Below are 143,549 nucleotides of genomic sequence, written 5' to 3' on the forward strand. Positions count from 1 at the left end.
ATCCACCTGGCTCTGCCTCCTGAGTGCTGGGATTAAAGGCGTGTGCCACCACCGCCCAGCCTCTGTCTATATTTCTATCTAATGCTTCTTCATTCCTCTCTCCTCCCCCCCCAAGAATCCTTCAACAGATCAGAGCTGGTCTCCCACATATGGGGAACATTTTCCCTTTAAACCACGAAATTATTCAAGTCCCTTTAAATAATGCTATCAAGCAAGCCCAGGGTCTCACACATGTAGGCGGTACTTAACTCCCTCTCAGGCCCAGGGTGAGCTCTTGGAGAGGATTCTTGTTCATTTTGGAAGCACATCAGCAGGTCATGAATCTTCTTGATGAATTTCACTTCCCTGTGTAGTGGCACTACAGGAAGTCATAGGAGTAGGTCACTGAGGGCCACCCCCAGGCCGTGAAGAACCAAGAAGGCCTCTTGCTGGCTCTTCTGTGGGGCCACAGTGGCTTCTCTGGTGAGGAATGTTCTGGAAGAGCTGCGGCACCTCTAAGACCTTCGGCGCCCTCTGGCCAACAGGAGGAAGAGATGGCCAACGTCCTCCAGGGCCACATCTTTGGGACTAAAAGTCCAGAGAGGGGAGTACAGGAGCCCACAGATGCAAACTGGATAGCCAACTGCAGCTTCCGGCTGGATAGACTAATTCTCACGAATCGGCCGGCCACAGTGGGCGGACGGTAAGGAGCTCATCACCCAGAAAACCTTTTGGCTGGCTCTGCACACAAGCGATGGAGAAGATGCCCTTGGAACTTGATGCTGGAGAGGAGAATGGAAGATCATTGGGTGTTGAAAGAGAGGGAATCCTGGGTTGTATTTCAGCACAGCTGAAGCAGGAGACAGATCCCAGCCCCCAGTGCCACGACAGCCTGCAAATTCCTCTCCGTGTCTTGGAACCGCTGTCTCCTGGGTTCAACTTCACCCCGATAACAGTTTTGCCAAATCATTTGAGCTGTGATATTTGTCTTTCTGTTTGGAAAGGTTTGACGTGACAGGGCACCTGGGCCTCCTAAATGTCATTTGCCTGGGTTGAAATCACATTCTTGCCAGGCGGAGGTGGTGCACACCTTTAATCCCAGCACTCAAGACGCAGAGCCAGGCGGATCTCTGTGAGTTCGAGGCCAGCCTGGTCTACAGAGAGAGATCCAGGACAGGCACCAGAACTACACAGAGAAACCCTGTCTCAAAAATACAAAAAAAAAAAAAAAAAAAAAGGAAAGAAAGAAAGAAATCACATTCTTTTCCTATTCTGTTGTTGTTATTGCAAATCACCACTGACTTAGTGGCTCTCCACAATACTTCTGGATGCCAAAAGTCCAAAATGAGCCTTAGTGGTCGAAATCAAAGTGTGGGCAAGACTGCATTTTTATTCAGATGCCCTAGGAGAAACTTTTCCTCCCTTCTGTAGCTTCCAATGGTGCTAGTTTCTAACGGTGCTGTCATTTCTTGGTGCGTGGACCTTTTCCAGCTATGAAGTCAGAAGCAACCAATGTGGTCTTTAAATTACCAAAGAGAGACCAGAGCCTCGGGTCCCAGAGATGTGATGGGCTGAAGACTTCGAACTCTGGTGATTACATACTCACTGCTTGTTATGGCACACTAAACTAGCGGTCTGATTCATCTCCAATCTCTGTCTACTTAGTCATAGAAGGGATTAGGACTCCAACATATCTGGGGGACTGTTACTTTGCCCACAACTGTTACACTTCTTTAGAATAAGCATCTTTTTTTTTTTTTTTTTTTTTTTTTTGGTTTTTCGAGACAGGGTTTCTCTGTGTAGCTTTGCGCCTTTCCTGGAACTCACTTGGTAGCCCAGGCTGGCCTCGAACTCACAGAGATCCGCCTGGCTCTGCCTCCCGAGTGCTGGGATTAAAGGCGTGCGCCACCACCGCCCGGCGCATCTTTTGTTTTTAAAACACAACCAGAGGTGTAGTGCATATCTGTAATCACAGCACTCAGGAAACTGAGGCAGGGGAATCAAGAGTTCAGGGGGCCTGAGCTACACATCAAGGCCCTGCCCCACCCCCAATTTCTAACAGGCCTATCAATTAGGAGGTTGAAGCAGGAGAACTGTGAGTCCTAGGTCAGCCTGCGCTGCATAAAAAGTATAGTGATGCAGAGTGGAGAGAAATCGTTCTGGAACTCCCCTCAGACCAAGGACAGACTTGCTCTTTCAGATGTCTGTGAAACTGTTTGTGTTCCCGTGAAGTCTGTCCACCTGCCATCTTTCAGAACAAACTTTAAAGGAACAAGATGTTGGTTCGCCATTTGGACATTCTCTAACTTGCTATTTTTATCTAATTTGGTACTCGAATGTTAGGAAACCAGATGACTTCTCTTGGAATTAACCCAAAACTTAGGATAACAAATATTTACACAGTGCTCACTAAGTGCCAGGAACTGTTCCCAGCCTATTCTGTATCACTTCCAGTCTTCCAAGAACCCTCTTCGTCGGAGGGTGGCGTGGCGTCACTGAGAGTGACGTAAAGAAGCATTTGTTACCAGACACTCAGGGCTGTAACCCCTTGCCTTTGTAGTTTCTCTCAGAAGGAAATGAAGAAATAAAAATTAATATTTTAGAAAAGAAGGTAGACTTACTTACAGTTGGGCCAAAATGTGGGAAGAAAACCCTAATTCTTCCATCCCGGTGACTATGGTGGTCTTACGATTTATAGAAAGCTGTGAGATGAAGCAGAAAATCTACAGCCAGCTGTGAGGCAGTTAGAGAAGTCCCTTCCTGAGCAAGGGCCTCCGACTCCTTCGCTGCCTCTGTTTTCAGTGTCCCTTTAGACTGTCTCTGTCCTCTGCTCACCATGGGGTCTCCGAGGGAAGAGAAGCCAGATAGGAAGGTGGGGGCAAACGGTTCCGTGGACCAGTGAGTTTCCTGGGTTTACTTCCAAGTGCAGGAGCGCTGGGTGGCTGGGCCACTGGGCCACTTAAAAGTCCTCACCTCCTAGTCAGCCTTTCACTACATCCTGTGCTGGGGAGGGAAAAAGCAGTGACTGGCACCTCAGGTGAGGACCTTTAACTCTGCCAACCCCTTCCTTCTATGAGAGAATGTTAACAAAGACCTGGTGGACTGGCTAGATTTCATCAGCAGCTTGACTAGATTTGGAACCAACATGGAAATGCTCCTCTCAGCCGAACTCTGAAGTTGTTTCAAAAAGGCTTAACTGAGAGGGAACACCCACTCAGAATGACTGGCACCATCCCAAGGGTTGAGTCCCGGACTGAATAAACGGAGAACGTGAACTGAGGACCAGTATTCATCCCTCGATGCTTCCTGACAGTGAATGCAATGTAACCAGCGACCTCTCATCCTGCCACCATGCCTTCCCTATCCATGATGGGCTGCACTCTCAAACTGTAAACTAAAACAAACACTCTCCTAAAATTACTGCTTGATTGGAGCCTCTGGCTCACCCCTGCATGATCCTCCTCTCCCTCACCCTCCTCTCCCCCGCATCTCCCTCTCTCTGCCATCACTCCTTCTCCAAACCCTGTCCTCTCAGAGAGTCTCCCAACAAAGGAAAGGCACCAAAAAGCCCAGTTCCACTGCATTCTTGGTGACTATTGCAATTATTGCAACTTCTTCCCCTAATGCCACCAACCACCCAAGTCTCCACCTAAGCGCTCAGCTTTTGACTATACTTGGGTACAAACCCATCTTGTGGCAGACACATCATCACCCCTTGCCTACAACCTATAAAACCTCCCTGCCTTAGCTGAGGTGCTTGACTTCACTGGCCTCATTCTCTGAGACCAGGGAACCTGTCTAGGAGTTGCTTTGCTCAATATACCTGCTGTTATACTTTTCCAGTTTGGGTTGATCTGGCTTACTGCATCATCAGAGAAACTTATTGGGGGGGGGGTGGAAAACCTATTATTTACCTTTGTCTGATCTTTTGTCATAGAAACGATGCAAGTAACTAATACCAAAAATTGGTACGAGGAGTGGGGCTATTGCTATGATAAACCTGACCATGTGGCTGTTAGGCAATTGAGAGGAATATGGATGAGTTTGGAAATTTGGCTTAAAGAAACCCTAGAGTGCTGTAAGCAATGTTTAAGGTGCCATTGTAGTGGGAGTTTGGAAGACCAGAATGCTTAGAGAAATGTGAACAGTGGAGCTAAAGCTGCAGACCCCTGGAGCAGAAAAAGCAGCTGGACTTGATAAAGAGATCAGCACCTTTGTCCTGGCTAGTTTTACGTCAACTTGACACAAGCTAAAGCCATTTGGGAAGAGGGACTCTCAACTAAGAAAATGTCTCCACAAGACCCACCTGTCGGCATTTTCTAATTAGGGATTGATGTGGGAGGGCCCAGCCCACAGCAGGTGGTGCCATCCTCGGGCAGGTGGTCCTGGGGTGTGTAAGAAGGCTGGCTGAGCAAACCACTGAGAGTAAACCAATAAACAGCACTCCTCCGCTGCCTCCGCATCAGCTCCTGCCCTGGAATGACAGAGAAGGTGCCTGAGGGTAAGATGCCACCCACTAAACTCTCCATCTTTGAAAATCCAAACTGATTTGAAAAGGAAGAGGCTTAACAGGACAAGTGAACTAGCTTTAGAGGTGCGGTTGCTAGTTAATGCTTTGTTAAGAATCAATAACAACCAGCCAGGTAGTTATACTTAAGCCCAAGTCACAGTTTCCTGTGTGGAAGACCCATTCCCTTGGTATAGTCTGATAAAGTGCCGGGTGCTGTCCTGTGCTCAGTGGCCACCATTAGCTGCCCAGTCCACAGCCCTGCCCCACCCTCACTGGCATTTTCATCCTGCTACAGGGTTTGTTACCTTTCCTTCCAGTGGCCATGTGTAGATGTTTATGCCAAGTTTCAAACCCAGGACAAAGAGCTGAGGTGCCTATTTAACACACCCAAGAGGACCTGGCCTCCAGGTTCTCCCAGCACCCCTCAGTCTCTACCTGTTACAGGGTATGGCCAGCATGCCCTGCCCTCTAACCGGAACTCTCCAGCCCCGGGGCTGGGCTGCCCTGCCCCCAGAGGCTCTTCCCTATGTAATCCAGATGTTGTGGTTACCCCACCCTTTTGTACCTTTGCCCTCCTGGCTGCTGCACCTGGTTCCCCTCTCTCCCCTCCCCTTCTCTCCACATGGCCCAGCTCAGTCCAGTCATGTCCACTCTGGGCTCTCCCAGATGGCTCTGCCTCTGGCTCTGCTCCCCCACATAATTACCATAAACTTTCCCCTCCACCATAGCTAGGAGCAATCACATCCTTTCTTTTTTTCCTTCAGTTGAAGGAAGTCAGAGGCTCTGGGTGACTTGAGCCTATATCCTGCTGACTCATTCCTGGCTCCTGAGTTCATTTTTTTTTTTTTTTTTTTTTTTTTTGTGACAAGAGCTCAGTCTGTAGCTGGGCTGGCCTGGGGTTCGTTACGTAGCCCAGGCTGGCCTCAGACGAACAGCAATCTTCTTTCTGAGCCTCCCAGTGCTGAGAGTGCAGGAGTGAGCTGCCAGCCTCAGGTTCTGCAGAGGTATGTCTGAAGGCTTTGTCACTGAATGACATTGATTTAATTATTCCCCAGAAAAATGTTTCATTTTTCTACTGGAAGCTTCAAAGTCGGGTAAAACCTAAATGCCTGCAAATTCATTTGAACGTTAAAAGTCTGGAAACACTGTTTGGAACGACTGGAGTCCCTTTCGTGGGATAACAGCAAATTCTGGATGGGATGGGGAAGGTCTCCGATGTGGGGGGACAGATCTGACAGAAACAAGCCAACATGTGAGACTGTGTCTCCAAAGGCTTTAAATTGTTAAATATTTAATGTTATTGTGTGTGGACACACACGAGGCAGCACACACGCCGCTGACCATGTGTGCAGGGCAGGGGACAACTTCTGGGAGGTAGCTCTCTTCTTCCAGCAGGTGGGTTCCAGGGACTGAACTCAGGCCATCACGCTTGACAGAAAGTCACTAAGCGATCATGGCGCCCCCTCCAAGTGTCTTTCATTTGTGGATCTGTTTACTCAACATTATAAAGTCTTACAAGGGAAGAGAAAAAAAGATTTGAGAAGTGAAAGCTTATAAAACTCTTCTTCTAAAACCAACAGGGGACAACATAACTGTCGGAAAGAACAGACCTGATGAATTAAAGAAATATTGGAGAGGACCAGTGAGATGGTGGGCAAAGCCTGCATAATACTGGCGACCTGAGCGCAATCCCTGAATCACACATAAAGATGGAAGGAGAAAAACTCACAAAGTTGTCTCTGACTTGCATGTGTGCACCATGGCACTGTACCCACACTCACACACACCATGCACTCTTGCATGCACACATAATAATAATTAAAAATTTTAAATGTATACTAGTGAGATGACGCATCCAAAGGAAGTGTTACTGCAAATTAGCAAAATACAAGCACTTATATATTAATATGGAAAGATATGCAGGATGTGTTACAGGGAAGAAATTGCAAAAGTGCCTGTTGATGTAGGGTTTCTAGAGATAAAAGAGTTATATAACTGATCTGACAGGAGAAAAGATATTTTAAACAAGGCACTTGCGCTAGCAGACTTTTGAAACAATGGTTCCCAAAGAATTAAAATTTCCCCAGGAATCTCATTTTGGGGGAGGGAAAGGCTGAAGCCTGTGGCAGCCAGAGAAGGAACAAGAGATCCCACACAGTTCTGACAATTTATTAGACCACCTTGCTGAAGAGGCCAGAGCTGAGACCCCTGAGCGACGACAGTGATGGGCAGGAGCCCCTCCTGACCCGAATACTTAGTTATGCACACCTCTCACACTCTGCTTAACAGGACACAGCTTATGTTCATAGTTAAACTATCTTGCTACCCTTTCTCTCCTCTGTCCCTCTCTCTGTCCCTCTGTCCCTTCATTCATTCATTATTGTGTGTCCTGTGTATACGTGTTCATTGAGGGGTGGGGAGGATGCCTGTCTGCCTGCCGGCCATGCAAGTGTGTAAAGGTCAGAGCACAACTTTGAGGAATCTGTACTCTCCTTCCACAGGGGGTTCTGGGGATTGAACTCAGGTCCTCAGGCTTGAGCCATCTTGTTGGCTCCTGACCTCTGTTTAAACTTAAATCTCATGTCAGTACCCCAAATATAGACTTGTGGGGTATAAGGAGTGAGTGAAGTCCCAGGTGAATGTGTATTGCTTTATATGGGTTGGCCGTGTCGAGGACCCCAATACCGCAGACCCATGCAAGTGGCAAAGCTTTCCCTGGGTGAGGCGGAGACAAAGCCTCCCTCTGGTCTGAGTGTAAGTGTTGACAGCATGGTCAGTAAATGTCCTCTTAGGGCCTCCCCTACCCGTATTTACAGCCTGAAGACTGCTCCCCGACAGAGACACCCCTAGAGCAGTGGTTCTCAACTCTTCTGTTACTGCCACAGTTCCTCAGGTCGTGGTGACCCTCAGCCATAAAATTATAAAATTATTCTTGTTGCTACTGTAATTTTGCTACTGTTACAAATTGTAATGTAAATGTCTGTTTTCTGATGGTCTTAGGCAACCCCCACAAAGGGTTTACAACCCACTTGTAAGAATCACTGCCCTAGAAAGATTAGCCTCCGTGTTTATCTGCATTAATAACCCCCTCCTTGTTCAGCTATATACGATAACTCCATATCCTTGTCCAACTGTATAGTATAAACATGCCGAGCTTCTGGGGGTGCTGTGGCTTAGACCACCTGACCCCAGCTTTTCTGTGTATGTATCACTCTCATTTCTTCTTTTGCTTACGACCCTGGTTAGGTCAATCCCTGGAGCCTTCCCGTAGAGCATGGCGGGGGGTCACTGGGCCTTTTCATTTTTTCCCCTTCCCAATGAGGCTACATTGATAAGCCTCCGTTCTCTGTTTCTTACTGTATTTGCCTCTTTAGCTGGCCGATTGGTGTAGGTTTGCAAGCCTAGCTTGTTAGAGCGGTGAGGACCCAGGCTATAACCTAGTCTATTAACCACCCAGGAATGCTCAGTTTTAAGAACTGGAAAGTTCCATTCAACAAAGCAATCAACCTAGGCAATGAGATTAGACTTCTACACACACACACACACACACACACACACACACACACACACACACACGTCGTTGTTGTCAGCTGCAGAACTAAGAAGATCATGGCTTATCGACATGCACAAACCATCTTCAACCACGTCCTTACAAAAAGTCTGTATCCAACAAGTCCGCTAGGTTTCCCATATAAACAGGATGCGGTTCAGATGAAGCAGCATCCAGTTGAGGACCAGTGACTGCTTCTCCTTTGTGGGATGAAGGTGATTTCCCAGAAGTTACTGGTGGACTTATTTTTAAGTCTCTTATTGACCAGAATTGCCTCATCTGCCTTTTCTTAAGCCAACCTGTGATACACACAGAGTAGTTTCCTAACAGTATGTGTTTTCAGATGTCATGGGTGGAGCTGGATTTTAAGAGACAGGGAGGGGATGTTATGTCAACAGTTGATAATCTTTATGTGTGCTTTTTTAAAATTAATTATACATATATACACGAATTGATAAAATACGAGAACATAAGTAAGGTCATTCTTTCCGTGTGAGTGGACCTGTGCAAGCTAAGATAAAAATGTTAGCAATGCTTTTTATATTTTTACAACAAGCATGTAGTATTTTTGTAAGTGACAGGCCCTATCTTTACATTTGAAAATAAATAATTTAATAGCTGAGATGGCTGAGGGGTTAAGAGTCCTGGCTGCTCTTACAGAAGACTTGGTTTCAATTCCCAGCACCCACATGGGGCTCACAACCATCTGTAATTCCAGTTCCAGGGGATCTGATGCCCTCTTCTGGCCTCTTCAGGCATTGCATTCATGTGGTGCACATACATACAGGTAAAACATACACACATAAAAAGAAATTAGCTAGTTAAGAAAGGAAATCATTTAGAAGTGAACGCAGGCAAAGAGAACTAACCTCCCTCAGGATGTGGACCAACACTGATATAAAGAGTAAAGGCTGTGATTGTGGAAGAAGTCTGGGTCTGTACTGAGGGAAAAATCTTCTCCAGGCTGGGGAAGGTTCGGTGGTAAAGTAATTTGTTACACACACACACACACACACACACACACACACACACACGCACACGCACGCGCACGCGCACGCACACACACGCACACACACACACACAGAGACACAGACACAGACACACACACACACACACACACACGCACACACACACGCACACACACACACAGAGACACAGACACACACACACACACACACACACACACACACTAAAACCTTTCCAAGAAGCCCTTCTAGGTCAGATCATGTGTTGTTTAAAACAAAACGAAATGAAACTAAACTAAATGTTGTGAAACCAGGTGTGATGGCCTAGCTAGCTTAGGGTACCACATTCAGAGGCTTAGGCAAGAGGATCATGAGTTTGAAGCCAGCCTGAGTCATATTGTGGGAAGAGTTATCCAGTAAGTGTGTAGTGTGTTTCTATTTATTCCCTGGGAAATTTGAAGTGAAAATTGGCAGTCTAAGCAGGAAGCAATAGATTCAAAACTGATATACACAGTGTTTACTCTAAAATTTAAAATATTTACTCTAAAAAACAACAACAATAACAACAACCTCGAACTTACTTTTCGGGTTAGTTTTAGTTTGCTTTGTTTAAAGACAGGGTCTCACATGACCCAGGGTGGCCTTGAACTTCAGATCCTCTTGCCTCCGCATTGCAAGTGCCGGGATTACAGGGGTCCATTACTACATCCAGATCTTGTATGTTGTTTTTAATTCATAAAAGTCAGTTTATGAAAGTAGGTCATGTGCGTTGAAAGAAAGCCAGATACAGTAGAAGCATGTCCAATCCTCCCTGCAGGACAGAGCCTACCCATCTTTTCCACCCCTGTCTCTCCGCTCTGCCCTGTTGGGTGTTTTTAATCCTTTGGGTCTTTAGCTCTTTTGGGGGGCCCGCCATCCAGCTCCCAAATAAATCACACACACAGGCTTATTCTTAATTATAAATGCCTGGCCTTAGCTTGGCTTGTTTCTTGTCAGCTTTTCTTAAATTATCCCATCTACCTTTTGCCTCTGGGTTTATACCTTTTCTTCTGTATATCTTACTTTCACTCTTACTCCATGGCTGGCTGGGTAGCTGGGTGACTGGCCCCTGGAGTCCTCCTCCTTCCTCTCTCATACCTTGACCTTTCTTCTACCCCCAGATTTCTCCTTCTATTTATTCTCTCTGCCTGCCAGCCCTGCCTATCCTTTCTCCTGCCTTGCTATATTGGCCATTCAGCTCTTTATTAGACCAATCAGGTGTGTTAGACAGGCAAAGCAACACAGCTTCACAGAGTTAAACAAATGCAACATAAACAAAAGTAACACACCTTAAAATAATATTCTACAACACTGTCCCACACCCATTAGGGGCTCAATAGGCCAGCTCTCAACCCTCACCTCCTTCCTCTTCCCAGTGACAACTACAGTCAACAGACCAAGGTGCTTCACTGTCAATTTCTCCTGGATAGAGTTTTAAAAACAAGAATTTCAATTTTAAGATGCTCTTGGATTCATTTAAAATTTGCCAAAACTACAAAGAATTCCCATACTCCCACACTCACTTTCCCTGTCATCAGCATCTCATGTGGGTTTGATCTCCTTTTTAGTTAACGAGCCAGCAGTAACTATACATACTCTATTTGCATATCCTTCAATTACACTCAGTGCTCCTTCTGGCTCCAGGGTCCATTTTGGGATCCCACTCTATATTTGTTCACTCTATCTCCTTAGGCCTCCCTTGGCTGTGACGATTTCTCAGATTTCCCATGCTTTCGATGTCTTTGAGCACTGATTTTGCAGTTTGTACCCCCTCCGTTGGGATATGCCTGCTGTTTGACTCATGCTGAGACAGGAGTCATAGGTTTAAAGAGGAAACTGTGGGATAAAGGTCGTTCTTAGCTTATTAGGCTGAGGATACACATTATCATCATGACTCCACACTACTGATGCAGACTTGGCCTCCTCTGCAGATGCATTGCTCTTTACACACTGCCAAATGACTTCCCTGTGCTTTTTCATGTTCAGGTAAGGATCTGGGGGCTGGGTGTGGCCCTGGGTTTGAGGCCCAACCAATGCACCATCCATCATTATCTTGTAGACATGGATACATACATGCATGAATAAAGACAAAGATTTGGTTTTAGCTCACAACAGTATCTTAGTCAGCATGACTTGGGAAGTCTAAACATGCAAGTGATTTAAAAGAGAGACCTGTGACCTTCATGCCGGCTGTGGGCGTGGGAGGAGGATGTGGGGTAGAGTGGAATCAAGAGAACCTGCCTACATTCACCACATGCCAAACTCACAGGAGATGCTTGCCAAGGACCAAGGTCAGCTGCCAACAGGGCTAAACGCCCAGACCTCTTCCTGATGAACAGCAATGACCTTCCACGGTGAAACTTGGAGTTTTGAGCTCCTTTCTCTTGCAAGTGCCTGCCTGTGCCTGGTGACTCATCCCCCGTGTTCACCAAGGCGGTGAGAGTTCAGAAAGACTCAGCTAAAGCACAAGGAATTAGAAAAGAAAACAAGAATTAGATCTAAAAAGTTCCTCATTACATGGTAAGGCTTGTGTGGATTCTTCCTTGCATTATTCAAATGAATTATGAACCAGAATTCAAATTATTTTTCCTTGAATAGAAGAATCAGGATAAGGGTCTCCCCACCCCCTTTGTTCTGGCATACTAGCCAATTTGAAGTAACTCAAATAGATGACAGAAAATAATAATAAGAGCATAGAATTATTTAATACTTATTAAGCATTTTACCGTGTTAAAGGAGCATTGTCTGAGGCTATCTTGGACTATGTAACTGCCCAGCCAGACCTTAATTCATAAGAAAAAAAGCATGGTAATTAGTTTGTGTGCCTGCCTCATTTGATCCTCAACAATACAATGGAGTTGTTAGCCATATTTTGTAGATAAACAAGGCACCCAATGATTAAATTAACTGAAGATCACAGACCACAGGTGTGGCGCAAAGGGCACAAACACATCTCCCTCCTCACTCCAGACTGCTGCCCCATTCAACAAATCATCACTCCACACTGCTGCCCCTTCAACAAATCGTCACCCCACAGCTCCACTGGTCAATAAACTACCACACCCTCTAGGTACACAAGCAACTATGGTCCCCACACTATCCACACAGAGGGTGGGACAAGAAGCCACTGTACAATTCTACTACACTGCCCAGTCACTCCATGTCATAAAGTAGTGTCAACAATGCTCCCAACAGCTTTGCCAAGTGCTAAGGACGGGAGGCTGGATGGTCCCAGCAAAAGGACTCACTGTTGACTCACCTATGACCCAGAAGTATGGGAAACTCAGAAGTTCTTGAACATGAACAGACCCAAGGCTGTTAGAAGAGCACTGTCAAAAGGAGGCCTCGCTGACAAGGATAATAATCACTCCAAATGAATGGTGATTTGAAGCTAGAGAACCCAGTATAGAACATGACCATGATCCCAAATAACAAATAATATCCAAAATGCTTAATTAGGTCAGTCTCAGTCCATCAGAAAAAGACCTCCACCCATCAGGACCCATCAGAACCCATCAGAACAGTGACTGACAACAAAGAGATGTCGAACAGCAACTCAGCCAGTCCCAGAGGCAGAGTAGCCCGTGGGGCTCTGCTCCCTGCTGTGGGATTTTCTGTATGGCAAATGTGTTGCTAATTAGTCAATAAATAAAACACTGATTGGCCATTGGCTAGGCAGGAAGTGTAGGCAGGACAAGGAGGAGAATAAAGCTGGGAAGTGGAAGGCTGAGTCAGAGAGACACTGCCAGCCGCCACAATGACAAACAGCATGTGAAGATGCCGGTAAGCCACGAGCCATGTGGCAAGGTATAGATTAATGGAAATGGATTAATTTAAGCTGTAAGAACAGTTAGCAAGAAGCCTGCCATGGCCATACAGTTTGTAACCAATATAAGTCTCTGTGTTTACTTGGTCGGGTCTGAAGCTGTGGGACTGGCAGGTGATAGAGATTTGTCCTAACTGTGGGCCAGGCAGGAAAACTCTAGCTACAGCTCCCCATAGATTGGCTCTTCTGAGGCCGTCATGGTGGGGAGAGTGGTACTGGGTGAACTTCCAGGATCCATGGAGTACTCTCCATGGCAAAGAACACTTGATACTATTAGTCTTTGTAAAAGCCTTTATTTATTTATAGACCTAGTAATGTCTTGTGCTAAAATAAAGCATATTTCCACTTTATTTTTAGTTTATATTCAATAAGCTTGGATATTTGATAGATTTTGCCCCTAAAATAGTCAACACATTTACAAACTTGATTAAATTCCTTTAGAGATTTTAAACCACAGGCACAAATGTAACATAACTAAATTATCTGAAAGAACTTCAAATATCAAAAGCAGACTTATAAATCTAGTGAGTAAAATCTCATGAATCTAGGAAAACTGATTTACAAATTTTAAGAGTACACCAGGTTATCTTAATAATTTAAAGCCTCATTAAAAACACAGCAGTAGCTGGGGGCTGGAGAAACGGCTCAGGGGGTAAGAGCACTTGCTCCAACTATTCGGACCTGAGTTCGGATCTCAGCACCCACATAACGAAGGGGTAATAGTCTTTCACAAACCTGTATCCCCACTTATGGGGAGCAAAGACAGAAGGGCCCATAGGCTTGCCAACTTACTTAGCCAAAAAACATGAGCTCTGGGTTCAAAGAGATCCTGCCTCAAGCAATAAAGTAGAAAGTAATAGCTTCTGCACATACACACAGAAGCACGTACCTATGCATACACATGTATGTATATACCGAGAGAGAGAGGGAGGGAGGGAGGGAGGGAGATATTCATATGAGTAACACAAAGATTAAAATGTTACATAGCTTATCAATGTTTTGGGCTTATTACTTCATCCTAGAGTTAAGATTATTTGTGTAACCAAAGGGAACAGAACGATTACTTTAAGCTTGTCATGTCAACTGAATTGATGGACTCTAGATAGTGAAGTTCCCTAGGGTTCTGTCCTCGAACTTTCTATTGTCTCTGTACTTCCTGTTCATTCCTATCAGTCCCACGGCTTTACATGTAGTTGTTGTTTTTTACTCTTATTATTTTGGCTCTTTGTTCTTTTCAGCTCCCAAATAAATCACACACAGAGGCTTATTCTTAATTATAAATGCCCGGCTTTTAGCTTGGCTTGTTTCTAGCCAGCTTTTCTTAACTTTAAATGATACCATCTACCTTTTTCCTCTGGGCTTTTCTTACTTTTGCATATCTTACTCTGTGGCTGGCTGGGTGGCTGGGTGGTTGGCCCCTAGCATCATCCTCTCCTGTTCTCTTGGTTTTTTTTCCTCCCAGATTTCTCCTTCTATTTATTCTCTCTGCCTGCCAGCCCTGCCTATCCTTTCTCCTGCCTTGCTATTAGCCATTTATTAGACCATCAGGTGTTTTAAACAGGCAAAGTAACACAGCTTCCCAGAGTTAAACAAATGTAACATAAAAGGATGCAACACATCTTTATATCATTCAACAAATGTTCCAGAGCATAAATAAATATAACACATCTTAAAATAATATTCTGGAGCTGGGCGGGTGACAGTGGCACATGCTTTTAATCCCAGCACTCGGGAGGCAGAGACAGGCTGATCTCTGTGAGTTTGAGGCCAGCCTGGTCTACAGAGTGAGCTCCAGGACAGGCACCAAAACTACACAGAGAAACCCTGTCTCAAAAAAACAACAAAATAATTAATCAACTTAAAAACAATAATATTCTACAACATTAATTCCTGTGTGGTGGTGATTCCCCATCACATATCTCCATATCCAGTAGGTGCTCGTGTTATTTACCCACATTTCTGGTCCTCCTTTCCCAAACACCTAACAGAATAGCCCTTCCTCGTCCTCTTGAAATTCATTGTGACCACGTGTCTGACTTTGGCTAAGACCTGTATTTCATTGCCAGGGTGACTCCACCTCTTCCTCTTGCCGTAGTTCAGGTAATAAAGCCCCTCTTAGTCTGCATCACAGAGGGGAACCAACACAGAGCAAACCCTACTATGAGAAATAGTTAAGTGAGACCCCAGGGAAGACCTCTTCCTCTACAAAGACTTCAAATGCTAGCTCATCATCCCCAGCGAGATGACTAGATAGGCATTTCAGAACTAATAAATTCATAGCTCAATTTCTATTCTCCCCTCCCACCTTCCAAAAATCCCTGCCACATTCAACCTCCCTGTATCCGCAGACTATCAGTTCCGTCTCTCTAAGGGCCCACACTCCAATCAGTCATCCTTATCTCTAGACTTCCTCTCACACCCTATAACCAATCTTTTCCAAGTCCTGGTGGCTCTATCTTACAACTACATTCAGAGGTGAGTGGTGCATCACCATCTCCTATCTCCCTGACCCCAGGCTCTACTCCCTTTGATAATCACAATACTTCCTGGCAGATCTCCCTGTTTCTACTCTTGTGTCCCATACAGCCTAGTTCTTTAAGATCAGTCAGGAAGACTCCAAACTCTCAGATAGCTCTCTATGTCAGTCACAGTGAAATCCAAAATTCTTAGAAGATCTCTAACGTCCTCTCCACATGTCTCTAACCACAGACGTTTCCAAAATGCCCCTAGGAGGCAGAACTGCCCATATGAGAATGGTTGGTGTACAGTGAGTAGACACGTGCCCATATGTTGAACAACAGTGACCCCTGAGACCCCTCCTTGTTGGAGGGAAGTTTAAGACACAGAATGCTAAAGGGGAAGTGAAGCATTCCATCCTTCAGGGAAGCTCATTAAGTTCAAGAAGTAAATAATTGAATGACTTCAGGAAGTCCCTGAAACTGACCATATTCACTAGGCTCCTCCCTCCCCAACCATGTATAAGCAGTAAGGACTGCGGAGAGACAAAGAGGCTCGGAATGACTGAGCCACCCAGAAAGGACACTCTCCAACCTGTTGAGCTATCTACAGGCTGTGCAAGAAGCTTCAGGCTTCCAGCTTTTGTGAGGTTTCATCCATGCTGGGGTGGGGGTCGATTTGGGTGATGCAGCTGTTTTGAGTCATTTCTGTCCCTATAAGTAACCCCAATAAAACACACTGGTTGCCTAAGTTAGATGTTGATTGTATTCACACTTTGGTCTGTTGTCAGCTCACTATCTGGGGCGAGTAGACATTTGTTTATGTCCTCAGGACATGATACCATGTCAGTGAAACCTTACCACAGAAATTCTGTCCAACTATGGCACCCATGGGGAAGCCAGTTAAACTGACCAACTAGTGTCGCTGAGATCCATGGCCATGTGTGTGCCAAGGCCATGCTTCCCACAAGTTTCTCTCAACCGATAGCTGGGTAGGAAGGTGCCAAGATTCGCCTGTTCCTACGGCTTCTATGACGCTGCCTTTTGACACTGGCTCAGACTTCCCAACAGCTGTCCCTCCCTTACGGCATGACGGTCTGGGATGTGTTTCTTCAGTTTTTCTTCCTGATTCCCTTCACTTGGGGCCAGACTTGTTCTGCCTTTTGACAGCTCTGCTTCTTTATAGCACCCTTTTCATTTTCTGTCACAGAGTTATTTCTCTCAGTAAATTTTTGTACGTGCTCTGTGGCTGTAACCAAAATACCTGATGGAAACAGATTAAGGAAGAAGAGTTACTCGTTTTTTAAAAGATTTTTTAAAAAGTGTGTGTGTGTGTGTGTGTGTGTGTGTGTGTGTACACCTCAGTGTGTATGACACATGTGTGCAGGTGCCCCCAGAGGCCAGAAGAGGGCGCCAGATCCCATAGAGCTGGAGTTGCAGGCAGATGTGAGCTGCCCAATATGGGTCCCGGGAACCAAACTCTGGTCCTCTGAAAGAGCAGCAAGCGCTCTTAACTGTGGAGCCACCTCTCTAGCCCTGGGGAAGATTAATCTTGACTAACCGTTTCAGAAGTTTTCACACCATCACTTTGGGGAGGCATGGTGAAGTAGCTCAGATCAGTTCCTGGAGGCAGGAGAGTGTGGCAGAGGCTGTTCATATCACAGCAGACAGGGGAGTGGAAATCAAGGGCAGAACCAGAGCAGAAGGAACCTTCAAAAGCCTGATCATAGTACCCTGCTCCTGCCAGATAGGCATCACCACAAATGTTCCACAGCCACAGCAGGTGGGGGTGGGGAGAAGGGCTAGACAGCCGTGCTTGCCCCACATCTGGAGGTCGACTGATGGACATCTGGCCTAGGAGGACTAATGACTAAATGACTAAATGACTGGGGGACTCGCGTGTGCTCTGTGTGAGTAGGTGAGCCCAAGCCTGGTCTGATGCAATGGCAAAGGCAAATGATAGGCCATGGATAACCATTTGGAGACCTCCACCTCCCTCAAGTGAGCTCTACTCAGTGGTAGAAAAATGGCTGGGATCAGATTCAGAACTGGACTTAGATAACTATTAACAACTTCCCATATCAGACCATCATTGAATCATTTTTTTTTTCACAGAGTCTGAAATTACCAAAAGACTCTGAATCAAAACTATTTGAACCAGGAAGGATTTCCATCATAGTCACTCATGCGTTAAAGATGTTTTTTAACTCTGTACAGTGACCCAGGACCCTGATCAATTAGATATGTTACAGACAATAAAGAATCTGTATTTCATTGGGACATCAAAATTAGTTCTTGAATCTTCAAACCCATTGCACACAAAATTTAGGACACTCTTATTTTAAAAATAAATTCAGTGGATTCAGTTACCCCCATGATAATGCCACTTATTTTTAGGCCAATGTTCTTTATTAAGTGGAGGGAACATCTGCTATGTTCCAGGTTGGTAGCCAAGAATTAGCCTGTCGGCACCCACCTGTGGCCGTGAGGACTGTGTACAGCCTCCGTTTCCATGCCTAGCCTACCAGAAGGTAGGTGGAGAAGCACAGTCAGAGGCCACAGTGACCTCTCTAGGACGGTCATCTGTGTCTCTCTGCTAAGGCCACCCATTGCTGTACCACCACAGGATCAAGCCTGAACCTATGCCGCATCATTTGTTTATTCTTACAAACAACCATTTTACAAGTCTAAAAATGTTTAACCTACAGATGAGTTTCCCGAATAAAGCAGTGGCTGCCAACTCACTTGTCAGCTTGTTTCAGGAATTTTCACATCTCGCCTCTCCAAGCTACCACTCTACACCTGCCACCTCCCACTAAACATCGGGACTGGTGTGCAGATGCCGTGAACGTCACCCCCAAAGACTCCTCTACCCTCTCATGAGCAAGACCTCTGTTCCGCTACCCAGATCACTGATGCCACAAAAAACCTCACCTTGAATTTCACATCTAGTTCACAAAAAGTTTCCCAATTGTGTCCTGATTATGCTTCAGTTCTCTTTCGATCTGGATTTCTCTGCATTTGGTTACTGTATCTCTTTCCTTTATTAACTGAGAGAATATAAGCATATAAATGCAAGTAATTGCAGTGCTGTGTATTCATAACTGGTAACACAAGATCAAGCTAGCCCAAATCCCAGCATAAACGGGATAGACGGTCTCTGGGACCCACCCTTACTGAGCAGTTATTGGCGTTGATAGGTTCTGGGGAAAGAGAATCATTCTTTGTACGAGTGAGGCCAATGACAGGATTCCCATGCTCCATCGGATGCCCTCACAGCCATGCATTTATAGGCAGCGTTATCTGGATTTAATGAGTATTAAAATAAAAGACATGAAGTTCATTGTGGGATGTGTTGGGAAGGAGTACATATAATCATGTTTCATTGTAGACATGTATGAAATTCTCAAAAATAAAAAAATTTAAATTTACTTGTTGATAACATGTTTATGAATGCTCTGTGTATATAAATATCTGTGCAGCACATTGACAATGTGTACAAGTACAGTTGTTTATGAACAACTGACCAGTGTGAAAAAATGAGTAACTGTAGCTTCCTCCTCCCTGACATTTACAGCCTGAAGACTGCTGCCTACCAAGACCTCCTGCTGAGACCTCCTGCCGAGACTAGCTAACTCTTCCCTCTGTGCTGCATACAGTAAACACACTGGAGTCCTAGGTTCCCATAGTCAGCGCAGCTCCATCCCAGTGTGCACAGCCACCTGGTCCCAGATCTACCCCAGTGTGCACAGCCACCTGGTCCCAGATCTACCCCAGTGTGCACAGCCACCTGGTCCCAGATCTACCCCAGTGTGTACAGCCCACCTGATCCCAGCTCTACCCCAGTGTGCACAGCCACCTGATCCCAGCTGTTCCAGTGTGCACAGCCACCTGATTCCAGCTCCACCCCAATATGCACAGCCACCTGATCCCAGCTCCATCCCAGTGTGCACAGCCACCTGATCCCAGATCTACCCCAGTGTGCACAGCCACCTGATCCCAGCTCCACCCCAGTGTGCACAGCCACCTGATCCCAGCTCCGTCCCAGTGTGCACAGCCACCTGATCCCAGCTCCACCCCAGTGTGCACAGCCACCTGATCCCAGATCTACCCCAGTGTGCACAACCACCTGATCCCAGCTCCATCCCAGTGTGCACAGCCACCTGATCCCAGCTGTCCCAGTGTGTACAGCCACCTGATCCCAGCTCCACCCCAGTGTGCATAGCCACCTGAACCCAGCTCCGTCCCAGTGTGCACAGCCACCTGATCCCAGCTGTCCGAGTGTGCACAGTCACCTGATCCCAGCTCCATCCCAGTGTGCACAGCCATCTGATTCCAGCTCTGTCCCAGTGTGTACAGCCCACCTGATCCCAACTCCGTCCCAGTGTGCACAGCCACCTGATTCCAGCTCCACCCCAGTGTGCACAGCCACCTGACCCCAGCTCCACCCCAGTGTGTACAGCCACCTGATCCCAGCTTTTCTTGTTTGTTCTTTCATCCCTTCCATGTCCCTAGTCAGGTCAAGTCTCAGCCAAGCAGGACAAGGTAATCAGCCAATGCTCTTAACTGATGAGTCATCTCTCCAGCCTGAAGGAAAGAAAAAGAAGAAAAATTATCTATAGATGGTCGGGTCCTACCCCAGGATTTTACAAATATTAATAACATTTGTGTTTTGTTTTGTTTTTTAAAACAGGATCTCATATATCCTAGGTTGGCCTCAGGCTTGCAGTGTAGTTAGGGCTAGCCTTGAACTCCTAATTCTTCTGCCTCCGCCTCCCAAGCGCTGGGAATATAGACAGGTGTGTAGAGAGCGCCATGCCTGGCTTTCCTCATGGGTAGCGTTTGCAATCTGTCCTTTTCAAATCCTTTCTGCTGCAGTCAAGTTGGGGACCACTGGGTTCTCCTTGTAGCTGGTTAAAGGTATTCGTGTGTGCCTCTCCCAACAGGCCTCAATCTACTTCCGTGAATTATTGTGCCAAATTCTAATAAAATCTATGATTCACTCTAATAGAAATTCACTTCTTTCTGCTCTATCTTCCCAAGCCTCTCACTTTGTAGCCTTGCACTTAGAAAGAAGGACCTGATTAACAGGCTTGGAGCAGCTAGCCCTAAATCTTATTTGGGGCTTTGCATTAATTCTAATCTGTTAACTCAGCGCCCTTATAAAATACTCCTTACTTAAATAATGGAGTGAGGAGGGGGCAAGGCTCATCTGTTGAGATTTAGGGTCCTGAGCTCTGTTCTAGCCTCAGAATACGCATGCTAACCAACCATTCAAGCACACCACCACCACCACCACTGCACCCCACCCCACCCCCAAAGGGGGGAGATTGAGGCCAGGTCTTCTTCCGTAGGCCAGGCAAGCCTGGAATTCTCTATATTCAGCCTGCCCTCAGACCCTCCGTTCTTTGTCATAGCTCCCAAGACCTGGGCTCACAGATCTGAGCCACTATGCCCGGCTCCAGACAAGTCATTCTTAGCTCCTTTCATAGATGGAGGGAGTGAGTTCTATCGGGGTTGGTTTTGGCTTGGTTCATGGTTGTTTTGAGACAAGGTCTCATTCTGCAGATCAGGACTTACTGTGTAAGTCCAGCTGGCCTTGAATTTAGTATCTAGTCCAGGCTGATGTTGAATATTCAATGATCCTTCTGCCTCCCACTCCTGAATGCTGGGATTTCAGGTATGAGGCACCATCTCAGCTTTTACTCCCCTCCCCCAACCCCGACTCTATGGACCTTGTAGAATCATTGGCTCTCAGTAACTCCATAAACATCAAGTTGTATCATTGAATGAAATCTCCACATTCAAACGTTTGCCCCACAGATCCTAGACACCAGACTAATTACATTCCCCTTGGTTAGCTCATTTTCTCCAATGCTTCTGCTTTACTAGCCTTCTCCAAGGAGAAGGTGTAAGGATTTGGTCCTTATTTACGTCCTTAATTACATCATCAGCCTACGCCGGCTTCCCAGCCTAAAAAGCGGGTGGACCCTCTGTGGGCTCTCTGTCCCCTCTCCTTTCTGCTCCTCCCCTCCCCCCATCGGTCCCCCTCTCTCCCTCTCCCTCCCCCATGTCTCTCTCTCTCTCTCTCTCTCTCTCTCTGTGTGTCTTTCTCTGTCTCTCCCCCCCCCCAATAAAGCTCTAAAAAGGTAACCATGGCTGTGAATCTTTTAATCAGCATGCTCCTCCACCGGCATGGCTGCCATGGGCAGCGACCAGCCACGAGGGGCAGCGCCGCAGCGTAACCACCATTGGTGCCGTTCAGCCTCGGATACACCACTGAGCACCAAGGACCTGCTGACTGCTGCTGCTTGCCGCCTCTTCCCCCATCCAGCGAGACTGTGAGACCTCGAGTGTGCGCGCATCCCTCGCCGCCTCCTCTGGACCCCCACACCTCTACCACCATGATTCTTCACCACAGTAAGTCCGCGGTTCTCGCGGCTGTAGTCTGAGCTATATTCTTTGCGACGGACACCCCGGGGGTTGTCCTCGAGCTGTACCAGCAATGGCACATTTTCGTTTCTGACAAGAAAGTAAATGATGTCTTGGTCTACCGTGTGGACCAACTGCGGTGCAGCTGCAGCCCTTCGCATCCCTTGACGAAGAGGATGGCGAACTTGAGCTGATTCATGGATCTCTCTCCACTCTTTGGGGACGCCCAAGATTGTGGTCTGATCCCGGTTTGTTATTTTAATTTTTTTATTTTTTCTCTTGGCTACAGTCATGGGACAAAAGGGCGGATACACTGGCGGATAGGGGCGGGCACAGCGTAAACCTGGCCACATAACAGAGTCGCGGGAACTTCTGCCAGAGAACGGGCAAATAAGAGTTACTTTATCGCCAAGCTTTCTGCTAAAGTTCAAAACCCTTCTCCTTCCCCACTTCTGCATCTCCACGTGCAACCTTTTTTGTCTGACTTCCGCTGGCGGTGGGCGGGCTCAAGTGGGCGGGCTTAGGCGGCTTCTACAACTCACCCTAACTCACCTTAACTCCACCCACTCATTCTCAAACTGCCTTGAGAAGCACAGACAGGTCTGGAAGCGGCTAAGATCCATACAAATAAGTTTACAGTAGTCAGGATGGCTCAGCCAAAAATATTCAGCTTATAGCCTCAGACAAGTCTTCCGGAAATTATCGGTTTATAGTCTGCCTCCTGGCAGATCTTCCAAAAGCTGTCCTTAAGCCATCGATCAGCAGGAAAAAAAAAAATTCAGGACATAGAGTAAAATCCGTCTCTTGTTCCCCAGACCTCCCTGACTAAAACTTAAACATCTGGAGAGCAAGGCTCCTGATCCCACAGGCAAAAGAGTTATCTGTGGCATTTAAGGTGTGCCAGGGAAAAGATAAAAGTCCAAAAACAAAATTGCCAAGTGCTGGCACTCGCTGACTCCCAAAAGCTGTTGGGTCCCTGTTTTAAGTGAGGAAAAGGCCACGGGCTAGCGAATGCCCTGCCAGGCCATCAACAGCCTTGTTAAAAGTGCCGCCTAGAAAGACAAAGAGTCAGCTGACTGCCCCCAGGTGCCAAGATGCATGGGTACATCAAGCTAACACCTCCAGCAGACCTAGGCTACAGACATGGCAGGGAACCCAGAACGCAGCAGGGAAGTGATCCGATTCTTTCCTTCTGGACACCAGAGCCACTGACTCAGTCCTGGGAGTTTTGGGATGCCACCTCTCCTTTATTGTCGGGTACAGAGGACAGCCTTACCACCTCACCAGATTTAATTGCACTTTCAGAGTTACTTAATGAAAAAAGATTTCCACCTAAAATAAGAGCTTATTGCTTCACTCCAGATCCACTGCCTGTGTTTCTCACGTGCATACAGACAGGGCCCTGATCTTTGCCTTGTCCCTAATTCCAAAAAAAATAAATAAATAAATAAAAAATTCTCATGCACCACAAGCTTTTCTCTTCCCAGTTCCCTGTTCTAACTCACTGTTCAGCTAATGGTACAGGACACCACAGAACCGGAGTCCAGAGATCATCAAGTAAGAAACTGTAACAGCTAAAAGGTATTTACACCCCCAGACCCAAAAGCGTCTGGGCGCTACAAAAAGACTTTAATGTAAACATCTATTACTGTGAAATGCTTTTAACAATTGATCACCTGTCTCCTAGATGCTGAACCAGTAAAGGAAACAGGTGCTTTAAAATAATCTGTCTCTGATAAAGCTTAACATGTTTCAAAATCCATAGGGACAGGCCGGATCTACCTCAGATAAATGCCAACATAAAATAATAATGATTCTTTTATCTCTCTAAGTTTTTTCTGTGTCACCAGCATCTTGTCAAACAAACAGTTCCCAGCCACAGCTAAGAGGGATACATGTCTCCAGAGCAAACGGATGACAGACAACATCCCACAACGCCTGTCTACCTCGGAAAATTCCCCGTCTCCATTCCCCCCAGAGCCAACCAACGTCCAAAAGTCAGCTGGAAGCAGTTTTTGAGAGAAGTGACGCCCCTAGTCCCATCTACCTGCTTTTTTTATAATAAAGGAAAGTCTGGGATGTAAGGATTTGGTCCTTAATTACGTCCTTAATTACGTCATCAGCCTTCACCAGCTTCCCAGCCTAAAAAGCGGGTGGGCCCTCTGTGGGCTCTCTGTCCCTCTCCTTTCTGCTCCCCCCCCATCAGTCCCCCTCTCTCCCTCTTCCTCCCCCCATGTCTCTCTCTCTCTCTCTCTCTCTCTCTCTCTCTCTCTCTCTGTCTTTCTCTGTCTCCCCCCCCCAAATAAAGCTCTAAAAAGGTAACCATGGCTGTGATTCTTTTAATCAGCATGCTCCTCCGCCAGCATGGCCACCTCGGGCAGTGACCAGCCACGAGGGGCAGCACCTTGGTGTAACCAACAGAAGGCATCAGCTAGCATACTTTAGCTGTTTCCTAAAACTAGGGGCAAGTTTTCTGTTTTTGCTTCAGGCTGCCTTTTGCTCCATTCTGGCCAAATTCTCAGCCTCTGAATCATACTTAAAAAAAAAAAAAAACAACAAAAACGAAATTCCATATACAAGTGAAATCACACAATATTTGTCTGTTTTTCTTATTTCACTTTGCATAATGTCCTTCAGGTTCACATAGATTTAGGTTCCATTAGATCCAGCATTTGAAATGATCCCCTTCTCTATCCATTTGCTTCTGTCTCTTGGGTGTTGTGAGCAGAAGCACAGATGTCGGGCTGGTGAGATTGCTCACTGAGTAAAGGCACCTGCCACTGACAATCTGAGCTCCATCCCTGAATACTCATGGGAAGGAGAAAGCAACCATGCATTGTTGTTTGATATCCACAGGAAGTGCCTTAGCACTCCAGTGCCCATACCCAGAAAAAAAATGTAAAATATTAAATACCAATTAATATTAATAAGCGATCTCAACATGCTGAGTTCACCTCTTTTGACTGTAACTGGGATTCCTGGATCAAATGGCTTTTAATTTTTTAAGGACCTGCTCTCTTCTGGCAGTTTTACAATTTCAGATCTTATGTTTAAACCCTTTGTCCATTTTGATAGATTTCTGTTGTGTGTAGGGTCTAATTTTATTCTCTGCATATGGATATCCTGTGGCAAGCCACAAGAATATGGTATAGGGAGTCTAGCTGTATATAATAAGCTATACCTTGACCAACCAAGGGTCCTTCAAGTGAGAAGCCATTTATCATGGAATATTTGGTGTTATTCAGGTTTAATATTCAGCTGCTCCTCGTTATGAATTTCTTGTGCTCATAATTCCCATAGAACATGTATGTGTGAGCATCCTGCTCAGGCCAGTACTTGGATAAGGTCATGTAGGCAGGGCCTTCTGCCTCTGAGCACCCTACTTCCTTTTTAGCATTTGAATTGGGTATCTGCCTTTTGCAAATTTCCCCTTTAGCTAGGGCCAGCCCCAAACAAAGCATTGAAGGACTAGTGGGAACAAAATAGCTGAGACCATCCCTTGCCTTCAGGCCTAGTGGCATTCCAGAGCTGACTAGGAACAACAGGAGGTTTTTGTATATCCAGGTGGAGTGAAAGGTGGAACAGGATTCCTGAGAGACAGAGAAGAGAGAAAGGCAGAGATTCTGTAGATGATAAAGCAGATCTCTTGTAGAGTTTATCAGGGCCAGGAGTAAGGAGCTAGGAAGCACAGGTGGAGGATGAAGGAACAGAGGACGAAGATGAGATCAAAAGCATAGGAGCTTACTAAAACTATGAGGACAGGAAAAGTGGGCACAGAGGGGAGCTGAATGTGAGGACAGGGCTGAATTTTGTCATAGGGGAATAAAGTCAGTGGACAAAGAATGTGGTGTACGTAGATTCTTTTCCCTCAGATAACCCCACGCTGGACATAGTGTCTTCCCCAGGACTCTGGGAGAGATTTTCACAGGGCAGGTACTTGAGAAAATTCTGTTAATATCCAGTTTCCTAAGCACTGCCATTGAAGACTGTCCAAAAAAACTTTCTTTTTTTTTTTTTTTTTTTTTTTTTTTTTGGTTTTTCGAGACAGGGTTTCTCTGTGTAGCTTTGCACCTTTTCCTGGAACTCACTTGGTAGCCCAGGCTGGCCTCGAACTCACAGAGATCCGCCTGGCTCTGCCTCCCGAGTGCTGGGATTAAAGGCGTGCGCCACCATCGCCCGGCCCAAAGAAACTTTCTAATAGAGTTATTCAAAGAGGTACAAGGGCTTCCAAACTTCTTAAAGTGGTGATTCATATGCCCTAGAGCCCATTGTTGTGCCCAGATCGTGACCCCCAGAGAGACCACCAAAGATGAGCATGCCAGAATGCAAAAGCAAGGTTTAATTCTGGATATCCAATACAAGTCTAGGCAGGGACTTCATCCAATACATCCAACGCAGTGGAGGCTGGAGGAAGTGCCTGCCTGTCTGCAAGCTCAGTTTTTAAAGGGAAAAATCACAAGGTTGCATCATTTAGGGGTGCTAGTATGGGTACAATTCTGATTGGCTCGCTTCTAGGGGCTTTCTAGAAATCATGGCTTAATCTTACTTCTAAGGGAGTGGTTGCCCACCACCATTTCTCATTGGCTGCCCTCAGGTGGGGGCATTTCTGTGGTCAGTTACCCTGGAAACCAGGGAGAGGACATTCGATAGTCTGGCAGACATTACCTCATGACTAACTTGTGACTCTGTACTTTTACACTTCCTGGTATCTGGAATCTGGACTGACTTGTTTCAGTAACTATTGGCCTATTCCTAGAAGGAGAAATCTTAGGCCTTAGTTTTTGGGTGAAAGCATTTTGGTCTTATTTCTGAGATGGCTCATTTTGGTCTCACACCCATAACACATGTACAGAGGCACAAGGCAAGAGAGTAAAATGTTACCAGCCAGGAATGCCAGGATAAGAAATACGTTAATTCTGTGGGAGTCAATGAAAGCTTTTCAACATGGAGCATCTATCTTCTATCATTCTCTGGTGTTTTTTGTTTGATTGATCAATTGATTGACAGGGTCTCACAGGGTCTCACACGGTCTTGACAAGGCTGGCCTCAAACTGCCTATGTAGCTGAGGATGACCTTAACACTCTTGCCTCCACACTCCCATTCCCCCTCTCTCAACTTCTGGGATTACAGTCAATCATCACCATGTCTGGGGACTGAACCCAGGGCCCTGTGCATGCTAAGCCAGAACTCCACCAAATGAGCTACTGTAGCTGGAAGGTTTCCCTGTGTCCTGCCTGGTCTGCAGCTGCTCAGACCCAAACAAACACACAGAGGCTTATGTTAATTATGAACTATATGGCCATTAGCTCAGGCTCATTACTGACTGGTTCTTACACTTAAATTAACCCATAATTCTTATCTATGTTTAGCCACGTGACTTGGTACCTTTTCTCAGTTCTGCCTTGACATCTTGCTTCCTTTTTGTCTGGCTGGTCTTCCTCTTCCCAGAATTCTCCTTGTCTGCTTATCTCACCTATACTTCCTGCCTGGTTACTGGCCAATCAGCACTTTATTTATCAACCAATCAGAGCGACACATATTCACAGCATGCAGAACGACATCCCACAGCAAGCTACAGCCCAATGCCTTTTCCACGCCTCCTTAGTGACAGCAGGTCCCATCTTTCACTGTGCAAAATAAAGATGCTATCTCTTGCAGCTGGGTGTGGTCATTTGGCTACGTTCTCATTAATGAACATAAATGAAATAATGTGGGTTTTGTTGCTGTTTTTGTTTGTTTTTTTAAAAGTCAAACTCTTACTTCGTAGCCCTGGTTGGCCTGTGATGTCCTAAATAGACCAGGCTGGCCTCCAATTTATAGCACTCATCCTGCCTCTGCCTCCTAAATATTGGGATTACAAGGATGTGCCACCATGCCTGGTTTTTCATTTTCTCTTTTAAGATAAAGTAAGAATTCATGCCTTCATGGCTGCCATGTCTCCAGAAACATTACCCTGGAGCGAAGGTAAAACACAAGTGAGCTGCATAAACAGAATCACTGTAGGTGCAGCCAGCTTAGAACAAGTCAGATGACCAAACAAGGGAGGAAATAATTGAGTATATTTGCTCACGCCTATAATCCCAGCACACAGGAGTCTTCAGGATCAAGAATTTGAGTCTAGTCCAGGCTCCAGGGTTGGTCTAGGCTACATAGAAAGACTCTCTCTTAAAAAGGGATGAGGGGTCTGGAGAGATGGGTCGGCAGTAAAGCACTTACCACACAATCAGGAGGAATAGAGTTCAGATCCAAGCCCTACATCCAACAAATCAGAGTCCTGTGCTCTCCTAGAATTTCAGCTCTAAGGGTGATGGAGGCAGGAGGATAATTGGGAGCTTGCTGACTTCTAGCCTAGTCAAGCAATTGTTGGCCCCAGGCTTAGGAAGAGACCCTGACTCAAAGGAACAGTAGAAGCATACATAAAGTCCTGGGTTCAGCCAAGTCAGGTGACACACACCTATAATTCCAGCCTTTATGTGGTGGGACCAGGAGGATTAGTAATTCAAGGTCATCTTTAGCTGCGTAGAGAGTTCAAGACCAACCCCAAACAAACAAACAAGAAAAAAACCACAAAATTTCAAAAGCCTTGATAAGGGGGTTGGAGAGATGGCTCTGTGGGTAAGAGTTCAGATCCCAGCACCTGCTCAAAGAGTTGGGTGTGGCCATACACTGATGTAACCCCAGGGCTGTAGTGCAGACACAGGAGGATGGCTGTGACTTACTGGTCACCAGCCTAGCTCTAGGTTCAGTGAGAGGCCCTGTTTCAAAGGAATAAGGCAGAGAGTGATAGAACGGGAAACCCGGCACCCTCCTCTGGCCCCCACAGAGGTGCACATACACATCAGAAAACAGATACACAAAAATAGTAACTGTTTAATGCCTAGATTTAGAAGAATGGAAATAAACAAGGTGCGGTGACACATACCTGTAATCAGAAAGTAGAGGCAGGGAGACTGTGAGCTCAAGGCCTGCTTGGGCTACACAGGAATAATCTGTTTAAAAAATAATACTAAGGAATCAAGAACATAGCTGTTGGTAGCATCAGGAGTAGAAGTGAGAAAGAGCCTGATAAACGTTACAAAAGGAGCATCTTTGGTCTTGACTCCGATCAGATGAGAGAAGACTTAAACTTGAAGGTTCTCGGAGGCAAATCATAATGATGGTGGCAACAGAAACAGGGGAGTCAAAGGGCTGAGCAGGCTGGAGGGAGGCAATCATAAATTCGGTTCTGAAAATGCTGAGCTGAGATGCAGCAGATGTCTGGGTGGCGGTGTAAGTCGGACAGTTGGAAACCCATTTATGGAGCATGACTTCGGTCTTTTGCATAAAAGTTACAGCCTAAGCAAAGGGAGGAAGGAAAACATGGAAAGGAAGAGCACAGGTCTGTAGAAATCACTCATCCTTGCACACTGACAGACAAAGCATGTTCTGGGAAACAAGATTAACAATAGGTACAGGTCCTCGTCTAATGTTCACACCACCCTCCCACCAATGAGCCGCTACTTCAGCAAGCCCTAACGACAGCTAATGGCTTCAAGGAAGGAACTTTTCCCTTTCTCAAAAACTGGACAACCTCTGAAAGTTCCTCACGAGGACATCTTGATTTGCGCACACACAGCTATCTGTTATGGCATGCTTTAAGATTACTTTTCTGCACATTGTCTTCGCCTTTAATTTAATTTAGCTACACCTAAGACTTTCTCGGGCGGGAGTGTGGTAGCTCCTTTCAAAAGCAGAATGAGGAAAATGTAAGAATAAATAAGACACACTAAATGACTGCAAAAGTTTTCCTTCTATCTGCTGTGGCCAAAGACGATACTAAATGAATGATAGTAAATAAATGTATTTTTTTTTTTAAATCCATTGACTGTAACCACATGGAATTATCTTTCAGACTGGTCAAACACCTGGCTGTGCTATTGTTGTGCCAAGTCTGGAGCCCTGAGAAGAGGTGGTTAAAATCCTGTGCTTTGTGTTTCTGCTGAGGTTACGTGGCAGACACGCATGCCACCGAAAGTGGTGGCGTCAGAGCTCCGCTTCCCTGGGAGAGTTTTGCATCTTCAGCACACACCAGGCTATTGCCCAGAGACCCGGGGACCCGCCCAGAGTGCGCTGGTGCGTGCAGTGGTGCAGCCTTGACGCTGGAGCCTACCCGGAGTCCCCGGTCACCTAAGCGTAAATAAATCTCTGCTAGAGTCCTGTGCGTGCACGCGATGAGACTTCCCTCATCCACACATCCACCCACTCCTTTGTCTCTGCACCGAAGCAAGTTCCACCTCACGGAAGCCCACAGGACCCTTGAAAGAAAGGAATTCCCGCAGAAGGGAGGGTGGACCGTCCCTGGCACAAAGCGGGAGGGCGGGCCCTTCTCGTCCACCCACCGGCAGAGGTGAAGAACACATGGGCGTTCCACACACACCCCGAGGCCTGGAGGGTGCACAACACAGAGAGGCCCCGGAGGGTGCCTCTCGAGCCGCACCTCCGCCAGCACTGGGAGCCGCTCCCGTTAGCCAGGACGGGAAGCGACCGAGCTACAGGATTGGCCGACAGCCGCACGCCCCGCGGTATCGGGAGAGCTCCGCCTGCGGGTCTCACTCCCTTTGCTGTGCCCCAGGGAGGGTGGGAGAAGGGCGGGGCCTTGGAAAGGCGGGGCACGGATCTTCAGGGCTCTGATTGGTGGTAATCCCGGGGGCGGGGCGACATGGGCGGAGCGGGCTCCGGCCCCTCCCTCCTTCCTGGGCTGCAGCCTCCTGCGAGCCTCCTGCGTTGTTGCATCATCTCCAGGCAGCAGCCGCTCTGAAAGAAGGCTGGGCGCGGCACGGTCTGCTCAGCCTCGGCTCCAGCCCACAACCCACGTCTCTCTTCATCTTTCTGGAAATTGTTCCTGTAGGGACTCGCAGAGCTCCGGAGCCGCAGCTGGCGCAGGCCACTGTCTCAGCCTGATCCATTCATTGGAAGCCGCTTTTTTTCTCTGAGTCCCAAGTTCCTTGCGTGCTGCAGCTTGGAGCGGCGGGCAGCGACATGGAGAAGAGCAGCGAGACCAACGGCTACCTCGACGGCACCCAGGCAGAGCCTGCGGCCGGGCCCCGCACGCCCGAGATGCCGGCTGGCAAAGCGCGGCGCTGCGCTGGCTTTTTTCGGCGCCACGCGCTGGTGCTGCTCACTGTGTCGGGGGTGTTGGTGGGCGCCGGCATGGGCGCGGCGCTGCGCGGGCTGCAGCTCACCCGCACTCAGGTCACCTACCTGGCCTTCCCCGGCGAGATGCTACTCCGCATGCTGCGCATGATCATCCTGCCGCTGGTGGTTTGCAGTCTGGTGTCGGGCGCCGCCTCCCTGGACGCCAGCTCCCTCGGGCGTCTGGGCGGCATTGCGGTCGCTTACTTTGGCCTCACCACGCTGAGCGCCTCTGCGCTCGCGGTCGCTTTGGCGTTCATCATCAAGCCAGGGGCGGGCGCGCAGACCCTCCAGTCCAGCAGCCTGGGGCTGGAGGACTCGGCGTCTCCTCCGGTCTCCAAAGAGACGGTGGATTCTTTCCTCGACTTACTCAGGTAATGAATGCTGTCCACCCTGCCAAAGGAACGGTGAGAGACGCCACGTGTACTCATATCACCTAGAGTTAATTCAGCTACTGTTGGCCTTTAACGTTAAAATATCAAAATTAAGCCCAGGCTGCATGCTGGCCACACCTTTAAAGACTGGAGGCCACAGCTTTCGGCTGGAACCAGTTTTCCGTTAGATGGGACTATTAGTCTGCCGTCCCACTGTGCTCTACTCCTTAGACGTGGGCTGCTCTCATTATTATTTTTTTTTAAATTCCCCCCATCATGATTCTGAAATCTTCATTTTCTCCTACAGTATCCCAAAGCTTCTAGCACATTGAATGACTTTTGTCCGTGCAGCCATCCAGCTTTGAGTCCGAGGCTTCTCAGCCTCTGGGCTGTGAAGGAAGTTGGCAGTTTTCCGCAGAATTGTGGATGTGTCCAATAATAATAAGCCTGGAGTTAGTTATGTGGGGCACGTTGCCCAGATACATAACTGTCCCTCAGGCTTGGGACAGGTTGCTGACTTCATCAGGACCACTGCCCCGCGTTGTTTCTCTGTAGGAAGGTGTGCGTTCTCGAGGGTTCAGAGACAAGGCTTCACTTAGGTTTGCTTGTTTTTTCACTCGGAGGTTGTATTTCATCCTCTGAGATGATACAGTGTGGTTTCCAGAGCTCACCTCTCCGTTTCTACACTAATCCAAAGTTCACAAATGGTGAAACAGCAGCCCGCAGGCGTTTACTAATCTAACCCTGTTCACCAGAGTGAGGAGTCCAGCTGGCTCCCCTTCCAGCTTTCTGAGCCTTAGTGGTATGTTTTGTCTTGAGTCACCAGGCAAAGCTCCTCATTGATGAGAGGGTGAAAACCAAAAAACTCTGGGCCAGTGACTTGCCTTTCTCCTGTTTCCATGTCTTCATCTGGAAAATGTGACAACTGTCTGCCACTTAAGAAAGAGATTGTTGATCTAAAGCAAAATAAAAAACCTGAGACATGGTATTTAAAAAAAAAAAAAAAATCTGATGAGAAGACCAAAAATTCTTACAAACAGAGCAAGTGGAGGTCGCTATGGGGACCTAATGGGAGTGTAGCCTTTGGTCCCTGCCAGGCGGCTTGATGGTCTGAGAGTTTTAAGGTTTGAGAAATCACTGTAGATGGGTTCAGAGATGAGACTTATTGAAATCCAGAGAACCTTCGGCTTGTTATATCAGGTCAGCTCCCTCAGGGAGGAAGGGCGATTAGGGTTCCAGGATTCTCTTTTTGGAGCGGTCTGTGGCCCGGGATATTCATCTGGGCATCTCTTGGTAACTCACACTGAGCCTTACTAGTGTTCTTCCGTCTCTGCAAAGGGAACTGACCGGAGTTTGGGGGCTTGAGGCGTGAAGTACACTTCCGTGCTATCAGAGAACTCAACTACTGCTTTGTGGCTGTGGCTTTAGACCCGAGCCCTTCAGCTCCTGCTTTCCAAGTGCATGGTGACCCAGTGTCATGGCTTACGGCTCAATGTACACTCGTAACTTCTCAGTGACCAGGACCACACCCATCACATCTGCATGGAAGCGCTTTCTCTGGCCTGCTGGGTGGAATAGTATTTTCTGAGCCTTCTCCCAGCTCGCTTCACTTGATCTCGCAGCTCACAGGTAAAGGCAGAGCAGGCAGTACAATCTCGCTTCCAACTGAGACAAAGGTTGGGCATGAGAGGGTTTAGGACACTCAGGAGGCAGAGGCTAGAGCATCTCCAGTTTGAGACCAGCCTGGGCTACTAGTGAAATCTTAACCTAGGGTGGGGTTTAGTTCAGTGGTAGAGTGCTTGTCCGGCATGCTTAAGACACTGAGTTTGACCCTCATCACCAGGGACAGGGTGGGCTTAGGAGAACAGTGGGTCTTCTGCCCGGTGGTTCATGGCTGTTTGTCTGCTCATTCCCCAAGGCAACATGTGTAATAATGGTATTCCGTGGCTGGTCTGATGCCACTGTCTCAGAAATGTTTGCTGTGAGCAAAAGAGGAACTAAGAAGAGGAACTGCCATTCAGCCAGGTCGCTGCCCACTCCCCCGACCAGGCGGTTGGATGAAGCGCTTCAGTGAAGAAGCATAGGCCCACATCTGCTCAGATTTAGTTTGATTCCAGCAGCTTGACAAGAAACAGCCCAAGCCACCCAAAATGCTTCTGGGGCCTAGGGAGTCTCTAGGTCAATTTTTTTTCTTTTCAGTTTTGTTTTTTAAAAAAGACAAGATTTCACACTCTGGCCCTGGTTGTCTTGGAACTCACTCCATAGCTCAGGCTGGCCTGGAGCTTGAAAACATGCATGCATGCATACTATTATCAACAGCACCAGATCAGCAAGCCTCGCATCCCAGCCCTTCCTCAGCTTCCATCCTTATAGGGGTGCCAAGATCTGAAAGGGGAAATCTTTGTTAACTAGCTCTGAGACAATAAACACTAGAGCTGATAAATAGTTAGCAGCCATACATACCATGCCTTATCCTGTTCTGGAGTCTTTGAAGTTCCTACAGACGTAGTAAAGAAGTTTTGAACTTAAATAAAAGGAAATCTTCTGAAGCAGCAACAACAAAAAGGAGCAAAGTTCACTATTTTATATCCTCCTATAGACCGGGAAATGCATGCCACCCTTGACAATAGATCAGAAGGACAAGCAGCACCAATGTATACAGAAGAAACGTTTTTGAAGTGTTTCACACGGAGCTGTGGGTCTGAAGCACCCCAGCTGAGCTCTCCATTTGCCAGTCCAGATACGCCTCACACCTGTTTTCCTGTTTAAGTGACATATCCAAAGATTCATACTGTACTGTGAAGGCTTGTCCGTCCACTCTGCCCAAGTTTGGTCAGAGTGACTGATCTGGATTGAATAGTACACTCAGCATTTTTGTGTTTTCACTTTGGCCCATGGTAAAACATACTTTTTATTTTATGGCATCTACATATACACATTCCCTGGACTCACATACACAGATCACAGCAAGTTACAACAAACAGTTTTCAGTGTGGTACGTAATCACTTCTAAAATGCCGATAAAGCCAATAAATTGACTTTTGTGTACAACTCATGTGTGAGACACTTTGGTCTAATGCACAAACAGTGTTCAGTAATGCAAGTAAACTGGAATCTAGCAACAGAAAGAAGAGATAGATGGAAAACTAGATAAAGTGAAGAGTCCCAGGGTTAGAAACAGCTGGGCGTGATGGTGCACGCCTGTAACTCCAGCCCTTGGAAAGTAGAGACAGGAGGATTGACTACATGAAACCATATCTCAAAAAACCAAACACCCTCTGCTCAGGGAGATCTAGTATGTCTAGAGATGAGTCCAGAAAGACTATTTGGTATTTCAGGTTCTGAGTCTCAGGACTGCATGTATGTGCTGCCCAGTAGGGATATACATTAATTGTGTGTAGTTATTTAAATGAAATTAGGGCCGGGGATATAGCTCAGCTGGTAGAGGGCTTGCCTGGAACACACAAGGCCCTGGGTTTGATCCCTGCACTTGGGAGGAGCAAAAGTTCTAGGCCATCCTCAACTACATACTCGAAGTTAGCCTAGGATACATGAAATCCTGTCTCAAAATGGAGTAATAAATTTACTCTAAAAGTAAGTCAAAATTTCATTTCCTCAGTTGCATGGTTAACTGGTTATCAATGTGTAGTCTAGGTGCTTCCAAGTTATTGGCCTCTTATTTGAGGAATTAAAATAAAGGGTTATACTGATCTACAAAGTAGCAAGGAAACTTTATTCAAAAGCCAAGTGATACTACCTATCAGAAAGAAAACAGGAGGCCACATGAGTGAGGTCCTCAAGGGCCCACTTACTATTTGAGACTTCCTTTGGTGGCATGAAAGAGAAAGAAGAGGGGCCAGAAAGAAATCTCAGCAGGTCAGAGCACACTGAACTCTTGAAGAGTACCCAGTTTGGTTCCCAGGATCCACATAGTGGCCTCCAGCCGTCCGTTACTCCTGGTTTAGGGGATCCAGTACCCTCTTCTGGCCTTTTCAGGTAGCAGGCACACATATGGTATACAACATACAGACAAAACACCCATGCATGTAAAATATATTAATAAATAAAATAGAGGAGCTTGGTTGCTAAGGTGTGTAGCATGGGTGGTTCTGTTTTGACTGACAGTCTTTTGATTGACACTAATGGATGGCACTTGGGCCTGTTATGAATAATGCTATGTAAACCTTTGTTCACTGTGCATATTCTTTTTCTATAATGTATCTAATTTTAATCATATGCATTCCCAATTAAGCATAGATATAAGATGGTAAGTAGTTTTTTCCCCTAAAAATTCATGCCGAGGACACAGCTTGTCTTATGCTCATGCACATAAGCTAGTTCCGGAGAGACTGGCCCTCTTACGCTCTTACAAGATGTGTTGAAAATACATTTGAATAGAACCTGTTTGTGTTTGATGTTCATGGAGGGGAGGAGAAACTTAGTCCATTGTTTGCGGTGGAATGTGGTGTAGCTTGATGCAGGTGGAAAAGGGCTCGGGTTGCTAACGGCTGCCAGGTGCATTGTTCAGAGGAGTGTGTGTACATGGGCTATGCAGGTAAAGGGCCTCGGCTGCCCAGTGCATTCTTAGCAGATGGAAGTGTGCAGAGCCCACTCAGGTGGAGTTCCAGGTTGCAAAGCTATACTTGCCTGCTTCTGAAAGGGTCCAGTAGCCACAGTCACCATTGGGCTATACACATACTAATACTTCCACCGGACAGGGCTGGTCCAGGTAAAGGGAAGTGGGTCAACTTTATGACGCTGGGCCCTGGGAAGGTGAAACATCACCTTCAGAATCCTTTCCCGCTCGGTGTCTCTATGTGGAAAGCCCACGAAGCTGAGAAAGGGCCACAGGCAAAGCTCTGAAGGAAGCAAGCAGCTGCCGTTGGAGTTCAGGAGTGCTCAGGCTAAGATAAGTATCTGTTGGAAAAATCAAAGGAGAGTCAGAGAATTGTGCTTTTCCCCGGCAGCCCCAGCTCCATCCCTGGGAGGTCCCTGGTAGCCGGCCGGAGGGAGGCCCTCCAACCCCTGGGGGGTAGCAACCAGGGCACTGAATGAAAGAAGTAGATTTTAGGTGAGTCCTGTGATGGTTTGTCTTGATTGTCAACTTAAGCGGGTTGAGAAAAACCTAGGAAGTGAGCGAGGCATGCTCCTAAATGTGGCTGTAAGGACGTTTCTGGAGGTGGTTAGATCATGAGGCTTCTGACAGAAGGAATGAATGGTTTAATTCACCGATGGACTCGAAATCTGAATGGACTATTAGGGGGCGGTGCACCTGGAAGAACCTGGCTGGGGGAAGCAGATCACAGCAGTCAGTGTTCTTAGGGGCTGTATCTTGCCCCTGCCTGGAGCTCTTCCACTGTTTCCTGTCTGCTCTGATGTGGTTCCTCCCCCATGCCCTCCCTGCCGTGAAACACCGAGCCTTAGGGAACCTTGGCATCAGTAAATAATTCCTCCCTTCAAGTTCTTCTCTCGTATAGTGTAGACAGAGCTCCGAGGACACACCTCCCGAGGGCTTGAGGTCTGTGCTGTCACTGACCTCTGGCCGGCCGTCCTGTTGAGTGTGTGCGTTCTTCCACTGTAGAATCTCTTTGCAGTTGTCGCTGAGCCTTTTTGACTTTGTTTGACTACATTTGGCGTCAAATGTAACCCAGGATGACCTTGACTTTCTGATCCTCCACCACTACCTCCTGAGCACTAGAATTACAGGCCTTTATTTCTTTTGTTTTTTTTTTGACTGTTTATGAACAGTTTTAAGGTATGGTTTATATGCAGTGAAAGGTACCCATGGCAAGCATACAGTTTTGTGAACTTCGAGACGTGAATAGCCACCACCAAAATCCACACACTGAATGAAGTTGTCCTCACTGGCTCATATGTGTTCAGTGTTTTCCATCCTGGGCCTTGGACAGCTGACTTTTTTTAAAAAATGATTAGTTTTACTTTCTAGAGTGTCCTATCAGCGCGCCTGTTCAGTATGTATTTACTTTGGCTTCGTTTGCTCAGGACAGTGCTGTTGAGACGCTCTGTGCTGCTGTGTTTATCAGTCGGGTTTTCGCTGCCAACTGCCGCTGCTCTGTATTGATTTACCACAGTCTGCTCATTCATCTGTGATGGACACGGTGCTTGGGCCTTTATGAATGGTGCTGTCATGCGTACAGATCCTCTTGCAGATACATATTTCCATTTCGCTCGGGCACATATCTAGGCATAGAAGTGCTGAATCATGGGGAATGTATTTTAACTTTTATCACGGACTGCCAAAATACACCTCATTCTTTTGAACGCTACCCTTTTTCTTTGGGGGGGAGTGGCGTCAGGAGTTGTTCTTTTGCCTTAGGTATTGTCTGCACCCCTTTGTTTTTGTTGAAGCTCGCTGATGGTCTTAAAGTGCACTCCATGTTAGGATCCATTCTAGAGGAAATGATACAGGGTTAGGGATCATGGTTAAGAGATTAGACAGGGAAGAGAAGGATTTAAACCACAAGTTGTACTCCTTGTAAGAGAGTCTATTTCTAAGCTGTGAGTGAAAGGCTGCTCACACCCTGGGGAAGCATCTAGCCCTGAGGATATGAAGCATTTACAGGGCAAATTATTCCCTGTGGGGAAGATTTTCCTAGTTAGGGTTTCTATTGCTGTGATGAAACACCAGGACCAAAGCAACTTGGGGAGGAAAGGGTTTATGTGGCTTCCACTTCCACATCACTGTTCATCACTGAAGGAAGTCAGGACAGGAACTCAAACAGGGCAGGATCATAAACAGTGCAGGAACCTGGGGGCAGGAACTAATGCAGAGGTCATTGGAGGAGTTTCCTGGACCACCAGCCCATACAACGGGCTGGGTCCTTCCCTATCAACCGCTAGTGAAGAAAATGCCCTATGGCAGGATCTTAGGGAAGCGATTTCTAACTGAGGTGCCTCCTTTCAGATGATGCTACCTCAATGGTTCTCAGCCTTCCTGAGACCCTTTAATACAGTTCCTCATGCTGTAATAACTCCAACCATAAAAATGTTTTTACTGCTACTTTATAACTGCAATCTTGCAATGTTAAGAATCGTGATGTCAGTACCTATGGTTTCCAGCGGTCTCAGGCGACCCCTGTGGAAGGTTGGGACCACTGGTCCAGCTTGTGTCAAGTTGACATAAAGCTAGTGTGGACTGAAGCTGGAGGGTTTCCAGCCTGGCAGTTTCCACTTCTCTGTCCTCACAGAAAGAGAACTCTCTAGCCAACTGGGTCTGGGAACTGAGAATTGGCAAGTGGTAGGTAAAGACGGGGAAGGCTGGCATGGGCGCTCTTACTGCTCCTGAGGAAACAAGCAAACAGAAGCAGATGCCGGACCTACTCTCAAGAGGGAGCTGGGATAGGAAGTTGTTTTGTAGTGGAAAGAAAGCAAATGTATTGCTAGTCACAGATACACCAAAGACTACCCAAGTTAGGTTGCTAGCTTATCTTTCAAAAATTAAAAAAAAAGTGGGGTTTTATGTAACCCAGGCCAGTCTTAAACTCATGATATAGTCAATGATGACTTTGAACTTCTGATCCTCCTGCCTTCACCTCCCAAGGGCTTGGATTATAGGTATGTGCTTGGTTTAAGTGGTGCTGGAGACCAAATCCAGTTCATACATGCTATCAACTGAACCACACCTCCAATCCACATCTGCTTGCTTAAAGAAAATATGTCCATGGTGAGAATTTATCACAATTCTCAACAGTTAATTCGGCCAAGAATCACCATTTTTCTGCTCTCGTGTAGGTATATACTTGCTGGTTGTTCTTAAGGATGCAGAAAGCAATTCAGGTTTCGTAGACCTGTAGGTGTGGGGAGGCTGTAAACGCTGGCTGCCATCTGGAAGCACAGTGAGAGGGCTGACGGAGTTTGGGGTTACTTTTCACTTGTACCGTTGGGCTGTGTATTAGCTATCTAGTACCACATAACAAATGACTTGGATATAGCGGCTTCAACCCCCAGACCGGTATAATCGCGGGATCTCAGGCAAGAATCTTGGGGTGCGGCTCCCATCTGTTAGAGGACTGCAGTCAGGCCTCAGCCAGGGCTGGGCTCTCATCTGAAGGCTCATCTACGGAAGACTTACTTTGGAGGCTGCTGGCAGAAGTTAGCTCTCTGAGGTTTGGACTTGGAGCCATGGTTCCTACTTGGCTGTTGGCTCAGTTCCTCATCAAGTGGGGCTTCCCAGAATAGCTGCTTCCTTTGTTCAAGTGTGTGAGCCCAGACGATTGTCAGGAGAGCATGCTAACAGGACGGGAAGCTCTGGAGTTAGCTAACCAAACGTGGAAGGAATGACCCCTCGCTTTTGGAGCATTGTAGCAATTATGAGCAAGTCATCAACCCAATCACACCAGAAAAGGGGATTGTGCAAAACCGAATACCAGGGGGCTGTGTTAGATTGGGTCATAACCACACCTGCCTATCTCAGAACCCCAATGCTGTATATTTTGTGCGTGTGCGTGTGCGTGTGTGTGTGTGTGTGTGTGTTGTTTGCTAGCTGAACAGCCTATCTTAGTTTCTTTTCCTGTTGCTGTGATGAAATACTCTAACAAAAGCAACTTACAGGAGACAGAGTTTGTTTTGGCTCATAGTTCAAGGTAGAGTCCACCAAGGTGAGAGGAGCTTGCAGCAGCCGGCAGCCGGGCGCATTACATCCACATCAGAAAACAGAATGGTGCACTGTGTGTGTGTGTGTGTGTGTGTGTGTGTGTGTGTGTTGAGCTCGCTTTCTCTTACTACTCAATCCAGGTCCTCAAGCCCAGGGAATGGTTCTGTCCACTTTTAGGCTGTGCCTTCCCTCCTCAGTTAACCAAATTAAGATAATCCCTGAAAGCAGTGGCCAGAGGTTTCTCTCTCAGGTGCTCCTAGATTCCGCCAAGTTGATAATTAACTCACCATCTCAACTTCAGGGGTGTCTTAGTTAGGGTTACTCTTGCTGTGAAGAGACATCGTGACCACGGCAACTCTTATAAAGAAAAACATTTCATTGGAACTGGTTTACAGCTCAGAGGTTTAGTCCATGATCATCACGGCAGGAAGCATGGTGGCATGTAGACAAACGTGGAGCTCGAGAAGGAGCTGAGAATTCTGCATCTTGAGCCGCAGGCAGCAAAAGGAGACTGTATCACACAGGGCACAGCTTGAGCATATGAGACCTCAAAGCCCTGGCTGGCTTTTGGGACCCCACTCCTCAGACTGGGTCACCTTGCCCAGCCTCAGTATAAGGGAGGTGCTTAGTCTTACTGCAGCATGATACACCACGCTTTGTTGATACTCATGGGAGGCCTGCCCCTTTCCGAATAGAAGTGGAGAAGGGGTGGAGGAGTGGATGGGGGGCAGGGTTTGCAGAATGGAGATAGGGGAGGGAATGGGGTGGGAAACTGGTCAGGATGTAAAATAAATTAATTTAATTTAATTTTTTAAATAAAACCTCATAGCCCGCCTCCACAGCCACACACTTCTTCCGACAAGGACACACCTCCTAATAGTGCCACTCCCTTTGGGTTAAGCATTCAAACCCGTGAGTCCATGGGGACCATTCCTACTCACACCACCACAGGAGCAAGAACTGGTGGGAAAGGCCAGCACCAGGATCTGTGTAATGACGACCCTGACTTTCATCCTTGCAGACTTCTTATTCCTGCTGGAAGTACATAGTATATTTATATTTACAAGCTGCTGGAGTATAGTAGCTTGTAAATCAACACCAGCATCCTACACAGAGCCTGGCTCCAAAGAGGAGATTCCCAGCACTTGGGAGGCAGAGCCAGGTTCACCTCTGTGAGTTTAAGGCCAGCTTAGTCTATATGAGATGTCTTTAAAAAAAAAAAAAAAAAAAAAGTCATCAATAAAAATTGTTTGCCTGAATAGATTTTGGACTTAGTTCTTTTGAAAACTCATTCATTTATTTAATCTATTTGTGTCGTGTGTGTGTGTGTGTGTGTGTGTGTGTGTGTGTGTGTGTGTGTGTGTGTATGTGTGTGTGTGTGTGTGTGTGTGTGTGTGTGAATGTACATGAACACTAGAAATCAAAACCAGGTGTCTTCCTCCTCAATCATGCTCCACTTTTTTGTTTGTTTGTGTGTGTGTGTGTGTGTGTGTGTGTGTTTTGAGACAGGGTCCCTCTGTATAGTCCTGGCTGTCCTGAAACTTGCTCTGCAGACCAGGCTGGCCTCGAACTCACAGTGATCCACCTGCCTCTACCTCCCAGGTGCTGGGATCAAAGGCGTGTGCTACCAGGCCTGGCTACTCGGGTCTCAGGCCCCAGCTGCTCCCGGCTTTTATGTCGGTCCCTGGGATCTAATTCAGGTTCTCGTGCTTCAGCCACGAGCATGTTACTAACTGAGCTGTTTTCCTCAACCTCAACCGCCATGTGGGTACTGAGAAAGTCTGGATCCTCTGGAAGAGCAATTAGTGCTCTTAACCACTAAGCCATCTCTCCAGCCACCTAAAAATGTGTTTTACTCTATAAATGCAGGGCCGGAGAGGTGGTCTGTGGTTAAAGTGATTGTTGTATATCGTGAGGACCAGAGTTTGGTTCTCAGCACTCATGGAACAAACCAGGCACCCCCCCATATGCCTTTAACCCCAGCTTGGAGGAGGAGAAGGAGGAGGAGGAGGAGGAGGAGGAGGAGGAGGAGGAGAGATAGAATTGCTGGAATTCGCTTGCTCCAGATTTAGTGAGAAGGCTTATCTTACAAAAATAAGGTGGTAAGTGGTTGAGGAGGCCTGACTTCAGCCTCTGGTGTCAACATGCACGACCACAGTGCACATTCATACAAGCATGCCGAGTGAGCATGCACACAAACACAGTGCACATTCATACAAGCATGCCGAGTGAGCATGCACACTAACACAGTGCACACTCATACAAGCATGCCGAGTGAGCATGCACACAAACACAGTACACATTCATACAAGCATGTGGAATGAGCATGCACACAAACACAGTGCACACTCATACAAGCATGTGGAATGAGCATGCACACAAACACAGTGCACACTCATACAAGCATGCCGAGTGAGCATGCACACAAACACAGTGCACATTCATACAAGCATGCCGAGTGAGCATGCACACAAACACGACCACAGTGCACATTCATACACGAATGCCGAGTGAGCATGCACACTAACACAGTGCACACTCATACAAGTAGGCCGAGTGAGCATGCACACAAACACAGTGCACATTCATACAAGTAGGCCGAGTGAGCATGCACACACAAACATGACCACAGTGCACATTCATACAAGCATGCCGAGTGAGCATGCACACAAACACAGTGTACACTCATACAAGCATGCCGAGTGAACATGCACACGAACATGACCACAGTGCACATTCATACACGAATGCAGAGTGAGCATGCACACAAACACAGTGCACATTCATACATGCATGCTGAGTGAGCATGCACACACAAACATGACCACAGTGCACATTCATACAAGCATGCCAAGTGAGCATGCACACAAACACAGTGCACACTCATACAAGCATGTGGAATGAGCATGCATACAAACACAGTGCACACTCATACAAGCATGTGGAATGAGCATGCACACAAACAGTGCACACTCATACAAGCATGCTGAGTGAGCATGCACACTAACACAGTGCACACTCATACAAGCATGCCAAGTGAGCATGCACACAAACACAGTGCACACTCATACAAGCATGCCAAGTGAGCATGCACACACAAACATGACCACAGTGCACATTCATACAAGCATGCCGAGTGAGCATGCACACAAACACAGTGTACACTCATACAAGCATGCCGAGTGAACATGCACACGAACATGACCACAGTGCACATTCATACACGAATGCAGAGTGAGCATGCACACAAACACAGTGCACATTCATACATGCATGCTGAGTGAGCATGCACACACAAACATGACCACAGTGCACATTCATACAAGCATGCCAAGTGAGCATGCACACAAACACAGTGCACACTCATACAAGCATGTGGAATGAGCATGCATACAAACACAGTGCACACTCATACAAGCATGTGGAATGAGCATGCACACAAACAGTGCACACTCATACAAGCATGCTGAGTGAGCATGCACACTAACACAGTGCACACTCATACAAGCATGCCAAGTGAGCATGCACACAAACACAGTGCACACTCATACAAGCATGCCAAGTGAGCATGCACACTAACACAGATAACTAAATGAGTCTTTAAAGAACATATAAATTCAAAACAGTAATATGTCAATTCTCTAAAACACAGAGGTTGGATCCTCCTTTCTGGCTTAGAGTCACTGCTGACCAGACGTGCTTGCACTTCAGGGGAGGTCTCCAATCTTAGATTTGCCATTGGTGCTGCAGTTTTTTAGCCAGATGAGTAAGTCTTGGAAACTTTCGAAACAAAACAAACCATTAGCCCATAATTTACACAGTAGTTGTATTCCTGGAAATTTGAATGTGTGTTCAAATTGTTAAAAGAAAAAACAATCTCTTGGTTGGAGTTAGTCCAGGCTCAGGTAGTTATAAATAAGACTATTGTCATGCTAAACACTGGGGACTAAGCGTTCTGAGAAAGTTAGTTATAGAGAATTTTGTTGTACTTGCCAGGACAAATTTCTGGACCCTGGTAGCCTCCCTTCCAAAATCTCTCAGTTCCATAAACGGATCTCAGTTACTGTCACAACAACAAACGTGGGTTGAGCAGGTGTGGTGATGCACGCCTATGATTCCAGCACTTGGGAAGCCCGGAAGGAAGATGGAGGGTGTAAAGTCAGCCTGGACTACACAGTACACTTCGTTTCAAAATTAGTAAAAATCCCTGGCGCTGGAGAGATGGCTCAGCAGTTAGGAGTGTTGGCGATTGCCGAGGACTAGCGTTCAGTTCCCAGGACCGCTCAGATGTCCCACTGTGACGACAGCCTCCAGGATCCAGCGCCCTTTTTGACCTCCAAGAGTGCCTGCACACATGCATGCATGCCTGAGAGTGCACACAAACACACACGAATAATAAAAGTAAATGTTGGTTTTGTTCTTTGAGACAGGGTTTCTCTGTGTAGCCCAGGCTGCCCTCGGACTCTCAGAGACCCGCCTGCCTCTGCCTCCCAAGTGCTGGGATTAAAGGTGTGCGCCACCACCGCCGTAGCATAAAAGGAAATCTTAAAACAACAACCAAACCCAAGCTTGTGATGCGTAGAAGTTCAACATCATATCTGCTCCATAGAGATACTATGGATTTTTAGAGAATGAGCTGGGGTATATCGCAGTGATAGCACACTTGGCTGCTATATGCAGAGCCCCGGGTTATCAAACCTCAGTATTAAACAAAACAAAACAACAACCAAAAAAAGAAAAAGAAAAAAAAAACAAAAACTTACAACCCAATTCTGACAAAATGCTTTCTTTTTCAACAGGAACCTGTTTCCTTCCAATCTTGTGGTTGCAGCGTTCTCTACGGTAAGGTTTGCTACTTTCCAAACACATGAGACTTGAATTGGAGAACTGTGTGAATCAGTGGTGTAGTCCATCACCAAACCCCTTCAGGAATGAGGCTTGTTAGGAGAAATGGTCCTGAAATCAGGATCAGGCCTCGAAGTCAGGAGGGCATAGTAAAAAAAAAAAAAAAAAAAAAAGATACAATATGTGTTAGAGCCAAAGGGTGTGGCCATGAAGGGAGGAGAGGCATCCCTGGGAAACCTGGAGACAAGCTCGTTAATAGTGAGAATAAGAGAGATGGGGGGCGCCATGAGGGTGAGCGGGGAGGCCAGAGGAGCCTCTTCATAGACGTTCCAGGGCAACCCAGAGGGATCTTTTTATAAACAAACATCAGAGTCGGGTTTTATAGATGGATACTTGGAACAAAATAAAAAAATGGCAAAACTCTAAAATGTAGAAAGGGGGCTCCCAAATCTTCCTACAGCATTTAGAAAGCACCCTCAAACCATTGTTTGGAGAATGTCTAAAACATTGTAGAATTATTACTAGAAATAATACTTTTGTTTGGATGTACATGTTCAAAAAAAAAAAAGTGGGGGAAAATCTTCCCACAGTTATTCCATAGAATTACCTCTCATTAACATTTTGGTGTACTTCCTTCAGATGTGTTCTTTTTTCTGTAAGTGTACAGACAGTATTTATTTATTTATTTTATTCTATGTGGACTAGTGTTCTTCTGCATGTGTATCTGTGCACCACATGCATGCCTGGTGCCCTTGGCAGGCCAGAAGAGGGCATTGGATCCCTTGGAGTTACAGATGGTTGTGAGCTGCCATGTGGATGCTGGGAACTGAATCTGGAGCCTCTGGAAGAACAGCCAGTGCTCTGGCCATCTCTCTAGCCCCTGGGAATGCACAGCTTTTAAACATGATTATGCAAATGTATTGCTACCATATATACATATACAGATATGCTTTATGCAATATGTTGGCATATTACCAACATTTTCCCATGTGGGTAAATTTCCTTTCACCTAGAAGTTGGTGGCTGTAAGAATGTAGCACACTTTTCTTCTGACTGTGTCCTGTTGATGGGTATTCAGGTTGGTTAGAGATTTCCCCCCTTTTTAAGCAATGTGGAGAAGAAGCCCCTCCAGCCACTCCACACAGAACATGAGTAGACAGGTCTAGGTGTGTGATTGCTTTTTATGAGAAAACAAAACAAAACAAAACAAAAAAACAAAAAACAACTTTCGGGGCTGGAGAGTTGGCTCAGAGGTTAAGAGCACTGACCGTTCTTCCAGAGGTCCTGAGTTCAATTCCCAGTAACCACATGGCAGCTCACAACCATCTGTAATGAAATCTGGTGCCCTCTTCCAGTCTGCAGGGATGCAGGCAGAACACTGAATGCACAATAAATAAATAAATAAATAAATAAATGTTTTTTTTTAAAAAACTTTCTTACAACAGTTTTTGTTTTGCATAATTTTTACACAGAAAAAAACTACCTATTTTACATTTTTAACCCGCATGTAGGCACAGGAGTGCCTTGTATATATAATGTGAGGTAGAGAAAAAAAAATAGTTACATAGAGCTTTTTGTGCTTGTCACAAAAGGGATGAGGTAGGGTTGGTTTCCTGCCACCCTGATCATGGCACAGCTGAATAGATCTGCCTCTCTGGAACTGTGATAAGGTTGAGAGGCGTCAAAGCTCATCAAACAGGGGCATAAGTCAGCGCTCAGGTCTGTACTGTGTGGACCTCTGACAGTTCTGGGGCCACATGACCTCGGTGGCTCCAGCAGAGCCCACTCGGCAGCAGGGACAGAGATGCGGCGCACACCATGCAAAGGTGTGTCTAGTCAACCAGCAGTAGGACCAAGGCCCCGGAGACTTGGCCAGCAGACACTGCCTTGCCTTGAGTCCCCTCCTCTAGAGATGACAGCTCAAGCCAGATTAGAAGCATGCCAAAGAGTAGCCACACAGTCATTCTGGAACACAGTGGAGCATAAATAGATGAATGGGAAAAAAAAATGTGATGGATTTTGACTTTCTGGAATTGGTGCCAAACTTCTTCAAATAATCTGAAGTATGAGCTGTTGGAGTACCAAACTATCAGCAGGAAACTGTGTGCATCTTCTCTAACCTTTTGCCCAAGGAACAGGTGGAAATTCTTGGGTCCCTAAATAACCCGGAGGTTTCTGGAAGGGCTTGCTGCCTTGGTGTTAACGTAATTTTTATGCAGGTTTCAGAGGTTGCCAGCCAAGTGCAGCCTGCCCAGCACACTCACTGAAGAGCAGCCTCAGCAGACTGAGGCCTCCCCTGCCCAGCACACTCACTGAACAGCAGCAGTAGACTGAGGCCTCCCCTGCCCCCGTGCCTCTAGGTGGGTCCTTAGACCTGCTCACTGATGATGGGTTGTCTTCCTTTTTATTAGTCTGCAACCAGTTACACGGTGGTGAGCCATAACACCAGCTCCGGGAACGTGACCTTCGAGAAGGTAAGGTTCTCCAGAAGATCACAGAAGGGTGTGGAAAGCAATCCAGCTGCCTTGATAAAGCACGTCCACAACGTGTCTTTCACTTACTGCGGTTGGAGATTGGGGCTTCTGAATGGAATGTTTAAAGCCTCCAGGTGAGGTTGGCTCCTTCTCACGATGGCCAAAAGCCAGAGTCTGGAGCATGGGTATCTTCAGAGGTCTATAAGCTATTCTGTAACTCCTTCTCTCCTAATGCAATGGGAAGGTAACTCAGAATACACATAGAACTTGGAAAAAAAAAAAACTAACACGATAAAAGGGAGAAATAAAAATAACATATAATAACCCAATGCATATTTTACCACGTTAATGGACAATTATAGAAGCTATAACCAAGTTTTCTATATTTCCATCGACTTGGAATTAATAAATCTGGATTTAAAAAACAATGAGGTCTAGTACTGATAGGGCACTGTTGTAATTAATCCCAGCACTTTTGAGATTGAAGCAAGAGAATCACTGGAGCTCTAGGATAGCCTAGGCTATACAGGAAGACTCTATCTCAAAAGTAAGATTAAGTAGTAATCATTTTTAAAAAATAAGCATGGTGAGCCGGGCGGTAGTGGCACACGCCTTTAATCCCAGCACTCGGGAGACAGGCAGGTGGATCTCTGTGAATTCGAGGCCCGCCTGGGCTACAGAGTGAGTTCCAAGAAAAGCACAAAGCTACACAGTGAAACTCAGTCTCGAAAAACCAATACATACATACATACATACATACATACATACATACATAAACATGGTGGCATGTGCCTTTAGTTCCAACTACTTGAGGAGCCGAGGCAAGAGGATCACTTGAACCAAGGGCGCAGGGCAGGCAGCACAGTATAGTGAAGCCCCGTTGCAGAGTTGAAATGCCCGTCTCGGAATAACAAAAGTGATCAACAAAAGCAGTAAGGCAGAATCCAACCTAATATTGTTAGTCCTTTTTTGCATATTTTGAAAAAAAAAGTGCTAGGTAAATACTTTCACATCTGTCATATGTATAGTAACCCAGAATGCTGTGGCTGCATCTGCAGGTTGACATGTTGTACCCGTGATTTGGATTTCAGCACTTTGTCTTTTCAACACACTTTCTAAAATGGTAAATGACACTTGGTAAAGTTAAAACAAAATAGTGTTTCTCTTGACTTTACATCAACTTGGTATCTTTAAAAAGTTCAGGTTCTTTGTGCATATAAAACAGAGTCAAGTCAGGTGTGGTGGTGCACACCTTTAATTTAGCACTTGGGAGACAGAGGCAGGTGGATCTCTGAGTTTGAGGTCAACCTGGTCTACAGATGAAGTTCCAGGACAGCCAGAGCTACATAGTGAGATCTTGTCTCAAAACAAAACACCAGAGTCAACATTCTCCTTGGATGTGTCATTTGAACCTCAGGACAGCCTGGTCCCCATTGCAAACGGCTTGAAAGGGTTTGCTAAGGCTCATCCCGACTGTCTGAGCCTCGAGCAATGCAGGTAACATAGAGCATCACCTGGATACCTTCAAGTTCTGTCAAATATGGCATCCCTGGCTGCTGTGACTTCCCTGATGGAAGTGCAAGCACCCCATGGGTATCCCCCAGCTGATGTCCCCCTGTTCTCATGGTAAATTCAAGAATGTCAGCTCTTTAGCAGAGGAGCTGTGTGGCCTTGTCAGTTCTGGGCTTCTTTTTTAAAGACACAAGTAGAGTTAGTCTTGTCCCCAAGGGTGGGACGCTGCTGGCAGAATTAACCAGGAACCTAAGGACACCCAAGAGGCTCCAGCCCTCACCTGCGACTCTCCGCCACGCCTGCTTTGATCTCCTGTGATAACTTGTCATGGGTGCAAACCTAGCCTTTTATTGATTGAGTCATTAATTCAGTAAACTGACATTTGGCAGCTGCTGGGTGCCAGACTTAGGTGGTGCTCACCCTCAACAAAGCCCTGCCCTGGCAGAGCTCATTCTGATGAAAGGGACCATAGAACAAATGCATCCGCTTAGGAGAAAATAGAAACAGAGCGTGTAAACAGGCAGAGAAAGTACACGTGTGTGCTAGATGGTGATGGCGGCTTAGCCTCGGTGGGCAGGGAGTCCTTTCCATAAGCCGAAGGGGGAGATATAAGACAATCTGGAGAGAGAATGATGCAGGTAATGGGAACAAACTATGGAAAGACATAACATTACTTGGGGTGCAGCCCTGGCTGTGGCTGATTGTGTCTAGGCTTTCCTGACCCTGTCAATCCCAGCACGCTTCACACCACCTGCCGCCAGCTTCCGCCCCAGAAAAGACTCATCTCATTGGTTGCTCTGGCAAGCCAGAAAGTCCGTTCCTTAGATGGAATTACCTGATCTCAAATACCACATCTTGGACTGACAGGCCTTCTGAAGCCAGCAACTGACCATAGATGAATTCCCTGGTCGTATTGATTCTCCCATCAGTCCCGGCTAGGGCTCTGGACATGGACCAGAGAATGAGTTGGTACTCTCGGGTCAGTAACGGGTGCTTGCCAGGCAACTCATAGGTCCTGCTAGTGTTGGCTTCTCCACAGACTACCAAAGCCAGCAGCAGAGATGGCACTGCCATTCAAAATCTTTTTCTATAGCTCTTTAACAGGCCAAGTCCAGGATAGAACGGCAGTACTCAGAAATCTATGGTATTACAATGACACTGTAAGAACATACTCCAGGATGATCTCTAAGGCAATATCCATTAAAATAATAAGAGCGGTAGCCTCATCACTTGAGAGGTGGAGGCGGTAAAATTGTGAGTTCCAGGCCTGCTCTGGCTACACAGTGAGATCCTGTATCACGAAATTTAAAAATGCCTTCCTTTACTATATGCTCCCTGTCATGGCGAACCTAAAATATCTGAAACTGTAAACTAAAATAAATCTTTCCTCCAAAAACCAAACCAACCAAACAAACAACTTCCGGGGATATAGCGACACTGGTAGAATTGCCTCACATGCCCAAGCCCTGGGTTCTGTCCCCAGACCCACCTAGAGCCAGGCGTGGTGGTGCGTGCCTGTGATTCTGATGCCCAGGATGTGGAAGCGGCTGGATCAGTTAAGGCCATTTTTAGCTACATAAGTGCAAGACCAGCCTTGGCTGCAAGAGACCCTATCCCCCACAGAACCAAACAATTACTAGTTTTTATTTTCCAGAAATAGCCTGAGTACTTCACACATATACTTCCCAACAGCTGCACATCAGCTGTTGTTTTTTATTATTTTGTAGGTAGAGAACTGATACACAGAGAGATTAAGTAATTCACCTAAACTCACTCAGCTAAGGCTCCACAGCGGCCTTCCTCACCTAGTACCACTACTAGAAATGTCCCCGGTAAATGTGTGTATATGAGTGTATATAGTATAAACAGTGTATGATGAGTGTCTTCCTGTCCTTCAGCATTACTAGTAGATTTGAGATGTTCCTTAATGAAAAATTAGAAGGAGATGACACAGACACCTCCTGTCCATCCTTACGACATGCTTGCATTCTTGGTCATTGACAAGCTTCATGGGAGTCGTGCCTTTCACCCGGATGTGTCCAGTTAACCTGGGAATTAGTGAAATCTATTGAAAGTATATTTATGGAAAATTTAGGTGTCTATGTACCAGATGCTGGGCCACGGCCTCGCTTTTGTGACAGAGCTAGCAGGGATAAGGGACCTGGGAACTGTGTAGCCCAGTAATTCCCTTACTGCCCTGGGCTGTCCAGGAAAGAGGAGTGACCCAGCCCTCCACCCAGCTCACACACCTTTTCACACATGGGCTGAAGGGCTCACGACTCTACCAGCCTTTCTTTACAGGAAAAATTCTATTAAAAAATAGTTAAGAGACTGGTGAGATGACCCCACGGGTTAAGTCAGTTGCTGCCAGGTTCTGATGACCCAAGTTTGATCTGTGGGACCCACTGTGCCTAGACACACAGGTACTGTGCCATGTGTGTGCACACACCATCATGCATATAATAAATAAATACATTTGAATTGCTTTTGTTTTTGTTTTTGTTTTCCAAGACAGGGTTTCTCTGTGTAACAGTCCTGGCTGTCCTAGAACTCACTCTGTAGCCCAGGCTGGCCTTGAACTTACAGAGATCCATCTGCCTCTGCCTCCTGAATGCTGGGATTAAAGGTTTGTGCCAACACTGCCTGGCAAATAAATGTAATTTTTTAAAAAACAGTAGTTGAGAACTACTTAGTCTGATTCTTGTCTTGTACATGAAGAACCTGAGGTTCAGAGAGGCAGTTGTTTGCAGAACCGGAACTGATATCTGAGCTTATTACGACGTTATATCACCACTTTGTAGTGGTTTTTCTTCTTGTTGTTTTTTAAAGAATTATTTTAGTTTTAGTTATTATGCACATGTAGATGTGTCTGTGTGAAGGTTTTAATGCCTGAGGACAGCCATCTGTGGAGGCCAGAGAGGGTATTGGGTCCTCCGGAGTTACATGTCCTTGTGAGCTGTAGATACTGGGAACTGGACTCCAATCATCTGCACAAACAGCACATGATCTAACTGCCAGGCCATCTTTCCAGTCCATTTGTGTTTGTTTGTTTGTTTGTTTTTGAGTTGGGGTCTCAGTGAGTGGCCTTGAACTTAGAATCCTGCTGCCCCGGCCTCCTAAGTGCCAGGTTCCAGGACCATCCTGCCGGGGTGTGGTGTTATGGTGGGATGAAATGCTTGTCTACTCCCTGCCGCAGCAGTGGGTCTCAGCATTGTTGGGGATACAAAGGCTCTGTTATGTCTACACGTCTTCAATCTAGTCAGTGTTTAGCGAAGACCCTCTGGGGAAAGCCTGTGTGAGTCCTGAAAATCTCCTGAGACTTGGCAGCTGGAGGTCAGTATAACCAAACAGCAGATGTGCTGACATTTAGGAGTTGACGGTTACAGTCCTTGGGTCTCTGAAGGAACTTCCTAACAGCCAGATTTTCTTTTTTTCTTTTGTTTTATTTTGGTTTGGGGGTTTTATTTTAGTTTTTGTTTTTGTTTTTGAGAACAAGATTTTACTTTATAGCCCAGGCTAGCCTCAAAACTCCATTGATCCTCCTTCCAAGTCTCCCGAGTACTATGATTCCAGGTGTGAGCTTTCGCTCCTGGCTAATAGGTAAACATTTTTTGGTTGACTTCGTGTGTTCCCCAACTCTATCTCCCACTCTTGAGTCTCTGTCTTCTGATCTGCAGGTCCCCATCGTCACCGACATTGAAGGGATGAATATCTTAGGACTGGTCCTTTTTGCCCTGGTCTTGGGGGTGGCTCTAAAGAAGCTAGGCCCTGAGGGAGAAGAGCTCATCCGATTCTTCAATTCCTTCAATGAGGCAACGATGGTGCTGGTGTCCTGGATTATGTGGTGAGTGTCACCATGCCATCTCCTTCCTCTGTCCCCTCACATCTAGGAAAGATTTCAATACTCTAGGTTACCCTGTGGGACACCTGGTCTCATGCCTGGTGTGCAGCTGATGAAATATAGGCCAGTCATGGTACAAGAGGTGAGGGTTAGACCGGTGAGATGGCCTGAAAACCCCAGTTTGATCTCAGGAACCCACAGTGGGAGGAGCAAACAGATACCTAAAAGTTGTCTTCCAACTTTCATATGTACCCAGACATTACACAACACACACACACACACCCCGTGATGATGGTGATGATGTTTTCAGTATTTCAAAAAGTGATGCTGGTGCAATTATCTCTCCTCTGGTCTGGATCTCATAGAGAACATAGTTCTGTGTGGTGCACATAGTTCCTGTGTGGTGTCCACATGACTCCTTGACTCCTAGAGAGCTGGTGTGCACATAGTTCCTGTGTGGTGTCCACACGACTCCTTGACTCCTAGAGAGCTGCTGTGCACATAGTTCCTGTGTGGTGTCCACACTGACTCCTTGACTCCTAGAGAGCTGGTGTGCACATAGTTCCTGTGTGGTGCACATAGTTCCTGAATGGTGTCCACACGACTCCTTGACTCCTAGAGAGCTGGTGTGCACATAGTTCCTGTGTGGTGTCCACACGACTCCTTGACTCCTATCACCACCATCCATGCATGGGTTCCCATGTGGGCACATATGTTTGCCATGTCCTGTTTGCAGTCTGCTGCATAAAAGAAGGTTTTCTTATCTTCAAATGATAAACTTTAAGATTCAAGGAGGCTTGTCAGTGTGACCTTTTACAATAAAGAGGAGAAACTCATCTCACCCTGTTTAGGTAAAACTTAAAATGGTCATTCATGAAAGCTTTTAATTTGTAAGTGCTTCTTTGTGTGATGTTAATGGAAGGATGATTGCTCAATAAAAATCACTAGCTTGATTCTTGGCTTCCTTCAAAGCAACTTCCCTGAAATCAGGCCAGTCCCAGACCTCATGTCTTCAAAGCTTTTCCTGGCATTTCATCTGCCTTAAACACCATGACCATAAACATCCTGGGGAGGAAAGGGTTTATTTTAGCTTACAGCTTCACATCCCCGCCGTCATGGAAGGAAGTCAGGCAGGAACTCCAGCAGGGCAGGAACCTGGGGCAGGAACTAATGCAGAGGCCATGGAGGACTGTTGCTTACCAGCTTGTCCTCATGGCTTGCTCAGCCTGCTTTCTTACAGCACCCAGGACCACCTGCCTAAGATCATCTGGGCCCTCCTCCATCAATCATCAGTCAAGATAATACACTATACCACAGGCCAATGGAGTGGGGGAGGCATTGTCTCAGTTAATGTTCCCTTCTCCTAAGTGACTTAGCTAGCCTGTGACAAGCTGACATTAAAAACAAGCTAACACATCCCCCAAGCAGACCTCTGGATCTTAGACCCCATCCATTAGTTGTTAAAAACTTGTTTATGCTTTCAATTTCAATACGAAATAATTACAAAGTATTTCTTGTTGTCGACCACTAATAATGCAGTACTTTTCCCTCTCTGATGATGTAGGTCCCAACTGGACTGGTTTTAGGAGAAATTTGAAACTGACAAAAATTTGAAACTAAAACAAATACAGACCCCACAAATCCCCAGTGGTATTTCTCTTGCTCAGTATAAAAATCATGTAGCCCAACTCTCTGCAAACATGCCACTTCACTTGACTGTCGTTCTGGGGAGAGAACTGTGGTTTGTTTGTTTGTTTGTTTGTTTGTTTGTTTTTGAGGTAGGGTCTCAGAGCCCAGGCTGGCCTTGAACTTGCTATGCAGCCAAGGATGATCTAGAACTCCCAATCCCCATGTTTGAATCTCCCAAGTACTGGCAGACCTGTTTTTCCACATCCCACTGAAGTGTCCTTACTACTGAAAACCGCGTGTTGAAAGCGTTAGACAAAGGACGGGTGTGGAAGCGGGCATTCACAGAGAGGAGAGCCAGCGTGAGCAGTAAATGTTCTAAGAAGTGCCTGCCCGGCTTGAAAACCAAGGAACAGCAAGCTGGCTTTGTCCGGAGTTGGTGAGAATGAGAACAGGGTCCTTGACCCTGGTACTTTCGACCTCTAGGTCTGGCCTTCAAAGCTGTGACGATGAAACTGTCTTCCTGACATCCCCAGAAGTCCCCTAAGAGAGAAATCCCCCCTGGGTGGCCACTAGTGCAGGAGCAGGGTGGACAGCTTCCCTCTGGACTGTCACTGGGGACGGGAATTGGCCCAGACGTGTCAGAAAACAACCATTTACTGATGTTTAAAATGTGCACACCTCCAAATCAGCAGAGGCCCCGCTTTGGTGTCTTGACCTAGAGAACACGGCAGATGGGCACAGAGAGTGTTTCCAAAGACGAGAACCTAGGAAGAAATCAGGGCATTTCCATTCTGAGGAAATACTAAAGACAAGGCCATAAGCTAGACACACTTGTTCTCCCAGCCCATGACAGGTGGAGGTAAGAGGATCCGGAGTTTAAGGACAGCCTTGGCTAAATGTGACCCTGTCTCAAACCCAGCCTCCTTTGGAAAAAAAAACAAGTGTGGTGAAGGTTAGAAACAACCCAAATGTCCATCAGTAGTAGGCGGCGGATAAACAAAATGTGGTATATATAAAATGGAGCGTTATAAAAATGATATTCTGACATACACTACAACATGGAGGACCCTTAAAGGCATTGGGCTAACGAAACAGGTCACAGAAGGACAAAATGTGTGTTCTGCTTTTGTGTGCCAGAGGCTGGTTGGGGTGGAGGGCGTGGGAGCCACACTTCGGTGAGAACAGAGCTTCGCTCTGGAATGATGGGAACACTCTTGGTCTGGGTGGTGTGACAGCTGCCCAACAATTTGAATGGACTATTGATAATCAACTCTAAGGATGCTCTAAATGCTAAATTTTATGTGTATTTTATCACAAAAAAGGTAGCTTTCTAAATACTGATATGAAAATATCTTGGTAGTGTAATGTGGAGTGTAAAATAAGTAAATTCAGATTTCAGTGCATCCCCGCACCTCTAGGGACACAGGAAGTGGAGTGCTTCTCTGAGGAGTGATCTGGCTTAAGTGTGGTGCTGAAGAGCAGTGTTCTAGTCTAGAGGGGATGTATTCTTTTTTTTTTTAAAGATTTATTTATTTATTATGTATACAGAAGAGGGTGCCAGATCTCATTACAGATGGTTGTGACCCACCATGTGGTTGCTGGGACTTGAACTCAGGACCTCTGGAGGAGCAGTCGGTGCTCTTAACTTCTGAGCCATCTCTCCAACCTGGGGATGTATTCTTATTGAAGATGAGACTTAAATTTCCTAACACTGCGTAGAATGTCTCTAGAAACTCAGGAGGCCAGCCACACTGGCCATCTCCACTGGACGCTCAAGGGCTGATGTGGGAGACTTTCCACCACTTACCCTTTTATGCCTCTTGAAATCTTAACTAGCAGGCATTATTAAGCATAAATTAAAATTTATAAATTAAAACAACTGTAGAATTGTTACTGAATTGGTATTAAATTTACAGAACTGACTTTTGTTCTTTGTAGTTTCTACAGTTTATTCCTTTTCTCACAAAACAAAAAAAAAAACCCTCTCCCTGTTTTGGCAATGTTCCCAGAACATCATTGTTAATGATTTCTTCCCACGGGATTGTGTCTTCCAAACCAAAAAGAATGTAAAACTTCACAGAAGCCCTGGGCTATGTTCCATTTTGTATCACAGCATTTCTGTGGAATTTTTGTCTTTCTGAGTTCTCAGGACAGGTCTGAGCAAAGCCAGAAGTCAAGTTTATAGTCTCAAGGCCTTTACTTGCCATGAAGTTGGTAGCAATCCGTCGCTTAGGGACGTACGTAGAGCCTGGTCTAATGGCACATGCCTGTAAACCCAGCACGCAGGAAGTTGAAGCAGGAGGATTTCAAGCTCCGGGCTAACCTGGACTATGTGGTGAGACTTTGTCTGAAGGGAAGGAAAGGGGACGGGGAGGAGAAAAGAGTGAAAGAACGTAAGTGTTTATCGAAGGGAAGCAGTCTATGTGTGCAGATGCACTCACCATGGAGTGACCGTCTTTGCTTCACGGTCACACAACCTGTTTATTAAAAGAAAAAAGAAAAAAAAAAGGCAGCCCACCTTTTTCTGTTTTAGAGTAACTCTATGCAGACAAGAACAGCCCAGTTGAAAGTTCCTGTTTTGGGAGGCCCAGCATCGCCCGGCCCCCCTCAGCGCCTCTCTGATGAGTATGTGTGCTTATAACCTAGGTACGTACCTATAGGCATCACGTTCCTGATTGGAAGCAAGATTGTGGAAATGAAGGACATCATCATGCTGGTGACCAGCCTCGGGAAATACATCTTCGCGTCTATCCTGGGCCACGTTATTCACGGAGGAATTGTCCTGCCTCTTGTCTATTTTGCTTTTACACGAAAAAACCCTTACAGGTTCCTCCTGGGCCTCCTCACACCGTTTGCGACGGCTTTTGCCACCTGTTCCAGGTGAGTGAGCTGGGAACTACCTTGGGAACTACCACACGGGTGCGGAGCCAGGTGAACAGACTGGTCCTCACGGGAACACTGTGTACTGGGGCACGATGTGGCTCTGGGCTGAATCTGCATGAATAACGGATTAAGTGGGTCCTGGAAATCCTGTCTGAATCCTGTGGGGCTTGATAAAGCCATGTGTTGCTCTAGAAACTTTGAAAGAAGTCTGCTGTATTTCAAGGGAAGAGGGTATTTCACGGAAACGTGCTCGGGTGCGGCTCGCGATCTGTTCCGGGGTCTGAGAAAGTGGGGTCCGCCTGGCTGGGAAGGACTGTTTGCATGTCTGGTTGTTTGGTTCATCCCTAGCTCGGCCACCCTTCCATCCATGATAAAGTGCATCGAAGAAAACAACGGCGTGGACAAGAGGATCAGCAGGTTCATCCTGCCCATCGGGGCCACCGTGAACATGGACGGAGCCGCCATCTTCCAGTGTGTCGCGGCCGTGTTCATCGCTCAGCTCAACAACGTGGACCTGAATGCGGGCCAGATCTTCACCATCCTGTGAGCCTCTTATTCTTCCCTACATCTCTAGGCCTGGCTTAAAGCTTTGGATTTTTGTTTTTAGTTAGTTTGTTGTTTTCTGATTTCCTTTGAAAAACCGGTTTCACCGTCGTTCAGTGTCTCCTTTGGAAGACAGTGAGAATTCGTCATGGTCATCCCTCAGTGTCTTGGGGCTGTATTAGTTTTCTTACTGCTGGGGCAGATTACCTGACAGGAAGCGGTGTGAGGGCGGAAAGCTGTATTTTGTCTTACGGTTTGAGAGGACACAGTCCATGGTGGGAAAGGTATGGAAGCGTGAGTGTAAGACTGTTTGCTCACATCTGGGTGGATCAGGGTGCAGGGAGAGATGTGTGCTGGCTTTCAGCTGCTATTCTCCTTTTCCTTTTTTATGCAGTTAGGGACTCCAGCCTATGGGTGGTGCTCCCCAACTTTAGGATGAGTCTTCCCCAACCCAGTTAACCCTTTCTGGAAATGTCCCCACAAACATACCCAGAAGTGTATCTCACTAAGGCCCTAGGCGTTTCCCAATTCAAGCAAACTGACAATCCAGATCATCTGTGACAGGAGCACTGGTCAGAGGACCTCCTTTTTCCCGCAGATGGTGGGTAGTTGCAGTAGTTTTTGCATTGCCATGACCAAATATTTGTCAGAAATAACTTAGAAGATGAAAGGTTTATTGGGATCATGGTTTAGAGGGATTTTAGTCCATCGTGGTAGAGAAAGATAATGTCTTGTTTCCATGGTGACAGACAGGAAGGATGTAGGTCAGGACAGGGGGCAGGTATAACCTTCAAGGGCCTTCCCTAGTAAACTACTTTGGACAGCCAAGCCCCATCTCCCAAAGACTCTACAGCCTTCAAAGTACAGCCACCAGCTGGGAAAGAGATGTTAAAGCATGCACCTGTAGGGAACATTTCAGAGTCAAACCATATCACTAGTGTCTTGTATATAATTTGCACATATTTTCCTTGTTACTTTAAATCATTTCTAGATTACTTATATACTTAATATGACCTAAGTGCTATGTGATTGTTATACTGTATCATTAAGAAAACAATCTACAGATGTTAAGTAGGGACAGTTTGTTTTTACTGTTTTTGATCTGTGGTTGGTTTAATTTGTGAACACAGAACCTGAAGATGTGAAGTCTGAGGGTACTTGGAGAATGCATCGTCTCTTAGACTCCCAGAGCAGTGGTTCTCAACCTGTGGGTCACAAATGACCCTTTCTGTAGCTAAAAGTTTTCCTGTGTCCTGCCCGGTCTGCAGTCGCTCAGACCCAAGTAAACACACAGAGGCTTATATTAATTAAAACTGCTTGGCCATTAGTTCAGGCCTACCACTGACTAGCTCTTATACTTAAACTCAGCCCATTTCTGTTAATCTATATGTCGCCACATGTTCTGTGGGTTTACCTGTGTGCTATTACATGCTGCTCCCTGGATGACAGGCTGGCGTCTCCTCACTCAGTCTTCCTCTTCCTAGAATTTTCCCTGTCTGCTTATCCTGCCTATACTTTCTGCCTGGCTACTGGCCAATCAGCATTTTATTAAACCAGTGTACAAAAGCATTGTCCCACAGCACCTTTCACAGGAGTCACTGATCCAATATTCTGCATATCAGATATCATACATTATGATTCATGGCAGTAGCAAAATTACAGTTATGAAGTAGTAACGAAAATAATTTTATGGTTGGGGGTCACTACAACATGAGGAACTGTACTAAAGGGTCACAGTGTTAGGAAAGTTGAGAACCACTGTCCTGAGGTGTTTTTTATAAGTCCTGGCTGCAATGCTGTGTGATTCTCTGGTCCTCTCTCTGCTCTGTGTTCATGGCTGACTTTGCTGTACCCTAGAGTGACTGCCACGGCGTCCAGTGTTGGAGCAGCAGGTGTGCCCGCTGGAGGGGTCCTCACCATTGCCATTATCCTAGAGGCCATTGGATTGTCCACAGATTACCTCTCTCTGATCCTGGCTGTGGACTGGATTGTGTAAGTAGCTGATACCAAGGACCCTGGAATAAAGAAAGTCTATTGAGGCCCCTGGGAACTTAGTGTTCCACTAGGCCTGGAGCATGCAAAGAAACTTAAAACCATCCTTGCTTTGGAAGGAGTCTATAGCTAAGCTGGCAAGACCAAATTTAGGACTATAAGAAGTCAACAGTTGCTGGGAGGTGGTGGTGCACGCCTTTAATCCCAGCACTCGGGAGGCAGAAGCAGACAGATCTCTATGAGTTTGAGGCCAGCCTGGTCTACAGAGCAAGTTCCAGGACAGGCTCCAAAGCTACACAGAGAAACCCTGTCTCAGAAGGAGAAGAAGAAGAAGAAGAAGAAGAAGAAGAAGAAGAAGAAGAAGAAGAAGAAGAAGAAGAAGAAGAAGAAGAAGGAAGAAGAAGAAGAAGAAGTCAACAGTATAACAGTCAAAAGCCTGTGAACATCCATGAATGGCCAGAGACACAACCATCCAGAACTTGCTTGTAATACTCAGTTGGTTCGAGGGGCTGTGCAGGTGATGGCGGGGTGGAGTAATAAGTGATTGGAGCAGTTGTTGGCCCTGGCCTGCAAATACCCAAGGAATGCTTCCTATGCAAGGAGAGCATGCAAACACCTTGTGCTTGGACTCAGGAGACCTTCGGTAAGCGTATGACCAGGCTGCTGTCCCTGGGGTTCCTTACAACACAAGAGTGTCTGGATATTGATTGCTCGAACCTTGGGATACCTTTTGCAGGTATAAGTCCACTGTTCTGTAGGAAAGTTGACGGAGGTAGTGATGCTGAAAGAGAGCCCACAGGTAAGCCAGGGGGGCTTGAGCCCGGCCCTTCCATGTATCTGCTCTTGTAATCACAGTAGAAGCCACGCCAGTCATGGTGAGGACTACATGAGTCCGCATATGTGCAGTGCCCAGGACGTGGGGCAGGTGGGACAGCTTTCAGTAAACATTAGGGAGGAGGACAGTCCTGCTGGCCGCTCACAGCCGGGCTGAGAGGAGCTAACTCCAGGTGCCTGGCACTGTGGTGGGACTTGGAAACGGTAGTCTTTCCAACTTAAAATAGCTGTGTGGAGTTCTGAGGGCTCTTCGTGGAAATGGGGTGAAGCGTCCAATAGAGACGGCTGTGTTCCAGACACCCCATCAGAGGAAGCTCCCTCCCTGGGCTGGCCAGGACCAGAGCAATGGCAGGGATCATCGGTCTTGTCCTTCCGGCTGCCTCCTGGGCCTGGAGAATGTATCTCCGAGGTGCTCAGCTGAGAAGGGAAATCGCACCCTGCTGGATGCCCAGCAGAGGACTTTGGGCACACAAGCCACTCAAGGGCGGGACTTCAGGAAGACCACCGTTTTTCTGTCTTCAAAATGGCTACAGGACCTTCTCTGAGCGCCAGTGACTGGGGTAGATGTTGAGCTAACCTGTGCTAAGCAGGCTGTGGGAAAGCTGGTGCTATTTTTTTTTTTTTCCGTGATATGCTTGTCCACGACTGTGGAATGCCCCTGCTGTGGGCTTCAAGGATTGAAGCGGGATTGAAGTTCTAGTGTACCGGAGCACTGAGGGGAAGAAAAATTGAACACAAACCCGTATCTACTCTCTTCTCCCAAATGCTTGCAGTGTTCTCAGAACTGTGTGGGACGGTAGCTGGAAGGACTGGATTGCACTGCTCAGATCCACTCCCAGAGCTGTGCAGTATGCACAAGGGACTTGTCCACTACCTTCAACTTCTCTCATATTTTCTGCAATGAGAGTCTTACTGCTTTTCAGGAGTAAATACTGCTCAAAGAAAAGCAATTCGGAGCAGGTCTGTTAGTGATGTGCCCACCCTGCAAGAGCACACCCACATCCAGCAGGGACAAGCATACAGGCCCATGGAGGCTGGGGCTGGCTGGACTACTCTCATGGATGGAGGGGCCGCAGCACCCAGGAGGTTCAGCATGTCAGTTAGATTCGGTTGGTCAGGGATGCAGAGTTTATGGTATACAGCTGAATAAGAAGGCAAGTTTAGCTACCCTCAGTAGGAACAGTCTCTGAGAGAACAGTCTCCAGGCCGTGTGTGTGTGTGTGTGTGTGTGTGTGTGTGTGTGTGTGTGTGTGTGTGTATGTTGCACTATAGTATATGTTTTCTCTCTAGGTGTATGGCGTGTGCTACAGTGTACGGTTTTTGCACACACTGTCAAAATCCTCACAAGAACCAGGGGAAGGCTTTACCATCCCTCTGAGGCTTCGTGTGGGGAAGGAAGGCTTTTTCACTCCCTTGGGTCTGACATGGAGTCCTTGACAAGGCAGTGCCCATGTCAGACAAGACACATTCACTCAGAACTTCACTCACTCCCTACAAGTCAGCTTCCCTGTGGCCATCTGCCTGCTGTGACAGCGCCCTCCACTGACTACTCTGGGTATAACATCGGTCCTCTTTCCTTCCTGTTGCTACCAGGGACCGGACTACCACGGTGGTGAATGTGGAAGGGGATGCCCTGGGCGCCGGAATCCTCAACCACCTGAACCAGAAGGCAGTGAAGAAAGGCGAGCAGGAGCTGCAGGAAGTGAAGGTGGAAGCCGTTCCCAATTGCAAGTCTGAGGAGGAGACATCGCCTCTGGTGACACACCAGAACCCAGCAGGCCCCGGGGCCGTTGCTCCAGAACTCGAATCCAAGGAGTCGGTTCTGTGATGGGGCTGGGCTTGGGCCAGCCTGCTAGTTACCAGCAACCCACCCTGGTAGCCTGCCCCATTATTTAGACGTGGGCATGGCCCTCACAGACTTTTCATCTCCCAGGCGATGCTTTGGCCCGGTCACCAATTTGAGGGCCAGATTCTCAGCCCAGGCATTGGGCTCCCGGGCCAGGACTGATTACTGAGGACTAGAACACTCTGGCATTTGTCTTGATCCATGTCTCGGTGGAGCTATAGGTACACCTTGGCTCTATTTGGAAACCCCCTTGAGCTGCCAGGCCTGGGGAGGATTCCAGGTTCTTGGAGGCCTGGGGGTAAAGGTCAGGGGAATGCAGATGTGTTCTTCATTATCCCTGGCTAGCTCTGCATCTGGTGCTTCCTGGGCAAGCCAGAGGGGTTTGTGATTGTCTGTCACACTGTCTCATCAGCAGTAGACGTTGAAGATGTTTCTGGACGCAGACTGGCTGGACTCTGACGAGCCAGCACTCAGGTTAGAGAGTTGTGCCCCACCTGTGTGCGTGACTCCCGAGGGACCAGAGGTGCTGCCCAGTGTCAAGTGAGATATACTCCAAGGGGTGGTGAGCGCAGCTGGGGTCTCAGCTTGAGTAAACCATTTCAATTCTGAGGCCAGGGGAAAGACTATGGAGCACCCTCATTAGGACAAGACAGAACTGGTCCCGTTCTAGACCTCCTTTTCTGCCTCCTCCTGAGGCGTGGGCCTCCGCCAGCGCGTCCCTGTTTCTCTTCTGACTTGGCAGCAGACCTAAGACCTCTTTCTCTGGAGGGGTGGGGTGGTCACTGCATCGCTGACCCATAGTGGTTGGTCAGTGTATTACTACAGTTTGACTAGGTCCTCCCTAAAGCACTGCAGAGCAGCAAAATCATATACTTCCCCAACAAACCCACGCACTAATCGAGGGGGGCTCTGCCCGGGCCCCTGGCTTTGGTTTCCACAGTGTACGGCCTGTGGTAAGTCCTGGGTCTGATGTTATCTGCCTCTTACCTGCTTCGTTGGGATCTGGTAAGGCGAACGGGAAAGCGGTGGAAATGGCCATTTTGCCTCTCGGAAGTCACGTTCAAACGTCTGTAAGTGCCCAGTTTTCCCGGGAGACAGCTTTCTCCATGGAGGCTGCCTACTGGTGTGAGCGGCTCTCCTGAACGGGGCCATGTTCTCGTCGTACTTCAGAACTTGCCTTCTGAAGAGTCGTGATAACATTCCATGCAGCCTCTGCGCTGGTACCCACCTTCTACCACATTTCTGGGTGCCCGACTCCGTTGCTACTTCTCAACCCACAGTTCTGTCCACTCTACTCATAATAGGAGCTTAAGCCCCACGCATCCTCTTGTTTTCCCTGGCCTGTGTATCACTGGGCCCCACGTACTTGGGACAGAGGCCATTTTAAATTGCGGCCTGTGCTGAGTGAGGGGATGGGGAAGGTCCATGAGGAACAGAGCCCAAAGTGAGAAGGCCCAGCCCTTTAAACCCACGGAACCACTCCACCCTACTGTGGGAGTGACCAGGGACTGAGTGGAGAGTGGCCAGACCTTGTTGCCAACACTGTTTTTTAATGGGGAATCAATCCCACCGTTTGATTACAAATGAGCATTTGATGTTTTTTAAGTTTCAGTGAATCTTTTCCTCGAGTATTTACATATACTTTATGTATGGGGTGTGTGTGTGTGTGTGTGTGTGTGTGTGTGTGTGTGTGTGTGTGTGTGTTACATAGTTTTTAGCTCCAAGCAAGTTTGCGTTTGAATAAGGAGGAATTAGATTACAAATTACGTCTTTGGCATCCCGATATTCAAAAGGACTTTATTAAGTAGGGATTGGAGCTGGACAGTGAACTGGCTAGTCACTCGGGTCCCAACCTGAACCCACAGTAAAGAGTGCTGCCGTGGTCTGGAGGAAGGTGCTTCTCCGTGGGAAACACGGGACCTTCCTTTTGGAGGCCAGAGGGGGAGGCACTGCCGTGTCTCCGACTTTCGGCTCCCAGGGGAGTTGATGGAGTTGGGTATCAAGGAAGATTCCACTGTAACTGTCTGAAATGTCTCCTTGCTATTTTTCTAACATGTTCCTCTCTTAATGTCTTGTGTATGTGTGACACTTGCCTTAAAACGTAGTGCAGCCATCAAAAATGAGCACCATATTTTTACTGGCACTTGAGTCTTGTTTTATATTTGATGGCACTGTCTCTCCTCTAGGGGATGACCTGGGATGATCGAATACGGTTCTCCTTTCCCTGTTCAGCTAGCATGAGCCCCTGGGGTAAAGAGGATGCTAAGGCCTGGTAACTGGTGTGACTAGGTCCTCTGTGGCTGCCTGCCTGCCTGCAACTCATGACCAGCAAGCCATGTATCGGTTTCCCGCTCCACACGATTGGGGCTCTGGCAGAGATGTGTGAGTTTGCCACAGACCTCTAACATGAAGTGTTGTCAGAACAACCAGGTTGACAGGACTTCATTAGCATTCATGCTAAGCCAAGCGTTTGAGTAAGAACAAGCCCCGGGCCATATACGTTACTGGGCAAGTCCCTATTAGTGAAGTTGCCCATGCTTGCTCTAGGGTCACCACCACACCCAGCTCAGTCTCTTACATAATCTTGTCTTTGTTTTTGGAAAAAAAAATCTAATTTTGTTTTTTTGAGATAGGGCATTACCATGTAGCCTAAGTTGGCCTTGAACTGGTGAGACTCTAGCCTAAAGCTTCACAAACGCTGGGATTTCAGGCACGGAGCATCCTACATTGTCCTGTTTTCAGTGACGTCACGTTCCTGCACAACAAGGAACTCTAGAAGCTCCAGAGAGGAGGATTCTGCAAGCTCACACTGGAAGCTGTGGTTTCCGGACCCCGGGGCTCCAGAGAAGCAGATGCGTGTTCTGACCTGGGCATCACCAGCTCTCCATACAGCATGGGAATTGGCTTTAATTCCAGGTCAACACAAAGGATGGAAGCGTTTGCCTAGATCAAAGGCCTGGTGGGAGGTGTGACAACAGTTTAGACTGCTTCCTGGAGCTTTGGGGTGCTCTGAGGTTTGATTAGTGCCTGGTGACTCAGCTTTCCAAGGTAGCCAGAGCAAGAGCAGCTGTTGGCTCACCTCTGTCAGGGTGGTTGGGCAGAGGTCTGTTAGAACTCACCTGCCCAAGGGAAATGTCCGTTTTCACCGTGACCAGCCTAAAGCACATAGCCAGGAGGAGCGTACACTCTCAGTTCTTGACTGCTGTTAGCTTCTCTGCAATGCTGGGCACAGTCACCTCCCAGTGCCTCAGCCTCCTCACACTGAAATGTGGCCCACAACTGCAGCAGTGACAGGTCATTGTGAAGAGCAGCTACAGGAGTGTTGATTCTTCAGGAAAGCACACGGCACACACAATGTGCTGCGTGCAAGCTGGTCCTCACATCACACCGTGGCTGGAACTGTTCCTCACCAGCCTGTGTCCCTTTGTAGCTGGGCCCATGTTTTGCAAACGTGTGTGTGTGTGTGTGTGTGTGTGTGTGTGTGTGTGTGTGTGTGTAGCCGTGTAGCCAAACATCTAGTTACCCAGATGGGGCACCTACAACAGACCAAAGAAATGATTCCACTCAAGTCTAGCTTGGGAAACAATGAATTTAGTTAGGGTTACACACAGAATCTTGGGCAACCTACGGACAGCTACACCACTGAAGAAAATGGAAATACCTCTCTTCCCCACCGCTGTTAACTGCCTGTCAATCTTGGGTTGGAGCACAGCCTCATGAGCCCTACCCCTGCCTGTCTGTGATGGAGAATTCATGGGCCCACTCTTGAGCGGTCCCCTCTAGACACACACAGCTGCTGACACAATAGCCGTGTTACACCTAGAAGACCGTGTTCTGCAGCACTCCACCCCCTTGTCCAGCTCACATCCTCTCCACTCCCTCTTCCCTGCCGTGCCCTGAGCCTTGGAAATGTACAGATACCCCGTTACGAGTACTCCACAGTCACTTAGTCTCAGGACTTTAATGGCTTACGAGTCTTTGCAGTAACTGCTACCCTTCATAAAAGAAGCTTCTCTGATGACAGCAACCCTAATCTATGGGCAACAGCATATATTTAGAAGGCAATTTAACAGGTGCACCCAGTAACCAAAACAGCAGTAGCTCCCCAACTAGAGCATATGACCTCCCGGCCACAGGCTTTGGACCAGATGTGAATCCCCTTGTATAGAATGGGCCTTAAGTCCAATCAGAAAACAGCTGGCTACATGCAGAGCAACCACATCACGATGGAGCCGTCTTACCTGGTAAAGTGGTTGTAGATGCAGCACACAGGATCCAGGGCTGAGCAGGACTATTGACAGTCCTCCTCAGGCCTGCCTGGTGCCTGCAAGCCTGTGAACGTTAGCTAGTGGGGAGGAGGTTCAGAGCTCAGCCCCAGCCCGACTCCCTGTGCCTGCACAGAGCGCAGGGTGGCTCCAGCCCTGGGGTTCTACCTCAGTAAGCAACGGCAGTGACAATAGCCTGTGTTGTCATCCTGGGACCTCCCTGACCGACAGTGTTGGGATTCTCATCTACTAACCGGAAGGCTCTAGGGGCTTCCTTCTCAATGTGCGCGAGGCACTTCCGCTCAGACTTTTTAGCTGTAGTCTTAATGTTTGCAGGCGCCAGGTGTTAGAAGGCTACATCTATCCAAATACAAAGTTCCCAAGGATTCCACAGGTGCCCTGGCCAACTAGATGAGCTGATTCCCTGTCCCTGCTCCTTTAGGTTCCATACACGTCTTCCAGATGCTTTTCTAAGAAAAAAACAAAACCAAAAACCTCAGAGGTTAGCAGTCTATCATCTATGAAATCAAACAAGTTTGCAAAGGATATGCAGGGTTATGAAGTCCCACTGCCCTCTGTGCCAAACAAATGTCGCTTGGTCTCAGCTGAGCAGATACTAAAGAGAAATGCCTGCAGGGCCCACACAGCATGAGAAGGTCCTATCTTCTGTAGCAATTGTTTCTTCAGGAGGTCAGTGCAGGGTACGGTGGTGTGGGTGGGAGGCACTCCCTGAGCACCCACAATCCACAGTCGTCCTCCGTGAGCTGTCCTAACTCCTCATCGTCATCAGGAGCCATGCCCCTCGCAGCCTGTGGCAGGCTCTTAGAGCCAGGGCTGTCTCTTGTTGCTCTGAGTGGCTCAGGTGGTGTGAGTGTGTGTGTGTGTGTGTGTGTGTGTGTGTGTGTGTGTGTGTGTGTTATGTGTGGTGTGTGCGTGTACTATGTCTCCACAGGCTCCCCAGGTTTGTGTGTGTGTGAGGGTGTGTGTATGTGTGTGTGTGCTCTGTCTCCACAGGCTCCCCAGATTTGACTCTGTGTGTGCGTGGTGTGTGCGTGTACTATGTCTCCACAGGCTCCCCAGGTTTTACTGTGTGAGTGTGTGTGTGTGTGTGTGTGTGTGTGTGTGTGTGTGTGTATGTGGTGTGCTCTGTCTCCACAGGCTCCCCAGGTTTTACTGTGTGAGTGTGTGTGTGTGTGTGTGTGTGTGTGTGTGTGTGTGTGTGGTGTGTGTGCTCTGTCTCCACAGGCTCCCCAGGCTTGACTGGGCCAAGCTGTGAGTCTCTGCTCCCTCTCTATTGACCAGGCCTGGCCACAATTTCCATGTTCTCTTGGAGAGAAATGTACACAGCTTACTCTGGAGAGAATAACGGCCCTCCCCTGGGACAAGCTTAGGATTTTTAAAAAACTTTTTATTGATTCTTTGTGAACTTCACATCATGCACCCCCACCCCACTCATCTCCCTGTCACTCCATATCTACCCTCTGCCCTTGCAACCTCCCCCCACCAAAAGGAAACAAACAAAACCAAACCAAAGATCTCACCATGGAAGCTTCGGTGTGTCACACAGTATATACACAGTATATATAAACAGCTTCACTTGCAAATGTTCATTGCAATGAGTCATTGGTCTGGTTCGAGGCCTCTGGCTTCTGATACACTATCAGGACCGGATCCTCACTGGTACCCTCTGGGATAGCCTGTTGATGCCCTGTGTCATGGGGATCTACAGCTTTGGTTCTGCAGGACTGACTGGTACCCTCTGGGATAGCCTGATGATGCCCTGTGTCATGGGGATCTACAGCTTTGGTTCTGCAGGACTGACTGGTACCCTCTGGGATAGCCTGATGATGCCCTGTGTCATGGAGATCTACAGCTTTGGTTCTGCAGGACTGACTGGTACCCTCTGGGATAGCCTGATGATGCCCTGTGTCATGGGGATCTACAGCTTTGGTTCTGCAGGACTGACTGGTACCCTCTGGGATAGCCTGATGATGCCCTGTGTCATGGGGATCTACAGCTTTGGTTCTGCAGGACTGACTGGTACCCTCTGGGATAGCCTGATGATGCCCTGTGTCATGGAGAGCTACAGCTTTGGTTCTGCAGGACTGACTGGTACCCTCTGGGATAGCCTGTTGATGCCCTGTGTCATGGGGATCTACAGCTTTGGTTCTGCAGGACTGACTGGTACCCTCTGGGATAGCCTGATGATGCCCTGTGTCATGGAGATCTACAGCTTTGGTTCTGCAGGACTGACTGGTACCCTCTGGGATAGCCTGATGATGCCCTGTGTCATGGGGATCTACAGCTTTGGTTCTGCAGGACTGACTGGTACCCTCTGGGATAGCCTGATGATGCCCTGTGTCATGGAGATCTACAGCTTTGGTTCTGCAGGACTGACTGGTACCCTCTGGGATAGCCTGATGATGCCCTGTGTCATGGGGATCTACAGCTTTGGTTCTGCAGGACTGACTGGTACCCTCTGGGATAGCCTGATGATGCCCTGTGTCATGGGGATCTACAGCTTTGGTTCTGCAGGACTGACTGGTACCCTCTGGGATAGCCTGATGATGCCCTGTGTCATGGGGATCTACAGCTTTGGTTCTGCAGGACTGACTGGTACCCTCTGGGATAGCCTGATGATGCCCTGTGTCATGGAGATCTACAGCTTTGGTTCTGCAGGACTGACTGGTACCCTCTGGGATAGCCTGATGATGCCCTGTGTCGTGGAGATCTACAGCTTTGGTTCTGCAGGACTGACTGGTACCCTCTGGGATAGCCTGATGATGCCCTGTGTCATGGGGATCTACAGCTTTGGTTCTGCAGGACTGACTGGTACCCTCTGGGATAGCCTGATGATGCCCTGTGTCATGGGGATCTACAGCTTTGGTTCTGCAGGACTGACTGGTACCCTCTGGGATAGCCTGTTGATGCCCTGTGTCATGGGGATCTACAGCTTTGGTTCTGCAGGACTGACTGGTACCCTCTGGGATAGCCTGATGATGCCCTGTGTCATGGGGATCTACAGCTTTGGTTCTGCAGGACTGACTGGTACCCTCTGGGATAGCCTGATGATGCCCTGTGTCATGGGGATCTACAGCTTTGGTTCTGCAGGACCGCCCCTTTCACTTATTTGAAAACAAAATTGCTAATAGAAAACCTGCCCACACATTTCTGCTGTGAGCTGCCCGTGAGCATCCTCTTCAGGTCCTTGGGGAGCCGATTCCCCTTCGTTGCTCATTCCTTCCATTTGCTGCACAGACATCAGTTGTGTGTTTATCACGTCATAAGGCGAGCTTGAGGACTGGGCCATGGCAGAGGGAGCGGACCTTTTCCTGGAGGCTGAAATCTCTCCAGGCAATTTCTGCCAGTGAATAGAGATTATGAAATGCCACGGCCAAACCCAATTCATTGAAGAGATTAGTCTGGTTTACGGTTCCACAACGGCAAGGAAGGCATGGGGACAGGAACAGGAAGCGAGAGATCTCATCCCAACCGTACACAGGAAGCAGAGAGGGAGAGAGACAGAGACAGAGACAGACAGAGACAGAGAGAGAGAACAGGAAGTGGAAGAAGGATATAAAAACCTCTAAGTTGCCCCTAGTGGTATACTTCCTCTAGCAAAACTCCACCTCCTAAAGGTTCTATAACCTCCCCTAAACAGTACCGTCAACAGGGGCCAAGTGTTCAGATACATGAGCCTGTGAGGGACATTTCTCATTCAAATTACCACTCATGGCAACAGTAAACACAACTAACACACAATCAAACCAGACCATCAAGTTTTCTGGGACGAGGGCCCAGCCCTAGTGTTTTTCAAGCCGCCGGGATTCCGATGTGTATCTAAGGCGGAAAACTACTGCATGAGCAGCAATGTGGGTAGGCTGATGAATTCTGCGTTTGGGAAGCTCTCCACTGATTCTTGGGCATGCCACTGTTTGGGCACCACAGACCCAGCAGCTTCAGCGCCCACAGGCCCTCCTGGTTCATGGTCTTTGCTAGAAAACTCCATTCCACATAATTCTCCAAAAGCTTCTAACTAGGGTAGCCAGGAATGGACTCATTTCTTGAGTTTTGGATCTGGCTGCCCCAAGGGTATCCCATGTGTGCAGGGAAACATGCTGACATGCTGGCATGCTGGCATGCTGGGCAGATGCAGCTGCGGTCTGGCGGGTGACCCACCCCATGCGAGCATGGCAGTGGGGCAGCGGATGGATATTCACAACCCAGAGGCTGCATTCACGTGGAAATGGTTTATTATAATAGAGAGACAAAGAGAAGATAGGAAAGAAGAGCGAAAGAGAGAGAGGTGGGGGTGCACACCTCGTGGGAGTGGAGGTAGAGAAGAGAGGGGGGGAGTTTTCCTTAAGAAGCAGCTCCTTCATCAGGACGATGCAGGGTGGCCCCAAGGGGTGGGATCAGAATATTAACACGGGGAAACTAATTATAGAAAGAAAATAAGACTATAGTGCACTTCTGCCCTGTTGTTGTTGTTGATTTTCAAGACAGGGTTTCTCTGTGTAGCACTGGATGTCCTGGAACTCACTGTGTAGACCAGGCTGGCCTCCAACTCAGAGATCCACCTGCCTCTGCCTCCCAAGTGCTACGATTAAAGGTGTGTGCCACCACATCCGGCTTCCTACCCTGGTTTTTAATCCGAGGATAATTATAGGCTGGTTTTTACTTTTCATCTTGATGACTGCCTATGATTCCATTAAGGATCAGAGGGTCCCCAGCCGGGTGTTGAATAGAGGTATCTGAATTCTTTCCAGAGAAACAGTCTTTGGCTAAGAAGCTGGCCTCTTGCTATAAATGGTACTAACTAGAAAAATCCTATGCACTGGCTTCACTGGAAAGCCTCAAAGAACACCTGTGAGGCAAAAAGAAAGAGCCACATTTACAGAGATTTTACAAAACGGAATAGGGAGAAAGCTCCAACCAGCCCTTCTCAGCCTTGACGACCCATTAGAGTCACCCAGACTCCACAGCTGCCAGTGCACACACACACCAAGATTCCAATCCAATCAAGCCAGGCTGGGGGATGAGGGCTGGCATCCATGAAAATGTTCTAGGTGACTCCAATGTGCATCCAAGGTTGCAAACCATGGGGCAGGCCGCTGGAGAGCTGCCTTGTAGCACACACAGGTGCCCTCTCCCACAGTCTGGTGGGTGCTACTCACATGCAGACGCTCCCACCACCTTCAGTACCCCTAGAGCAACCCCCTGGAGTTGCATTTCCGCCCCCTTTGTATGACGGTGCCGTAAGTATTGTTGTATGAGAAGCTGACAGCGGTGTTCATGTGAGATGTTACAGTATAGAGCAAGTTTAGCATGATTTTTTTCAATGCTCTGCACCAGCCAGTACAGCAAGCCTCAGTGAGAGCTGGTCAAGGCTCACTCATAGGTGATTTGGTGGTGAGTCATGCAGCTTGGTATGTTTACTTCCCATAATCTTTGTGTTTCTGTGGTAATAGCTATAAAACAATAACCACAAACAAAACAACCATACAAATGATAGTTCCGTCAAGTGCCAAGTAAATGTGTCAGGCTAATGTCAAGACAAAAGGCCCCAAAGAACCGTCTAAGAAACTGCAGACAAGAACCAGCAGTCAGAAGGAATTCAGGAAACGGATAAACATCTGGGCAAGGGGGCAGAGGTCACATCTGTGAGCTGGAACCAGAAGGCACTGCACCAGGAGACACAGCACAACTCAAAGAGAGCTAAGGAGAATGAAAAGCCACACAGCGGCGTCCCGCCTAGTGCCATCCATCCCCCAGGCTCAGAATGGCGCATCTGCTGGGACCCAGAACGGGCCTGCACACAGCCTGCAGTATCAGCTGTCACTCTATCTGCAGGGCACATTCCCTTTTCCAGACAAGCTCTGGGCTCCCTTCAGCAGCATCTGCTACGTGACAGATGCAGACTTTCACAGACGAGCCGTGCATGTTTCAACCTCTGTCACAGTACCGCTTCAGTGGTGTCGCCGTCTTTGGTGAGAACATTTGTGTTACAGCTCATTGGATAGCTTATTACATCACACACACACACACACACACACACACACACACACACACACACACTCACACACACCTCAGATGAGCGAGGAACAGAGAACTAAAACTAATGACATTTGTCACGAAGAGCGTAAGTCGCACACATTTAACAAAACTTCAACACAGATAGTTATCAGCAGTGCCTGACTCGGTTGATTTACAGTCTCAGCTACACTGATGCTGGAAAAGCATTTCTTCACATCCAAGAATGTGCTTCCGCTGCTCTGACTGTTACTGGAGAACGTGGTGGCTGAACACAGCACCCTGCGGAGTCTTCTAGGAGTGGAAAGCTATTTTTAACTATTGCATATTCTCACTTGGATGCCACTCTCCAGGTTAAACTAATGTATGAGAGTGTGCTCTCTCTGCAAAGGAAGAAAACAGAACAGGTACGGAGTGGGGAGGGAAGACCTGGATCTCAGGACAGTTTGTGTTGCTCCACTAGGGAGGGCATCTCCTAGCACTCAGCATTTGGACCCAGCAGCCCAAATCCACCTTCTCAGTACCAGAACAATGCCAGCGTGAGAGCCCCGGAAGATGGCACTTCAGGACGGCCAGCCGGCCTCCATCCCTGTTCACTCTTGTCTGGCTGGGAGTGCAGAACGTAGTAAAGAAGGGCAGCTGGAAACTGAAGGGAAGGGCCCTCAGCGATGTGGGTTTGCCGCTGTTCTCCCAGTGAGTGGGTGATCCACGCTTACAGAGTGCCCACTGTGTAGATAGCACCATGGACTACTTGTGGGTGGGTGTTTGCCCTGTGTGTGGGTCCACTTTTGGGATTACCAGGGAGGCTGGGGTACCATGTCTGGGTTACAAACTTATTTTCACATATTTCCAACTGACGTTAGAGACTTCCATCTGAACACAGACTCCCATTGCCCAGGAAAACACCAACATGCCCCAGTATGTTGCATGTTGACCTGTTGCAAACAGTAAACCATTGGTCTGGGACGAGGAGGTTGCTCAGTGATTAAAAGTGCTGCCCTCCAAGCATGAAGCCCTGAGTTCAAATGCCCGGCACCCATGCAAAAAGCTTGGCATGGATCCTTCTGTCTGTAACCCCAGCATTTGGGGGTAGAACACTGAGAACTCAGTGGCTAGCCAGTCTAGCCAAATTAACAAGCTTAGGGGCTAGTGAGAGCCCAACTCAGGTCAGTAAGAAAGAGTGACAGAGAATGATGCTTGATGTCCTGTTTTAGTGCTTGTGTGAATACCTGCACACACACACACACACACACACACACACACACACACACACACACACGGACCACATACATACGCCAAATCACAAATGTATGCACGGGGGCTCAAAGGCACACAGAAAGATAGTCTCAGATCCAAATTCACCTTTGCTATCTTTCAGAGAAATGGCTTAGAACTTCTCCAAACACTAACAGCTGTTTTAATTGGAGGCCCGTGAAGCTATTTCTAGATCTAGGAGCCACCTGAGGTTAAGTGTCAAACACTCCTGCAGCAGTCTCCCTGTTACAGGGACCTGGAGACCACCCTGGCTGAGGCCCAGGGGGAAGTCAAAGCTGGCTGGCTGTGCTGTCAACCCTACCAGTCCTTCCTCTGAGATGTTTGGTCTTTGGTGTCAAGTGGCCAGATCTACTTGGCAGCATCCTCAGAGTCCAGAGTCAAGTAACATTCCTTTAGACCAGTGGTTCTCAGCCTTCCTAATGCTTCGACTCTTTAACACAGCTCCTCATGCTGTGGTGACCCCCCCCCAACCAGTGGTTCTCAGCCTTCCTAATGTATATATATGTTGAGATGAGTTATGATAGGTTGTGTAACATAGTAGTTTCAGCCTTGCCTGGAGTAATCCATTCTATGAACAATTTTTGATGCCTAATCCTGTGCAAACACAGATGTAGGTAACTCTGCACCTTGGCAGGCACCAATACCATCTGTCCAACACCACACACAGCACAGATGAGAAAATCTTATTCTTCAAAGCAAAAAGGTGCCACCCTATGAATTTATCAATGTACACTGGGACTGTATGAGCACTGGACTTTTAAAATCGTATTAGGAGAGAAGGGCCTGTGTTTTCCTCAGCCCAGGGGAAATTAGTATTACTTGGCAAATTACTGTCAATTAACCCAGTGTACTATTTTTTAAACAAATATTTTAGTAGGAAACCAGTAAAATTAAGATTATGGGTCATTTTAGAATTCGATACAATCCACCAAATCCCTTGTTTGTTTGTTTGTGAGCACGTTCACATGTGAGTGTGGGGGGACCACAGATCTTGTCTCTCCTCAGGCACTATCCACCTTGTTTTGTAAGATAAAGTCTCTCCCTGGGGTTTGGAGCTCGATGATTAGACTGAGCTGGCTGGCTGACAAGGACCAGATATCCACCCGTCTTGGCCTCCCCAACACTGGGGTTACACATGAGCACCTCTACACTCTGCTATTCATGTAGGTGCCAGAATCCGAACTCAAGGATTTTACAGGCTGAACTATTACCCCACCCCTCAAATTCCTTGGTTCTGTTTTAGACAAACTATTTTATCTTTTTGTTGTTTAGATTTATGTTTAGTGTGTGTGTGTCTTGTGTCTTTATCTGTGTGAATGTACGCATATGGGTGTGTGCTGGTGCCCACAGGGACCCAGGAAGGAAAGCATCAGATCCCCTGGAGCTGGGATCTGAACTCTGGTGCTTAAGATAGAGCAGCATGCACTCTTTGCCCCTGAGCCAGCGCTCAGCCCCTTGATCTCCTTTTATGAAAACACATTTGAACTTTGTGGTGTTGGACTGCAGTGGTGACACTTTTCTATACTGTCATCTGTCATGAAAGTGGCTGTTCTCGAGGTGGTCAGGGCTGGAGAGGCGGCTCAGGAGCTGAGAGCAGGCGCTGCTCTTGCAGAAGAGTTGGGTCCCCAGCACCCGTGTGGGCGGCTGACAACCACCTGCAACTCCAGTTCCAGGGGATCTGACGCCTCTGGCCTCCAGCACTGGTATGCGCATACCCACACACAGACACACAGTTACAAGTAAATGTTTAGGTGACCAGGCTGGCCTTGAACTCACAGAGAGCCACCTGCCTCTGCCTCCCAAGTGCTGGGACTGAAGGCGTGCGCCCCCACCCCCTGGCAGAAACCGGATTCTTTTGTCAGTGTCTACCTTTGTTCCCTGCTGTACGAACCAGCTGCGTTGATGTCTGTGTACAGACACATTCACATACAGTAGTGCCCGACTGCCGTTCAGCAGTCAGACTCAACCATGCAGAACTCCGGTGTGTATGGGTTCCCAAGCCACACTCAAGAGCTTCACAGATGCGCCTAAAATTAAGGTTAATGATTTAACACGTTAATTAAATGGCTTCCTCTGGGAGTCACCCAGTCTTCCTAAGTCTTATCTAATTCTGCCAGGGCTTGAATGCTCACAGTGATGAATGGGGAGAGCGCGCAGAGATTACAACTCCATGGCGGCCCGGGGAAGCCGACTTCCTTCCGGCAGCAAGGGCGGAAGCAGGAAACTCTCCAACAGACAGGAGTAAGTCTCTGAGCGTCAGCATGGTTATGGTGACGCCAGATAATGAAATGGCTCCCTCCACTGGGTCACAGCCAGGGTGGTACCTGAGGTTTCACAACAATGACAGGGTCATTGTCAAAAAAAAAGGGGTGGGGGGGGCGGAGGCAGGGAATCAGAAAAAAGCCAGTGAGATGATTCAGCAGGTAAAAGTGCCAGTCACCTGTCCTGCCACCCAAGCCTGACCTCCTGAGCTCTAGCCACAAAACCTTCTATGGAAGGAGAAACCTTCTCTGGAAAGGTGCACACACACACACACACACACACACACACACACACACACACACCAATTAATAAATAAAATAAATAGCATTTAAAAAAAGAACAAAGATGTTAGTGGCTCAGTTTTCTATGACAGGCAACTATAAGACATTTTAGGAGAAACAATCAAAACAATTAGCATTTAACATAAGGGCAGCATTTTTAGTGACCTAAATGATTACTTACATCTAGACGACCTCATTTCCAATAGGATATTATGGTGAATGTGTCTAGAAAATTCTACAAAATATGGCTCAGAAGCTGGGCCTGGTGGTGCACGCCTTTAATCCTCAGCACTCAGAAAACAAAGGCAGGTGGATCTCTGTGAGTTCCAGGCCAGCCACAGACACATAGTGAGTCCCTGTCCCAAAATATCGGGGGACAGGGGTGGGGTGGGTGGGGTGGCAATCAATGGTAGCACGCTTACTTAGTGTGCACAATAGTCTAGCCCTGATCCCAAGCCAGCCCTGCCAACCAAGCAACAACAACAACAACAGGAACAAAAAACCAGTGGAATTCGGGTATTATCCTCTACCACGTAGCTCATGGTGGTGACTCACACCTATAACTCCAGCGACTGGGAATCTGAGAACGGATGACTGCTCTGAGTTCAAGGCCAGCCTAAGCTGTAGAGTGAGACCCTGTCTCAACAACAATTTGTGGTCCAGTGTGCTGGTACACACCTGAAATCCCAGCACCCGAGATGCTGAGGCAGGAAGATCACGAGTTTAAGGCCAGCCTGGGCTACACAGTAAGACCTTTTCTCACAAAAATCATCGAGTTCTGCAGGTGGTTGCTGTATCTTCCGGTCCACACGTTTCCGTTTGGTCGAGAGCTTCCTGCAGCCTGTATTTTGCAGATCTCAGCTCCTTGGTGGCATCATCTGGACACCCCCTTCTCCTTGCCTTCAACCTGGATAAACCACCGGTGGAAACCAAAGGCTCCTTTAGATTTGGGCTTGGTGTTTTTGTAAAGGTACTTTATGAGCAATGATGTGTTCTATCAGAGTATCCTCGTGCCTGGCAGTGTCCTTTACTTCTTACTATGACAAAACAAATGTCCCCAATACGTGATAACCTATAAAATGATGACAGGGGGCTGGAGAGATGGCTCAGTGGTTAAGAGCACTGAAGACTCTTCCAGAGGTCCTGAGTTCAATTCCCAGCAACCCATCACCACTTGTGATGAGATCTGGTGCCCTCTTCTGGCCTGCAGGGACACATGCAGGCAGAATACTGTATACATAATAAATAAATAAATCTTTAAAAAAAAAAGATGACAGTCCGACATCATTCCTTACTCACCATTAAGTAGAAAACACCATCAACTATCTATCTGTAGGGGGTGTACAGTTCACACAGAAAACCAGGAGAAGGAACCAGAGTGGTGGGAAATGTCTGCAATCCCAGCACTTCAAAGGCTGAATGAGGAGGAGACTTCAAAGTTCCAGGCCAGCCTGGGCTGCGTGGTGTGAACCTGTCTTGAAAAGAAACAAAACACAACACCCAGCCAGGATAAATGATTAAGTCTTTATCTACCAGTCTTCTAAACAATGACCTGGCTTCTCAGCATCCTCTAAAAGGGAACAATACATGTGTCCTAGTTAGGGTTTCTACTGCTGTGATGAAACACCATGAGCAAAACAACTTGGGAAGGAAAGGGTTTATTTGGCTTACACTTCCACATCACAGTCCATCACTGAAGGAAGTCAGGACAGGAACTCACGCAGGGCAGGATCCTGGAGGCGGGAGCTGATGCAGAGGCCATGGAGGGAGCTGCTCACTGGCTTGCTTCCCCTGGCTTGCTCAGCCTGCTTTCTTATAGAACCCAGGACCACCTGCCCAGAGTTGGCCCCGCCCACCATGGGCTGAGCACTCCTCCATCAGTCACTAGTTAAGAAAATGTCTTACAGGCTTGTCTACAGCCCAGTCTTAAGGAGACATTTTCTCAGTTGTGGTTCCTTCCTCTCTGATGACTCTAGCTTGTGTGAAGTTGACATAAAACTAACCAGGACAACATTTTCCTTTTTTTAGAAATATTATTAACTTGTAGTTTTAAGTATACTTGGTGACTTTAATTTCTTGCACTTTTTGCCCTTATTGACACTAAAATCTTCCTAGTTTTGGACAGTGAAGGCTTTCTTTGTATGTATATATTTGCATATGGTGTGCACATGTGTATAGGTACATACCCATGTGTGCATGTGTACACGTAGGGGCCACAGTAGATACGGGTGTCTTCCTCTATTGCTCTCCACTTTTTTGGTTTGCTTTGGTTTGGTCTGGTTTTTTTGAGACAGGGTTTCTCTGTGCAGCTCTGACCTCTATAGACCAGGCTGGCCTCGAACTCACAGAGCTCCGCCTGCCTCTGCCTCCAGAGTGCTGGGATTAAAGGCGTGCACCACCACCGTCCGGCCTGTTCTTATTTTTCAATTAAAAAAACTATGCATGGTGTGTGTGTGTGTGTGTGTGTGTGTGTGTGTGTGTGTGTGTGTGTAAGCTGGAAGACATAGACTCTCCTGGAGCTGGAGTCTCAGGCAGTTGTGAACCACCCCATATGGGATGGGTGCTGGGACCTGAACATGGGTTCTCCGAAAGAGCAGTACATGATCTCAACCATGGAGCCACCCCTCCAGCGTGACACAAACCAGATTATCTCATCGCTCTTCAGATCCTCAGGGTTTTTCTCTGCACAGGAAGGGCACACAGAGTCCTGCCTTCCCCTCCCTCCTGCCTCATCGAGGAACACTTCTTTTGCCCACCTCCGTCAGGGCCACCACTGGCTTGAGTTGGGCCCATTCTTGAGCCTCTGTGCATCAGGATGCCTAGAATTCCTGCCCTCCCACTTAACCTGTGGGTCCCTTCTCCTCTGTCTAAATTCAGTCACCTCAAAGAAGCCTCCCCTGGCCACAAGATCTAAATACCTTTCTGTCTGGGAACCTCATTTGTTACCTTTCTAACATGTAGCATGCGTACTTATTCTTTATTTGTCTATGTAATTGTACACAGACTGTTCTGGAAGGAAATTTTCCTGGTCAGGTGACAGGCTGAAACCGCAATGATGAAAACAGAAACTGTCTTCCAACCTATAGCTTCCTTAAGAGAAAAAAAAACAAAAACAAAAACAAAAAACAGTCTCACGCACTCCAGGCTGGCCTGGAACTCACTACACAGCTGAGGCTGTCCTTGAACTCCTGTCTTGGCCTCCCCAGTCCTGGAAATAAAAGCACATGCTGCCATGCCCCACTCAATCCATAGCTTCTTAAATTGTGGGTTGTGACCCATAGGTTGAGTGAATGTGGAGGCTGTGAAAACTTTGGCAACAGTGAAGGGTTTCTGAATCCGCAATGACCGAGATTCACTGTCAAACACGTAATGAATGCAGCTGTTGGCAACAGCACCCAGTGGTATTATATCGTGTTCTTCCCTGCAGCCTTGGTTCTGAACACACAACATGCACACTTCATACTACTGTGCATGCCATCCTGCTAACAAACACTGCCTGAACACCTCGGCCCAGCCTCTAGACTGTTGTATTTTAAGAGCTGCATTATAGCTGGGAACGGTGGCACACACCTTTAATCTCAGCACTGGAGAAGCGGGTGGGTCTCCATAAGTATGAGGCCAGTCTGGTCTAAATAGTGTACTTCCAAGGCTACCCTGACTCAAAAAAACAAAAAAACAAAAAAGAATTGCACTGTTTTCACTGTACATGGTTTTCTATTATAGAAATATAATGAAAAATGCTGAAGATGCTTTATAACCTAGTATCAGATATTCAGCCAATACTTCATTCTTTGTGTAAAATAAATAAGCACACCCATCTCATCAGTAAGCAAATTTGCTTTCATTTTTAGTAAATGGTAAAATATATGTATACCAAAGAATTGTTTTAAAATCAATTTATGATTTATCATCAGTAAATGATCAGTTTGTATACATAACTTATATTCCCATATACCCAGGGTCCATAAAACATCTTGGGTATTGATAAACCAGAATGCCTCCATCTTGGGCTTGACAGCCATCTTATAAGTGACAAACTGGCTTTTGTTCCTGTTTATGACTAAACCTCTGTTTCTCAAGGACTGGGCCATGCCCCACATGTAACTGTAACTACAACTGGTTCTGTACTGCCTGTTCCAGGAAATGGTGACCAGGCTTTTATTTCAAGAGGTTGTTATAACCACTGTATTGTAGCCACCTTGTTATGACCACCTTGCAATCACGCCTTTGTTTGAGGAGGTTGTGATAACCAACTTGTTATGCTTATGTTCTGATTCTGTGATTCCCACGTATTTGCCTGCAAAATCCCCTATTTGAAAAGCCCACACTCCTGAGCTATGAAACCCTGATATTCCCCATGTCCAGGGCCACTCTCTGAAACCCACATAGGGGACACAGCCTCCAGACAGGCTGTGTTCTCCTGGGCACAATAAAAAAGCTTGCTCCAATTTGGTCATTTGGGTTGGTGGTCACTTACTCCTGTCTGCTGGGCTTAACAGTATGAAAGGATAACAAACGGAAAGTTTAAAAATGTCTGCTTCAGACTGGGCATGGTGCCTTCTTCACGCCTATAATCCCAATATTTAGCAAGTAGAGGCTAGCCTGAGCTATATGAAATCCTGTCCCAACCAACCAACAAACAAAATGAGAAGAAAAACAAATCCCTGAAACCAACGAAGATGCAGTCCCAGCCAAGTCAGGGAGGCCCTGTGTAACAGGACCCAGACCTTAGCACAACTGACTCCATGATGGAAGTCTCATTCAGGCTGTAAAACTCAACACACAGACAGCACCACCCACCAAAAATGAAAACAAAGACCTAACCCACCAAAGTCCGTAGTTAGGGGAACATCTCCAAATGTACTGACCTTGCTTTTTGGCTTCTGTAGTTCTGCTTCTGGCTAACTGTTCTTGTTAACTGCAGTATGTCAAACCTGAACATGGTTTTTGTGCTTAAAAGCTCACCCTGAGAAAGGCTCGGGGCTACAATGGGATCCCAAATACCCAATGTAGTCACTGGCTAGCTAATGAAGACTTTCTATTGGCTTAAACCCATGTCTGAGCAGTCTTCTCTGGTGAACACCCCACAGCATTTCTGGAGACTCTGGAGACCAGAGCTTGAGACACTGAAGCTCCCAGAGCCCCTTGGATCGAGGAAGAGTGTGGTGGTCAGGGGCTCCTAAATGAGCAACTAGAGATGCTCCGGATCCCTAGGTTCTCTTTGATTAATCACTGACTAACAATTCAGACACCTCCACCGAAAACAAACTAGAGAATAGTCTAGTCTGTCACCTCTCGAGGCAAGTCTGGTTAAGATGTCTTCTGTTTGGACACATAGGAAAGGTCAGACGCACCTGCTGACCCAGCGTCTGGGATCCATGTGAGACGTCATTGGATCCGTCTGTCTGTTCAGGTTTATGAGTGTGTGGTGGCCTCCCCTGGTTGTCTTTACTCTCTCTCTCTCTCTCTCTCTCTCTCTCTCTCTCTCTCTCTCTCTCTCTCTCTCTCTCTCTCTCTCTCTTTCAGGTTTATGAGTGTGTGGTGGCCTCCCCTGGTTGTCTTTACTCTCTCTCTCTCTCTCTCTCTCTCTCTCTCTCTCTCTCTCTCTCTCTCTCTTTCAGGTTTATGAGTGTGTGGTGGCCTCCCCTGGTTGTCTTTACTCTCTCTCTCTCTCTCTCTCTCTCTCTCTCTCTCTCTCTCTCTCTCTCTCTCTCTCTCTCTCTCTGTGTGTGTGTGTGTGTGTGTGTGTGTGTGTGTGTGTATGTCTTTCTATGTGTTTCTGTTAGTTTTGTTTCTCTGTATTGACCAGTGGCTTCCTCAGGTGTGAGACCTTCCCCCAACCCAGCTTAAGACCCATGTCCCCTTTGGTTGGGGACCCAAATCCTTTTAACTCTGCCAGGTCACCAGAGAAACCCAAAACCCTCTGCCTGCCCCACCCCCCACCCCCACCCCCGACTCCAGGAGCAGGAACTCTCGCTGGTTTTGTTGCTGACTCCTGCTCATGGTCAAGGTTGGTCCCTGTGTGGGGTGGGGAGAAGCCAAGCCTCTCAACCAGGGTCCCCTGCCATCTAAGCAGAATGCACACAGGGAGGGGGAAAGAGTTCCCCAAGGTGAACATTCCCTCTGCTCTGCTCTGTGCCTGCTCTAAGCAGCCCCAGGGAAAGGGGAAAGTTCCCCTGGGCTGAGCCCGAAGGAAAAGAGAAAGCTCCGCTCCTTTCTCTTTCATGATTTATATCTCCTTTTAAACCAATGATCCACAAAACCCGCCATTCTCTGGGGGAAAAAAGTAGAAAAACTGCCCCTGCTGTGCAGCCAATACAGCCTGGACAGAACGTACTTTCCCTTCTGTCCAACACTGACCAAGAAGACTTGAAACAACTTTTTCTAGGTCCTTTTTGAAGGATTAAAGACAGCTGCTATAAAGATTTCCCTTGTCACCCAGTTGGCCCCATATATTAGAAAAAAGTTATAAAAGTTTTAAAAAATTAAAGGTAAAGTAGATCCCAGTTGCTGGAGGGGGTTTAAAAGGTGTTCAACCACAGAGCTGCTTGGGACAAGACCTTTTGCATAAACTGAAAGCCACCGTCACCTTCTCTGATGATGAGAAGACGCAGTTAGACCTACAGACAGCCAGAAAAATGTCGGCGTCTTGCCCTGTCAGAAGAATACCTCCTAGTTGAAAGTTCTGCCTCCCATCGAAGGATACAGTTGGACTATCTCTGTAAAGCAAAGATTGACAGCCAAGATTCCCAGGGGTATGGGCACAAACCAACCCCCCAGCACTGTTCAACTAACCAGTTCAGCTACCTCCTTCCAGATTAAACAACACCCTATGACCTTGGAAACAAAAGGGAAAATTGCAGTCCATATTGCCTGGCTTAAAGAGACGGGCACCCTGGTGCCCTGCCAGTCACCCTGGAATATGCCTCTCCTGATGTGGGATAATTTTTTTCTATACTATAAAGGTGTGTCTCTGCCTCAGGCACCTTCTGATTGGTTTAGTAAGAGCGGAACGGCCAATAGCTAGGCAGGAGAGGATAGGCAGGACTTCCTGGCAGAGAAGGGATCTTGGGATGAATCTAGGTGCGGGAGAGACGGCAGCAAGATGCAGGGGGGTCAGACAAACGGTACAGAGGAGAGGTAATCGAGCCCTGTGGCCGAACGTAGATTAACAAAAACAGGTTCGTTTAAGTTATCAGAGCTAGTTGGCCAAGCTTTCAAAATTAATAATAAGTCTCTGTGTCGTTATTTGTGAGCTGGTGGCCCAAAGGAAATTCCGACCACACTCTGTTTCCTGTCTGTGAAGAAACCTGGACCTCGGGTTCTCATGAGTCTGATTCTTCCAGAGAAACAGGGGTACAGTGTTTGGGACCTGAAAGATGCATTCATTCGTTCTCCAACCTTCTAATGGCAGAGGTCAGTTAACCCCACATTTTCTTTTTTTTTCTTTTCAAGATAGGGTTTCTCTGGGTAGTCTTGGCTGTCCTGGAACTTGCTCTGTAGACCAGGCTGGGCTTACACTCACAGAGATCTGCCTCCTCTGCCTCCTGAGTGCTGGGATTAAAGGGGTGCAGCACTACCCCCAGGTCCATCTTTGCTGTTAAGTGAACAGACCCAGTTGGGGGTGGGGGTGACATACCTGGACCAGACTGCCCCAGAATTTAAAGACATTAATGCAGACTTCCTGCCCCACCCCACCCCCCGTCAGAGGTTTCCTGGGAAACTAGGTTATAAAAGGACCACTGAGGGACTGCTGCAAGAGTTACAGACCTTGAGCTACACAAAGTCAGCTGAGAAAGCCTCGCTCTAGAGAAGGCTACTGGCTACCAGCTGAAGGGAGGCGAAAGGAGCCTGTCTCAGAGTGGGATTGCTGCCGTCATCCTTCAGATCCCAACTCCAAAGACTCAGAGACAGGTTCAAGTGTTCCTAGATGCAGCTCCATAGTGCTGTCTCTGGATACCAGAATTGGTGGAAAGAGCAAGGCCTCTACACACCAACACAAAGGGGCCACTCAGCCCCTATCTGGACCGAGACTAGACAAAAGACATCACAAAAGGGGATTTACCCCAACTTTGGGGTCATGGAAACACCCAGTGACAGACCTGTCCGAAAGACTGGACCCCGTAGCCGCAGGATGGCCCACCTACCTAAGGGCTGGGGTGGCTGCTGCTAGTTTAATGGGGGGACAATTAACTCTGGGTCAAGTCGTATATTCCCAGCGCCCCACGACGCAGTTGAGGCCCTCCTCTGAGGAGCCCCAGAGCATTGGCTGTCCAATGACTGTGTGACCAGTACCAGGCCCCGCTCCTGACTCACCCTCCAGTCCAGTTCGAGAAGCCCACCGCCATCAATTCGGCTACCTGCTGATACAGGGGCTCAGCCATGACTGTCAGGAGATGAAACCGCTATGTGGGAGCTGCAGTAATTACTGGGACCAAAACGATCTGGGCCCAAGTCAGGTACCTCAGCCTGGAGAGCAGAACTGAGGGATCTGACCCAGGCTCCCAGATGGGAAGTCCATCAGCATGTACAGGGACCATCAGTTGGTACACTTTTATTACCAAGCATGTCCATGGTATGATCCATAGGAAAAGAGGGCTTCTCACTGCTGGGGAAAAAGACATTAAGAAATTGTGTCCTGCCAATGGAATCGAATTGAAGACCCTGACATTAATCCGCACACCTATGAACAAATAATTTTTGACAAAGAAGCCAAAAGTGCACAATGGAAAAAAGAAAGCATCTTCAACAAATGGTGCTGGCAAAACTGGATATCAACATGTAGAAGGCTGCAAATAGATCCATATCTATCACCGTGCACAAAACTTAAGTCCAAGTGGATCAAGGACCTTAACATAAACCCAGCTACTCTGAACCTGCTAGAAGAGAAAGTAGGAAGTAGTCTTGAACGCATTGGCATAGGAGACCACTTCCTAAATAGAACACCAGTAGCACAGACACTGAGAGAAACAATCAATCAATGGGACCTCTTGAAACTGAGAAGCTTTTGTAGGGCAAAGGATACGGTCAACAAAGCAAAGCGACAGCCTACAGAATGGGAAAAGATATTCACCAATCCCACATCTGACAGAGGACTGATATCCAGAATATATAAGGAACTCAAGAAATTAGACATCAAAATGCCCAACAGTCCAATTAAGAAATGGGCTATAGAACTAAACAGAGAATTCTCAACAGAGGAAACTCAAATGGCTGAAAGACATTTAAGGAATTGCTCAACATCCCTAATCATCAGGGAAATGCAAATCAAAACAACTCTGAGATACCACCTTACGCCTGTCAGAATGGCTAAGATCAAAAACACTGAAGACACCTTATGCTGGAGAGGATGTGGAGCTAGGGGAACTCTCCTCCACTGCTGGTGGGAATGCAAGCTTGTACAACCACTTTGGAAATCAATATGGCGCTTTCTTAGAAAATTGGGAATCCATCTCCCCCAAGATCCAGCTATACCACTCTTGGGCATATACCCAAGGAATGCTCAACCACACCACAAGAGCACTTGTTCAGCTATGTTCATATCAGCATTGTTTGTAATAGCCAGAACATGGAAACAACCTAGATGCCCTTCAACTGAAGAATGGATAAACAAAATGTGGTACATATACACAATGGAATACTACTCAGCAGAGAAAAACAATGACATCATGAGGTTTGCAGACAAATGGATGGACCTAGAAAAAATCATCCTGAGTGAGGTATCCCAGACTCAGAAAGACAAACATGGTATGTACTCACTCATAACAGGATACTAGATGTGGAACAAGCATGACTGGACTGCTACTCACATCACCAGGGAGGCTACCTGGAAAACAGGACCCCAAGAAAGACACAGGGATCGCCCAACGACAGAGAAATGGAATGAGATCTACATGAACAGCCTGGACATGAGTGGGGGTAGTGAAGGGCGAGGGTCGAGGGAAAGAGAGCTTGGGGGAGCGGGAGATCCCAGCTGGATCAACAACAGAGAGGGAGAACAAAGAATAGGAGACCATGGTAAATGAAGACCACATGAGAATAGGAAGAAACAAAGTGCTAGAGAGGCCCACAGAAATCCACAAAGATGCCCCCACAACAGACTGCTGGCAATGGTCGAGAGACAGTCCGAATTGACCTACTCTGGTGATGGGATGGCCAAACACCCTAATTGTCGTACTAGAAACCTCATCCAACTACTGAGGGATCTGGATGCAGAGATCATGACTAGGCCCCAGATGGATCTCTGGGAGTCCAATTAGCGAGAATGAGGAGGGTTTATACGAGAATTGTTGAGACCAAGGTTGGATAAAGCACAGGGACAAATAGCCAAACAAACGGAAACACATGAACTATGAACCAATGGCTGAGGGGTCACCAACTGGATCAGGCCCTCTGAGTGGGTGAGACAGTTGATTGGCCTGATCTGTTTGGGAGGCATCCAGGCACTGGCACCGGGTCCTGTGCTCACTGCATGAGTCGGCTGTTTGAAACCTGGGGCCTATGCAGGGTCCCTTGGCTCGGCCTGGGAGGAGGGGACTGGACCTGCCTGGACTGAGTCTACCAGATTGATCTCAGTCCGCGGGGAAGGCTTTGCCCTGGAGGAGATTGGAATGGGAGGCGGGCTGGGGGGAAGGTGAGGGGGGCGTGAGGGGGGAGAACAAGGGAATCTGTGCCTGTATGTAGAACTTAATTGTATTGCAAAATAAAAATTAAAAAAAAAAAAAAAAAAAGAAAGAAATTGTGTCCTGGGGCTGGAGAAATGGCTCAGAGGTTAAGAGCACTTCCAAAGTTCCTGAGTTCAATTCCCAGCAACCACATGGTGGCTCACAACCATCTGTAATGAGATCTGGTGCCCTCTTCTGGTGTGCAGGCATACATGCAGACAGAACACTGTATACATAATAAATAAATGAAAAAAAGAAAGAAAGGAAGGAAGGAAGGAAGGAAGGAAGGAAGAAAGAAAGAAAAGAAAAGAAAAGAAAAGAAAAGAAAAGAAAAGAAAAGAAAAGAAAAGAAAAGAAAAGAAAAGAAAAGAAAAGAAATTGTGTCCCTCCTAGAGACTATTTGGCTTCTCTACAAATTGCTGTCCTCCACTGCTGAGCTGCTGACCTCGCTGCCCAACAAACGTCCCTAAGACCAGTGGGAGCTATTGATGTTCTGATGGCATACCACAGCCCAGTGCTGCCTGAGACTCCACGGTAAGGAAGAAACGGACAGCACAAACCCACGGGTTGATGGGGATGCCGGAGGCAAAGATCATTTCCCCAGAAACACAGGCAGGACTCTGGGAACTGACCTTCACCAGGCTTCTCATCTGGGCCCACAAAACTTCCTGTGCTCCTCAGACCAAGGGATGTTATACCGAGGCTGGACAGTCTAGTGCCCTTATCCAGGAAGGGCTGGACAGTCTAGTGCCCTTATCCAGGAAGGGATCGAATAAGAGAACAACACCCCAGCAAACTTAGGGAAAACTGACTTCACAGTGATTCCCACCTACTGGGGGAGGAAAAAAACACTTGCTAGTTTTTACAGACAGCTTTTCCTGGTGGGTAGAAGCTTTCTCCACCTGGGTTGAAACTGCTCAGACAGCGGCTGAGAAGCTCCTCTAGGAACTAGTCCCCTGGCTTGGCTTCCCCTTAGCAATGGGGTCCAGCAACGGCCTGGCTTTCATGATCAAAACCCGTCAATGAGTAGCTAAAGCTTTAGACATAGCTTAAGAACTTTACTGTGCATGTAGACCCCAAAGTTCTGGTCAGGTAAAAAGAATAAATGGGGCTTAAAACAACAACAAAATAAGCAAACAAAAACTCCAAGAAAACTCTCACTGGAGTCCAGCAGAGTGGACAGGCCCTTCCTTTGCTTTGCTTTGGCCGCTGCACCCCATGGGGGGGGGGGCTACCCCATGAGATTGTGTTTGGAGGGCCTCCCCACTGCTTCCCAGGCTCAGAGAGCAGCAGCTGGCATTGCTCTCTAACCATTGCTTTCTCAAGGCACCCCGGTGCTCCATACAAGCTCCTCACTGGACTGTCCGAGAGACCCAGCTCACCTCCAAGTCCTCCAGCCGATCCAGCTTGTTCAGGTCTGATGACACTGTCTGAGTCAGTCAGTCACAGGGACACTGGAACCGACTTGGAAAGGACCCTACACGGCGATTCTCCCCACTCCTGTGGCTTCGAAGGCAGCTGGCATTGCACCGTGGATCCACCACACTCAGGTCAAGAAAGCAGAAGCCACAGACACTGTCTCCCGGACTACGGACCCATTGAAACCAGGGTTCCACACCTTCCCTTCCCTGCCTCGCCCTCTACCTCCTCCTGAGGCTTGGACTGGGAACTGAGGAAGACAGATACAAGGGAAGCCATTAGCTAGTGTGACTACAGACTGGCAACCCATACTCCATCTTGACCTTTACTTACTGATGCCCACTTTAAGTATCTGGTTGGTTATAGGAAAGAAAAAGATATGAGAGTGTATCTTTTGAAATAAAAACACCAAATTTACAGTTCTATGCACACCCTACAGCTGGACCCCCTAGTTGCCAGAAACAAGGGCATTTCCATTGCAAAAATTAGGATTGTAAAACTGAGGCTTCCTGAAGAATTCCTTTAAAAGATTCTGACCTTTAGGAAACAGGAAAAACCTGGGGTATCAGATTCTATGCCACAAGAAGGGACCCTGGGGATAGAATTAATCATTCCTAGCCAAAAGTCAGCCAGGATGGCTGGTCATGCTTAGACACGCAGTCCCCATATTATACAGGATAGGAACTAACCAGACTGTCAGCCCATTGAGTGGCAAAACTCACTGTGACCGGGGCAGCCCAAATTAATGTCAGAGGACTTACAAGGGGCTGAAACTTGTCTAGTATCCTAAACCTTTAACCTAGCACTTCCCCTTGTTCTGATGCCTGCTAGTCTGCCTTATGTGTTAATTCATCTGGACAACAACATTACCGAGCTCCTGAGACTACTCAATGGGCCTGTATTAATAGTTTGACTAAATATGCCTCTTTTGATGCTTTCCAAACTAAGTAGATAGGTTGATCAGGACCTAGAGGTATTAAAAATAACGGAGTGTAGCTGTGCGCCTTTCCTGGAACTCACTCTGTAGCCCAGGCAGACCTCGACACAGAGATTGTCTCGGGCGGGCCGGGGGGGGGGGGGGGGGGGGGGGGGGGGCAAAAAAAAAACAAAAACCCGGAGTGTGTGACTCCCAGTAGTGGACGATGACACACACCCAGGATCAGAAGTTTAGGGCCATCCTAGGCTACATCGTGCGCTGGAAGAGAGCCCAGCAAGGGGGAGACCCTGTCTGCTTGTTCGCAACCCCGTAGCCTAGAAAAAAAAAAAAAAACTCGTGGGGCGGGGCGTATGCAGATGAAGCTGAGCGCAGGGGCTGCCGGTCCCGCAGGACTCGGAGGGCCGTGTCCCGCGTGGTGAGTAATCCGTGTATCGTGAATGTGATTTCCATGAGGAGTGAGGAGCACATCAGCGGTCTCGATGGCGTGAAGGTGAGGTGGTCGCGCGTGGGCAATGACCGTGTGTTTAAAAGGTATGCGCGGTGAGGGAGAGAGTGCGCACGGCGACAGCAACTCATACTTACCTGGCAGGGGAGATACCATGATCACGAAGGTGGTTTTCCCAGGGCGAGGCTTATCCATTGCACTTCGGATGTGCTGACCCCTGCAATTTCCCCAAATGCGGGAAACTCGACTGCATAATTTGTGGTAGTGGGGGACTGCGTTCGCGCTCTCCCCTGGTCTCGCTGTTTAAAGTTAGACTAGTTTGGTGCCTTGGTCTCTTACTTTCTGGAGCTGGTTTGTATTAGTCAGTACCAAGTTGAGGCAAACTTAAATAGTGTTAAGACAACGACTGGTGGTTTGTAACCTCTATGTCGCTTCTTCAACACCCGCCGCCAGAGTCTAGTGTGGTAGCTCATTCTTATTAAAACAGACACAATGGAGTACGCTCTTTTGAGTTCTGTATTCCAGTCATCTGAGGCAGCAGCTTGGCTCCTCCTCCCGAGTCCAGGTGATTACCCAGTCATATGAACGCCTTTTTTTTTTTTTTTTTTTTTTTTTTTTTTTTTTTTTTTTTTTTTGGTTTTTCGAGACAGGGTTTCTCTGTGTAGCTTTTGCTCCTTTCCTGGAATTCACTCTGTAGACCAGGCTGGCCTCGAACTCACAGAGATCCGCCTGGCTCTGCCTCCCGAGTGCTGGGATTAAAGGTGTGCGTCACCACCGCCCGGCATGAACGCCTTCTTAATCAGTGATAGCTGTGGTTGGGCCAAGGTCCTTGGCTCTATAGGGTGGGCTGAGCAAGCCAATAAACACCTTTCCATGGTCTCTGCATCAGCTTTTCCCTCGTTGGATTTTCTGTTCAGGACTAACTGTAAACCGAGTAAGTCATCACCGCCAACCAAAACCCTAATACGGTATGGAAATCATTATTGCCAGTATAGAAAGGAAAACAATACTTCAGTCTGTGTTTACCGTGTTCGTGCAGTGCCCAGAGGGGCCAGGAAGAGGGTAGGGTGTGGGATCTCCAGGAGCTGAGATATAGGTAAGTGTAAGTCACCATGTGGCTGGTGTTGGGAATCAAACCCTGGTCCTCTGCAAAAAGCAGCCACTGTTCTAAACAGCTGAGTCATTTCTTCAGTACTCCTGCTTACTTCCATGTCTTACTTGTTTGGCTTGGCGTTTTGCATTTTCGTTCGCTTATTTGTTCACTGGCCGGGAGCTAGATATGTAGACCAGGTGTCTTAGTAAGGGTTTCTATTGCTGTGACCAAAGCAACTTGGGGGGCAAAGGGTGCTTTTGACTTATGTTTCCACATCTAAGAAACTCAAGCAAGGCAGGAACCTGGAGGGAGAAACTGATGCAGAGGCCATGGAGGAGTGCGGTGTATTGGCTTGCTTCCCATTGGCTTGCTCAGCCTGCTATTTTATAGAACCCAGGTCCACCAGCCCACGGATGGCCCCACCCACAATGGGCTGCACACACACACACACACACACACACACACACACACACACATCAATCACTAATTTAGAAAATGCCTTACAGCCAGGTGGTGGTGGTGGTGGTGGTGGTCGTGGTGGTGGTGGTGGTGGTGGTGGTGGTGGTGGTGGTGGTGGTGGTGGTGGTGGTGGCACACACCTTTAATCCCAGTCCTCCGGAGACTGAGGCAGATGGATCTCTGAGCTTGAGGCCAGCCTGTTCCAGGACAGCCAGCCAGGGCTACCTAGAGTAACCCTGTCTAGAAAAAAGAAAAGTGACGAAGGAAACTGCCCTACAGTGCAATCTTATAGAGGCATTTTCTCAACTGAAGTTCCCTCCCTTCCAGTGACTCCAGCTTGTGTCAAGCTGACATAAATCTAGCCAGCACACCAGGCCAGCCTGGAACTCACAGTGATCCTGCACCGCCTGAGTGCTCCTGAGTGCTGCTGGGATTCAAGCTGGCACTTGACACAAGTTGGTGTCATCTGAGAGGAGGGAACCTCAGTTGAGAAACGGCCTCTGTAAGATTGGTGGTAGGCAGGAAAGCCTACAGGGCATTTTCTTAATCAATGGTGAATGTGGGAAGGCCCAGCCCATTGAAGGCAGTGCCGCCCTTGGACTGGTGGTCCTGGGTTCGATAAGAAGGCAGGCTGAGCAAACCATAAGGAGCAAGCAAGCCGGTAAGCAGCACTCCTCCATGGCCTCTGTTCCTGCCTTGAGCTCCTGCCTTGCCTTCTTCCTTCAGTAGTGACAGACTGTGATGTGGAACTGTAGGCTGCAATAAACCCTTTTCCCCACAGTAGTTAGGAGCTGACCAACACCCACCCCACCCCACCCCACCCCGAGCGCGTCACACACACACACACACACACACACACACACACACATCCCCTGCAGCAGTCGGGAAGGAGGGCCCTGCACCTCTTCTGGGCAATACAGTAGGAGTGGCCTGATGGTGAGTGTGAGTGGGCCGTCTGGGGACCTGAGAGGAGGGCTGACTCCTTGCTGTCTGCTGCACTGGGTGAGCTAGCCCCAGTAGTGATGATGAAGGAAAGCTGGCAGGCTGACCAACCCAGCTACCACCCAGGCCCGGAACCAGAGCTCTGAGTTGGTCCACTCCAACATCCATCCCATCTGTGACCTGCAGGAGCCTGTGAAGGGGACGGACCTACAGATCCAAAACAGCAGGATCTCCACGACACAGGACAACAACAGGGTGTCCAAGAGGAGCCCCAGTGAGGGCCCGTTATCAGTGGTGCAGCAGACACCAGAGGCCTGGAGCCAGACCAGTGACTGTGGCAATGAACACTGGAAAGTAAGGATGACCCAAGGGCCACACCACAGCCTCCACGACGAGATTCTTCTTTGTTTGTTTGTTGTTTTTGGTTTGGTTTGGTTTTTGGTTTTTCTTTTAAATTTTGTTTTGTTTTGGGGCAGGGTGCATGGGCAGAGGGCAGAATCGAGGGGATGGGGAGGTGAGTGGGATCAGGATGCATGATGTGAAAGCCACAGAGAATCAATAAAAGTTGAGAAAAACGTAAGTTTCCCTTACAAAAATGATACTAAAAATTGGAGAGGCTTAGACTTACTTCTCTTGAGATTAAAACAAAACAAAACAAAACAACAACCAAAAAAAAAAAATACCCAACAACAAAACATGCCGGCGAACACCTTTAATCGCAGCACTCCAGAGGGAGAGGCAGGCAGATCTCCGTGAATCCAAGGCCAACAAGGTCTACAGAGCAAGGTCTAGGACAGCCAATGCGCTACTCAGAGAAACCCTGTCTTGAAAAAACAAAAACAAGAAAAACTATGTCTGGCTTTGGGGAAAACCAGTTGTTTCTATACTAATTGATTAAGAATAATTAAAAAAATCTTGCCATGGTTGGGGAAATAACTGGAACCAGCCTCTGTTCTCTTGGTTCCCCTGGGCTGCTCTGCTACCAGCACTGGCTGGGCCTTTAACCCTCCTTCTGATTAGATTAACAGCAGGGCCCTGCCTCTAAACTAAAACAAACCGAGTCCATGATTTGACTCACTTAAAGACCAGTGGGGAAATGTAACAGGACCCCAGACCTTAGCACGACCGACCGACTCCATGTAAAACTCAGCACACAGACAGCACCACCCACCAAAAATGAAAACAAAGACCTAACCCATCAAAGTCCATAGTACGGGAAAGTCTCTAAACGTACTAACCTTGCTTTTTGGCCTCTGTAGTTCTGCTTCTGGCTAAGTGTTCTTGTTAACTACAGTATGTCAACCCTGAACATGGTTTTTGTGCTTACAAGCTCACCCTCAGAAAGGCTCGGGGCCACACTGAGTCCTGAACACCCAGTGTAGTTGTTAGCTAGCTAATAAAGACTTACTATTGGCTTAAATCCATGTCTGAGCAGTCTTCTCTCATAAATACCTCACAACATTCTGGAAGGCCAAGGCCCAGGTACTTTGCACTCCCTACAGAAAAGGGTCACCATGTGAGCTCCTTAGGATACAATGGACTCCATCTTGTGGTCGTATTGTAGGACTGCACCACTGTCTACAGGGTCACATATCCCAAAGCATCCGGTTCTAGCTGCGCTATTTGCTAGTCCCTCCTACCTAAAAAGATAAAACCTATTTCTTGGAATCGCATGCACTTTAAATGTAATTGACCCAGAACCAAATGTAGATAGATGGAGGGGTGGACGGATGGGTAGATGGATAGATGATAGATAGATAGATGGATGGATGGATGGGTGGATGAGGGTCTTGCTATATATCCCAGGCTAGCCACAAATTCTTGGCAATCCTCATGCCTCAGCCTCCTCGGTGTTGGGATTATAGATATTCACCCCATTCTAAGCTCTATACCTCTTCTATGATTACATTTTCATTAATTTCTCCGACACTCTATGGCCTCTGCTCTAGTTAGCTTCTCTGTTGCTGTGATAAACACCATGATCAAAAACAAGTTGTGAAGGAAAGGGCTTGTTTGGGCTTTCAGGTTACAGGCCGTCTCTGAGGGAAGCCACGACAAGAAAGCTAGAAGGCGAGACTGAAGCAGAGCCCACAGAGGAGTGCTGCTCACTGGCTTGCTCAGAGAGCCTTATTATACAACCAAGGACCACCTGACCAGAGGCGGCACCGCCCACAGTGGGTTGGGCCCCCCTACCTCAACCATTAATCAAGAAAATGCCTCAGATGTGCCCACAGGCCAATCTGATGGGAGCGAGTCCTCCACAGACATTCCTTCTTCCCAGATGACTGTAGTTGGTGTCAAGGGACAAAAGCCAACTAGCACAGCCAGTTTCTTCAACACACTTTCAGCTTAGTCCTCTCTGTAACCTGGGAGACAAAGTTAACTATCCTTCCTTCCCAAACAAGGACGTTTACACCCATAGGCTCAAAGTTTCAGCAGCCGGCTCGTGGCCATGGCCATTTAGTAGGGAGGTTGCAATTTGAGTAGGGTCAGTATTTTTTAAATTACATATATTTATATATGGGGCAGGGTTACCTATGCATGTGACATGGTACTCATGTGGTAGTCAAGGACAATTTCAGGAGACTGTTCTCTCCTTCCACCATTTACGTCCCTACCGTAGAACTCAGGTCATCAGGCATGACATCAAGTGCCTTTACATGCGGGCCCAAGAGATATCAGTTAGACCCATAAAATAGACTCCACCAAACTACACTGCCTCTTAGCGGAAAGGATTTCCCTCTGCTCTGTTCACACATGGGAACTTACAAAAGGGGCCTTGATTGTTGCCTGTTCCATCCATCTGCAGAAAAAATGGCTTCTGGATCTCACCTGGAGGACAGTGGAATGTTCCTCTTTCCCCACAGCCATGACCTCACTTTGGCCTTGCCTCCTAGCTCATACGAAATGGAGGGGGGTCTGTGTGGGCTTTTTTAATTGAAAATTACATTCATCGTATTCAGTTTGTGTTTGTGTATATGTGTGAACACAGGACAGAGGATAACTTGAGGGAAGTAACATTCATCGTATTCAGTTTGTGTTTGTGTATATGTGTGAACACAGGACAGAGGATAACTTGAGGGAAGTAAGTTCTCTCATCTTCCATGTGCTTCCTGAATATTCTTGGGGTTGGTTTTAATAGCACTGGCCACAAATAAGAATCATGTGGAAAAAAAAAAAGAATCATGTGATTAGTGAGCTTCATACAAAGAATTGCCCTGATTGCCTTAATTGTGTAGAAGGCATATTCTGATTGTGGGTCAGGTTGAAATGGCGTATTGATACTGACTCTTGAGTTGTCACTGATTCAGGAGACCCCAATAAACACTGTGGCCCTCCCGTTGAAGTAGGAGTAAGCCTGTAAGCAGCACTTTCCATGGCCTGTCGTCAGTTCCTGCCTCCAGGTGCCTGTCAGAGTTCCTGCCCTGACTTCCCTGGATGAGGGACTTCAAGCTGGAAGATGAAACAAACCCTTTCCACCCCAAGTCAGTTGCTCTGGGCCATGGTGTTTTATCACAGCAGTAAAAACCCCAAGTCAGAGAGAGATCAAGCTGGCAGCCTTGGCAGCAAGTCTCCTCTCACTTACCCACCTTGCCACCACAGCCGTGAGTGTGAACACTTCTGAGTTAGTCTGTAATCCAGGTTGATCTCAAGCTCACTATGCAGCCGAGGCTAGCCTTGAACTCTGTCCTAGTCCTCTTGCCTTGCCTTCCCAGTGCTGGAATTTCAGGCAAACACCCCCACTCCAGAGTCATATGAAACATTAAATAACTCTTGACAGCTTCCAGGCTCCCCGTTTCCCTCTATCTCACCAAAGACTATTCTAGCTTTATTTATCTATAGTTATCACTTTAGCTTTTGGAAACTGGATCATATTTAGGCTGGTCTTGAACTCCAGACCTTGCTCAGACTCTTGAGAGGGTTCTAGTTTTAAAATTTACATCTGGAAGGCACAATACACCCAGGATGGCCCGGAACCTACTGCACAGCCCAGGTTGGTCTCAAACTGCAGCAATTCTCTTGCCTCAGCCCTAAGAATGCTGGTGTTTTAGACGTGAGTCACAGGCTGTGATACCCAAGTGTAATGGTAATTTTTAAAACCGGATTTCACTATGGCATTTCATGTGTGGGTACATGCATATTCCTTTGTATGTGGGTACATGTGCATGTGTGTGTACATGCATATTCCTTTGTATGTGGGTACACATGCGTGTGTACATGCTTAGGCTAGAAGTCACCCTCCACTGTCATTCCCTAAGAGCCACCCACTTTTTATTTTGTGACAATGTCCTTCAGTGGCCTGGGGCTTACTGACGATGCTAGGCTGGCTGGCCAGCGAGCTCGAGGGACCTGCCCGTCTCTGTCCCCCAGTGCTGGGACTGCAAGCATGCAGCACCGTCTGGCTTTCGTTTTAACTGTTTCAGAATGAGGATTCGGGGTTCTACTGAGGTCCTGGTGTGTGCACAGTAGGCATTTACCTGCTGAGCCCACAATGGTTAATCCTTATTATAAACCTGGCTGGCTTTAGAATCGTACCTTTAGGTGTGTCTGTGAGGGATTTCCACAGAGGATTAACTGAGGAGAAAGACCCACCATCCCATGGGCTGGGGGCTCATGCTGAACACGAGGGGGAAGCAGAAAGCCGCTGGGCACTGCCATTCCCTTCCTCCTTCCTGGCTGCCAGGATGTGAACTGTGCTGCTCTGACGCGCCCTTCACACCAGACGGACAGACAGACACTTCTAAAACTGGGAGGGAGGGAGGGAGGGAGGGAGGGAGGGAGGGAGGGAGAGAGAGACAGGGAGGAGGGAGGGAGGGAGGGAAAAGAAAGAAAGAAAAAAGAGCCAGGAAGGGAGGTGTTTTGCAGGCACCGTTAGCTTTGAGCCTGCCATAAAGATCCCTTGAGGGAAGTAAAACAAACCTGCTACCTGCTTGAGGAGAGGAAAGGGAGAGACTTCAGAAAGGGAGAGTTCCACAGTTTAGCTCAAAAGATTCATCCAACCGCAAGAAGCTTAATAACACGGTCTGTAAGACGTGGCTGTTAAGACATGCAGTCTGTGGCCTGTACATGAATTCCAACAGTCTGACACCATACATTTGGAAAACCAATTCAATTTGTTCCAGACTTAAATTTCTAAAGTTATTATAAAAACGGCTGAATAAGGGCAGCTCAGCTGCCATGCCTGATGACTGGGGTTCAGTCCCTTGGACCCATATGACAGGAGGGAGCCAACTCATGCCTCCACACGTGTGTCATGGCACAACACACACACACACACACAGCAAAATGAAATAAAATTTTTAGAAAACAAGATGGCTGAATAGGCATTGCAGCACCTGACTTGGCCTTTTCTGCTTTACAGTCTTCTCTACAGCTATGGCTCTCTTTCCCGTCTACAGTTCTCTGAACCCCGTCACTTTCTCTAGACACATTCCTTGTCAGTGAGACGGCAGAGGGAAGCTCCTGCCAAGTTTACTCCTCTACGCTGTCCTCCTTCAGAGGCTTCGAAACAGCCGCTAAAGCGCCTACCATGGGGTTGCTTTGCGGAAGTCAAATCTGTCAGAGCGAGCACTATTCTAACGGTATCCAAGTTGTTGGCCAATCTGGACCCGACATCGCTCTAGTACACAGGGAACAGCCCAGGATTCAGATCTTCCTGGAACTTTAAGGAGACAAGGAGGTTGCTACGGGCCGAAAACAGAACAGAGATAGCAACTGAACCCGTCAGGAACTCTCTTGGTTATTCTTGAGATGGCAGGTAGCTTTCCAGGTGGGTGGAGGAGAAAGTATAGTGAATACAGATGTCTCTCTTTCTCTTCCTTCCCTTCTTTTTTCATCTTTCGTTTATTTATGGATTATTTGGGTGGTTAAGCCAGTGTTTGCAGAATGCCCCTGTTGGAGAGTAATGCCCATTGCTTGAATCTTGGCAGACTGCAGGGCCACCGCTCCTACTGTGGAAGCTTGGAGGGCCAGGGACTTCCCGTCTGTCTCCACCCTGGAGGCCTGAGCACATGGTGACCTGACAGTCGGAGTAAGAGAAAGGAATTTACCCCGGCAGCATCAAATGTCAGCAGGGCAGCACAGGACGTCCAGCACACGGTGCCAACAGCCGTGACCAGCCAGACTGTCCCTCTGGGGAGAAAAAAGCTGCAAATTTCATGAGGTGAGTTCAGCTTTAAGGAAACAAGTGATTTTTCTGAAATTAGATGAGGATCAATGAAATACTATTTCCTTTATAAGTAATTCTTAATTCTCTGACACTTCATTCACAAAGTTGCTGGAGTATGTGGCTTAATACACATGTCCTAGTTGAATGATAAAAATATAACTGACCAGTGTGGTATACAAAGTGAGTTCCAGGACAGCCAGGACTACATACACAGAGAGACCCTGTCTCAACAACCAAACAACAACAACAACAAAAACAAACATGTAGTTGAAATAAACATAGTAACTGTGGGATTAAAACTTGGAAGACAGGACCAACAAGAAGGCTCAGAGAACGAAGGCCATTGCTCCAACCTGATGACCTGAGTTCAATCCCTGGGACCCACGTAGTGAAAGGAGAACTGATCCCCACAAGCTGTCCTCTGACATCTACACTGTGGTATGTGGCACCCCCCCCAACACACACACAAGTAAGTAAATAAATGTAAATAAAACTTTAGAAGACTTGGAAGATAATGCAATATGTTATTTGTTTCTATGTTCAGAAAGTATCAATGAATAAACAGAAGAGATCGAGATGAATATAGCCTAGGAATAAATGTTTCACAAGAAATTGCAGCTTCCTGTTTTTGAGAATGTTAAAAGTTTCATTCATCGGTTCATTTTATTGTTTTGGTTGTGATCATGTGTAAATCCTGATAATCATGAAGACTCTCCACATTAATGTCTGAAAGGCTCAGAAAATCAACTGACCTTTTATTAAGACAACCAATGAAACTATATATAATAGGTTCTTTCTGTGCCAAGGATTAAAAAGAAGAGGGTCTGGTCATGTAGCTAGGTTGACTGAGCGCCTGCTGCATATACATGAGGCCCTGGGTTCACTGTTTACCAACCGGGCGTGGTGGCACCTATCTCCATTCCCCAGCACTGGGGACATAGTGGCAGGAGGACCTCAGAAACTCAAGGTTGTCCTGGGCTACAAAGTGATTCTAGAGTAGCCTAGGATATCTGAGACCTTGTCTCTAGTAGTAGTAGTAGTAGTAACAATAATAATAATAATTAAAAAAAACAATAAATGAGTAAAGCATACTGGGTAGAAGGTGAGAAGGGCCACAGGCGAAGGAGGGAACAGAACACATCTGGTTGAGGCTATCCTGATGCTCAATTGCATTTACCATATTTACTGCTAAACCATTTCATGGGCTCTTGATTTTTTGCTTTCAACAAGTAGCTGGATACACGCTGGTAAATGCTAACTATTTGGCCATTTGACATATTCCTGCTCTGAATTTCTTTTTACTTTTTTCCTTCTGGGCTGAGGAGTGAATTCAAGGCCTTGCATATGGCAATACACTTTTTTTTTTTTTTTTTTTTTTTTTTTTTTTTTTTGGTTTTTCGAGACAGGGTTTCTCTGTGTAGCTTTGCGCCTTTCCTGGAACTCACTTGGTAGTCCAGGCTGGCCTCGAACTCACAGAGATCCGCCTGGCTCTGCCTCCCGAGTGCTGGGATTAAAGGCGTGCGCCACCACCGCCCGGCCGGCAATACACTTTTAACTTAAAAATCAACAGTTCTTGGGAGCCAGAGACGAAGGATTAGGAATTCAAAATCAGCCTGGGCTACAATAAAATGTATTCTCACATACAAAAAAAGACAGCTAAATAAAAAGCTGGGCATGATGGGGACTGCCTGTACTTCCGGACATACCTCGGGAAGCCGAGGCATGAGAACCATCGAGGGTTCGAGGCCAGCCTGGCTGTCAAGTTTGTGACCCTTGGGTCGGACCAAGTCTCTGAGCGGTCACGGCAGCTTCAGCCCCGCTCCTTCCGGGACCGTTTCGGGAACCGGCAGGACACTATGGAAGGTGCTTCTCCAAATACTGGCGTGACAGGCCGGGCCTCTCTCGACGCCTCAGGGTCTCCGAACGGCGACAACGAGCAGCGGGACCCACGACCCACCACCTTGTCCCCGCCGGCATCCCACGCGCCGCCCAGGGGCCTCCGCCTCCGGCTCGGACTTGGGCCACGCCCCCGTGGTCTCCACGCGAACAGAAAGGGAGCACGAGACCGGGGACCGTCCTCCGGGCCTCCGCGGGCACGTCGGCCCCAGCGCAGGCCTCACCCCACGGCGCCCTCCGCCAGCCGACCCCAGGAGAGCGCGCGCGCCGGGCCAACCTCGTGGGCGCCGGGACCGCGAACCGCCCCGGCTGGCACGAGCGTCGGGGCGGTGGCGGCGGCCCACAGAAGGCCCAACCTCCCATAGGCCAGGGCCACTCAGGGGGCGGGCTCTCGCAGCCGAGGCTGGCTGCGGATTGGTCAAGCCTCCTCGCCGAGGGTTCGGATTGGCGGGTGCCTCGGGCGTCCTCGGCGGAGGGGCGGTGCGGGCGGAGGGCGTGGCGGGCGCTCGGTCTCCCCTCCCGCTAGAGCGCGGGCGCCCCCGGGAGGTTCAGTCCCGCAGGCGCCGCCTGGGACCCCGGCCCAGCTCCCCGGGCCTCTCGGGACGCGCGACGGTTCGGTTCGAAGTGAGGTAACTAGGCCGGAGCCGGCGCGAGCGTCGCGGCGCCGAGAGTGGGGACCCGGGCCGCCCCCGCGCGCTTGCGGCTCGGCGTGGGGCCCTGTGCGCGGCCCGCGGCCTGGAGGGCACAAAGGCTGGCCGGGGTGGGGGCGCCTCGGGCCTCGGCCTCCATCTTGCGGGGCGTGCGGGGCGGAGGCGGGCGGCGGGGGGCCGGCGCGGCCTGCGGAGCGCGCGGGGCCGCACATCTGGCCGGCGCGCAGCTGTGCTCGCGTCGACCTTGGTGGCGGGGGATCGGCAGGTCACGGCCGGGCCGCTCGCAGTCGGCGGCCGCTGCTTCCCTGGCACAGTGAACGCAGCCGCGGAGGAAAGCAAGGCGTCTCATTTGTTATCTGGAAGATCTGTTCTTGTCAGCTGCCACCTGTAAACCAGTCCCTGCAGCCCGGGGGCACATGCCTCAGACCTGGTAGAAGTCCCTTATAATTACCAGCCCAGGTTTAATTCAGTGTGCGGTTTATAATAAAAACGAGCGGGAAACGGCCAGTGCCGGAGCAGGGTAGACCTCACTGGGAGTTGATGGGGGTCCGGAGACGCGAAAGGAGATGATCGGATACCTCCTGACAGCTTGGGACACTTCTTCGGTTTGAGCTTGGTTACAATAAATACAAGTCACGTCTCATCTTATTCTCTCCAGCAGTCTGGGGTAAATTCTGAGTCACTTGGGAATAGTGGCAGGAATTCAGCCTCACATCAGGAGAGCTTTTAAAAAGTTTTTCCCTCAACCTTCTCTGGGCAGCCTCTATGGGCCTGTGTTTCGACACATGGCACTGTGTTGTGGTGGCCCCAGCCCCTAGCAGGATGGAAGGTCTGTGAGGGAAGGAAGCCGAAAGTTGAGAAAACAGGAACTTTCAAATCCTTTGAGTTGTTGGGTTATTCTTACAGGTTCGGGGAGCCGCTGAGCTCTCCGAATCGATTCAAACTTCAATCCCTTCCAAGCTACTAATTCTGGATAAGTTAACTTCTTTGTAGCTCAGTTTCCTCCTCTGTAAAGTGGAATTCAGGCCCAGCACGACCCCCCCCCCAAAAAAAAAGTAGGTAGGTAGAATGATAGCAGCAATTCCATGGATTATAAAATACCTAAGATTAAAAAGTGGTATTTCAAGAGGCCTTCGGAGCACTCGGGAGACAGGGGAAAGTGGATCTTTGAGTTTGAGGCTAGCCTGGTCTACATAGTAAGTCCAGGATAGCCAGAGCTAAATAACACAAGAGATTCTGTCTCAAAATCACACACACACACACACACACACCCAAGTACCAACCTGCCAAAGTATCAGAGATTTATTTTTCTAAGGTCTTAACATCCATTCAAGATCAGTAAGTGAGAAATAATTGGTTAAGTTTTACAGTGGTGTTATCTATTTTTGAGGCAGTCTTCCTGTGTAGCCCAGGCTGCTCTGATTGGGCATTCTTCCTGGTTCAGCCTCCCTAGTGCTGGAGTTATAAGAGAGACCATCATGCCTGGTTTAGTGAATCATGTAGCCCAAGCTTGCCTGGAACTAGAGGTAATCCTTCTGCCTCAGGGTCCCAAAGTCTTGGCATTATAGGCCTGATGCCCGGCTTGATAAACTCACTTGTAATTAGTCTCTTAATCATCATGTAACAGCAAAGGGATGAGCTGTGTCACTTGCCTGCCTTCAGGGTAAGATTGACTATAGGAGTACAGAGAGCCCAGTGTGACTGAAAAATTCCTGAGGATGAGAGTCACAAAGAAAATGTAGAAACAGTATATGAAATTGAGTTGTGAATAGCTTTTTATATTAATATGTTCTCGTGGAGAAACTGTCTTATTGTCTTCAAAGTTTCTCACAGACGACATGAAGAGTGGAGGAAACCTTTCTGTTTGCTAGGCAGACAAATGTGGACCATCACCCCTGGGCAATACTGCCTCACTTTGGTTCTCCTGTGTCACGGGAAACAGACTGAAACATGTATTCCTTCCAGCTGTAATTCCCTTTGACATGCCTGCTTGTCCTTCCTTTCTTGTAACTCAGAAGAAAGATTCAAGTATGTAATTCTGGCTTTACTGTTCCAAAATTTACCTTGACTCCTAAAGACTCTTACTCTTTCTGGGTTTCCCCAGACTTTGACATTCTGTAGCTAGCCATTAAAATTGTGCCACAAAGGTGAGCTTTTTCAGGTGTCTGCTGCACAGGCATACGTGTCTTCCTATGTGCTGCCCTGTGCTAGGCATGTACTCCGTGGTCATAAAGCCGTTCTAGTTGAGCCTTCCGAGGAGGCTGTAACAGTCCCACTTACTACCTTGGGGTTTGAGGAACAGAAAGAACTGTTTAGCAGTTTATCTGAAGATCCTACTATGCGGGTTCAGATTCCAGGCTCTGGGGGCTTAAGACTGCATTCTCAGCAAACTCTGAGGTGATGTGGATGCCTGGTCCTAGATTACACTTGGTTTTGGTTTTTCTTTTTACAGCTGAGTCTGGCTTCACACTCTAGTGGTCCTACCCCAGCCTCCAGATGCTGGGATTAGAAGCATGAGCCACTGTGTCTGGCTGTAGGTTACACTTGGGCAGATACTAACCTAAGGATCTGCATTTGCTTTTTGTTTTTGTTTTTTAAGCTGTGGATTGGTTTTAGTTTACAATTCTGGGATAGAACCGTGCTTCATCCCATAAAGTATATTCCTTTTGAGTTTAACTTTTAGAATTAGTGGTAAACGGGTACTATTCATTCATTGCTGTTGTTGAGGCTTGAACCCAGTTCCCTTGTGCATATTAAGCATGTGTTCTACCACTGAGCTTAAAGGTCTGTTTCGTTGTGCGTACGTGTATGGTTATGTGTGCCACAGCGCATGTGTAGAGGGCAGGAGACAGCCTCTGAGAGTCCACTCTCCTTCCACTGTGAGTTCCTGGGATTAAACTCTGGGATTCAGGCTTGCATGGCAAGTGCTCTTACCCACTGGGCCATCTTGACATTGTTGGTTTGTTTTTGAGAGACGAGACAAGGTTCCATTTTGTAGCCCTGGCTAGTCTGGTACTCTGTAGCCCAAGCTAGCCTTGAGTTTCAGCCACTTCTCTAGCCTTAGCTTATTTAATTCTGGGAAAATATGTGTGGCCCCATACCTGGCTTGTTTTGTTTGTTTGTTTGTTTGTTTGTTTGTTTGAGACAGATTCTCTATATAGCCCTGAGTGACCTGGATATCAATGTGTAGACCAGGCTGGCCTGGCTTCGAATTCACAGAGATCTGTCTGCTTCTGCTTCCCTAATTCTGGGATTAAAGGCTTGTACCACCATGCTCGGCTAAGTTCTTTGTCTTATTCCTAAAAATTATTTGAGATATCTAAGGTACTAGCCAAATTGGCCAGGCCAACCTTCAAGTCTCTATCCTCCTGCCTCAGCCTCCTGAGTACTGGGATTGTAGGTGTGCACTACCACTCCAGCTCCCTCTAAGGCTGGAGAGATGGCTAGGTAGTTAGAAGATTGGTGTTTGGTTCTCAGGACTGTGTCAGGTGACTCACAGCCTCTAACTCCTCTCCAGGGGTCTTCTAGCTTTTGTAGGCACACACACTTGTGAGCATACAAACACATCAATAAAAAATAAAGTTCAAGTATGTATGTGTTTGTGTTTGTGGTCTGTGTGTGCGCATGATTGGGTACGTGCCTTGGTGTTCCTGTGGAGGTTAGAGGACATCCTTGAATGTTGCTGCTTACCTTCCCCTTGGCTTTTAAGACAGTCTCTCTTGTGTTTGCTGCTCTGATGCATACCTGCTCCAGGCTTACTTGCCCATAAGCCCCCAGGGGCCTCTCCTCTCTGTTCTTCCCTTGTCATAGTAGTGCTAGAATGACATGCACCACCGTGTCCTGCTTTTCCATGGGCTCCAGGGTCCAATCTGGTGGCCAGACTTGTGCAGCAAGTACTTGTACTTGCTGAGCTGTTTCTCTGGCCTTCTAATATATTTTTATTGTAATAAGTTTTGTTTTTTAATGTGTGTGCCTACTTGTCTGTATGGACATTATGTGAGTACAAGTGCCCACCGAGGTCAGAAGAAGGCATTAGAGTCTCTAGAACTGGAATTACAAGTCACTATGTGATGCCCAAGGTGGGTGCTGGAAACCAAACCCAGGTCCTCTTGCAAGAGCAATAAATTCTCTTACCAGCTGAGCCACCTCTCCAGCCCTGTAACAAGATTCCATTGAGAAGATTTTGTGTAAGTGTTTTGTCTTCGTGTTTGTAAGTGTGCCATGCCTGTGCAGTGTGCCCATGGAGGCCAGAAGAGGGAATTGGATCTCTTGGAACTGGTTCCCATTCACAACTGGATGGTTGTGAGTCACCACGTATGTGCTGAGAACTGAACCCAGTTCTCAGAAAGGGAGAAATGAGGTAATATTATAATCTCAAGAAATAAATAAATAAGTTTTAAAGGGTACTGGGGCTAGAGAGGTGACTCAGAGGTTAGGGGTTCTAGAGGACCCAGATTCAGTACCCATGGGGCCTCCCAGCCGTCTGTAACTCCAGTTCCAGGGGATCTGACGCCCTCTTCTAACTTCTGTGGGTACCACAGACACAGACATACATGGGAGCAAAACAGCCGTATATTTAAAAGGCAAACAAGTCTTTTAAAAAGAAAACAGAAAGCGGCTGCTGCTCGGGAGAAACACCGTTTCTGTTGACAGTCTCCTGGGGAGTCTGCACACAGGATGCTCGATACTGTGAGTGCCTTTTTAAAAAGATTTATTTATTTTGTGTGCATTGGTGTCTGTGTGAGGGTGCCAGATCTCTTGGAACTGGAGTTTGCCATGTTGGTGCTGGGAATTGAACCAGGATCCTCTGCAAGAGCAGCCAATGCTCTTTAACTACTGAGCCATCTCTCCAGCCCGTGAGTGCCATTCTTAATAGTATAAGTACATGCCTTTAATCCCAGCAGGCAGAGGCAGGTGGATCTCTAGTTCAAGGCCAACCTGATCTACATAATGAGTTCCAGGCCATCTAAGGCTTTATAGTGAGCCCCTGTCTTGAAAAACAAAGCCACTGGTCGCCTGGGTCAGGACCCATCTGGGTGTGTACTCTGTCAGCTCTTGTATGCCCCAGATCTTGTCTAGTGGGCCTAGGTGAAGATGAAGACCTCAGTAGGTTTTTAGCAGCCACAGCCCGTGACCCTGGCAGCCTGTCACTCTTCCCCATTAGACTTCAGCTCGAGTCTCCTCTCCTGGCGGTAGTAGGGGCATGTGAACTGTTCCAAGCTTCAGCCCTGCAAACACATGTTTGTATAGCGATTGCACATGGTAGTCACCTTCCCTTGCCATCACAACCTGCAGCTGTCCTTGTATGGGCCCAGGCCCTTTCCTGGGGCCCTCTGTTGCAATATGAAGAGACTCTGATAGTATGCACCAGGCCCTGGACCACCACTGCCTGCCCGTGTCGTGGCATCGCCAATGCACCATCACGGGGTCACAAGGCTGAAGCGTTTTTAAATTTTCAGTTTTTTGAAAATTTTATATAGGGGCTAGAGAGATGGCTTAGCAGTTACATGCACTGGCTGCTCTTCTAAAAGACCCAGGTTCAACTCCCAACACCCACATGGTATCTCACAACTGTCTGCAGCTCCAGTCCCAGGGGATCCAGCCCTCTTCTGGCTTCTGTAGGTACTACATACATGTGATGCACAGACATACATTCAAGCAAAATACTTGTAAAACAAAAGTAAAACCTCTAAAATAAATTTTAAGGAGGAAAATTTCATGTGTATATACAATGTATGTATATACAATGTATCAGCCATTTTGTGTGGAGTTGGAGTTGGCACACATGCATGCGTATGGTGGTCAGAGGACAGTTTGTGAGAGCATTTCTCTCCTTCCTCCATTTGGGTCCTGGGGCTTGGTGACAGGTGCACTTACCAGTTGAATCATCTTGCCTCGCCCCCTATGCTGGCCCTTAACTTAGTGCTGTGATTACAGAAGCCTGATGGATAAGGGCCAGTCCTGTGAAACTGCTAACAGTGGAAGCAGCTTGAGTTCTAGGACAGCAGTTTCTGCTCTGCCCCGGGGGCAGAGCTTGAACCTGGTGATCAGATGGTCAGCCCTCAGTGTCCGTGTGTTTGACTTGCTGGACAGAGACAGTCTGCTGACTGCTGAGGCTAGAGAGCTTAGGCTTGAGGGATAGTCTGAGCTCAGCCAAGCTCCTTAGAGATTGGCAGTTTCACATCTCCAGAGCTGTCTGCAGAGTTGTAATAAGATAGGACATTGACCTTGCTATGAGACTATGTGGTGATCCTAGTCTGCCAGCCAACAGGCAAGTAAGTGTCTGAGAAAGTGAGGACAGGCACTCAAGTAGCCTGACCCCTGGCCTCCCCAGCACAGTGATCTATAGAGACCACAGGTAAAGAAAAATGTAAAGAAGCAGTCCCAGGAGGAGGAAGGGAGTAGATACAGTGATGCCCCAGGGTCCTGGAGAGGATGTGATCCATTGACATGCCCCAGGAGACACCATAATCATACTTTGATTTTATCTGCAGGGCCCCAGGTCATCTACCCCATGGGGAACGATAGCCTAGCTAGAGCCCTGGGGGTTCTAGGACCTGCAGCCAGGGAGGGAACAGCTGGAAAGCAGCTGCTTTTGACCATTGGTCACCTACCTCTTTTTTGTTGTTGTTGTTGTTTTGTTTGTTTGTTTGTTTGTTTTGTTTGTTTTTTGAAACAGGGTTTCTCTGTGTAGTTTTGATGCCTGTCCTGGAACTCACTTGGTAGCCCAGGCTGGCCTCGAACTCACAGAGATCCACCTGGCTCTGCCTCCCGAGTGCTGGGATTAAAGGCGTGCGCCACCACCGCCCGGCAACCTCTCCTTTTTTTAAAATCTGTGGCCACAGTTTTGCTGGTGTCCACCCTGCACGCAGCCAGCCAGCCAGCCTCAGGGCCATCTCAAGCCTGTCTTGTCTTGTCATCCCAGGTCTGCCCTCTTCCATGCTGCCGTCCTGCCTCACGTGGCCTCTCCTTTGACTCTCAGAAACTTGAGGCCACGTGTCCTCCTCCCGAGTTCAGTTCTTGCACCATTCCTTTCCCCGTTCTTGCTTGTTAGACACGGTCTGCACTGGGTATTCCCTGTGACTCCCGTGAAGTTCATTGTCGAGGTCCTAAACTGAAAGCTCAGGTGGCTGTCAGTGGCCGCAGGTCCAGGGACAGCACTTGTCAAAATGGAGCTGCTGACAGCTGGGTAAATGCAGTTGTTTCCAAGGGAACTGATTTAAAGAATCATTGCAGGAGATTTTTTCTTTGTTGAGAGACCTGCTCTTGGTGAATCACTCATCCATCTGAGTAAGTCAGAAGTGAAACAGTGCCCCGCCCCCACTGGCCAGTCCTCTCCTCGGAGCTCTGAACAGGAATGTGTGGGAAGGAACTAGACAACTGGGACAAGCTTGCTTGAGGGCGATGCAACAGATACCAGGAAAGACCAGGTGTCCCCTGGTGTTAACATACACGTGGTGCTGAACATAGTTTTACTGTGGGACAACAGAAAGCCACTTGGTCACTCCTAGCCTCTGCAGGTTCTGGGGACTCATGGAGGGGCTTAATAGTGAATTTTAGAGGGCTCTGGAAGATGCCAAAGCATGGGTGGTCCCTCGGTTAGCAGTTCTGTGTTGTACAGGCCTTTCTCAGAAAGAGGGACAGATTTCATTGTTTATTTTCTGTGCTGGCAGTGGCCAAGGTCGTAGTACACCTGCAAAGGAAAGCTGCATGTGTGGGCTGGAGCCTGCTCAAGAGAGAGGCTAGGTAGGCATCTGGAGGGACAGGGCTGCCTAAGCCTTTGGGACCCAGAGTATTCCATGATGGGTCCAGATGCCAGCTCCCATGAAGCTGGCTGCAACAGTTGGTGTTTGCCCTGCTATGTTTGGTCTTGCTTTGGTCTTATCCCTTGCTGTCCCCCAATTCTTCCCTTTGGGAATATATATTCTATACCGTTGTATACTGGAAGTATATAACTTTGTGTTTTATTATATAGGAGCTCACAAATTTGCTGAGTTTAGAAGAGAATCAGCTGTTACACACACACACACACACACACACACACACACACACACACACACACAATCAGATCCCTGGGACTGGAGTTACAGATGGTTGTGAGCCATCATGTAGATGCTAGGAATCAAACCTGGGTGCTCTGGAAGAGTAGTCAGTGCTCTTCACCACAGAGCCATCTCTCCAGCCCCTAGCAGTTACATGTTTAAACAGTGTTGGAATTGTGTTTGGTTTTTCAAAACAGAGTTTCTCTGTAGTCCTGGCTGTCCTGGAACTTACTTGTAGCCCAGGCTGACCTTGGAACTCACAGAGATCCACCCACCTCTGCCTCCTGAGTGCTGGGATTAAAGGCGTGAGCCACCACCGCCTGGCTTGGAATGGTTAAAGAGTGTGATCCGCCCGGCTCTGCCTCCCGAGTGCTGGGATTAAAGGCATGCGCCGCCGCCGCCGCCACCGCCACCGCCACCGCCACCGCCACCACCACCACCCGGCAAGAGTGTGAATTTTGTATGTTGGACTGCATGTATTTTGCATAATGAGATGGCTGTGAACCTTTTGGGGGTGGGTACAAGGGAAGGAAGGGGACGGCTTTACAGCTAAGTGTGTTTGTGTGTCAAGTTGACAGGCAGTGGGGTTAGGATGGTTACTGTTGTGAACCTGACAGGATGTGGAGTCATGTAGGAAACTGTCTTCCGGGTGCACCTATATCGGATTATTAGATTGGGTTAATTGAGGTGGGATGCCCCCTTAGCTGTGGCTGGGGTCCCAGATGGTGAGAAGGAAGAGAGCTGAGCCCTGTCATGCCTCACTTTCTGCTTCCTGCTGCAGATGCAGTATAACCAGCAGCCCCAGGTGCTCCTACTGACTGCCCCACGGTGGCGGACCACACTCCTGAGCCAGCTTCCTTAGCTGCGTGACCGGCATTTGTCACAGCAACAAGACAAGTAACTAACACAGCATAGAACAGGATTTATCAGGCAGATTAATAAATCAGGTTGTAAAGGATTTGATTTTCCAAACTGAGAGAGTAACCACCTATAAAGTACCATTTCAGTGAAAATCATTGACTATTAGGCCTTTTTAAAAGAAAAACTGTTTATTACATTGATTTTTCTGCAGCCAGATCACTCTCACCTCCTGAACTTAGAATCGTGTACATGCTGTGCAGTCAGGGTCAGAGCTGTGTCACTCCAGAACCCAAGCTCTTGATGAACCAAACAAGGATAAGTGAGAAAACAAACCAAAGGCACCCAGAGCAGAAGAGGGTGGAGAACAGGAGGGAGACTTTGATGAGAAGTTTCCATGGAGCCACATCCTCACTTTAGGGCTCTTCAAACAGCTGCACATATTAGTGTGTGTGTGTGTGTGTGTGTGTGTACGCCTGTGTGAGAGAGTGTGCATGTGCATGTATGGCCCACAGAAGCCAGAAGACATCCGATCTCCTGGAACTGGAGTTACAGACAATTGTGAGCTGCTTGCCATGGATACTGGGAATAGAACTTGGGGCGTCTGGAAGATGAGACAGCACTGCAGGAGTGGGTGAGGGTGTATTGTGAGTGTGTGTGTGTGTGTGTGTGTGTGTGTGTGTGTGTGTGTAGGCCAGAGGACAGTTTGCAGTTGCTCCTTTTCCTTCCACTTTGTGGTTAGGGCTTGACCTCAGCTCCGAATTTCAGATTTCACCTGATGTCTTAGTTACTGTTCTGTTGCTATGAAAAGACACTATGACAGCTAAGGCAACTTAGAAAAGAGAGCGTTTAATTGATGGCTTGTTTACTGTTTCAGACGGTGCATCCATGACTCTCTTGGTGGGGAGCATGGTAGCAGGCAGGCAGGCATGGCACTGGAGCAGTAGCTGAGAGCTTACATCTGGACCAGAAATTGGAGGCAGAGAGTGAGACTGGGCCTGGCATGGGCTTTTGAAACCTCAGAGCCCACCTCCAGTGACACACTTCCTCCTTAACAAGGCCACACCTCCTGATCCTTCCCAAGCAGTTATACCAACTAGGGACCAAGCATTCACATACATCTGTGAGGGCCATTCACAATCAAACCACCACACCTGGATAACAGGGCCTCTGGCCTCTTAGTTAACCTAGTTCAGGATTCAGCCTCCTTGCAGGCTACTTAGGAGGGTTCACTCAGCAGTCTTTGAGAGCTACAGTAGCTCTCATGCTGCCCTCCTTAGGACAAGTGTGAAACCTTTTGTGAATAATGACCTCCAGGCAAGACAGAATTTTTAACAACTTGTCATTGAAACAAAGTAGGGCTGTTGAGGTAAAGAAAGGTAAAGAAAGGTGTTTGCTGTCAAGCCTGATGACCTGAGTTTTATCCCTGGAAGTCCACATGGTAGATGGAGAGAAGAGACTCTTACAAATTTTTCTCTGACTACGGCATGGCATGGCATACGCATCTGCTCGCATTCATACTGCAGGAATAAATAAATACTTTTTTTTTTTTTTTAGGTATTTGATCTTTGCCTTGCTCCGCTTTATTTTACTGCAGGACCAAGTCTTAACACCATTCTTGTTAGGGGCATTAGGGAGCCGTGACCATTGAGAGTTTATAGAAATGGAGAAAGAAGTAGCAACCAGAAAATGATAGATAGGTTGTCTTCATCCTAAATTGTCCATCTGATAGGGTCAGCTGTAGTCATCCAAAACTGGTGCCGGGGCTGGAGAGATGGGATGGTCAGCAGTTTGCTCGCTGATCTTCCAGAGGACCCTTGTCAAGCAGCCTGTAACTCCAGTTCCAGGAGATCTGATGTCTTCTGGCTTCTGTGGGCCATACATGCACATGCACACGCTCTCACACAGACACATGCGCGCGCGCACACACACACACACACACACACACACACACAAAGTAATATGTGCAGCTGTTTGAAGAGCCCTAAAGTGAGGATGTGGCTCCATGGAAACTTCGCATCAAAGTCTCCCTCCTGTTCTCCACCCTCTTCTGCTCTGGGTGCCTTTGGTTTGTTTTCTCACTTATCCTTGTTTGGTTCATCAAGAGCTTGGGTTCTGGAGCTACACAGCTCTGACCCTGACTCCACAGCATGCACAGGATTCTAGGTTTGGGCTGTGAGGGCAATCTAATCTGCCTTTATCCGTCACCCCATTGATAGCCAGAGTTGATACAGTGGCTCTGGCTGGTCAGCAGGTGTCCCCTTTCTTCTCCTCTGTGCTGTGTGTGTCCATCGTGGTTGAAGAGGACGACTTTGCTCTAACAGGAGGACTGCTCTTTGATACGGATAGCAGGAACTATGCTGCCTTAGGTCTCCAAACGAGCTCTGAGGATTCTAGGGTCAATCCCTAGTACTCTTCTCTTTTTGTGGGGAGTGAGGGGAGTACAAGGTTTTGAATGGTATGTCCTGCCCTGTTCAGCACTTTTATACTAAAGGTGTATGTGTGGAAATATCTGTCTGCATATGTGTCGTGTGATAGGAGTCACACACAGAAACTAACAGCACTGCTTGCCTGCAGAACTGCTTGAACTGCCCACTGTTTGTGGGACTGTTCAGTGGTGAAGACTTCGCTTGTTATGTGAAGGGTTGGGTGCTGTTTCTACCATAAAAAGGAAGCAGGGCAGGGTCTGATTAGCCCCTGAAGGATCTAGGGCTTCCAAGAGTGATCTGATTGCATTTCAAGTCCATGCTTTTCTCTGCAGTCATGTCAGAATGGCCTGGAGCCCCATGTGCCGGGTTGGGGAGGAGTAGAAATGTCATAGTCTACCTGGGTTGCATTTCCTGGTACTAAAGCCAAACCGGATGGGCCTAACATGGCCACTCCTACCCTCCTTGCCAGCTTCCTGTGTTGCCACTGGCAACCTCCTTTTCCATGCTAGTCTCTGAGGGAAATAAGGCTGTTCCTGTCCAGGTTTGAGTCTTGAGGATGGTCCCAGTGCTCTGCAGGTGGCTTACTGCCAGGTTAGACATCCCCCTGTCATCCCACCAGTGCCCAGACCTGCTGATGCCAGCCTAGTATGCCTCTGTTGTCCCGGAGCACTCTGTAGATCCAGAATTCCTGTGGGGCTTTCCTTCCTTCCCCCAGCAGCTCCCTCACCATGACTGCCTGGGCTGCTCTCCTTTCTCACATGAACTCACCGCTGTCACCCAGCTTTCCATGGCTTCCTGAGGCTGCCGAGGTCAGCCTACACCAAGGCAGCCTGAAGGGGGTGCTCATCTGTTTCTGGTCATTGGATCATCATTGGGGCTCCATCTGGTCCACAGTCTGGGTGTGGTTCCTGTTCCCACCAAGAATAGTTAGGAGCATCCTCCGGAGCCCAGTAGAAGCCCAGGCATACCTGAACTTGCTATCCTGTAGGGTAGAAAGGACAAGACTCAAGTTGTTAACCAACAAGCCGTTGACTTGAGAGCATCCCTGGGGGCTGTGCATGGCAAAGACCAGCTAGACATCTTAATGAGGTTGGGGCAACACACATAGGGCCCAGGTGTGTCTCTGAATTGCATCTGGGCTGCACACTGAGGCAAGGCCTTGTGCTCCAGCCCATTTCATTTCACCTGAGTAAGTTTGGTAACCACAAGAGGGCTTTGTGTAGCCATCTCTCCCTCCAGGCTGTCCATGTGTAATGTCCAGAACAGTAAATGGGAAACTAATCAGTGCGAAGAATGGCCCTAGGAAATAATGACCTGTTCTGAGATTTGCAGAACTGAATAGCATCTTCTGAGCAGACAGTTAGGGTCAAGTGTGTCTTCAATCACAGACCTCCACCTGTGAGAAGGCACCCGCTGGCCTGCACTCACCCTTCCCCCATGTGTACTCCTCTCCCTTCAGCTCCAGGCATGGAAGATGGCCTTGGAATATGTGTCTTCCACCTAGATCAGCTGGTTTATAATACTTTTTTTCTTCTGTTGCCTGTTTTTTTGACTTGTGCAGTAGGCTGGCCAAACCTTTTGCGTGGTCACACTCTCCTGACTCTAAAGAGACAATACCACAGTGACAGAGGACAAAGTCGTGTACTAAGGCATCCTTTTTGGAAGGATCTGGGCTGAGGAAAAGCCAGAACGTGGGACTTCCTTTGGCCAGTGAAGTTTGTCTTCACTTAAAATCAAGGTTTTTCTGGACACATGAAGAAAATTTCTTTTTCTCTCTCCTTTCCTTGTTTTGTAGGTTCCTGAAGGCTTCAAGGAAAAGCCAATTTAGGGAAGGCTCCATGGCCCTAGGTGAAGATGTGGCCGAGGCAGACGCATCTGTCAACACGAAGGTCCCGTCCTGTGGCAGGTGGAACTCTGGGGAACAGGAGCTGCTGCCCCCAGGGCTTGAGCCACAGCAGCCCCCGCATCTGGAAGTCAAGGGAGGGCCGCCGTGGAGGGCTGAGGCTGATACCTCCTGCGTCTCTGGAGTTTTCATGTCACAGGCCCACACTGCCAGCGGAGAACCGGTGGCACACAGGTCTGAGCCTGCCCTCAGTGGCCCACTTCCTTCTGCCAGCATGGAGACTGGAGACTTTCATCTCTCTGGAGGAAGCCACGTAAGTACTGAGGAGTTGAGGCTGGAACTGAGCCAGGGCAGCCTTTGGGTATGCACTGTATTCCCTTGACTGTTCCCTGCCTGTCTCTGTAAGGTGAGAGTTGTGGGACCCTGACTACAAGGTGTTTAACAGGTTCCCTTGGAGAGTTGGGCCTCAGCAGGGCGTTCTGTGCAGTATCTCCTGTTCCAGAATCACTGGGGACCTCTTAAGGACAGTGAGAGTTCATCAGGAGCCTGCTGCCCAGAGGACTAGGATCAGGGATCTCTTAACAAGGGGACCCCCATCCTGCTTCTGATTTGGTGATCTGAAAGCTTCTAGGGGACCCTAGGGAGACTTGGTAGAGGGCTGTGGGTTCCCAGGGCAAATCCTCTTGGGACTGCTCAGACCCTGAAGCTCCTTTAATGAGCAGTATCTCTGGCCTCCATGACTGGAGACCACAAGGTAGCAGTCTCTCCAGTGAGAGCCACACAGGCGGAGAATCCTGCCATGTTCTAAGGCCAAAGGCAAGTCTCTGAATTTTTGAATCCCTTGTAGTGGGAGAATGACCAGTGGTCTGCTCCTCTTGGCTCTGACCTGTCAAGATGTTCAGCCTGTCAAGGTCCAGGGACAGCTTTGATTGGTGCTTTGTTCTTTGGCTGCTGCTTGCTCTCTTCCGGGAGCCCCGTCCTGTGAGAAGGCTTGAGCGTGACTGGGAGGGAATAGTACCTAGCCCACCTGTTGAAAGCAAGGGTCAAGGAGGGCTCTGGCACCTCTAAGTCCTGTTTGTTGGGTCAAGAAGCAAATCAGCAAGCCCAGAAGTGGCTGCTTGTCAAGAGAGGCTGTGGTTTCTGTTCTCTTGTCTGCTAGTGAGGGGCTCTTAGTGTTTTCTCAGTGAGTCCTTGGGGAGGCAGTGCTGGTGCTGTGTCCACAGGGCAGGGAAGGCAAGCTCTCTCTCGGTTGAACTTCTGGAAGGTGGGACAAATAGTTCGTTAACATCGGGTCAGTCTGGTTCCGAAGTCCTTATGTTAGTTATTGTCTTCCTCTGGGCTAAGTTACTCACCGAGATTAAAAATCCAGAGTAAAGAAACTGAGGGACTCACTTTGCCAGAGTGCACGGGCATGTGAGCTGAACAGGGTGCCCCCTGGTGGAGCCTGCTGGATCTCCTGTCAGTGGTGATGATGGAGGGGGCGGGGGCGGGGGGATGAAAGGAGAGGCATTGATTCCCAGCTTCTGCATGCGGAACTGTCGTGGGTTCTGCTCTCACAAAGTCAATGGATAACTTTTAAAAAGATGGGTTCGGGATCAGTTGCAGATTTCCCAGGGTAGGATGGGTCTTGGTACTAACCACTAACAGCAGGAACCTGAGATCTTGTCTGAATACTGTTCTGGACACACAAGCACATCTTGTAGCCATCTGTCTCCCCTTCCTTCCTTCGTTTGTTTGCTTAGATAAGTGTACATAGTAGGAGGTTTGGCCATGGGATCCTTAGACCTACTTTGTTTTCATTGAGACCTACCCCCACTCCCTTCCCTCTACCTTAAAGAAGAAAACTGTTCTTTTAAAAAGAAAGTCTGCTTATTTCCACCTCCGTGCCTTTTCCCTTGTTATTGTAGATGGAGGAAAACAAGCTTCCTGCCTCCCAGGACCTACTTCAGAGGGTTAAAGTCCTTGGAACTATAACTGTTTGCTCAGGGCATGATGTGGACAGAGAAGACGACCTGTCCCCAGTTGATTCACCTCAGGTGCTGGGCCTCAGCCAGCAGCTTAACATCTCACAGGGGAAGTCCATGGAGAGCCCAGGTGTTCCTCAGCTCTCTGGCAGAAGCATCTCTGCCTCCTCAGTGGACACCAGCCTCCAGGATCACCGAGAGAAGGCAGAGCCTCAAAGTAGCGTCTTTGTCAAGGTCTCCTCTCAGGAGTTGATTGTACCTCAAGGAGCCCCCTCTGTGGTGGGGACAGGGCCTCAGCCCCTGTGGTCACCACAGCCTGTGACTCCTGGGGGTGATGCTACTGGCCTGGGTAAGAGACAACTCTCCTTTCAGGCAGAGTACTGGGCCTGTGTGCTGCCAAATTCTCTGCCTCCCTCTCCTAACCGCCACTCCCCACTCTGGAACCCAAATAAAGAGTATGAAGATCTCCTTGACTACACTTACCCACTGAGGCCTGGGCCTCAGCTCCCAAAGCAACTGGAGCGTCACGTGCTGGCTGACCCTGTCATGCAGGACTCGGGTGTAGATCTGGACAGTTTTTCCGTCTCCCCAGCGAGCACTCTCAAGTCTCCCACTAATATCTCCCACAACTGCTTATCAGCAGAAGGGCCTGCTCTGCCCTTTTCTGGAGCCAAGGACCCATGCCTTAAGCGTTGGCCTTTGGGAGTATCCCAGAAACAGGACAGCATAAGCCTGGCATCTTGGAACCAGCATGCATCAACCCCTAGAGCCTCAGGCACTAAGAATGCTTCCCGGGAGAAGAGAGAGGCAGCCTGGAGGGACACAAAGGACTCTCCACCTACAGGCAAGAAACTCAGTGTGGGCTCTCCCCAGCTGAGGACAAAGGAGAGGGGGTCACCCTTTCCCAGACTACAAAGGGAAAAGAGAGCCTGCCAGAATGTTGGGCATCCCTCCTGTGTGAAGCCTGGGTGGACATCAGAAGAAGAGATGGGAAGTGATGATGAGTATCTTGCCCTGCCCACCAGGCTGACTCCAGTGTCCAGTTTGGTGTCCAGCCTAGGTGCCATTCCCACCTTCGTGAACCTCCCCACTGGGGCTGCTGAGGAGCACAGTTCACTGGAAGTCTCAGACAGTGATGGGCCAGTGTCCCCCACATTGGACTCCAGCCAAAGGCAGCATCCTTGTGGTGCTGCCTTCCAAGGGCCTGTGGTCCAGAACCCCTGCTTCGTGAACTCTGTCCATCCTGAGGACTCCACAGGCAAACGTAGCATGATGAGCAGCTGGGCCCTCGGGGTCTCTTCTGGACTGCTGAAAACACAACCTTCCTTGCTAGCTGCATCAGACAGGTGGCCGTTCTCAGAGCCAGTCGCTGGAGAGAAGCTTCCCAGGGACACAGGACAGGAGAAAGAGTCACTGGTGCAATGTGTGCAGGTAAAGATGCTCAGTGAGAAGCTTCTGGAATAAATGTTCTTTCCCCAGTCCACCAACAGCATGTCTCAACATCCCCAGCACACAACCACCCCCACATACAGGGATTCTCCTTTAATGGTTGTAAGAAGATGGCAGAGAAGTTGGGTCACATGTAGCACCAATGTTACGTGTGCCTTGGTGATAGGAAGTTGATGCACACACTTTTTCACTGTGGTGCAGGTAGTTAGAACCACTCATTCATCATGTGACAGCTTTCTGAATAGAAAGTTTAGTGGTTGACAACAGTCCTGTATTGGTGGAAATATTAAGGCCACTCCACGTAGTTAAAAGGGAGGTTTATTTTGTGGGGTAACTTACAAGTGAAGGGATAGGTAACAGGGTCTGGGAAAGGTGTAGTGCAGTCCAGCGGTGTTCCCTGGAGAACTCTGCTTGGTCTACCTCCAGCATCTAGGGACCAAGAGAGCTGGCACATCCGGATCTCGGGTCTTACCGGCTCCTCTCTCGGCCCCGCCTCGTAGGTGTGACAGTTACCGGAAGCCTCCATGGGGGTAGTACTTCCAGGGCAAAGCTGGAACAGCTACTCACTACAGTCCTGATCCAAAAACTGGTTCGTGTGGCGAGCATGCTCTTCTGAGCTGCTCCCTGTCCCTGTCCTCCATAGTTCCATTCTCACCCTCAGGACTGTGTATTCTGAGCCTTTGTTTGTGGTGTCACACTTGGCTGAGTATGGCATTCATTGTCCTGACAGGGGACGTCTGGAGTCATGGGGTAGAGGTGGAGACAAATGACCCTGTGAGAGAAAACTCTAGAAAGATATCTGTATGCCAAAATGGTGATATTTCTAGCCTTCAGACAAGGTAAACAGCAGCTCACTCAGGTGCACCATGTGGACATTGTTTTTGTGGTACTGGGCCCTGAGCATGGTAGACAGACTTAATCACTGAGCTCTGTGCAGCCCACCATGTGCTCTTGTCTCCACAGACATTTTGCTGTCAGCTGGAAGAGCTGATCTGCTGGTTGTATAGTGTCACAGAAGTTGCTGACCTCAATCCTCCACCCAGGGCCACTCTTACGGGTCTCAAGGCTTCTCTGCAGCTTTACCGGGTAATGTGTGGTCCTGGCTCCTGGCTTGCTCACGCCTGAGACTGGCGGTTAAGTCACTTCTTACAAAATAAAATCTCAAGTAACTGGACTCTTGTAGCTCAGTTGACTATTTTATCTGAATAAATCTAATCAAGATGCCTTCTTCAAAGTCTCAATTTTGAACACTATAAAGTGAGTGAACTTCCAGAGCAGATAGAGGAAAATTATATTTGTCTTGAATCAGAACTACTTTTGAGGGATTTGCATGGTACTTTAGCAGATCTCTCAGGGTTAGAACCCTAAGTCTGGAATTTACAGACAGTAGTCACAGATGACGATTCAGTGAAGTCACATATGCACCACAGCTGTGCACTGGCTGCCACACAAGGCAGTGGAGACACAGATCACATCAACATCACCAGAAGTTCTTCTCGACTGTATTGGTATTTTTGAAACTATACTGAATCCAGGCATAGACCAGGCAATGTGATAGGATAGGACAGATTTAAGCCAAATTTAACCCAAAATCTGACACCAGTTTGTGCCTGTGTTTGGGGATTAGGATTTTATTTTATATTATTGAGGTCTGTTATTTCAGACCTGTGAATTTTAGTTAATGATACTAAAGTATATTGAAATGGAGAGTAATTCCTGTAACTGCTACCTCAGGTAAACGTGGCTGACTTTGACCACATGGTGGCAGTGTGTGTGGTCCAGACCTGCTGCCAGTCTGGCAGGGAAGGGGAACCCAGATCAGATCTCTGTAACCTAACACTGAGTCAGCAGAAGAGGGTGAGATTGACCACCAAGTTCTGACTCAGCGTCATGGGGGCCCGCAGCTCATGGACAGGAGGGCCTTTGTAATCTACTAAAATCTAGCCTGGGCTGGCTGGCTGTCCTGCATGGCAGGAATGCTCTTAGATACAGCATAGAAATAGAGAGAAACCTGAGGAAGGAGAGAGAGGCTGAACCTAATAGATTCTCTTGTTCAGACACAGTGGGTCTGTGTATGCCTGGAGCCCTTGCCTCAGGGAGCCTCAGGGAGCCTCAGGGAGAGGAACTGCTCTGTCTGACTTACCTCAGTAGCCTTTCCTGGCCTGACTGAACAAGCATAAAACTTCTCCATCTGAGCCCTCGTGACCCCCTGTGACTAACTTCTAAGTAGCCATCTATAAGCATTGTGGCCAGCCAGGAGCTGTTCTTCATGTCAGTCAGTCTTGGGCCTCTGTGTGGACACAGCTATGTCAGGGAGATGGCATGCTCACACCTTCCTCGGAGTGGGACAGGACTGAGGAAGGAGCTCTCTTGGCTCTTGCTTAGACCAAGACTGAGTGCTCAGATTTATGTGGGCTCTCATTTTGACCAACCCACACCCTCTCCTTTACCTGTCCTCACTCACTCTCTCTGTACCTGTCCTCACTCACTCACTCTGTACCTGTCCTCACTCACTCTGTACCTGTCCTCACTCACTCACTCTGTACCTGTCCTCACTCACTCTGTACCTGTCCTCACTCACTCACTCTGTACCTGTCCTCACTCACTCTGTACCTGTCCTCACTCACTCTGTACCTGTCCTCACTCACTCTGTACCTGTCCTCACTCTCTCTGTACCTGTCCTCACTCACTCTGTACCTGTCCTCACTCACTCACTCTGTACCTGTCCTCACTCACTCACTCTGTACCTGTCCTCACTCACTCACTCTGTACCTGTCCTCACTCACTCTCTCACTCTGTACCTGTCCTCACTCACTCACTCTGTACCTGTCCTCACTCACTCTGTACCTGTCCTCACTCTCTCTGTACCTGTCCTCACTCACTCTCTCTGTACCTGTCCTCACTCACTCTGTACCTGTCCTCACTCACTCACTCTGTACCTGTCCTCACTCTCTCTGTACCTGTCCTCACTCACTCACTCTGTACCTGTCCTCACTCACTCACTCTGTACCTGTCCTCACTCTCTCTGTACCTGTCCTCACTCACTCTCTCTGTACCTGTCCTCACTCACTCTGTACCTGTCCTCACTCACTCTCTCTGTACCTGTCCTCACTCTCTCTGTACCTGTCCTCACTCACTCTGTACCTGTCCTCACTCTCTCTGTACCTGTCCTCACTCACTCTGTACCTGTCCTCACTCTCTCTGTACCTGTCCTCACTCACTCTGTACCTGTCCTCACTCACTCACTCTGTACCTGTCCTCACTCTCTCTGTACCTGTCCTCACTCACTCTCTCTGTACCTGTCCTCACTCTCTCTGTACCTGTCCTCACTCTCTCTGTACCTGTCCTCACTCTCTCTGTACCTGTCCTCACTCACTCACTCTGTACCTGTCCTCACTCACTCTGTACCTGTCCTCACTCACTCTGTACCTGTCCTCACTCACTCTGTACCTGTCCTCACTCTCTCTGTACCTGTCCTCACTCACTCACTCTGTACCTGTCCTCACTCACTCTGTACCTGTCCTCACTCTCTCTGTACCTGTCCTCACTCACTCTGTACCTGTCCTCACTCTCTCTGTACCTGTCCTCACTCACTCTGTACCTGTCCTCACTCACTCACTCTGTACCTGTCCTCACTCACTCACTCTGTACCTGTCCTCACTCACTCTGTACCTGTCCTCACTCACTCTGTACCTGTCCTCACTCTCTCTGTACCTGTCCTCACTCACTCTGTACCTGTCCTCACTCTCTCTGTACCTGTCCTCACTCACTCACTCTGTACCTGTCCTCACTCACTCACTCTGTACCTGTCCTCATTCTCTCTGTACCTGTCCTCACTCACTCACTCTGTACCTGTCCTCACTCTCTCTGTACCTGTCCTCACTCACTCTGTACCTGTCCTCACTCTCTCTGTACCTGTCCTCACTCACTCACTCTGTACCTGTCCTCACTCACTCTGTACCTGTCCTCACTCACTCTGTACCTGTCCTCACTCACTCTGTACCTGTCCTCACTCACTCACTCTGTACCTGTCCTCACTCTCTCTGTACCTGTCCTCACTCACTCTGTACCTGTCCTCACTCTCTCTGTACCTGTCCTCACTCACTCACTCTGTACCTGTCCTCACTCTCTCTGTACCTGTCCTCACTCACTCTGTACCTGTCCTCACTCACTCTGTACCTGTCCTCACTCACTCACTCTGTACCTGTCCTCACTCTCTCTGTACCTGTCCTCACTCTCTCTGTACCTGTCCTCACTCTCTCTGTACCTGTCCTCACTCACTCACTCTGTACCTGTCCTCACTCACTCACTCTGTACCTGTCCTCACTCTCTCTGTACCTGTCCTCACTCACTCTGTACCTGTCCTCACTCTCTCTGTACCTGTCCTCACTCACTCACTCTGTACCTGTCCTCACTCTCTCTGTACCTGTCCTCACTCACTCTGTACCTGTCCTCACTCACTCACTCTGTACCTGTCCTCACTCTCTCTCTCTGTACCTGTCCTCACTCACTCTGTACCTGTCCTCACTCTCTCTGTACCTGTCCTCACTCACTCTGTACCTGTCCTCACTCTCTCTCTCTGTACCTGTCCTCACTCACTCTGTACCTGTCCTCACTCACTCTGTACCTGTCCTCACTCTCTCTGTACCTGTCCTCACTCACTCACTCTGTACCTGTCCTCACTCACTCACTCTGTACCTGTCCTCACTCACTCACTCTCTGTACCTGTCCTCACTCACTCACTCTGTACCTGTCCTCACTCTCTCTGTACCTGTCCTCACTCACTCACTCTGTACCTGTCCTCACTCTCTCTGTACCTGTCCTCACTCACTCACTCTGTACCTGTCCTCACTCTCTCTGTACCTGTCCTCACTCACTCTGTACCTGTCCTCACTCACTCTGTACCTGTCCTCACTCTCTCTGTACCTGTCCTCACTCTCTCTGTACCTGTCCTCACTCACTCACTCTGTACCTGTCCTCACTCACTCACTCTGTACCTGTCCTCACTCTCTCTCTCTGTACCTGTCCTCACTCACTCTGTACCTGTCCTCACTCTCTCTGTACCTGTCCTCACTCACTCTGTACCTGTCCTCACTCACTCTGTACCTGTCCTCACTCACTCTGTACCTGTCCTCACTCACTCACTCTGTACCTGTCCTCACTCACTCACTCTGTACCTGTCCTCACTCTCTCTGTACCTGTCCTCACTCACTCTGTACCTGTCCTCACTCACTCTGTACCTGTCCTCACTCACTCTGTACCTGTCCTCACTCACTCACTCTGTACCTGTCCTCACTCACTCACTCTGTACCTGTCCTCACTCACTCACTCTGTACCTGTCCTCACTCACTCACTCTGTACCTGTCCTCACTCACTCTGTACCTGTCCTCACTCACTCTGTACCTGTCCTCACTCACTCACTCTGTACCTGTCCTCACTCACTCTCTCTGTACCTGTCCTCACTCACTCTCTCTGTACCTGTCCTCACTCACTCTCTCTGTACCTGTCCTCACTCACTCTCTCTGTACCTGTCCTCACTCACTCTGTACCTGTCCTCACTCTCTCTGTACCTGTCCTCACTCACTCTCTCACTCTGTACCTGTCCTCACTCACTCACTCTGTACCTGTCCTCACTCACTCTCTCTGTACCTGTCCTCACTCACTCTGTACCTGTCCTCACTCACTCACTCTGTACCTGTCCTCACTCTCTCTGTACCTGTCCTCACTCTCTCTGTACCTGTCCTCACTCACTCACTCTGTACCTGTCCTCACTCACTCACTCTGTACCTGTCCTCACTCACTCTGTACCTGTCCTCACTCACTCACTCTGTACCTGTCCTCACTCACTCACTCTGTACCTGTCCTCACTCACTCTGTACCTGTCCTCACTCACTCTGTACCTGTCCTCACTCACTCTGTACCTGTCCTCACTCACTCACTCTGTACCTGTCCTCACTCACTCACTCTGTACCTGTCCTCACTCACTCACTCTGTACCTGTCCTCACTCACTCACTCTGTACCTGTCCTCACTCACTCTGTACCTGTCCTCACTCACTCTGTACCTGTCCTCACTCACTCTGTACCTGTCCTCACTCACTCACTCTGTACCTGTCCTCACTCACTCACTCTGTACCTGTCCTCACTCACTCTCTCTGTACCTGTCCTCACTCACTCTCTCTGTACCTGTCCTCACTCACTCTGTACCTGTCCTCACTCACTCACTCTGTACCTGTCCTCACTCACTCTCTCTGTACCTGTCCTCACTCACTCTCTCTGTACCTGTCCTCACTCACTCTCTCTGTACCTGTCCTCACTCACTCTCTCTGTACCTGTCCTCACTCACTCACTCTGTACCTGTCCTCACTCATCGTCGTCAGCTGTGCTTGTATTTCATCTTAACGAAGTGGATTTGAGGCAACAAATAAACTACCTAGAGCACAGGAGGATAGAAAAGTTTGGGGCAACAGAATACTGAAGACAGGAGAACAAATCCAAGCATAAAGTTAGCACCCTCAAAATACTAAGTAGTGAGATCTGTCCTGTGTCACAGTTCTTACTGGCTAAAGAAAGGTTTTTTAAAAATTAGCTACAGCTGACGTGGTGGCACAGGCCTTTAACCTCAGCACTCAGGAGACAGAAGTATGCATAGCTCAGAGTTGTGGCCAGCCCAGTTTACATCGGGATTTAGGACAGCCAGGAATGTCTTAAGAAAACAAAAATAAAAATCAGCAACAATGTTTTGTAGCTGTGCTTAGGATGAGTTTTTAGTAAAACATCAGCTTCCCTGGTGCCGAGGTGTTGCTATAGAGGTCCACAGAGAAGGGGCATAAAGGTAAGGGCCCCAGCTCTGCGTGGCCAGTGCAGTGACAAACTGTTCTTACCTACCATGTCACTCTAAGGGTCGATCCCCTCCTCTGAGTTAGAGAACACCATGAAGTGGGGTACAGAATATAGAGTCCTACTCCAGCCTGGGCTTGATGGTACAGGGTTAGGACCCTGGCACTAGGGAGGGTAAGGAGGAGGACTCTGTAGAGCAGCCTGAACTAAATCAAGACCCTGTCTTGGAAAACAAAATCTGTGAATAATTTTCGACGGACTCAAAGACGCTGCCCCTAGACTAGTCCACTGGGGGATTTGGACTGCAGGGTGGCTGTCTTCCATGTCGAGAAGTCAAGTACTAGGGAGAGAGTTCATTTCAGATGACTTTTATAAGCAATAGTGACTTTTATAAGCAGTAGTATTGAAACTTTTTTTCTTTCCTGATGTCTTAAGCAATTTAAGAAAGATATAGACAAACATCAGTCCCTGACAGAAAGTGTCCTGGAGAAGGGAGAGATTCTTCTTCAGTGCCTGACGGATAACACCCCAGGTGGGTAATCAAGAGCTTTGTTTGGTTGTTTATTGACACATAATGTACTTAGCTATGGGTCCAGTGTGACATACGTGTCCACTGTCTGTGGCTATAAATTGGAACATGCATTTCCACTGAGTGTGTTAGAGCAGCCCTTAGGAATTCAACCCATTCATCTACTAGTGAATTTTAATATAAAAGTCTGAATTAGTCAATATAAAATTAAAGATGAAGAGCCAGGCATAGTGGTACATGCCTTTAATCCCAGCATTTAGGAGGCAGGGCTGTCTCTTAAATTCCTGGCTAGCCTGGGCTGATAGTTCCAGGACAGGATGGGATGCATAGTGAGACCCTATCTCTGAATGAATGAATGAATGAAAAAAAGAGAGAAAGAAGGAAGGAAAGACAGAGAGAGAGAGAGAGAGAGAGAGAGAGAGAGAGAGAGAGAAGATGGATGACCACCAGAAAGAACAAACCAGGCAGGAACTGGAAAGACAGCCTAGCTATTGTGAGCACTGTGCCTCCAGCTCCAGGACATCCGGTGTCCTCTTCTAGACTCACATGCGCACACACATACCCACACATGGATTCACACATGTACACATAATTACATTGTTAAAAACTGGCCACTGTTACAGCAGTTGAATTTAGAATGGTGGCACCCTTCGTTTCTCAGTGTAGAATTCTTACCAGCTTCAGTTGATAGGAGTTTTAGATTGTTCCCATTTCCCACGTCAGCTCCGTCTCATGGAGCAGAGTGAAGATGAGAGAGAGGGGCTTCCATTCTCCTAGACGTACAGTGGTCAGTAGCAGGTTCCCAGATCCTGCTGCCATCTCTAGTCTTGGGATGACCTCCAGACTGTGTCCCACCAGCGTGTGTAGTCTGTGTCCCGGCTGTCATTCTGTCTGTTCCGTACTAGCCATTTTAACTGAAGATTACAATCAGTGTAGTTTTCTTCCCCACATGATTAGTAATACTGATCCCTTTTCACAGGTTTGTTGGCCTTCCCTAATATCCTCCTCTTCTGAAGTATCTAGGTCATTCAGCCATTTTTTAATCAGATGACTAGGAAAAAACTACTCCAGTAGTTTTGTTTTGTCTCTGGATGCTTAGTTTTTGAGACAGCTTCTCTAGATAGCTCTGACTAACCAGGAACTCACTATATAGGTCAGGCTGGCCTTGAACCTGCAAGGAGACCTGTCTGTGCTTTGAGTCCTGCAGTTTGATTTGGAGAGACAAGGTCTCCTAGCTCCTAGCCGAGTAGCTGTGTATTGATTCCTGTATATTATGTGGATTCCTGACTTTGGTCAGGTCATCAGGCTCAGCGTCACCTTTGAGACCTACTCTGCTGCCTTGCTGGTCCTACAGTGCTGCTTTTTGCCTTTTTTTTTTTTTAAATACATGGTCTCACTATGTAGCCCTGGCTGTCCTGGAATTGACTAGGTAGACCAGGCTGGCTTCAAACTCACAGAGAGGTGCCTGCCTCTGTCTCCCAAGTGCTGAGGTGACCGATGCAATGCCCTTTTTGGGTTTTGTTTTGGTTTTTTTTGTTTGTTTTTCTTTTTTCGAGACAGGGTTTCTCTGTATAACTTTGGTGCCTTTCCTGGAACTCACTCTGTAGCCCAGGCTGGCCTTGAACTCACAGAGATCCGCCTGGCTCTGCCTCCCGAGTGCTGGGATTAAAGGCGTGCGCCACCACCGCCCGGCCACCCTGTTTTTGAGACAAGGGCATAGGCATGCTTCCCCTGGATTCTTCCCCTCTCTGCCTGCCTGCCATCTTGCTGTACCCCCATATTTTCAACTTTTTTACATGGCTTTCAAGTATCCAGTGAGATTGTCAGGGCTGCACAAGCATGCACTTTCTTCTCTTCTGAGCCGTTGTGCCAGCCCCCAAGAAACGCATTCTTTTGCTTTTATAAGTCTCTGGTGATGTTCTGAGTAAGTGTGTATGCGTGAGTTCAGGTGTGTGCAAGGCACAGACGGAGAGATGAGATCTGAGAGCTGGTTCTCTCAAAACCAGGTCCTCGGGTTTTCTCAACAGTGATTTTTTTACCCACCCAGCCATTTCACTGGCCCAGGAATCAGAATTTAGTTGTCGCTGGGGTCGTCAGTGGGAGCCCTCAGATTTCCTAGTTAGCTCCAGTTCAACGGGCAGGTTCCTCTGTTGGATGTTCTGCTTTAGGGAAGGGTTTCTGTCACAAAGCATCGATCATAGCAGCTGTAGACAGTTACTGCTCAGCCTCAAAAGGGTTGAGAACTGCCTGGGCTCCTGGGTCAAAAAAAAGAAAAAGAAAGATGTCAACAGTTTGTTTTCAGGGACAGATGGGTTTAAAAGAATTAAATTTATTAGGGGAATGAGTGGGGATATGATCAGAATACATTCTGTGAAATTCACAAAGAATACGAAAAATTTAAGAATTAAACTGAAGCTGGGCAGTGGTGGCACACACTTTTAATCCCAGCACTAGGGAGGCAGAGGCATGCGGATCTCTGAGTTCCAGGCCAGCCAGGGCCACACAGAGAAACCCTGCCTCAAAAACCAAACCAAACCAAAGGAATTAAACTGACGGGGAAGGCAGCCTGCAGTCGCTTACAGACCAGACTCAACCATCTGCAGGATAGGTTCCTAAGTTAGCAAAGTGTGAGAACTCCAAGAGGATTGAACTCTTGATGCCCATCTGTGTCTTCAAAAGCCTTGAAGTGATGGGCCCCCAAGTGGCCACTAACGTCCCGTAGTACTACACAGGTAGGTGCTTGAAGAACTCATATTCTACCCCAGGTCCAGAGAGAGGTGGTATTCACAGGGATCGAATGGCATAAACAACCATGATGACCCAATGTAACTGTTGGAGAAGGGTTACAAAACAAGGTTTTTCAGGCTCAGTGCCACTGCCACACAGAGAGATCGTCTAATTCTTTGTTGTAGGGTTCACATGTATCGCAAGATGTTTGTAGCACAGAAGCCCTCACATCTCCACAGTGCCAAAACCCTAAAACATTTCCAGACAGTGTCAGTTGTATCCTGGGGAAAGTGAGCACATGGAGAGGTTTTGATGGAAAACAACCACTAACAGGTCTCCAGCAGTGTGGACTGGTGAGCCCTTTGCCTCCCCTGCTTCTCTCAATCTCCTCCTGTGTTGTCTTACATAGGATCTTTAGGGGTTTTGTGGCTAAGCCTGAATGGTGTGTTTCACTGTGTATATGAATGGGGTGTGTGTGTGGGTGTGGGTGTGTGTGGGGGGGGGTGTGTGTGTGTGTGTACAGGTCAGGTGATAACTGTGGAGTTAGTCCCCTCCTGCCCTTACACTGGTTTTAAAGGTTGGACTTGGGTCTCCAGGCTTGTGAGGTAAATCCTCCACTCCCTAAGCCATCTCACCAGCCCCAAGTTTTCCGTTTTCTATTGGGGCAGGAACTTGGTGCAGTGAGTTTTCCTGCCTCTGTCTCTGCTGGTGTTTCACCAGACACACTTACCTGAGTCTAAAGACGCAGGGCCTGAGCAGGAAGAACTCGGTACAGGCCTTCTCTTCACGGGGCCACGTGTCATGGAAGTCTTCCTAAACTGACTGTTCTGACTTTCCCTTGGAAAGAAATCTATTGACACTCCACTTTGTCCTACTCTGAGAAAAGACTCAGGGGTGTCTTACAGGCCAGAGACGTCTGGATTTGGGTCTCAGACATGAATCCAGGCTCCTTCAAATTGGTACTCCAACCCCTCCCAAGTCTCTGCCTGGAATAATTCATTGGAGCACTTGGCTGTTTTCTTGAGTCTCAAGTTCCTCTTGACACTTCCTACTTCCTCCTCCCAGAAGCAGCATCCTGTCAGAGTGTATATACACACACACACACACACACACACACACACACACACACACCCCACTGCTTTTTTAGAGCCTGCTTTCTTACTAGGCTACAAATATAACCTTAGGCGCGTGACTGCAGCTCTATTCTACCACCATGCCAGCACCCCACCAAAGGCATTTTGACTATTATATAAACACAGGCTGACATTTTGTCTTATACTCAAACTGCTTATGAATTACGTGACTGGAACCCATGGGAATTTAGCCAAATGAGTCCCCATATTAACTAAAGCAACACACACACAAAAAACCACACCAGGAAAACATACCTGTCTCGTTCCCCTTCCTAGCCTTTCTTCCATAACCTGTTTTAAGTTTCAAACAAAAGGCCCTAGAACCCCACTGGTGGCACACAGGAGACTGGACAGAGCTTGCCTCGGCCGCCCTGACAGCAGTACTCTGGCTTCAGTTGTCAGGACCGCACTTGGCCCTCACGTGCTTCCCAAGGCTGACCTCAACACACCCAGCCTGCTGTTCCTTCCCTCCCCACCCATCTAGTTCACATTGTGCACAGAACAAAGGCTTCCTTCCCCTTTCTTATCCTCCGCTGGCAGATGGTACCCTAGGGCAGGAAGCTAGGGAGCATTTAACACAGCTGATCGAGCACAGGAAGCCAGCAGTGTTTGTGTTTAACAAAGGAAGGGGCTGCCCTGCGTACCCTGCCATGCAGGAGTGAATTTAGCCTATCTCACACCATTGCTCCAGGTGTGGTCACTGATTCCCTACACCCCCCAAATCTACAGACTTCCTCAGGACGTTACTTAAGCCCGTGGAGCATCACTGTTTAAAAGGAGAGGCGGCCGGGGAATGTGGCTCAGCTGGTACAGTACTTGACTAGCTTGCATGAAACCCTGGGTTCAGTCCCCAGAACCGCACAAACACGTAGAGTAACACGTGTTTGTCATAGTCCAGGTCACAGTCAGCTAGAAAGCAGGTTAGAGGTCAGCCTGAGCCACATGAGACCCTGTTGGGGTAGGGGAGGAGGCACTGTGAACTACTACAATCCTGTCTGAGCAAACTGCTACAGCTTTTTATTACTTGACCATTAGTTTTAAAGGATGTCCTCGGGAGGATCGCAAAGCAGTCTGGTGAGCTGGAGAGCCAGGCGGATCACCTTTATGACTCAATCTTAGCCTCTTTGGACATGCTGGCTGGCTGCACCCTCATCCCTGACAACAGACCAACAGCAGCTAAAGAAGACCCGCGTGAAGGACTTTAACTCGGTAAGTAGAAAAACTCATGAGGCTGCTGCCCAGCCACTGCTGACTGGGACACAGGGCTACCCTAGTAAGTACTTGCTCCTTAGCAGCTCACTGGGGCAGTTGGCACCCTTGCCAGGAACGTGGGACTTCCTGTGGTGGGACTCACTGTGGTTCTACTGTGTTTCCATGTGCTTGCTGAGGAGCACCCCACCTTCCCACCTCTGTGGGTTCTCTTCACCGCTACTCCACCCTCCACAGTAGCAGCAGGAACCCTTACCAGCGCCATTTCCCTGCAGGTACACTTCTCCAGTGGGGGGCTGTGATCACATTGCCTCTGCCCTGTAGGCTCATCTCACGTCTCCAAGCATCGTTGACAACACAAACATCTACAAAAATCCAGTGAACTGCCAGCTCTCTACCCCACCCCCTTCCCACAGAGGATCTTTGCAAACCTCTCACACCAACCACATCCTTCCCCAAAGACTGGGGACGGCACATCTCAGAGAGTTGACAACTGCTACTCATTAAGTACACTTTCATCTTACCTCTTAGAAAGTCAAACTGGGGATGAATAGGAAAGAGGCCAAGAGACACCACAGAAGGGTCACCTGGTGCCTATGCTCGGATCTCTAGCTCTTCAGAACCCCACAGTTCTACTGTACTTTTTCTAGACCTTTCTCTTTTACAAAATGTTTACCAATGAGGATGTCTCAGTGAGCATATGCTGGAAGTATGTCCAGAGCAGAGACTCCAGCAGGGAGTGGGGGGTGTGGTGCGAACTTGTAATCTCAGCCCTTTGGAGGCTGAAGCAAGAGGACTCAGAGAGAACAGCTGGGCTGTGTGCCAAGACATCTTTAAAACAACAGGAGTGAACGGGGACTGGATTTGCATCAGCAGTGGAAGCAGATGATGGGCGTTGACCTCTTCCTCAGCAGCCTGCCTGTAACCCTGGCTGCCTTCTCTTTCAGGCATATCCCGGGTGGAGATGGAGTCATCAGCCAAGTGGGCTCTTGGGAAGAAAACTCAAAAACTCCTCAGAAGAGCCGTTCAACCGTGAAGGCAGGGGAGAGACTCAACTTTAGTGTACTTGCTTTAAGATGCCTTTCCATCTCTGAAGATTCTTGAGTTACTGTTCTCATTACAGTGAATCCCTCCAAATGAAGGCTTTTCCTTTTGGTGCTTCTCTACCAAAAATACATGGCTTTACAGTGTTGATAAAATACTAGGATTTGCGGGTCTCATGTACCCCCTTCTGTTCAAAAAACAGCAGTTAAAACATGTTGAGGTTCCAAGTACTTAGAACGGATTCTCAGATGTACAAGGGGATGTTGGGTCTAAGAGTGAGGAAGTGGGTGATCAAACCTTGGATCTTCATCAAGTGCAGACTGGAATTTTGTACATTCTGAAGATTCTCAGCTAGCAGACATGTTAGCCTTTAATCTGCCACAGAGACACTCAAGTCAGTAGACCCTCTACAGAGCCCTTTGGACAACATGACAGCAGGGGCCATCTTTAGTGGTTAGTCTCTACCTTCTTCCTTAACTATTTTATGAAAATGCATCAGAGAGCTGGAGGCTGGTGTCATGCTTCTGGAAGGGAACGAAGCAAATGGTCAAGCTTTTGCTTACCTCTGGGGCACTCGGTCGGTCCTCTGCTCCACTTTCCCCTGGAAGACTAGACAGAGGAAGGGGATGGCTACAGCCACTGTCTGTCCTTACAGAAATTAAAGCAGCCTGTGCTGATGAGAAAAGAGAAAGTCTTTGTTTCTTGGGAGTTAACCGGTAGTCTAGCCTTGTCAGGGGGAAAAAAAATCCATGGATCAGTAGTTCAAAGCATCAGTTGCAACTTTTGAAGCAGAGTGATTATATGCTGGTTACCACAAATTCCACCAAGTATCAAAGATGGGTTTTTCAGCTTAAAAACAAAAACAAAAAGATTTTAAAAGATTAACTCCTTAGACAGATATGGTGGTGCAGACTTCAATCCTAGCCCTTGGAAGGATCTTTTGAGGCCAGCCTGGTCTGTATTAGGGTTCCAGGCTGGCCAGGGCTATAGAATGAGAAAAAGATTACTACTTGGTAAGCTATACATACATGAAGTACAGTGTTTTCACATGCCTGCTGCCCCGCTACACAGTATGGCTTATGGTTAATGTTTATGGGCAAGACCCAAATTAAACTGTTCTGATTCTGCCATCTTAGTCAAGCTTAGTTCCTACATTGTACATGGTGAATAATGTGCTTTCAAAAGGCAAAAGGAAATGCTTTTCTAGCTATTGAGAATTGGTTAAAAATCAGTACACTAACTATTTGATGTGGCTTTAAGTTGCCTTCCCATCAGTATGTTAGAGCAGCCCTCAGAAAGTAAGCCCATTTGACAGGCCTGAAAGTCAGTGAGCATGAAACCTGAAGATGGCAGGACCTACAGAACAGAAGTGCCCGCTGCATCCAGCGAGGCGCTCCTGTTCTCGTCAGTGTAATTGGTCAGCTCAACTGACATGTTCATTTTGGAATACACTGTTTCCCAACAAAGCACTACCTTGCCTGAAGATGGTCTATGCATTTGCTCATCCTCTTTGTAACAAAAAGATACTTTCTTTGTGACTAAAAGGTGCAAACTCTGACCTTGGCTGTGAATGCCACTTAGGAATATCAACACAATTGTTAATTATATCTTCTGCTGTGTGTTAAGAACTTTTGAGCTGAAATTGTCTCAGCGTAGGATGATGCCATCATTTCCACGTGCAAATGTGGCCAGGGTAGATTGACATGACCATGCATGATAGGATTTATACATGGTCCCTTAAAGTTCATTTGCGTTCACAATAAAGTAGCATTTCAACGCAGGGTTCTTGCGGGTCTACAGCTAACCTCCAGCACAAAACAAAGAGGCTTCAAAGACAGGGCTGTTCTTAAACGGAGCCCAAAAGAGGAGTGGGGGTGCAAGGTATGCTGAATGGCTAAGTATGTGCTTGAGGGGAAGTCTACCCAAGTAAGCACAGCAAGTTTGCGTGAGCCCAGTGACTACTGTTCGTTCAGGATTCCAGCCATGGCCACCGAGTAGAATGTTCTTCATATTATGCAAGTTACTGTGTGGTAGCCACTTTTTATTTCTAATACAGTATTTCTTTATTATGTCAACAAATTAAAGCCCCCAATGGTCTTGAAATGCTTATACTTGAAAAATAGGATATGTTCCCCCACCCCCAAGACTGCATTTATTGGCACATACATAAAAGCAAATAGTGAAGTGTGCTGAAATGGTGTTATAAGCCCTAATCTTGCTGCCTGTGGTGGAAAAACACTAGAATTTTACAAAGTCTGTAAATATGTTTGTATTATAAATGTTTTCTGCTAATAAAGAATAAGCCGACAGTTTGAACAACTTTTGCTGTTGTAAAATTAAAGTGCATGGCATCACTTTGTCTTATATTGTTTTTGTATCATTTAGTTATTATAGAAAACAGTTTATGAACTCTTTCTCCCTTTGTATTGACAAGGAAAGAAACCCCAACAGTGACAAAATGTGTGTGTGTGTGTGTGTGTGTGTGTGTGTGTGTGTGTGTGTCCGTCCCATATAATTGCTGGTGATCTCAGGAATTTCCAGTTGCCTTATCTTATATAAGGACGAAGAGACCCAACAAGCACATCTATAATACAAAGTAAACTATGATTTTATTGTGAAATTCTCAAAGATGGAAAATTAAATTGAATATTTATTCTGTCCATTTTCATTTTACAATAATCTTACCACTTATTTTTGTACCATGTATTTCAATCGTCTGTTTAGTGAAAAATAAAGAAACCTGTAATTTTTGGCTTATTTTTAGTTTAATATTTTATCATTAAAGACCCCATAATAAAATGTGTTGTCAGCAGTCACATCCTAAGCCCCCAATTGAAGAATGTTTGGCTGCTGCTTAAACCAAAGGAAACAATCTCTGACCTCTGTCACCTTAAATGCTAGTGTCTGCAAGAGACTTTGTTTCCCACAGTAAGACAAAAGCAAAGTCTAGGTCTCGAAGGTCCTAGTTAACAACTTTCACACATGCAAAAATTTCACCGAAATAAATATATTATTTCTCTCATCATTCCCATCTAGAGTTCATGTTTTCAGTTAATTTGGGGGGATATAATTTCTACAGTTAGGGCGATCAACATTTCCTGCTTTCTTTTCTAATGTTTAAACTCTCCTCCAACTTGAGTTATACAATTGGAAAGAATAAAAAGTTGACACCTGGAAGTGGAGGCAGGAGGATCGGGAGTTCAAGGCCATCCTTGGTTACAAGTGGAAATGAGGCCTCTTGAGCTACATGAGACACTGTCTCAAAAAACAGTGCAATCTGGGTATTGTAGTACATGCCTTTAATCCTACCATTTGGGAGGAAAAGGCAGGTGGATCTCTGAGGGGCCAGCCTGTTGCACATACTAAGTTCCAGGCCAGCCAGGGTTACATAGTGAGACCCTGTCTCAAAAAAAAAAAAAAAGAAAAGAAAAGAAAAAGCCAGGCATGGTGGTGCATGCCTTTAATCCCAGCACTTGGAGGCAGAGACAGGTGGATCCCTGAGTTCGAGGTCAGCCTGGTCTACAGAGTGAGTTCCAGGACAGCCAGGACTACACAGAGAAACCCTGTCTCGAAAAGCAAAAAAGAATCCCCAAACCAGGGGTGGGGGGTGGGGGTGACATCTGACTCAGCATGGAGGAAGCACCAGCACGGATCACCAGCTCACTGCTTGTGAGGAGGCATGTGCTGCTCTCCATCTACCACAGATGCATGAAAAAAGCGTTGCCTGGGAAGCCTCTTCAGATGGGTCTAGGCCTGGAGATGAAGTGCTAGGAAGCAGACACTCTAAACTTGTTTCCATACAGTTTGAGCTCCTTGAACCAATGAGGCTGGTTCAGTGTACACAGCACAGAAGCTTCTCTAGGTCACTGAGCAGGCCTAACACTAGAAAGCAAGTACTGGATGCTGTGCTCTTAGTCTACAGTGCCCTTGTTGCACACATAAATGGCTGTTGAGTATAATGCAAACCTCTATTTCCCTTTAACCATAAGAATTAAAACAATACTTATCACCATACAGTTTGATATTACTTCCAATAAGTACAATATTTATTAAACATATCTTCAGTTTTGTTACATAGTGTGCAACAAATTACAATATTCTGCAGCCACAAATTATATGCAGAGTATGAAGAAACTATTAATCAGATAGTGTAATCTTTCCATTTATAACTCTACAAGGAAGAACTAGCAAATCAGATCTTACATATAACGTTTCACTAAACTTTATGCATGGAAATTGACAGACACTGGTTGTGCTGTTTGATACAAAATGGCTGAACTTCATCTTCAGAAGACTAAACCCAACATCTAAACATGCCAATATAAACATCAAAACAAAATATAGTCTAACCAACCACGGGAAACAATCTGGTATCAGGAAAGCAACAAGGATTACACACATTATTTTATAAACCAGCACACAAAGGTTTAAAACAGTTCTGAAAATGAAGTTAGCTGTCTTGAGTCAAGGGAATAAAAAAAAAAGTCAGTATTGACCATTGACAATCTCTGACCTTGTGGAAACGGTAAGAATCTGTTGTAGTGCAGCTACATACAGTACAATTCAGGCAATTTGTTTTTTCACTTGGGTTCAGATTGCGAATTCATTGCTGTGAGAGAAGGACGGAGGCGAATTTTAGCAGCAGCCTCCCCCTGACTGCTTGACTGGAGTGCTCTGGATTTTGACATTGGACTTCTCTGCACCACCAGCTGTTGCTCCAGGGCCCATTCGCTTTTTAATCTCAGCTGCCATCGTCATGAAAGACTGTTCTACATTCGTTGCATTCTTAGCACTGGTTTCCAAAAATGGAATTCCAAGGGAATCTGCAAATTCCTGAGAGAGTAATAAGAACAATGAACACTGGAGAAGAGCTTTCTGAAATGGGAAGGAAGGACTGAGTCACTGGCTTTCAAAGGTTGAGGCATCTTAGCCACCGTATGACTCCCGTCCCCGTAATGAAAGTGCAGGATGAACATCCAATTTCACACATACCTTTGCTGTTGTGTAGTCTACTACTTTCTTTGTGGTCAGGTCACATTTGTTCCCTACCAACAACTTGTTGACATTTTCACTGGCATAGCGATCTATCTCCTGCAGCCACTGTTTAACGTTATTGAAGGACTCCTAAAAAGAGAAGAACGACAATGCAGTTTGTGTGGCAACCCTAGCTGCAACTAATGCAAGGGAGGCAATGGACTAATGCATTACAATGACAGTGCCCATCGGAAGAAAATGGTTGGGAGGACTGGAAGGCTTGAAATGAAAATAGCTTATCTGGAAAGGGAATAGTTTAATATTTCACGACAGGCAAACCCAATTTTAAATTAAAATTTTGAAATATTAACAAAACCTATTTTCTGAAATTTAGTAAAATTCTGGTTTATGAGCTGCATACAGTGATACAGCTTTAATCCCAGCACTAGGGGGCAGAAGCAGGTGGATCTCTGAGTTCCAGGCTAGCCTTGTCTACAGAGCCAATTAGCTGCATGTCAGCCAGGACTACCTTAAGTGAGATCCTGTTTCAAAACAAACAAACAAATGAAAATAACAACAAAAACTGTTTATGTTAACAGCAGTAGGTGTTACTACTATCAGAAACTGGTGACCTAGAGGCACAGCTCAGGGACCAACAACTTGCCTGGCCTGAAGAAAGCGATGAGCTTAAACCCCACCACAAGATAGGGGTAGGGAGGAGAAAGCTGGGAAATAACTTTTGGTGAGGCTTTTTTCTTTTGGGTTTTTTGTTTTGTTTTTTCTCATTTAAAATTATTTTATGGTAGGCGGGGAATGGTGGCGCATGACTCTGATTCCAGTGCTTGGAGGGCAGAGGAAGGAGATTTGAGTTCAAGGTCAGCTTTGTCTCTAGAGTTCCAGGACAGCCAGGACTACTCAGAGAAACCCTGTCTCAAAAAACAAACAAAATTATGGTAATAGACTAGATAATGTTTAAAATCAACATGTTCTGTTTGCTCTGGGTGTTTTTGAGATGAGGTCTTGCTATGCTGGTCTCAATCCTCTGTGTTTCTGAGAGCCTATCTCAACCTCCAAGTAGCCAGACTACAGGCATATGACATCACACTAATGTAGCAATTTCTTTTCCTGCTCATATTCACCCATCTTTTGCTTATAAAAGCATTTAATCTAAATGTCTTAAGTTACTTCCAAATTAGCTTTAAGTCATAGATAGCTGAGATTTAACATTTGCTACAAGAAAAATTCGTTCTAATTTAATTTTTTTTTTTCTCTAGTGGTAAAAATAAATTTCTGATCAAAAGAAGTTACAGAGCTGATCAAAAGAATTCAAGGGCAGCCTGTCTACATAGTGAGTTCCAGGTCCACCAGAACTACACAGGGAGGTTGTGTCGAAAATCTACACATACACACAAAGTAACTTCCTTACCTGATCTGTCACATCATAAACAACTATGATGCCATGGGCTCCTCTGTAGTAACTGGAGGTGATTGTTCGAAATCTTTCCTGGCCTGCTGTGTCCCACTATTAGAAAACAGTCAGGAAAGGCAAACAATTCCATTAAAACAGGCTTGGAAAAGTACAGGAGAAAACTGTAGATTATTAGGATCTGACACAACAGTATTTAATGTTTACATTATTAAATTGCATTGAAAGTATCAAATATGTTAAAGTCCAGAACAGACAATAATGCCTACAATTTAGCTGGTGGTACTGATCCAAAATTCTAAATTCTTTAAGAACCAAAGCTATGCTAGGCAGTCGGTAAAGTAAGAGTCCAGAGCCCCCAGCCTACTCCTTCCTGGCTGCAGCAACTCATCCCGGAGCAGGCTGTTGTGCCACGCCCTAGTGGGACAAGGAGGTGCACTGCACTAAGACGAAGAAGAGCTCAAGGGAGCAAGCCCTGGCACTGACCTGAAGCCTTAGGAAGTCAAAGACGGTGACCAGCAGGGGCCACGCTGAGCACGCAGGGAAGCCCTACTGCCACTAAGCCACGTTTGAGCCCAAAGGCTTCAGGCAATGTCGAGCTGCAAGCTCGTTTCAAGCAGACCCAGGTTATGGAAGCCTCCCCACCACAAGGTAGATGCAGGCCTTACCCCCAGGCCCCAGGAACCCTTTAAGCCCTCAAACTTGAACCACCTTTGAAGTCTCTACCCCCTACCCCCGACAAACACACACACACACACACACACGCACACTCTCCATTTTGTGTATATGGGTGTTTGGCCTGCACATGTGTCTGTGTTCCATGCATGTGCAGTAAGTACCCTTGGAGGCCAGAAGAAGGTGCTGGATCCCTTAGAACTAGAGTTCAACATTAGTGAGTTGCCATGTGGGTGACGGAAATTAAATCAGGTCCTCTCAAAGAGCATCCTCGGAGCCATCTTTCCAGCCCCCAATGACCTCTTGTAAAAAAAAAAAAAAAAAGTCTGTCTAACTAAATGACTCAATTACTCCACAAAAAGATAAAGGTAGGGCTGTGTACATAGCTCAGTGGTAGTAGAGTGCCTCGCACTGTAAGGTCATGGGTTCAATCCCTAGCAAAACAATCTCTCTGAAATGGGAGGACTAGATAGAAGGCATTAGTGTTAATTCTGTTAGATATAATGGTTAACAGATAATAAAACATAGATGCATATCAATTATTCTGTAGTAAGTCATGTTTTTTTGTAAAACTGGGCATGGTGGTACACACTTGTAGTCCCAGGAGCAGTCAGGAAGCAGAAGCAGGAGAATTACCACAAATTCAAAGCCAGCCAAGGCTACATAGTAAGCTCTTCTCAAAACACCCCCAAAGTCTATAACATTAATATACTTCTAGATAAAAAAGAAAGCAGCCAGGTGTGGTGGTAGTGTACATCTTTAACCCCAGCACTTGGGAGGCAGAGGCAGGCAGATCTCTGAGTTTCAGGCCAGCCTAATCAACAAAGTGAGTTCCAGGACAGCCTTGAAGTTCTAGGGCTATTACACAGAGAAATCCAGTCTTGAAAAACCAAAAGGAGAAGAAGAAAGAAAAAGAAAGGAAATAATATACAAGGTTTAGCATCTCCTTATCTAAAATAAACAACAGAAGCAATGCCGGCTGTATTCCTTTCTTTTTGTCCAAATTGAGACTGAGAACTCCAAAGACTATGAAGACGGCTGTTAGCATTAAGGAACTCGATGATAGATAGCCTCTGGACCTCCCTCCCGACCTGACAGCATCAACGTGCCCCTCCTGCTCAATGTTCTAATCATTAATTCTGATAAAGACCTGCCATCACCACTAAACATAAGTGAAAGGAAAAGACTTACAACACTTGGAAGGGAAAACGAAGCCCAGAAAGTTGAAATACAATGGCTTAAAGCACAATTTTGTGTTTAAATTTTTAAAACATCAATTCACAGAAGCCCCCCCCCACTCACTCACTCACTCACTCACTCACTCACTCACTCACGCGTGCACCTCTTCGTTGTGTGTGTGTATGGATGGTGTGTGCATGTGGAGATCTGAGGCTGAAGTAAAGTCTTCCTGGATTACTCCACCTTATTCATTGAGGCAAGACCCTCCCTCAGCTGAACCCAGAGCTCACTGACCTGACTAATAGTGCTCCAGGGACCCATTGTCTCTCGATTTTGATGGGTGAATTCTGGTCCTCAGATGTACAAGTGTACACTATCTCCTGAACCATCTCCCCAGTCCATATGGACCCTTTATACACACACCCCCAAATGAAAAGGAAGCAAACTTAAATCTTAGTACCTACATGACTAGGTAAAGCAAAGTTAAGCTCATGCTCTGCTTTCGTAATCTTCAGTGATTAGCAATAAGCACCAGTCCCTGAAGTCCTGGAGAGAATTTTCTTTATTTTTTTACATGTTTGAGTGTCTTGCCTGCATGAATGCCTGTGCACTACTACATGCATGCCCGTGCACTGGATCTCATGGGGCTGAAATTAGGGAGCTGGTGTGCAGCCTGGGAGCTGGGAATTGAGCCCCCAGGCTCTTAGCCACTGCACTGAGCCATCTCCTCACACCAAAAGGGAGAAAAGTTTTAAGACATTAATTCAGTTTATCTCACATCCTGAATCGTATTTTATTTTGGGAATCCCAATTTTAGGGATTTTAAAATGCACTTTAAAATGCAAGAGTAACTCAAATTCTAACAACAGTTCCAAAAAGGAACAACTAAGCAGGAATAAGGGTTGATGACATCAATCTGAAGGGTAGATGCCACCAGAAAGGAATTACTCTGATTCACACAGCTTCTGATTCACTCAGAGGATTCCACAGAAGTTAGGGGACACTGGCTCCAGCTCAATTTAAAAAATGGAGAGCTAGAGCCATTTGTGGATGGAAGCAGCTGCTTTTGAAATTGGTGAATTCCTCAAATATGTTTACATAACAGCATCAGATATGGAAGGCCAACTGAGAATAATCTGCAAGAACCTTTCCAGACAAAGGAAGTGAGCAAATTCAAATGTTTCACATATCTAAATCCTGTAGAGAATCACCACCACCTATGCAACTGGTACCCAGGCTGTAGACTTGAGTGGACCTTTTCACAGCAGTGTTGACTTCCTGCCTGCACAGGGCATATCACAGAAGCCACTGATACACTGTCTCCAAGGTCACAAAGGGAAGGAAACACACACAGCAAGAGCCATGGGATCCTCAAAACTACCTTATAAACTAGTAAACCAGGAAACGGTGCTGGGGCTGGGCACACACCTCTAACCCCAACACTTGAGAGGCAGAGGCAGGTGGATCTCTGAGTTCAAGGTCAGCCTGGTCTACAGAGTGAGTTCTAGGACAGCCAGGGCTACAGAAACATCCTGCTTCAAAAAAGACAGACAGACAGACAGAAAAAGAAAAAAAACAGAATCAAAATAGTAATTTTGATTCAAAACTTCAGGACTTCAGCTCAGAGAAACACTCAATTCCATGAAAAGCGCAATGACTACTCTTCAGTGTTACTTTCTACTAAGCCTGCTCTATGACATACTGATTTTTAAAAACTAAAACCCAACTTAAAAGACAAACACTAGGGCTGGAGAGATGGCTCAGTGGTTAAGAGCACTGACTGCTCTTCCAGAGGACCTGGGTTCAATTCCCAGCACCCACATGGCAGCTCACAACTAACTGTCTGTAACTCCAGTTCCAGGGTACCTGGCACCCTCACACAGACATACATACACTAATGCACATAAAATAAAAATAAATAAATTCTTTAAAAAAAAAAAATACACTATTTACTGATTCTCTCTTCCTCTTCCCCGTGTGTGTGTGTGTGTGTGTGTGTGTGTGTGTGTGTGTGTGTGTGTGATATGATACTCACACTGAGGACACCCCTGCCATGGCACACACATGGAGGTCAGAGGACAACTTGCAGGAACTGCTTTTTCCTACCACTACCCAGGTCCTGGGGATCGAACTTAGGTCATCAGGCTTGACTGAGCTATCTTGCTGACCATGATGATTTTTTTCTTTTTTAAAATCACAGAGAAGCTGGCAGTACCCAGACCCACACTAAAGAGAGAAACATTTAATTGGAGGTGGGGGAAGAATGGACAGGTAGTTAAGATAACACAAAGACACATACTAAAGATGGAGACCTATAGATCGCTTGGTTCTGTCAGTAGCTTTAGGCAAATCATTGTTTTCTCTCAGCATCCATTTTCTGAGAGTAAAACAAGAATATTGGAAAAACTGTTTCCAGGAAAGGCGCAAAGCTACACAGAGAAACTCTGTCTCGAAAAACCAAAAAAAAGAAAAAAAGAAAAAGAAACTGTTTCCTTCCAATAAAATTCTGTGGTTCTACAGAGTTGGAATCTATGGTCTTAAAGGAGAAATAACCCGAAAACTAAATAAATAGCTGTCTCTATTTAATGCCTGTGTGAAGAAGAGCCTAGCCTAGGTTTCTTCTAACATGCCACAGCGTTCAGCACAGTAAAGACAGAGAAGATCTGACTTGCGCTGGAGAAGGAGCCCAGGCCCAAGGCTGACTTTTTTTAATAGAGTGCCTCTGCGTTACAAGCAGAGTTCCAACAAGGAGGACCTGGGATATAGCTCCATGCTAACAGTGCAGCGCAGCATATGGGAAGCCTGTGGTTCAATCCTCCACACAGGTGACAAACGAGGACGGAGGAGGGGCTGGAGACGGCTCAGCGGTTGAGAGCACTGGCTGCTCTTCCGGAGGACCTGGGTTCAATCCCAGCACCCACACAGCAGCTCACAACCATCTGTAACTCCAGTTCTAGTCTGACATCATCACACAAGACACACATACAGGCAAAACTTCAATATACATAAAATAAAAGTAAGTAATTAAAAGAAAAAGAGGAAGAAGGCAGGCATTTCAATGAGAAAAGTGAACCTGGGAAATGCCTTTTGGTCTAATACTATCATCAATGCATGGCTCTTGAACTTCATGTTCAACTTCGTTAGCGTATTAAATGTACATAAATACACTGTACATTTACCCACAATCCCCAAGAGCACTTACTATCTGAAGCTTGATTGTTTTCCCATCTAACTCTATAGTCCGGATCTTGAAATCCACACCAATCGTGCTGATGTAGCTTTCCGTGTACGTGTCATCCTGAGGGGAGAGTTAATGAAGAGTTAATGAGAGCAATGTCCAACAGAGAAAATGTTACAGTTTACGTGCATTACACTCAAAGTTCATGAACGAAGTTTTTAACATCTGACTCTATCATGCTTTGTATTCTAAAGCAAAAATGTTTCTTTTTTCCTTGGGATGTTTTCCAAGTGTTCTTTATTTTTTGTACGCATCTCTTGGTAAATTCTTCACATAGGTCAGGAAGAATCTGTAACTGTCAGAGCTCCCAACTCAGATACATGCGTTTTCCTAATTGCCAATCAGTCAAACTCTTGCTCCTCAAACCCAATCCACTGACCACAGAACAACGCTCGCTTCACTCTCCTCTTAGGGATGTATTCCAGTCTGTTTCATATCCTGGTTGACACTTTTAATTGAAATACAATACACATGAAAATCCGTCTTTCCTTGTGCAACTCAGTGGTTCTTAGTAAACGCACAAAGTCACACAACTGTTACCATGACTTAATTCCAGACTGTTCCATTCCCCTCAAAGGAACTTTGTACTCCTTTGCATTTTGTGCTTCCTTCTCTCCTGCAGATCACGGCAACCGTCAATCTATCTACTCTCCCTGGAGCTATGCCTATGGGAACATTCATGGAATAAAGTCTTCAGAAGTGACTTCTTTCCTTCTGTTTTCAATGCTCATCCACACTGGAGCATGTATGAGCACTTAATTCTTTTCCTTTAGACAGGGTCTTGCTATGTAGCTGTGGCTGGCCTCAGACATGAGCCTTCTACTTCAGACTTTGGAATGCTGGGATTAGGCAGGCCCCACCTTACTCAGATTAATATTTATATATT

The 143,549-nt window shown here is 47.5% G+C and overlaps 3 protein-coding genes and 1 non-coding gene across 6 annotated transcripts in view; 3 read left to right on the plus strand and 1 right to left on the minus strand.

Annotated features, from left to right (window-relative positions):
- The first annotated feature begins 30,516 nt into the window (after positions 1-30,516).
- Positions 30,517-63,921, plus strand: Slc1a4 (solute carrier family 1 member 4). Of its 2 annotated transcripts, XM_059275390.1 has the most exons (8): positions 30,517-31,303; positions 44,717-44,759; positions 47,174-47,236; positions 52,426-52,592; positions 56,865-57,098; positions 57,450-57,644; positions 59,502-59,636; positions 62,064-63,921. In XM_059275390.1, exons 1-8 carry the CDS (start codon positions 30,777-30,779, stop codon positions 62,296-62,298), a joined length of 1,599 nt encoding a protein of 532 aa, XP_059131373.1. In that variant the 5' UTR covers positions 30,517-30,776; the 3' UTR covers positions 62,299-63,921. The 2 variants fall into 2 exon arrangements, with proteins under 2 accessions (XP_059131373.1, XP_059131375.1); XM_059275392.1 differs by lacking the exon at positions 59,502-59,636.
- A 26,105-nt stretch (positions 63,922-90,026) lies between these two features.
- On the plus strand, positions 90,027-90,190 carry LOC131921327 (U1 spliceosomal RNA). The gene has a single exon (XR_009381953.1). It is a non-coding gene; the product is annotated as a U1 spliceosomal RNA (small nuclear RNA).
- Positions 90,191-100,982: 10,792 nt separating this feature from the next.
- Cep68 (centrosomal protein 68) lies at positions 100,983-133,535 on the plus strand. Of its 2 annotated transcripts, XM_059275393.1 has the most exons (7): positions 100,983-101,085; positions 114,231-114,591; positions 116,186-117,673; positions 118,655-118,777; positions 124,965-125,061; positions 129,954-130,127; positions 131,075-131,176. In XM_059275393.1, exons 2-6 carry the CDS (start codon positions 114,274-114,276, stop codon positions 130,121-130,123), a joined length of 2,196 nt encoding a protein of 731 aa, XP_059131376.1. In that variant the 5' UTR covers positions 100,983-101,085; positions 114,231-114,273; the 3' UTR covers positions 130,124-130,127; positions 131,075-131,176. The 2 variants fall into 2 exon arrangements, with proteins under 2 accessions (XP_059131376.1, XP_059131377.1); XM_059275394.1 differs by lacking the exon at positions 129,954-130,127 and having other exon boundaries at positions 131,075-133,535.
- Positions 133,536-135,188: 1,653 nt separating this feature from the next.
- Positions 135,189-143,549, minus strand: part of Rab1a (RAB1A, member RAS oncogene family) — a 27,959-nt gene continuing 19,598 nt past the window's right edge. Inside the window, exons 3-6 of the mRNA XM_059275395.1 lie at positions 142,628-142,723; positions 137,572-137,667; positions 136,164-136,295; positions 135,189-136,004 (exon numbers count right to left, since the gene is read on the minus strand). Coding sequence (XP_059131378.1) covers positions 135,807-136,004; positions 136,164-136,295; positions 137,572-137,667; positions 142,628-142,723 — 522 coding nt within the window. The 3' untranslated portion in view covers positions 135,189-135,806. The remainder of the gene's footprint in view (positions 136,005-136,163; positions 136,296-137,571; positions 137,668-142,627; positions 142,724-143,549) is intronic.

The sequence above is a fragment of the Peromyscus eremicus genome, chromosome 10 (genome assembly GCF_949786415.1).
Source record: "Peromyscus eremicus chromosome 10, PerEre_H2_v1, whole genome shotgun sequence".
In the NCBI taxonomy this organism is placed as follows: Eukaryota; Metazoa; Chordata; class Mammalia; order Rodentia; family Cricetidae; genus Peromyscus; species Peromyscus eremicus.

Excerpts from the sequence above, each read along its gene's own strand:
- Slc1a4 (XM_059275390.1), top strand. The coding sequence starts at position 30,777 with ATGGAGAAGAGCAGCGAGACCAACGGCTACCTCGACGGCACCCAGGCA. Across the intron at positions 31,304-44,716 it reads TCTTTCCTCGACTTACTCAG|GAACCTGTTTCCTTCCAATC; the intron begins GTAATGAATGCT and ends CTTTTTCAACAG. Across the intron at positions 47,237-52,425 it reads GGAACGTGACCTTCGAGAAG|GTCCCCATCGTCACCGACAT; the intron begins GTAAGGTTCTCC and ends TCTGATCTGCAG.
- Cep68 (XM_059275393.1), top strand. The coding sequence starts at position 114,274 with ATGGCCCTAGGTGAAGATGTGGCCGAGGCAGACGCATCTGTCAACACG. Across the intron at positions 117,674-118,654 it reads CACTGGTGCAATGTGTGCAG|ACATTTTGCTGTCAGCTGGA; the intron begins GTAAAGATGCTC and ends TTGTCTCCACAG. Across the intron at positions 118,778-124,964 it reads CTTCTCTGCAGCTTTACCGG|CAATTTAAGAAAGATATAGA; the intron begins GTAATGTGTGGT and ends TGATGTCTTAAG.